Below are 144179 nucleotides of genomic sequence, written 5' to 3' on the forward strand. Positions count from 1 at the left end.
CCCTGTGCGTAATCTGGGGGTTCTCTTGGATTCACAACTCCTGCTTGAAGAGCAGGTGGCGGTCATGGCCAGGAGGACCTTTGCGCAACTGTGGGTTGTGCATCAGTAATGTCCTTTCCTGGACCAACAATCCTTATTCACGGTCACTCATGCCCTAGTCACTTTCTATCTTGACTATTGCAACACACTGTACAATGTTGCCCTTGAAGAGCATCTGGAAGCTTCAGTTGGTGCAAAATTCAGTGGGCCACATGGTTTTGTGCAGACCTCGGTGTGCACATGTATCACCTCTCCTGCAGGAGCAGCATTGGTTGCTGATTTGCTTCCAGGTGCAATTCAAGGGCTGGTTGTCACCTTTAAAGCCCTTCATGGCTTGGGACCAGTTAATCTGAGGGTCTCTTGTTGGTCACATCTACCTGACCCACTAGAGTGGGGAGGCAAGGGATGTTGTGGGTCCCATCTCCTAGGGAGATACACCTGCTGGGACCCAGAAGAAGGGCCTTCTCCATTGTGGCTCCCTCTCTTTGAGACATCATTCCCCCAGAGATTAGAATGCTCTCACTCTAACACTCTTCTGGAAGGTGCTGAAGGCATGGTTCTACCAGCGGGCCTAGGGAACCCAGAGCGGGATGGAGCCCATTAAATGGTTTGTGTGATGTGTTGCTGCCAGGTGTGTGTGTGTTATTATATTATTTTATTAATTATTTTATTATTTTATTCTGTTAGTTATGTGTGTGTGTATGTATTTATACATACATACACACACACACACATATATGCTGTTTTTATATTTGTCAAAGCCACCTTGAGTCACCATGTGCGAATAGGAAGCAATATAAATTTTCTAAATAAATAAATAAAAACTCTCTGGTGCCCCCACCTCTGGTGATCACAGAAAAAGATGTGCAAGGTCTATTTCACAAACAAAAGCCTGGAAAAGCATCAGGCCCAGACAAGGTAACTCCTCCTTGCTTGAAAATTTGTGCTGACCAATTGGCCCCTATCTTCACCAGTATGTTTAACAAATCTCTACAGATGTGTTATGTTTCTTTTTGCTTCAAACACTCTACTATAATTCCAGTGCCTTAGAAACCCTCCATCAAGGAGCTGAATGACTACAGACCAGTCGCTCTGACAGTTGTAGTTATGAAAACCTTTGAAAGGCTAGTGGTGGCCCACCTGAAAACTATCATGGATCCTTTGTTAGACTCATTGCAATTTGCCCATTGAGCAAATAGGTCGAAAAATGATGCTGTTTATGGCTCTGCACTACATTTTACAACATATTATGTTGCAAGGGTCCTTTTTGTAGACTTCAGCTCATTATTCAATACCATCATTCAAATATTCTTCTCACTAAACTGACTCAGCTAGTCAGATTATAAGCTTTCTAACAGATAGGAAGCACCAGGTGAAGCTAGGCAAAATCACATCCGATACCTGTACAATTATCATAGGTGCCCCCAAGGCTGTGTACTTTCTCCATTACTTCTTTCTCTATATACCAATAACTGCATTTCAAAGGATCCCTCTGTTAAAGTACTGAAGTTTGCAAATGATACAACAGTGATTGGTATCATTTGAGACAAAGACAAATCTGCATACAGACAGTAAGTTGAACAACTGGCCCTGTAATGTAGTCAGAACAATCTTGAACTGAACACAGTCAAAACTGTAGAGATGATAATAGATTTTAGGAGAAGCCTCCTACTCTACCACCTCTTACAATATTAGATAACACAGTATCAGCAGTAGAGTCCTTCAAGTTTCTAGGTTCTATAATATTTCAGGACTTAAAATCAAAAACATCATCAAAAAAGCACAACAAGGAATGTTCTCCTGTGCCTGCTCAGATTGCCCAAGGAGCTGCTGATATAGTTCTACAAAGGAATTATACTGTCATTTGCACCTCTATAACTGTTTGGTTTGGCATAGCAACCAAACAAGTCATACACAGACTTCAATGGGCAGCTAAGACTGCAGGGAAAAAAATGAAATCAGTCTGCCCTCCATTGAGGACCTATACAATGCACAAGCCAGAAAGAGGCTGGAACAGAAGAAACAGACCCTTCACATCCTGGACATAAACTGTTTCAACTTCTTTCCTCAAGACAATGCTATAGGGCATTGTACACCAAAACAACCTGACACCAAGACAGGTTCCACCCCCCATGCTATCACTCTGTTAAACAACTAATTCCTGCAACACAGTCTATGCCCTGGTATGTCAAGCCTCCTAGTAGGGCTGAATTCTTTAATATCCAGGTCCAGTTTTAGTTTCCAAACCCTGCTGGCAAAATCCCGTGAATTATTGATGTGATGGGTGGTGTTGCCAACTAGAGGAGCTAATAAGGTGGTTAGATGTTTTGCAGTGTTGTAGGCAACAAAGTTGACACTGCTGACAATTGGTCTCAATGGAGTTCCATCTTTGTGGATTTTGGGGAGTCCATATATGCATGGCGTGGCTTTCCCCAGGGTAAAGACGATAATATACGAAGATGGTAGTATCTAACCACCTTATTAGTTTCTCTAGTTGGCAACACCACAACATTGTATGTTATGACTTTTCTCTTCACCTGCATTCCAACAACTGAAGCTGTCACAGTAGTGAAGAAATGACTGCTACAAGTTAGCACCTTAGGTGACAGAATCAAGCTCAGCCTAAGTGCCATGCAGTAATTCTGAATGGCACAGTCCAATACTTCCTTGATTTAATTATTGGTTTCATGGTTTTAAGCATTTGTCTATATAAGCAGGGCCTGACCACTACTTATTTTAAATACCATGAAGTTTTCTACAGACAAAAACACAGCTGTGCCATGTTGTGTCCCTCATTGTGACCAATCTCTACATGGAAGAGGTAGAAACCAAAGCCCTAAACTTCTTTACAGGAATTTCACCCACTGACTGATATAGGTATGTGGACAATGCTTGGGTCAAGATCAAAACATAGGAATTGGAAGTGTTCACCAAACATATCAACTATGTGGACAGATACATCAAATTCACATGGGAAGATATTAAGGAAAATAGTCTAGCCTTTCTTGACTGTGCAGTTTACATTAAGGAAGATGGAAGCCCCAATACTGAAGTTTACAGAAAACCCACACACAGAAATCAATATTTACATTTTTATTCTTATCACTCACTAGAACACAAAATGGGAGTTATCAGAACACTACATGTCTGAACCGAAGATCTGCCTACCAGAAAAAATGGGAAAAAACAAGAACTAAAACACATCAAGGAAGCCCTCAGAAAGTATGGCTATCCCAAGTGGACCTTCATCAAATACCCCCCAAAAAAGACCCAGCATAACAGGCAAAGAAGAGAATAGTAAACAAAGCAATGTTGTCATTCCATAGGTTGCAGGATATCCAAAAAGCTCAGGAGAATCTTCAACCAAAACACCATACATGCACACTTTAAACCCAAGAATACACTAAGGCAAAAGCTTGTCCACCCCAAGAATAAAACATCCAGACACAAACATGTTATATGCCAGGTGTCAGCAACCCGTGGCTCCAGAGCCGCATGTGGATCTTTTGTCCCCCTGCAGTGGCTCCCTGTCAGCTGAACCCACCACTGGCTGGCCCTGCCTTGCCCCGCTCCTCACCCTCCCCTCTTAGTCACTCCTCACGTGACCTGAGAAGGTAACGGCTACAGTGGGGGATGAAGCCTTGCTCCATAGTCGGCATCATAGAAGGCAACTACAAGAAGGGTACAATTTGTCTAATGTTACATATTTTAACAGCAGCAAGATTGGCTTTTGCACAAAAATGGAAAAATAAAGAGACCCCCACAGAAGAAGAAGTGTTAGCTAAAATATTAATTTGTGCGGAAATGGACAGACTGACTGGAACTTAAAGATAAGAATGAAACAGAGTATTATGAAATCTGGAACAAATTTTATTACTGGCTTGACAGGAGGAGGAATGCTGGGATAAATCAGGGGTGAAATGTAAAATTTGTTACTACCGGTTCTGTGGGCGTGGCTTGATGGGGGGGTTTAATGTGACTGGATGGGTGTGGCCAACTTTTTTTTTTTTTTTTTTTTACTTTTCAAAGCATTTTTTCTAATGCTTTGAAAAGCCTCTGCCAATCAGGCAACTCAGCTGAGATCGTCAGAGAGGCATTTTAAAAATACCTCTCTGCCGATCAGGCAACTCAGCTGGGAGTTGCCAGAGACTTTTCAAAGCATTTTTTTTACCACCTCTTCAGCCAAGAGGTTGCAGAAAAAAATGCTTTGAAAAGCATCTGATGATCCCAGCTGAGCCGCGCGATCATCAGAGGCTTTTTTTTTTAACTTTTAAAAGCATTTTTTCTTCAGAAGAGGTTGTAGAAAAAATGCTTTTAAAAGCAAAAAAAAAAAAAGCCTCTGATGATCGTGCAGCTCAGCTGGGCATGGTGGAGGGGGCGCAGGGATTTTTGCTACTGGTTCTCCGAACCACCCACCGCCATCGCTACCGGATCGGGCGATTCAGTCCGAACCAGGGAGCATTTCACCCCTGGGATAAATGATTATTGATGAGTAGAATGTTTAGACGTGTTTACGCAAGTTTTCTGTGTTAGATAAGATCGAATTTGGTATTGATGTAACTTTCACAGATGTAAGAATCTACATGTTTGAAATGTGATAAATAGTATAAACTAGTATAGAGATAAGGAATTGTATTAATTATAAGGTAAAACTTGACGACAATGTTTAAACTGGAGACGCCACACCATGTCCAATGTTTTTAATTTGTATTATTAATAAAAAACTTTTTAAAAAAAGACTTGCTCCATATTCCAGAGCAGGAGCAAAGCGCCCTTGTACTTGCCTCATCTCTCAGGTGCTTCTTTTGGCCCTTTTTCGTGCTTTTGGCCCTTGGTTACTCGGGGAGATGCGCGACTTGCTCTCCGCCCTGAGACACTGGCCTGGCCCGGCTGTGGCTGATGCTCTGCATTGTAATGGGTTCCAGGAGGAGGAGGGGATGCTGTCTCCCTCATTGTGAAGTGTGCTAAATTTAATTGTGCTGCGCAAGGCACTGCGAGAGCAGCAGGCAGGCCATGGAGGCAGCAAAAGCAGTAGCATCGGCTGCAGCCAGGCTGGGCCAGTGTCTCAGGGTGGGAAGCAAGTTGAGCATCTCCCCAAATTACTAAGATGCACATAGCACCAACAAGAGCTGGAAGAAGCACCCACAAGATGAGGCAAGTACAGGGACACTTCGCTCCTGCTCTGGAATATGAAGCGAGTCTCTATCCCCCACCATCGCCCTTACCTTCTCAGGCCAGGTGATGAGTGATTGGGAAGGGAGGGCAAGGGGCAGAGCCAGCCAATGATGGGTTCAGCCGACAGGGAGCAACAGCAGGGGAATGAAAATGAAAAGAGCTTCATTTATCTGGGAACCTGAAATGACTCTTGATTTAAATCATATGGTAAAAAGCACCCAAAGAAGAAGAAAAAACAACATCAGCAAAAAAAATAATAATCCAAAAAAGCCTGTTTTTGGAAATGGTTCAAGGGGGAAGACACACACACACAAGAGAGAGAGAGAAAACGAGGGGATTGAGGGGTTTTTTAACAAAATTTTTAGTCAAATTTTTAAGGGGTCCTAGGGAGGGGGAGGGTCAGATTGGAATTCGGGCTGTGGGTATGGGGGATAACCCACAAGGGGGAGGGTCGGGTCTGGCAGTGAAGCGTGGTGTGGGGGATGGAGGGCCCGGGATCGAGGGGGGGGTTAGAGCTTGTCCGGATAGTTTTTTGAACATCAGTACTGTAGGTGGGAGGGGTAGATATGGCGGGAGCAGGGGGCCATATCGTGTTAGGGGAGTGCGCACTCGCTGTCTACGAGCGGTGGCGTGCTCCGGCCCCCAAGGCTCTACTCGCTCCTCAGGTTGCATAGACCCTCAGGACCCAGGCCTTCGGCTGATGCTGTGCAATGCCAGGTCCGTAGTAAACAAAGCCCCCCTCATCTGTGATCTTGTTCAGGAGGGGGGTGCGGACCTGGCAGGTATTACGGAGACCTGGTTGGGCCAGGAGGGGGGGTTCCCCTCGTTGAAATGTGCCCGCCAGGTTTCCAAGCATTCCATCAGCCGAGGTCACAGGGGAGGGGCGGGGGGGTAGCGGTTATCATTAAAGAAGGTCTGAGACCGAGGGAGGCCACTGTTCGTCAGACGGCCGGCTGTGAATCCCTTTTTGTGAAATGGGGTCATGGGGTTCAGATGGGTTTGCTGATCACGTACCTGGCTCCCTGCCACGTGGCAACAGCCCTGCCCGAGCTACTCAACGTCATCGCCGCGGTGGCGGTTGATACCCCTAAGCTTATGGTTATGGGGGATTTCAACCTGCCGTCCGTGGGTGAGACGTCAGAGATGGCTCGGGAGTTCATGGCTTCCATGACAGCTATGGACCTGACCCAGTTAATTCATGGCCCTACCCACACAGGGGGAAACACGCTGGATCTGGTTTTTGTCTCTGGACAGTGGTTGAGGGATCTTGATATAGGGGATATAGTTACTGAACCCTTGTCATGGTCAGATCACTCTCTCCTTCGTCTCGACTTTCAAACCGCTGCACCCCGCCGCAGGGAGGCGGAGCCGGTCAGATGGTTCCGCCCCAGGCGCCTGATGGAACCTGACAGATTCCAGACGGAGCTTGGGCCATTTCCTGAGGTTCTGGCACACGCCTCGACTGGAGACCTGGTGGCCGCCTGGGATAGGGCGGCTGCTGGTGCTCTGGATCGGGTCGTGCCTTTGCGGCCTCTGACCCGGCGCCGATCTCAATTGGCTCCTTGGTTTACCGAGGAGCTGAGGGAGTTGAAGCGCTGGAAAAGACGCCTAGAGAGTAGTTGGAGGGCCAGTCTTCTTGAATCTGACCGGACACTAGTAAGATCCCACATTAGGAATTACTTAGTGGCGATAAAAGCAGCGAAATGTAGTTATTTTGCTGCTCTTATTGCGTCATCAGATAATCGCCCGGCCGCCCTCTTTAGGGTGACCCGCTCCCTGCTCCACCAGGAAGCGCGGGAGGACCCCTTGGAGGGTAGAGCCGAGGATTTTGTTCAGTATCTGTATGACAAAATCACTCAGATTCGGGAAGATTTGGAATCCGACTGGGTAGTCTCAGGGGGAGAGACAGGGGCAGGTCTTGAGAATGTTATCTGGGATGAGTTTGATCCTGTGACCCCTGAGGACGTGGACAGGATTCTGGGTAGACTGAACGCGACCACTTGTTTATTGGACCCGTGTCCTTCCTGGTTAGTACTGGCTTCCCAGGAAGTGACACGAGGCTGGCTCCAGGGGATTATAAACGCTTCGCTGAGTGAGGGTGACTTTCCCGCCGCCTTGAAAGAGGCGGTGGTGAGGCCTCTCCTCAAGAAGCCTTCCCTGGACCCGGCAATGTTGGTAAATTATCGTCCGGTCTCCAATCTTCGCTTTGTTGCGAAGGTTGTTGAGAGTGTGGTCGCGCAACAGCTCCCCCAGCACCTGGATGAAACGACGTATCTGGATCCGTTCCAGTCGGGCTTCAGGCCCGGGTACAGCACGGAAACGGCATTGGTCGCGTTGGTTGATGATCTCTGGAGGGCTCGGGACAGGGGGTGCTCCTCTGTCCTGGTCCTGTTAGATCTCTCAGCGGCTTTTGATACCATCGACCATGGTATCATGCTGCACCGGTTGGAAGAGTTGGGGGTGGGAGGCACTGTGTTGCGGTGGTTCTCCTCCTTTCTCTCTGACCGGTCGCAGTCTGTGTTGACAGGGGGACAGAGGTCGACCCCGAGGCCCCTCATATGTGGGGTGCCGCAAGGGTCGGTCCTCTCGCCTCTCCTGTTCAACATTTATGTGAAGCCGCTGAGCGAGATCATCCGTGGTTTCGGGGTGGAGTACCATCAGTACGCTGACGACACCCAGCTGTACATCTCCACCCCGGATCGCCCCAACGATGCCCTTGAAGTGATGTCCCGGTGCCTGGAGGCCGTACGGATCTGGATGGGGAGGAACAGGCTCAGGCTCAACCCATCCAAGACTGAGTGGCTGTGGTTTCCGACGTCCCGATATAGTCAGTTGACGCCATCACTGACTATTGGGGGCGAATCATTGGCCCCCACGGAGAGGGCTCGCAACTTGGGCGTCCTCCTGGACTCACGGCTGTCTTTAGAAGAGCACTTGACGGCCGTGACCGGGAGGATTTTTCATCAGGTTCGCCTGATTCGCCAGTTGCGTCCCTTTCTGGATCAGGACTCTTTACGCACGGTCACTCATGCCCTTGTCACCTCCCGCCTGGACTATTGCAATGCTCTCTACATGGGGCTCCCCTTGAGGAGCACCCGGAGGCTCCAACTGGCGCAGAGTGCGGCCGCGCGGGTGGTAATGGGAGCGACATGGCGTTCCCATGTAACACCTCTCCTGCGCGAGCTGCACTGGCTCCCGGTGGTCTTCCGGGTGCGCTTCAAGGTTTTGGTTACCACCTTTAAAGCGCTCCATGGCTTAGGACCCGGGTACTTGCGGGACCGCCTACTACCACCAATAGCCTCCCACCGGCCGGTACGCTCCCATAGAGAGGGGCTCCTCCGGGTGCCGTCAGCCAAACAATGCTGACTGGCGGCCCCCAGGGGGAGAGCCTTCTCTGTGGGGGCACCTACTATCTGGAACGAGCTCCCCCCAGAGATACGGAGGATCCCGGATCTGCGCACCTTCCGCCGCGCCTTAAAGACCTTACTATTTCACCAGGCCGGCCTGGCCTAATTTTCCCCCTCTTTTATAAAAGATTTTTAAAATTTTAAATATTTTTTAGTATTTATATATTCAATTTTAAATTGGTTTTAAAAGTTTGGGGTTTTAAATTTGTCGGGGCCAAAATTATTTAATTTGATTTTATTCTATTTTTTAAATTTTGTATTGTATGTGTTTTTATTGTTTGGCTGTGCACCGCCCTGAGTCCTTCGGGAGCAGGGCGGTATAGAAATCTAATAAATAAATAAATAAATAAATAAATAAGAGAGACAGAGACAGAGAGATGAGAGAGAGACACAGAGAGAGATGAGAAAGAGAGAGGGGGGAGGGAGGGAGGGAGGGAGAGACAGAGAGAGAGACAGACAGAGAGAAAGAGGGAGGGACAGAGACAGAGAAAGAAAGAGAAAGAAAGATATTGTTTCCCACAGAAAAGAAAACATCAGGAGCCACAAAATCTGGGTAGGTGTGGCTGGGGGAAGGTCATGTGCCTGGGTGGGGGTGAGTGACATCGAGTTGGCCAGATTTTCTGGTGTTTTCTTTTCTGTGGGAAATGGGTCCAAATGACTCTTTGAGCATTTAAGGTTGCAGACCCCTGGTATATGCAGTACAATGCAGACCTGTACATTGGGGAAACAAAATGATCATTTCATGACACAACATAGGAGAACAAATCTATCAGGATAAGATTCAGCAATCCATCTGCATTAAAAAGACAAAGGCCACTCTTTTGAGGACAGCAAAGTCCACATTTTGAATGGAAAGGACTGCTGGTTTGAAATAGAGGTTAAAGAGGACATCTATACAGTGGTGGGATTCAATTTTTTTGACAACAGGTTCTGTGGGCGTGGCTTATTTGGGTGGGCATGGCTTGGCGGTCATGTGACCGGGTGGCCGTGGCTATGTGTATAGGGACTACACAGAGGGGTGAAAAAAGTCATTTCTGACCAGTCCTCGCACTTTTGACTGGTCCTCACACTTATGACCATCCTCACATTTATGCCCGTTGCAGCATTCTTAACATTTCACAACTGCTTCTTTTCACCATGGTGACAAGATAGGGCGAAAAACGTAAAATGTGAGGACAGTCGTAAGTGCGAGGACCGGTCAAAAATAACTTTTTCAGCCCTCTGAGTAGTCCATATACACAAAAGGACTTCCCAGAGGGCTGAAAAAAGTTATTTCTGATAGGTCCTCACACTTTTGACTAGTCCTCGCACTTATGATTGGTCATCCTTTATGCCTGTTGCAGCATTCTTAACAACTATAACACTCATTTCACAACTGTGGTGCTTCATGTGACCGGGTGGCTGTGGCCAGGTGGTCATGTGGCATCGCTTCTTTGCCCTAATGACAGTTTGCTGCAAGTGTGAAAAAAGATCATAAGTCACTTTTTCCAGTGCCATTGTAACTATTGTAAATCAAGGATTACCTGTACAAAAATACAAAAAGCTTCTTTGCTTGCAAAGCAAAGAATACCAATCCCTAAATACCAATCATTAGATTAGAAATACCTGCAAACTGGAGTTACAAATCAGGAAGGGTGGCAGAGCACCTTGAGGAATTAAAATAGTTAAAATGCAATGATAACTATCAGCAGCCAATTCTTGCTCATAAAGTGGAACCCTTTAGGAGAGAGGTCATTTAAGTTTTCCAGAATGAAGCAAAAGAGGAGAGTATCTGTTACTTATTAAACCAATTACCAGAACAAATAGACACAGAACTAGTCAGATTTCCAAAACTGCTTCTTTTCAGGAACAGAGATTAACATTTTCTCTTCCAATCAAAGCTGAATAGGGAAAATTATCTCATCACTAAACACAGGATTAAACATTACCAAGCACCAAATTCATTTTGGTGAATTAAACTTCACCAAAAAACAGTTTTAGACCAAAAGTCAGAAAGGGTATGTAAACTCACGTTTGAATGTCAATCTTTCTAGCTAGCCAAGAAACCTTGCTGGATGTCACTTATCTTGGTTCCTTGTCATTAAAAGCTTCTGGTCCATTATTCAATTATTTCTTCAAAGTGCTGATCATTGCATCCCGGCTGGAAGAACTCCAACAGGGGAGTATTTTCTCCCAACAACGGTGTAAAAAGCTTAAAACAACCCTTCCCCTTTAAGAAAGTCAAGCAAAAAAAAAAAAAACCTCCGAGAACCTCCGGAACTGGAAGTGACAGTAAGTCTAGGCATACTGCCAAAGAGACAGTTTCTGTAAGCAGGGCAATAAAGATTAGGCTAGGAAACAACACCGAATGTTGTAATTCCTTACAGGATTAACCCTGTAAAGTGGAAAAAAACAAAAGGAAATTTCTTTTAACAACTGGTTCCCCGAACTGCTTAACTACTTAACAACCGGTTCTATCGAACCGGTGCGAACTGGTAGAATCCCACCACTGCATCTATATCAAAATTGAACAGCCCTCTCTCAATAAAGGAGGGGGATATAACCCCATCTATCTTCAGTCTACAACACAGCAGTTCCAAGATGGCTACACATTTGCACTACTCTGATGAGGACAGTGATAAACCTCCAAGTGGCCTCAATGACTCTCTAAAATAATTCACATGACCAGCTGTCTGCAAGAAGTATAAATCCTTCCATTACCCACCATCCAGTCAGAGCTGAAGAAGCTTCTTGGATGAGAAGTGAAATGTCTTCAAAGAAAAACAAGAAAGTCCAGTTGCCTCTTGAAAAAGCACCTTTGGGACAATGATGACCTGGATGACTGAAAATCTCAATAGACATAATGCTTAATATCATTCTCATCTGTCCTATTACCTATTCCTTTAGATTCTTATGACTATAACTTGTTGTTGTATCCCATGATTTATGTTGATTGCTTTAGTATCCTGTAACTATCACTGAATGTTTTATCTATGATTTATGATGATTGTATTTTATGATTATGATTATCACTTGTTGCTTGTATATACAATGTGAGCTATGTACCAGAGACAAATTCCTTATTTGTGTCCAATCACACTTGGCCAATAAAGAATTCTATTCTATAATCTTATAACTGTGAATTACGGATCATTATCATTGATAAAATAGAGCAATAAGCATTCTCAGACTGCAATTATCTTCACATAATAATCTGATCCATTCCATCAAGTTATTTTAACTTTCCATCTAATCTTATCTAACCAGTTTTTTTCTGATGAATGCACTAATAATGCAAATAACATTGACAGATTCAGCAAAGCAATACTATCATCATTAGTGTATAGCTATTTTACATATGTATTACATCATAATATACATTGTTATTGCTATTGTTATTGTTATTATATAGAGATAATTGTATAATACTCTAAAATATGGCTTAAACCATTTTTAATAAAGTTCTTGTTACTTTGTTTTATGGGAAGACAATTTGTATCTTTATACAGATAAAAATAGGGACACGGTGGCTCAGTGGCTAAGAAGCTGAGCTTGTCGATCAGAAAGGTTGGCAGTTCGGCGGTTCGAATCCCTAGTGCCGCATAACGGGGTGAGCTCCCGTTACTTGTCCCAGCTTCTGCCAACCTAGCAGTTTTCAAGCACATAAAAAATGCAAGTAGAAAAATAGGGACCACCTTTGGTGGGAAGGTAACAATGTTCCGTGCGCCTTTGGCATTTAGTCATGCCAGCCACATGACCACGGAGACGTCTTTGGACAGCGCTGGCTCCTAGGCTTTGAAACAGAGATGAGCACCGCCCCCTAGAGTCGGGAACGTATTGTAGAAATGTGTCTAAAGGCAATACCTGTATTTGGATGGATGTACAACTATTTTATCCTTGGCATCCTTGGCATCAGTGAGTTACACTGGACAGGCAGTGGTCAATTGCAAAAGTCTTCCCTGTATGGGTGTGAGACTTGGACACAAGAATGACTGATCGAAGAATTGGCACCTTTAAACTGTGGTGTTGGTGTAAATTATTGCATATATCATGGACAGTCAGAGTAACTAACAGAGTGGTGTTAAATGGGATAAAACCAGACACATCATTAGAAGCTAAAATCATAAGACTATGTCTGATTTACTTTGGCCATGTTATGCGTGTGAATTCATTGGAGAAGGCAATGATGCCAGTAATGGTTAGTGAACAAAGAAGAAAGGGGAAGCAAAGAGTACACTGGCTTGATAACATCAAATCTGATACAAAGTTGAAAACATAAACAATTGAAAGAAGCTGTGCTTGACAGGGTAGCATGGAGAGCACTTGCTTATAAAGTCACCAAGAGTTGGACAAAACTAAATTTTCACAGATTAACAGAGTTGGAAGGGACCTTGTAGTCATCTAGTCCAAATCTCCACCCAAGCAGACCCTACACCATTTTTGACAGATGGCAGTCCAGTCTCTTCTTAAAAGTTTCTGGTGATGAAGCTCCCACAACTTCTGAAGGCAAGCTGTTCCATTGGTTGATTGCTCTCACTGTGAGAAAATCTCTCCTTATTCCCAGATTGAACCTCTCCTTGTTCAGTTTCCATCCATTATTCCTTGTCTGGCCTTCAGGTGCTTTGGAGAATAGCTTGACCCCTTCCTCCCCATGGCAGTTCCTCAAATATTGGAATACTGCTATCATGTCTCCCCGGTCCTTTTCTTCACTAGACTAGCCATGCCCAGTTCCTGCAACCATTCACCGTATGTTTTAGACTCCAGTCCCCTAATCACTTTGGTTGCTCTTCTCTGCATTCTTTCTAGACTTTCAACATCTTTTTTATAGCATGGTGACCAAAATTGGATGTAGTATTCTAGATGTGGTCTTACTAAGGCTTTATAGAGTGGTGTTAGCAACTCACTTGATATTGATTGTATCCCTCTGTTAATGCAATTTAGGATTGTGTTGGCTTTTTTGGCTGCCGCAGCACACTGCTGGCAAATATTTAATTGGTTGTCCACTAAGACTCCCAGATCTCTCTCACAGTTACTGCTATTAAGACGCTCCCGGTAGATGGGGTGATTCCTGGCAATTTCAGGAGGTTCCTGGGGCGATTGTCCACCATGGCCCCTGGTCCTAGAGAGTGGAATCTTCCCCCGACCCATTGAGGGGCTTTTTGCCCTCCGGAACATCGGGGCAAGGGAAAAAACGGCTGCTGAAGGCTCCGCGGGGTGACGTTGGTAGCGATTTGACTGGCGGCGCTTTTTTCGGCCTCCGGCATGGATCGACGGCGGCGGCAGCTCTGCGGTGCGGCGGCAGCAATGCGGTGGCTCCCCTGGATTCCTGGCCTCTCTGGGGCTTTCTGAGGCTCCTGGGGACCCTGGAATATGGTGGGAGCCATGGTGGAAGCGGCGCCGGCGCTGGCAGTGGGCGCAGGGCGGTCGGCGGCCGCTGGACGATGGCGGAGGCGAGGGGGCGGCAGCTGGCTGCTACCGAAGAGGACGCTATGGTGAGAGGCTGCTGGCTTCTATTTTGAAACCCAGGACCTGCTAGGGGGCGGCCTATTTCTGCTGTCCCACTTTGCTGCAGGAATCCGGAGGCCCCATTGGAGACTGGGGCTGTAGACTGGGGGTAAAAAAATGCTGGAAGACCTGGAAGATCTGGGGAGTGGGAGAGGTTGGAAGACGGCCGAGGGTTGGCCTTGGGCTACCTCAGGCCATTCCCCCCCTCCCCCCCTTTTTTGTTGGCCTGTATAGGCCTTATCATGGTCACCACCCCAGCTACTTTCTGCCTTGTAAGCCATCTCCCTTCATTGCTTTCCATGTGTCATCTGTTCCCCGGGTTTACTATTCTGCCTTCTAGACTGGCTCTATTCCACCTATGCCCTTGATGGTGTGGAGAATGGACAATTCTGATATGGATTCTGAGGGAGTCCGGTTCAACTGCTGTTTCCCTACCAGAGTGGATAGACTATCGAATCTCTCCATAGCCAACTCCATCAGCTAGCCATCGTGAGAGGATGGCCTGAAGAGAGCACCTTCTGAGTTTTGTTGAAAAGGCACGAGACTTCTTCCACTGTCGTGAGAGGACAGTGGAGCCCGGTTTTTCCCATGTCTTGAGTTGCTGCCTCTCCATGCCCTAGGACGATTAGACTATTCTATGGAACCTCACCCAGAGGATGCTTCACCCTTCCCGGTTATTGATGCACTCGGCCTCCGAACTCCTTGCACTGCGAGACTCCCCCCTCTCGCAGGCCTGGCCCTCCATGCTATCGAGGGCCTATCTTAATGACGGATTTTGGAATCCCGAGAGATGGCATGCTGCGAAGAGGGGGTTGAGGGGTTTTTTATTTAAATTTTTAAAGAAAATTTTAAGGGGACCCGGGAGGAAGGGAGGGGGTTGTGAAAGTGGACCTGGGGGGGTCCAGATAGCTACTGAGCAGGGTGACAGGCTGATTGGCTGCAGCAGAGGGGTCAGGAAAGAAAATTTATCCGGGGAGCAGGGGGATAACAAGAAGGGCAATATAATTGAAATAATGAGTGGGAGGGGCAGGTATGACGGGCGCAGGGGACCATATCATGTGCCAGGGGTGCGCATACGCTGTTTATGAGCAATTGCGCACTCCGGACATGATATTGACTTTAAAAAGACCAGAACTATCGCCAAAACTGAACACTTTAACAACAAAATAATCAGAGAAGCCATCGAGATAGAAAAACGCCCACACAGCATGAACAAACGAGACGATACCTCCCGCCTACCAGCCATTTGGAAACCCGCCCTTATTGACAAACGAGTCCCTAACACGACGAATGACACCAAACCCACACTCACGAGAGCCACACAGGATGTCACCACCACACATCCACGCAGAAAGCAGACTCAAACCCACACTGATAATGAGCCACGATCAAGGACCAGAAGCCAGACCGCAGCTGCATCATTAGCCACTTTAAACCCCTCCAATCCATACATGAAGAGACTAACACCCACCATGAAGAGCTCACACGGCCACAAACACGAAGCCAAACAACCACAACGCAGCTCACCAGCTCAAATCCCCCTGCAACTCAGACTAAGCTGAGCACAACCAAGCCCCCACCCAAACAGAACATACCCCCATCCAATCAGAGCACAACCAACCCCCCATCCAATCAGAGCACAGCCAAGCCCCTAACCAATCAGAACACACCTCCACCCAATCAGAACACAGCCAAGTTCCCACCCAATCAGCTCACACCCCCACTAGCAGTTAAAAGGAAGAGACAGCTGCGATCTCACATTGCTCCTAGAAGCACGAAGCCGAAAACACCAGCCTGAAGATGACGAATGAGACTTCGTCGAAATGTCGCCAAGACACTTCCAATTTTACGCGGGAGAAAACCCAAACAACCAAAGACACACACACACATACTCACACACACACACACACACACACACACACACATATTCGTAGATTTTCACGGGTACAGGTATGCAACTCTTGGTGTATTTGGGTCTTCTCCCATGTAAGATTGAGAGCACTTTGGCAACGTTTCGACAGAATCCCATCTTGCCATCATCAGGCTTATGCAAGGGTCTTCTGCAATAAATATATTTATATTTATTTATTTATGGTCATCAACAGCAATAGGAGATAAATCAAGCATTATTGCTATGCACTGCCAAGAATTGACTTTGCTGAGATGGACAGAAGAAGGAAGAAATAGGAAGGAAGGAAGGAAGGCAGGAAGGAAGGAAAGGAAGGAAGGAAGGAAGGAAGGAAGGAAGGAAGGAAGGAAGGAAGGAAGGAAGGAAGGAAGGAAGGAAAGAAGCTAATGGCTCCTGACATAAAACTGTATGGAGCTTTGTAACTATACACTTACAATGTTGGTACAGGTATTGAGACTTGCAGAGAAGAAGCAAGGTCAAACATTTGTTGTCTTAAAGGCCATCTGGTCAATCACTGATTGGTCAAGGCAAGACAATAAATTTTACTGATTCAGAAAACTATATAATCAATACAACCAGTGGGCTGTAGTCAAATTTCTTAGCAAAAATCCTGTATTTCCCATTCAGTGAAATAAACAGAACACAAAAATATGAGGAAAAAATATACACAAACTGATAATCTTATTGCATTTAATTCACATGGACCAAACATATGGAAAACATGAAAAAGATTTCAGCTGATCATTTCCATATACTAATACACCAAAGACAAGGGTTTCTTCCATAATGAATCTGCTACTCTGTAAAGTGCTACATTATGCCTCTGAATTTTAGCAACACAACAGATTTGTCACGTCTTGAGATTATTCCCACTTGCCATAATACTATAGAGCCTGCGGAATGTTGCCTTGACCCCAGATATGACATAGAAGAAATTTATCTCTGAACTGTGGAAGAATATGAAGAACAAGTAAAGCTAAGAAATGTGTTATTCTATATGATTCTAATTGGATTAAGAAGTTCATAAATTAATACAGATTTTATCTCACTTCACCTCACCTCATCTCATGTTGTCTTAGCTGTGTATGTTTGTGTAACCATTCTATTTTTCTTCATTTTTGTAGAGAAAAATGAACTTTTATTTCCTGAATACTCACTAATACACTAATATTGTGAATGTCACCTTTGTTCAGTCTTGTCTAGTCTGTAGGCAGCATTATATTGGCATCTTTCTAAAATAGAATAAAAATACATAGACTGTATTTTTCCTTCTTTTTCTTTCAAAATTTATGTTAAAGAATTTGGGAAAATTAAATGATTTATTACTTTCAACTTTGAACCTATTAAGTCAAAAGTTTGTTCTTCAAAAGAATTTTAAAAGTGTTCTGGTTACATTGTCACCACAAGGATAATTTGGTAGAATCAAGGGATAAAGAAATTAATCCAACATTGTTTGGTCAGATAAAGGTTTAACTGATAAATGAGAGTATGTATAGCTCAGAATTGAAAAGGGGGGTCTTAGTTGTTGTCTTGCAGATGTTTCATTACCCAAACTAGGGAACATCCTCAGTGCTAGTAAGAAGTGGGGTTTATTCTTAGTTCATATTTTAGTGGTTTTCCCTAATAGTGTTGGTGGGAGTGGTCTTGGTAGTTCTTTGGTTGGGTTGTTTACTGTTAGCTTATTTTGCAGTTCCTTGTTTATTTCTTGATTGTTGGTCTGATGTTAGTCTTGATGTTAATCTATGCTCAACTGGATGTTGATGGCTGGTGGGAGTTGTTTTGGTCTTTTTGTTCCATTTTTGTCTTGTTTATTATCACTTTTGCACAGTATGTAAATGTTGTTTATGTCTATGTGTCTATTGATGGCCAGGCTTCCAGGAATTCTCTAGAGCTTTTGGACTTGGCTTAGTCCAGGATGGTCACAGTATTCCAGTTGAAATTATGGCTAAGTATGTTCATGTGTTGTGAAATTAAAGTGTTTTTTAATCACGTTTTTTGACTGCTAGTTGGTATTCATGAATGCTGTCTGCTAGTCTTCTGTTTGTTTGTCCTACATAATAGCTGTCCAGTCTTTACATTCTTTTTTTTAAAAAATAGTTTTTATTAAGATTTTTTACTTTTAAAAACAGAAAAGAAAAAAAAGAACAAGGACAAAAACAGAGTAAAAATCAGGACAAACATAACAATACATTATATGCTATTTTTACAGCCTTCTGTATCAACATGCATATTGTCTATTTTTGTTCAATGCTTCTACTAAATACATACGTTTACATTATATTTATTTACACAATCAATATATTTATTTACACAATCAATATTATAAGGTTAACAATAATTAGTAACATGTAGTTCTTTATTTCAGCGATATTAACTTAAATTTCCCAATTCTTATTTAGATTTCTTTTTTTCTAACCATTTGTAAATTTGTTCCACACTCTATAATAGTCCAAATCTTCTCTTTCCTTAATTTTCATTATTATTTTATCCATTTCTGCACATTGTAAAATTTTCCTAATCACTATTTCCTCTGGTGGTATATTGTTTTGCTTCCATCCTTGTGCAGTGGTAATCCTTGCTGCCGTTAGTATATGTAGTATTAGGTATTGTGAAGATTTGTCTATTTTTGGATCTATTATTCCTAATATGAAGAGCTCCAGTTTAAATTCTATCTTTTGTAATATGATTTCCTCCAACCAGCTCTTAATCTTATACCAATTTTTTTTTATTTTAGGACACATCCAGCACATGTGGTAGTATGTTCCTAATTTATGGCCACATCTCCAACATTTGGGTGATAGATTTCAAAACATTTTGGCCAATCTCGCTGGTGCCAAATGCCATCTATAGAACATTTTGTACAAATTCAATTTTAACATTCTATGTTGTAGATCAGGGGTGTCAAGGTGGCAGCCAGCGGGCCAGATGCATCACACGTGGGCCACACCCACCCAGCTCTGCAAAGGGGAAAAACATTGCGATACATCACGTGATGGCAATGTGACGCTGTGAGTTTGACACCCATGTTGTAAATGATTTCTATTTGTTTCCTTTGGCGAATGAAACATCTGCAAGAAAACAACCAAGCTCAAAGGTTTTACTGTTGAGTTATTTTGCTTTAAAAAAATGACACTCCCCCCCAGTTTCTAAACCTAATTAATCTTTATTCAATAACATAGACATTCAGTCTGTCATCCAGATCCCACTTTACCCTTCATCTGTTACACAAGCTGATGGATCTGGGTTCACTTTGGAAGCTCTGCTGTTTGATATGATCCAGAATTTTAAGACATACTCCTCCCTTATGCATTCCTTTACAAGCAACTTCTCCAATCAACTGAAGTTTAATTGCTGTCCTCAAAAAAGATATTAAATTAGCCAAGGCATTAACTAGAAGTCTTATGCCAAGTGTAGTTGAAAGCTGACTTTAATATTAAATGTCTGATTTACTGTTCACTCTGGATGAGAAGTCTGATAGATTTAATATACTTTTACAAAATAATAAGTTTATAGATACCATTAAAAACTGCTATTGGAATACATTGTTAGATGTCCACAAGTATATGGATGTATACAATAACTACTATAATCGGGATGTCCAGTACATAAATATCAGTGAAAAACTATAAATATACAGATTCAGCACAGTTATTACATTGCATATCTTGGACACTAATAAGAAACTTAGGTGAAAAAACAATGATTCGGTGAAAAAACAAAAAAACAATAATAATTATCATTATCATTATTATTTTCATGCTATCAAATTAGTCTGACTCTTGTTGGCATACAAAGTAAAATACAATATAAAAACACCCACACTAAGAAAAAAGGAAATAATAAATAAATAAATAAAATTTGTTTTTCATTCCTTGTTACTACAGGATTCTCAACACAAAAAATAATTTAAATCAACAGTAATTAAAATAAGAACAAAATAAAGAACAAAATGAAAATCATAAAAATTGGTGCCAAATACCCTCCATAAAAGGTTAATCTTAAATTTTAAACTAAACTAAAATTATTGCAGCAGCAAATTTCTTTGTTAACTGTTTCAGATATTAAACAGAAACTTAAATATACAAAACAACACTTTTTTGAACATGCAAATAAACTAGGGAGATGGTTGGCATACAAACTAAGAAAACAGACAGAAAAGATGATGATATTGTAGTATTTGCAGTTAGTTAGTTATTTAGCATATGGCGATGTTACAATTCCCAGGAGACTACAATGCTTGTATATAGTAACTTTTTGGCTGCTAAAAAAATGCTAGTCCATTTAGTTCACACTCATGGTGCACTACAGGGGGCAAACTGACTTCGCACCAGAAAGACAAATGGATCCTTCAGTGACATCCAGAGCCTTCTCTCACTACTGATATCACTTCACCTCATAGTCAGATGTCACATCTGGACAGGTCCAGAACCAGCAGGGGTCCGACTGCCTGTACAAAAATCTGCCCACCGAAGTGATACCTATTTATCTACTCAAATGTAGCATGCTTTCAAACTATTAGGTGAATAGAAGCTGAGGCAAGTGATGGAAGCTTACTCCAACTGGTGCTACGACTTGAATTGCCAGAGTAGTGACCACTTCCAGCATCTTTATGCCACTGAGCCACCATGCCTATTTTTTGCAGTTAGTATATAGAATCTATTCACACAGTGACCTATAAATACCTCACATTTAAATGAAACTTATACAGTATAGTTATTAAATCAACAATATCTTTTACAGAATGAAAGATCTATAGTGATAATAATAATTTAGAAATTAAATATTTTTCTGTGTGTGTGTATTTGAAATAGTCTTTTTTTTTTTTTTACACATTCTACTCTCCTTATGGAAATTATTCTTAGAAATATAGACAACTTATGGGCTGAAACTCATTAAACAAGAGATGTAAAGATATACTCAGGAAACTTACTCCCAGAAGAAAATCTCTAATTTGGACATTATGGAATCCTGAGGAGAAAGATATATGACCCTGTTTTACTAAGATAATAAGCATATTACTAGTGCTACTATACAGGGGTGAAATCTATTTACCTTCCCTACCAGCTCAAAAGTGCACGCAAAGCCTTCTGCGCATGCAAAGAAGGTCAAAAACGGGTTACTTCCTGGTTAAAACCAGGAAGTAACAATGTCTGGGCAGCTGGGCGGAGTCTCACACTGCCGCCACTAGTGGTTCGCTGAACCATGTGCCGCCGCTAGGTTCGCAAGAGCCAAACAGAATCAGCAGGATTTCACCACTGCTACTATAACATAAAAATCCTGAAGATAACAGAAACAGGAAATTAAATTATTATTTCAGATTTTCAGAGTCTTATTTGCACAAGTTTCATAAGTGATTCAATATTCCTGAGGTAATTGGGATAGTCCATTCCTAAAATAATTGGAATAGAACCGAGTTGGATTTGCCTATGGTGAACTCAGTCTCTTTTGATATTATGGAGTAACTGGTACCGAAGGGGTGGTAAGTGAATACTACCCCACCTAGTTCTGTCTCGTCCTGCTCCTCAGACTCTTTCTCAGTCTCTGACGGGGCTATGACATAAGTTTTGGTAGGTTGGACTCTAGTTTTTTTTTGCGTGAAGACCAATGAAAAGAATGAGTTAAGTAGCTCTGCTTTCTCTGTTGCTTGTTACTTCTTGGATTTCTTGTTTTTCTTTTTCAGTGGTATTGTGCTGGATTGGGCTTTTATGATCATATTTGTCAGTTTCCCAAGCTTCTTGAGTTGTTTTCCCTTTTAGGATTTTCATCCAAGGAATCTTTCCCAAGTTCTCTCTGAGTTTGTTAAAATCATCTCTTTTAAAATCTAAGACTCTGGTATCATTATGTTCCATTGCTTGTGTTTGCATTATGTTGAATTCTAGAATGATATGGTCATTCCCATCCAAGGTTCCTGCATTTTCAACTCCCTCTATCACTTCTTCTCTGTTTGTAAGAATTAAATCCAGTATGGCTGTCCCTCTAGTTCCCTCTTCTACCTTTTGGACAACAAAGTTGTCAGCTAGGTTGGTCAGGAACCTGTTCGATTTCTCACTTGGTGCAGAATTAGTCTTCTAGTTGATGTCAGGATAATTGCTATTGCCATTACTATTGTAGTGTTTTTCTACATATATTTGTTAATTGGTTAGCAAAAAGTACATTTATTTTTTCTGCTTGGTTGGGTGGCCTGTAGTATACACTTATGGCAATGACATTCTTTTTTTTCTTTTAGATTGATTCATATGCATACTAAAAGGTTTCTGCTTTTGGTTTAGTGCATTTCTGTAGCAATATATGTCAGTGTATAAGAGGTCATGAATTGGAATAGACATGGCAAGAGGTCAGCCAATGGGGACTGTTTGGTGACTTAGACAGTTTGGAGCCTGGGCGTGGCTTAGCTTGACTGTTATGTATAAAAGAGTTGGTTTGTCCTTGCATTATTGCCTCTGTATCATAGAGCTTCTTTGATTATTGATTGTGTACTTCTGGATTCTGAGTTCTGGTTCTGGCTTCTGCTGTATGGTATTGTATATAAAGAAGTTTCTTATATAAATGAATCCTGCTGAATTATTTACTTGCGTGCTGGTTGGATTGCTGCAAACTCTAACAATATAGTGGTCCTTCGGATCTGGACTTTGCTGTCTTCAAAACAGTGGCCTTTGTCTTTTAAATGAAGATGGATTGCTGAATCTTGTCATGATGGGTTTGTTCTCCTATGTTGTGCCATGCATTTTTGAAGTGGTTGTTTTGTTTCCACAATGTACAGATCTGCACATGTCTCACTGCATTGTATTGCATATACCACATTACTCAGTTTTTGTCTGGGTGTTTTATCCTTGGAATGGACAAGCTTCTTGGGTTTGAAGTGTGCACATATGTTTTGTTGTCTTCAGTAAGTTCATTACTTACTTATGCCAACCGTTTAATATCCCATTTTCAGTATGTACAGGAATGATTTATAAAAGAAAAATAAGTCTTGGTAAAACAAGTCATCTTAACAACTGATACTTAATTTACCAGCTAAGAAAGATATAATGTTTGCCATCTTGAGACATCTACTGTTATACTTTTCAATTTGAAAAATACTTGTTTTTCAATAAATCCCTATTATTTTTTGTCAACAAATTGACAAAAATCTCAGCCCCTCTGGAAACGCCAGTGTTTTGCCGGTCGATGCAGCACACACACACGCACGAGTAAGTGGAACCAAAACTCGGTTTAATGATAACTACACAGTGACTTACAGTAGGCACTGAACTGGTTAATCAGAAACAAAGTTGGAGACGCCTGTGCTCTCCTCCCGTGCGGCTTTATAGGGAGTGAGAGTGTTTAACTATCATCAGATAATCTGCAACAGCTGCTGGAATCAAATCTGCCGCTCGGTTCTCCTGTCTTTGGGCGCAGATCTCTGATGTCATCCTCAGCTTTGTTTACAATCTGCTACATAATCCCCCTCCTTTCCTTCTTCATGTATCGCACCCCCTCTTCTTTGTGTTCCGTCCGTCACTGCTATCACCTGTGCATACAGTCCTAACCACAACACCCCCCCTCTACTGTGCTCTGTTGCTGGATTTCGTTCTGGGTCGTCCGGAGGGAATTCCCCCCCTTTCCTGGTCTCCCATGCTGACATGGTAACGTGGTGTAGGGGTATTTGATACTCGACAATTATATTCCTAAGTATTTAACCTTTTTTACAATGTTAAACAGTAATACTAAGAACAGATATTGCTTTTCTTTGTTAAATTGTATGTCAACATTAGAGGTTTTTTTCTTTATCAGATAATCTGCAACAAAAACTTATTACTGAATACATTAATACTATTAAAGAATCTTTTGGTTGGGTAATTGTCAGTACAGCATTATCACTGTATATTTCAATGTATATTTTTGAATTGCTAATTTAATTCCTGAAAGGTTATTTTCCTGGTGTATTTTCAGTTAATGGCAATAATGCCTGTATAAATGATAAAGGAGAAAAGAAACCAGTTTGTCTTGTCTTGTCTCTGTATAGTGCATTATTGTGACAAAAAGCCATTTACTAATAGTATGGCTTTTTAAAAAAAATAAATACTGTGTATCCAGTCCTTTAAAAAAAATAGAGTCAAACTCTTCATTTTCAAAACCTTTTCTCCTATTCCTCTTAACCAAACTTTTTCTTTCTTCTCTTTCTCTTGATTTTTCTGGAAGGCACAAGGTTATATGCATATACTTGTATGCTTCTCCATATGACAGTGAATTGTGGGAGAAAAAAACAATGATTCATGTATGCAAATGTGAATCAATTAATGGAAATAATTTATTGTAATTGCAATTGTTTAACCAGTAGTTGCTTGTATTCAGTAGTCCTGAAATTTTTGTATATCTGTCAACGGTCCAACTAGTGAACCCAAGAAAAGTAGACACTCTCAGGAACTTGTAAATCTCAAAGCAAAACTATTGGATACACCAGTTCAGCACTGAAGAATCAAAACCATCTCTGTTTTTTTCTGTGCAATGATTGTATAGTTAAACAATAGTTTCTCTTTCTCGCCACCCGGAGGTGGTCACACTGTCCAATTATGTCAGAGTTTAGGCAGCGTGACTAGTATTATGAAATAAACCCAGGAGCAAAACACAGCACACAGAGCCTTTAGATAATTAACAGTGGTTTAATCCTTACCCTTATCATATAGCTACTGACACAAGGAGAGCAATGAGATACAGGATGAGAGAGAACATGAGGAGAAGAAGAAATGCTCTCTAATGGCTTCCCTTATATAGGCAGCTTCCTACCAACCTTTTTTTTAAAAAAATTGATTTATATGCTGCCTTCTCCGGAGACTCGGGGGCTTACAATGCTTCTTCTTAAGCTTCTTAAAGTGATAGTAACCCTGCTGCCTCATTCCCATTGCATCAGTTTACAGTTGCCTCCGTTTACAACCTTCCATCAGTTTACAGCTATTAAATCTTCATACCCTGACAAATTATGAATCATCCTTTTGTTTTGAGAACAGTTCACTTCTCTGTCAGACTGTCAGTGACTTTGGTGGGATTTTGGCCCTCATGGTCTGTCTCTGGAGCATCTGCATTCTACTCTTTCCTCCCCCCAGTTCTTTGAATAGCAATAAGACCTAAACGCTTCAAAAGCAGTTGAACCTTGACAATATCACTTTTAGCAGGTTAATATACACACTTGCAAATAGTTACTGACTATTATTTTTTTCAATATTTTTAAGTCTTATAGTGACAAATGTTGGACATTATTTGTTTAGTTTTATTCTTTTCTCCTATTTATTTTTCTCAAAAAAGGTTGCTTTAAATTTAATTCAATAAATATGAGAAAATATGGGTATTGATATTTTTCTGATGTCAAAGGGCTGGTAATAATCTTAAACATGTATAAAACTATAAAATAAAGCTATTTTATAGCTTCTAAATCTACTAATCCAATCTTATCTTATCTGTGGAATTAAATGATCAGCACATTGCTACTTGACTTTTCCTATTGTATAGACTTTAAGTACCATATTTTTGTGAATGGCAGAAAACAATATAAAGCATTTAGCTCAGGTGCAGAAAATCTATAGCCACTTGCATTCATAATTGTATAATGTCCAGAGTTCTCCAAAATTACAACATCAAAACTTTTGGTGGAAATTTTTATGCACCTTGTATTTTATTTACACATGATTGCATAAGTCATTAAGAATGCATTGAGTCATATGAGTTTGTTTAATATTATCTGTTTTTAAAAGGCTAACATTTTAAATTTTCTTTGATTTGTTCTGGGCTGAAAGATGGGATATAAATATTAAAAATTAACAAACTTATTTGAGATAAAAACTTACCACTGTTGCAATGACAATAAAGAAGATGTCCTTTGTTATCATCTTATCAGCAGAATGACATTTGGGTATTTGGTTTTTGTAATTGTATGGAAAAGCACATTCCCATCCACCGCAATAATCATAATATAGTACATCTGGAGCACATGATGTTAAGGGAAAGTTATTATGTACAGAAAAATTACTCATAAGTAATTGATAAAGATTTAATGGCATACCAATTCTACATGAAAACTTTATTCTAGGGAATTCCAAAATAATTAAAGACCCTTTGGTTGACAATTGAAATTTGCAACTCCAGAATTTTAAGTAGATGCAGCTGCTAGTCTTTACTCTTCTGTATATTTCTGTGTATGTAGTAATACACAAAAACACAAAGAGAGACAGAGAACATAGTTGCCTGTATACCATGTGTTTTTAGCAGCTAGGATTTCCCTGCCAGACTTTTGCTATAGTTGTAAAAAAAAAAAATGATCTAAAGTTAAATATTTCTAGTAGATGTCATCATATTTTATGTTCATAAGATAAAATTACCTGATTCCTGTAATCTTTTCTTAGCATTAGGCATGTTATTATCAGCTGAATCAATTCTAGAACTATTCCAGTATCTAAAGGGCTGCCACAGAGAGGGTTAACTCTTCTCCAAAGCACCTGAAGGTAGAACAAGAAGCAATGAATGGAAACTAATTAATGAAAAAACCAACCTAGAAATAAGGTGAAATTTCATGACTATTAGAACAATTAATCAGTGGAATGGCTTGCCTTTAGAAGTTCTGAGTGCTCCATCACTGGAGGTTTTTAATAGAATTGGACAACTATTTGTCTGAAATTATATAGGGTTCTCCCACTTGAGCAGGGAGTTGGACTAGAAGACCTCGAAGATCATTTCCAACTCTATTTTGTTATTCTCTGTAGGATTTTATTGAAGGTAGTAGACCATAATCTATTACATTGGTCCAAGTAAAGGATTAGTAGGTGTTTTTTTTTTTTTTTTTACTTCCCAGTCTATGGTTGAAAGAGAATTACTACTGTAGAATCAACTTGCTGGCTTCTACATTTAAGAGAGGATTAGAACCAGGTTTCTTCACTTTTACTTCAGCACCGTGGCTTTTAGACCACACTGGCTCTATTTATATCTCATTTTCTTTTATGTAATATAATATATCCATTATTTTTTTCTTTCTTGGATATTATTACTTTTTATGAGTAATGCACTATCTAAAAAGAAAATATTTACATTAGTTCATATGTGTTCATAGGTATCTTACTGAAAATTATGTCTAATAAATATATATTAACCACAATATAATGTATCACATTAGGCATGCTTTCAAGATTATTTAAAAGAGTTTTAGCTTTGCACAAACATTTTCTCAATTATTCATTAAGAAAATTTGAAGTCTTTTGCTTTAAGAAATCCACACGTTAAATTAATAAAATGTTAAGGCATTAACATCTTTTTTTACAAATAGTTACAGAAGTCTTTTAGAAGGTTTTTCCCCCCCAGAAATTTACAGAATATTTCTAGAGATGAAATATTTTTTTCTAAAACAGTAGTTATTAAGAAGGCAGAAGAAGGCAGAAGCGGAGCTCCAGAGTGGCAGTGGCAGAAGGCAGAAGTGGGGCTCCAGAGCGGTGGCAGCGGGGCTCCGGAAGGGTGGGCGGATGTCTCGGGGCTACATGTCTGCACCGCAGCAGAGCAGCAGTCTTGGCCCCAGTGTGGCATCTTTCTCGAGGGCTGTGCACCCACCCACTGGCCGGCAGGGCCTGGAAGTGGCATGTCCCCCCCATCATGGGCTGGAAGCGGGACCCAAGGTGAAGGGGAAGGTGAGCAGGCAGCAGTTCCCAGAAGCCCTGCAGAAGCCGAACGTGCCAGGCCCAAAAGACGGGTCTTCAGCTGAGTTTCCCTCCCCCACCATCAGCATTGGTCTTACCTTCCAGAGCTTCCATGCACCTCTGCTGACCTGAATGCCCTGCCCTTCAGATCCCAACAGGGCCAGCATGAAGTTGCCCATGAAGGTAAGGCTGATGGTGGGCCCTCAGGGGAGATGCCGCACTGGAGATGAGACTGCTGCTCTGTGGTGGTGCACACGTGAAGCCCCGGGACATCTGCCTGCCCTCCCAGAGCGCCACCACGAGGCACTGGCCCCATTGGGATCTGTGAAGGGCAGAGCACTCAGGCCAGTGGAAGTGTGTGGAAAGTCTGGAGCTCCTCGAGGCCTTCAGGACAGATCAGGTTGTCCAAGGCATTGCACTCCAGGAAAGGCTCCATTGTAGAGGACTGTGTGCCCAGACCAGGCATCTTGTCTTGGGCCTTGAGAAGCAGTAGGAGGCAGAGGGAGAGAGGGGGAGGGTAAGAGTCTTTGGAGACAAGCACCCTTCCCAGCCCCACTTCCCCGAGGAGGCCTACGGCCACCCACTGCCTCAAGTCTTCTGCTGCTGGAGTGAGCAGGAGCAGCAGAAGGCAGCTAGCCTAGGTGAGTGAGGTGGAGTGGAGATCGGCAAAGAAAGGCAGTTGAGGCAGAGAGCTGGGCCACAGCCACCACATTATAGGCTTTGGCGAAAAGCAGACAAGCTGGCTGGGCCACGTGGGAGGCAGCTGGGCTGGGATTCGGACCTTGCTCGCAGGCTCACCCAGGCAGATCAGGGCTGGTCTGCTGAGCCATGGAGAGAGTGCTGCGTGGGATGCAGCTATGGTGGCAAAGTTAGGCAAGCTGGCTGGCCTCCAGAGGTCGTATGGTCAAGGCAAGCAATGGAGCCAGACAGAGAGCAGCAGCAGCAGCTAGGCCGGGCAAGAGGGAAAGATGAAGAGTGACTGTCTGGGGCCAGCCAGTGGTGGGATTTGCTGGTTTGCCGAACTGTGCAGAAGCTTAACAATCGGTTCGCCTCAACTGGTCTGAACCGGCTGCAGCCCACCTCTGGTTAAAATGCAATATTGCAGGCTAATTCTGCTCACAGTCAGCAGTTTGAGCCTGACTGGCTCAAGGTTGACTCAGCCTTTCATCCTTTCAAGGTCAGTAAAATGAGGGCCCAGATTGTTGGGGGCAATATGCTGACTCTTTACAGCCCACTTAGAGAGGGCTGTAAAGCACTATGAAGCAGTATATAAGTGTAAGTGCTATTGCTATTGGTGCTAGAAGGTGGCTTTATAATTTCTTTCGATATGTGCCTAAGAGTTAAAGATAAATTTCTTGTCCAAGACTGCTACATCTAAAACCATTGAAGAATGTAATAATATACAGCATAAACAACACCTGCCTGTCTACTCCTGGTATATAGTTGAAGGCATCTAGAATGAAGTCAAATTCTCTATGGCCAATCAAGGAATAATTCCACAGCAGAATTTTTGTGGATGGACTATTCTTTTACCTATGGAAAGACAGGAGCAGCTCCAGTTGCTTGCTTGCAGTTATCATTTGAAAATCTGTTTATTTGTTTGTTTTTTTACTTCCCCTTACAGGTGTACCTATTCAAATAGTATCAAAAGGCTAATTTTTCAGCTTTTTAGTACATAAACTTTCATGGACTGTATCAAAAGCTACATATATTATTCTGAACTTGCAATAATTCAAAAGTAACATTATTTATTTATTTATTTATTGAATTTATATTGCCGCCTATTTGCCCATGGCAGCTTACAGAATATAAAACCATATTTAAAACAATAAAACTAATAAAAAGAATCAAATAAATTAATATAATATAATATAATATAATATAATATAATATAATATAATATAATATAATATAATATAATATAATATAATATAATATAATAATATAATATAATATAATATAATATAATATAATATAATATAATAATACAATACAATACAATACAATACAATACAATACAATACAATACAATACAATACAATACAATACAATACAATACAATACAATAATCACCCCCTGCCCGGGCACACAAGCCATTTAATGGGCTCCATCCCGCTCTGGATTCCCCAGGCCCACTGGCAGAACCAGGTCTTCAACGCCTTCCAGAAGAGTATTAAAGTGGGGGCCGTTCTAATCTCTGGGGGAATGATGTTCGAGAGAGAGGGAGCCACCATGGAGATGGTTCTTCTTCTGGGTCCCACCAGGTGTATCTCCCTTGGGGATGGGACCCTCAGGATTCCGTGCCTCCCTGCTCTGATGGGTCAGGTAGATGTGACTGGCAAGAGACGACCCCTCAGATTACCTGGTCCCAAGCCATGAAGGGCTTTAAAGGTGATAACCAGCACCTTGAATTGCATCTGGAAGCAAATCGGCAGCCAATGCATTAGGACAATTGTATTAAATAATAATTTCTGTTTTTGTTATTTTGTTGTCAGCAGTTCTGAAGAACATTTTTCTAATTCAAATAAAATGTAAAAAGATATCTGTTTCCTTCTCCAACCATCATGCTGAAATTTGCTTCAAGCTCTATTTTTTCTATTAAGAAACTATATTTTTAATATAAGCAAATAGTAATACTATAGAGCTGCATTGTATCTTATAATTAAATTCATAATGTATAGTTTATTCTGTGAAATTGAATGCACTGAATTAATGCATGAAGTTTTTTTAGATTCAAAATAAATGTATGTATTATTTATTTTGTATAAAATCCAGTTTATGAAAAAAGCAACAGATATAATTAAAAACAATAGTTTAAATAGTAATATTCATAAATATGCTAGTATAACAAGATTATTTTATATTTGCAACTAGATATAAATGTATTGATAAAAATATTTGTAGAATCTATATTTTGAAAAAAGAACAAATAAATAAGGATGTTAAAAAATAGTCAAAATAGATTCAGTTGCTACATACATTTGCCATTTAATTGTAAACATTTGTTTTGGGAGATACTTCTGAAAAAAATAATTCTGAAAGTAGTTCAGGAAGGAGCCTGCTGTGCACAAAGAAGCAAGGGTGGCAGAAAGTGGTTGGTGACTTGGGTAAGAGCAGCTTTGGAAGTCAAGAGATCCCATTAAGAGCAGGCTATGGTGCTGTAGGTATGGGGTTTTTTGGCCAGCGAGTCTTATCCATATTTTTTTTTCATGTTTTGGTATGATATCTCAGAGTATGTGCACTACAGATATAATTGCTTGGTTGAAAGTTATCCAAGGTCACCATGGATTTATGCCTAAATTGCAATTTGAGCATTATATTTTTCTCACTCTTACCTTACTCAAACTGTCCAATGGACCACAGTGGGCTTTCCTTTTCTTCATAATGTTTAATTTGCTTGATTTTATCTAAACAACTAGTATGACTATGCTGAAATAAAATGCTTATCATAATTAGAAATATTTAAGAAGTTCAGTCAGGAGAAAAACTAAACGCAAATTATATACTGTGAGCAGACATGCAACACTGAGAGTTCAGAATAAAACTTTTACAATAGATTGCACTCTGTAAGAAATGATTACTATCACTGCAGTTGCAATTCACACATAATAGAGAAATGCCATATAAAGGGAGAAAGCAATTTGGTAATCTATTCTATAAATGTGAATTTTAAATCTATTTCAAGTAAAATGAAAAAGAGATGTATTGGTTTTGATAGGCGGTCATATTATACTGATTGCATTTTTTATAAAGAGATTAGACACAGTGGCAACTCAAGGTTACCAGAAGCAAATGTAGAATTTGAGGAGTAAAATTCATGATATATTAAACACATGTAGTTGTCCTCCTGTTAATTATATAAAACATATAGTGTGCAGCTGTCTTTTTGTTTTAGTTTTTTAATAATACCATCTGAGGAAGATTGCAGAAGAAACTCATTCTTATCTGAGACCTTTATGTGCAGAATAAGCCTTCTTTCCCTAGTTACTCAATAACAAAATTCTACTTCTGTGCTTCATACCTATATGGACTGAAAAATCAAACGAACAAAAAAAAATATCTCCCTTTGACACTAATGAAGGATTTCTGTATATAAAATAAGAGATTATTTTACACACATCAAGTAGTTGAAAGATAAGATTTAAATACCCACACTAATACAAGGGTTAATGTCCTATTTAATGTCAGTCAGATAGTTGAATATTATGAATTTCTGAGCATCTTATGAAAACTTGTTTTGCGGTAATTTTTCAATTAAGCCTTTTTTGTGACAGAGAATAAAATAATTTTCCTTGGATTACAAAATTCAGACCCAAAGCAATACAAAAGAAAAAAAAATGAAATATGGAAATGGAAATAAATAAAGCTCAATATATAGTTGCACATGAGTAAATCTGCTTTTTAAAGGTTTTTTTTTTTTTTTTTTTGCATATACTATATCTCCAGATCTACTGCTAGGTCAAGAAGTACATCTATTGTGTATTTCTACTTTGTCATAGAAGTAGGGGAAAGGGAGGTCTTCATTAATCCAAAACTCATTTTTTCTAGGATTCACCAAATCATTCCCCTCCCAAAAAAATTATCTTAGCTCTCTCAAGTCATTTCTACAATCAATCCATTAAGAAACCCAAATTTCATAAATCATTTCTTTTTTTTTACAGTTGTATGACTCTAAATGTCTTTATTTTAGAAAAAGCTCCTAATCTTTTTCACATTTCATTTCTAAATTTACCATAACAATAATGCCACTTGATATATAGCATTTTCTATACCTTATTCTCTTAAAATAAAAAGGAACAAAATTACTGTTGTAAAATATGTGCTTTCTACTCACCACTAAGATTTCATGTTTATCTTCTGACTAGGACTAAATCAATTCTTCTTACCTGTTTCGCTACTGGAAGATTGAATGTTTGGGGTCTTGTTTGTTATAATCCTTTGCAGTATTGGCCTCATTTTTATACTACCCAGACATTCACATGATAACCGAATAGCACAGCTTTATTTATTTGCACAGTTCATGCTATTTTTTGGTTAACCCAGATCCTACAATCACTACCACAAGACACCTGATTGCAGTGAAACTGAAGATTTATTATTATTATTATTTTTGCTGGGGTTAGCAATCCAACATCATTGTCATAAGTGTGTGTGTGTGTGTGTGTGTGTGTGTGTGCATCTATATGTTTATGTGTGTTTTATTTATAATTTATTTTTATATGATTTTAGTCATAAACAGCTGGGAAGAGAACAATCACCAGTTGTCTTAAATATGCCAAGGTAAATTTGCTGTTGCCGCTGCTGTTGCTGTTACATAAATTATCAGCTTTGTATGAGTATGCATTCACAAAAACTTTATTGGTAACAATATATCTATAACAACAGCATGCAACACTCCTAAATAAGCAAGTAATTAACAGGCAATCAAGAATAGCCTTTCTTTTCCCTCTTCCAAGTATCATAAATGACAATCCTCAAATCTCCCAAGACCCCAAGGACTAATCCTAATGTATAAAATGAGTACCAAAAAGTTTTATTAGCTTCACAAGTCATGAAACGACCTTATTTTCCATCTACTTTATATTTTAATTTAATTTAATTTAATTTAATTTATTTTACTTTATTTTACTTTACTTTACTTTTACTTTACTTTACACCTTACATTCACCAGAAAATAAAGTTAAACAAATAAATGCTGATCTTTATTAGAGCTGTATTAAAGTTCAACATACAGAATTTTCTGCCTCACCATACTCTCTACACTAGAATGAATTCTAGGAGAGCGTCACATACACTTGAAAGAGTTAGAGTTGAATTGCTTGAAAGCTTGGATAAACCGTGGGGATGAAATTGACTGAACAAGGTGACTCTCTACCCTGGCATCAATTGCTGTGCATGTACGGCAACAGGACTTTCGTGCCACAATAGGTCACATTAAAAGCACTTCCAATGCTAGAATGAATTACAGGATGAAATTACACCCTCCCCCCAAAAGGATTCAGTTCTTCTCCAACATGATTTAAACATAAAACAATAACATAATGTTATTCTGGATGATCAAGGATTGATGAAAATCAAATATCAGAATTTGCATATCAATGCTGAATGCTTATTAAAGAAAGAATAGCAATAGCAATAGCACTTAGACTTTTATATCACTTCATAGTGCTTTACAACCCTCTCTAAGTGATTTACAGAGTCAGCATATTGTCCCCAACAATCTGGGCCCTCATTTTAATGAGCTTGGATGGATGGAAGGCTGAGTCAACCTTGAATCGTTCAGAATTGAACTCCTAGAGTGAGCAGTGAGTTAGTTTGCAGTACTGCATTCTAACCACTGTGCCATCATGTCTGTAAGAAGAAAGAAAAGCAGATGACATGGAGATGGATCTATCCCCACACCCTACCAACATTAACTAGCCTGGGAGGAAAGATGAAAACCACTGGAAAACAATACTTTCTACTCCCATTTCCTCAATCAGCCCCAAAAGATAAATTTAATGAATAAATAAAAATTAAGAAAAAGATATCCTGATTTATGGTACTAAAACCCACCAAGAAACCAAACAGATCCAGGGCAAATACTTTCATGCTGAGCTATCCAGTGTCATTTAAAAGTCTTTCAAAATCAATGCTGTCTCATTGTGGCCCACCCTGGAACCTGACAGCAATGGAACCAGATATTCCAATTTCTTCAGTATATGTTGGAACTGCTAGACTACAATCTTTTCAACAACATTCCTAGAAAGGAAGGTTGGAGACTGGATTAAAATTGTCCATTGGAATCTGGACCAATTCTACTGCAAGAGATAGAGAAATATGGGGAGGCCACAGGCCTTAAAATTAATAAAGGAAAAACTAAAATGCTAGTTAAGAATTTAACGGAAAAACAAAAAGGAGAATTCGAGGAAAGAATGGGACTTCAAACCGTAAAAAAAGTGAAATATTTAGGTATTTGGTTAAGAGCAAGATGTTCAGCATTAAAAAAGGATAAGTATATGAAATTAATACAACAAATAGGGAAAGACTTAGAAAGATGGGGAAATTTACAGTTGTCACTATTAGGGAAAATCTCAACAATTAAAATGAATATCTTGCCAAAGATATTCAACTCTAAAGAAGAAAAACTACTCTATTTATTCCAAACGATTCCTATAAAATTAGATAAAAGGTTTTTTAAAGAGTTAAACAAAATGATTATGAAGTTTGTATGGGCAGGAAAAAAGGTGAGGATAAAAATAATCTCACTTCAGGATAGAAGAAGCAGAGGTGGCTTTGGACTCCCTGCATGGGAAACTTATTACAAAGCAGTGAGTTTGGTCTGGGTTAGGGAATAGATTAATTTAAAGAATAGGAGAATTTTAAAATTGGAAGGACATGATCTTCAGATGGGGTGGCATGCCTTCATATGGAACACCAGAAATAAGAAACATTCACATTCATACTTTTATAGACATACAATTTGAGATTCACTGATACAGACTTGGGAGGGAATTAGGAAGAAACATTATCTCAAAATAACAGGCTAGTTATCCACTATGGAGGCATTGATCTTCCCCAATACATTAGATATTGGTAAAATGGTAAAATACAATGAAATTTTGGACAATGGAGGAAAATTAAAAACTAACCAGGAATTAAAGGAACAGGGAATAACTATAGGTTGGTGGACGTATCTTCAATTGCAATCTAGATACAGAAAAGATTTAGAGGAATTTGGATTTGAACCAAAATTTACACAATTAGATAAATTATTGACAGGCCCGGAAGAGAAATTATTATCTAAAATATATAATTATTTATTACATTTTGACTTAGAAGAAGAAATTGTAAAGGGACCAATGATAGCATGGGCAAAAAATATTGGGCACAACATTGAATTAGAAGGATGGGAAAAAATATTGGAAAAAAACTATACATTAACAAAATCTGTTGCATATAAAGAGAACCACTATAAAATGTTCTATAGGTGGCACTTAGCCCCAACAAGACTTGCAAAAATGTACCCCAACTTAAAACCTAATTGTTGGAAATGCAATCAAGTACAAGGCACCTACTTCCATGTATGGTGGCTTTGCCCAGAAGTTAAAAAATTCTGGCTTAAAATACAAAAATGGCTAAAAGAAATTACACGCTATAAAATAGAATTTAAACCTGAACTGTTTCTTCTGGGGATTATTAAAAAAAGTTTTCCTAAAAGGATAAAATATTTAATTATTCATATAACTACAGCAGCTAGAATCGTACTCGTGCAAGCTTGGAAAATGTCCACTATTCCAACGGATTGTGCAATAATCTGGAAAATTTTCAAATGTGCAGAAATGGACAAACTTACTTTAGAATTAAACAATAAGGAAGACTCAGAATATTACTTAACTTGGGATAATTGGTATCCATTGGATACCAATGGATAGAAATTAAAAATAAGGAATGTATAGAACAAAATAAGATATAAAATATAATTAAATATGTCGATTAAGTAGGAATATGTGGAAATAGATGAAGAAAGGTAAGAATTAAGTTAAGAAAGACGTTGAATTGTATAATTATTACGGATGTATTTTTGCTATAGAAGTATTTTAACTTGTATTTTTGGATTTTAAGTGTTAATAAAGGTTTTTCAAAAAAAAAAAAATTGTCCAGTACTGCTGGTTCTACTAATTACCTTTTAAAGAGGGAATCAGTGTCTCTTTTAAGGCAGTTGGAGCTCTCAATTCTCACAAAGAGACATTCAACTCCACTTGGACTCAGCTTTGATCATCCAGGAGGGGCATGGATATAACATACAGGTGGCAGAATTCAATACTCCAAAGATCCTGTTCACTTTTGTGGGAGTAATCAATTTAAACCTGGCTCAGATAAACAGACAAGACTTTGCCTCAGTCTCCCCCACAACCAGAATCTAACTGCAAGTGCATTCAAGCAAATTTAACTAACAGATTTTAGAAAAATCCTTACAATGACCTTACAAATATTCCCATGTCACCTTTTTATGAAATAGGAATGCTGGGTAGCTATCCACCACAATCTACCTAATGCAATCAGGTTAGAGAATTAAGGGTGTTCTTGCTGTGAGATGATTAAGGGTGTTCTTGCCATGAGATGATACTTAATAAGGGTCCTTGCCTGTGCTCATTTGAATTTTTTCTTCTTCCAAAAGGAGAATATAGCTCTTAACAAGATGGAAGCCTTTAAGATAAGTTAAGAAACCAAACACAAAACAGGATTACAGAGTTGTATCAAATTTATCAGAATCACTTAGATATTGAGTTGAATTTGTTTCATAAGGCAGGACCAAAACAGAGACAAGGAAGCAAACACAGTAATGTTTCTTGAGGAAAAATTGCTAATAATTTAGGATATGAGAGTCCAACCATTACTTCTATTTCCTGCCAAATAGTTACAACTCTTTCCATAGTGAACATCATCCAACTTCCACATGAGTTATGGTGAAAGTGAAAGCCTTTGTGAAAGTGGAGCTGACAACCATTCAAATTCTAAGCAGTAAACAACCATTTAATTCTATACTTTTAGTATATTAGATACTGACTCACAATACAGTCCTATACATTTATTCAGAAATTTAGTGGTTTTTTTTGTTATTTAAGAATACATTAAACACCATTGTTTAATTCAGCATCCCTATATTCAGTCCTGTTAAATCTTGATTTTTCCTAAATTTGCAATTAAAATTAGTTGAAATAGGATGAAAGCCTATGATTGTGTTTTCTTTTGATGCAAATTTCCATTAACCAATAGAGAATATCTGCTTAATATGCAAATTAAAAATACTGCATTCTTCAGTTCCAGGCCTCATTCAGAGGTTCAGGTCAGCCACATGTCCAATGGGAACCTAGATTATCAAGTAAAGATTATCAATATTAAATGAAAGCCAGTCAACAATGAGTGTTAATTAACATGATCCCTTAGTAAGTAAATAGATTGAAAATGAATTTCTGTTGAACTGAGGCTATGTTGGGAAACATTCCTATAGCAGCAAGATATAGGATATTTCAGCCACTATGGTTTGGTATTGACCCTATTGATATACAGCTAAAATTATGATCCTGCCCACTTTTCAGGTAGTAAATATCATTGAAATCAATGGAAGTTCCTTTTGAATAGATATGTGTAAGATTTCATTCTTTGAAACAATAGTTTCCATTCTGTTATCAGCTTCTTAGATTTCCTGTAATCAGGTGGCAACACTTAGAATCTTCTTTTGACTTGAAGAAAGGTAACACAATCTTGCAAAGCTTAATTCTGAATATTTGAATCAATACTGCTGGATGAAGAATGTGGAAGAATTTTTAGGCACAAATTGGTACTAGAGGCAAAAGAACAAGCCTAAAAGATAGGGATGAAACCCTTCTATCTAGACATATGCAATTACAATATACATTTAATCAGTAGAGCATTTACTTATTGGATAATAGCTTGTACAAGTTAATGAGATCAGAATGATGAGATAATGGGGCATTAATACAATGGCTTCCTTGAGCCAAACACAAAGGTCCAAAGAATGTGTCTGTTAAGATGTTATACTTCTCTGGGTATTATCTGGTATTCTTATTTCCAGGATTTTTACACTACCCTTGTGTTTGAATCAGCATTATTTTGTGTCTAAGTATTTTATGGTTTTATTTTCCTCAGGAAATGTATTTTGGGAAGGGTAAATTACTTGCCTAACTGAACATCATATTTTACACTTCAGGTATGGCATATTAAGATTATCAGAAAACAAATGATGCTTGAAATAATTAATAATTACTGTGGTATTAGAAATCAGAAGGTCAGACAGAAAGAAAATGTCAGGTTTTGCAGAACTGACAAAAATGGTAAAGCATATAATGGTAAGGAGACAGTAATGAATGTATAGTAATTATACACACACACACACTATACTATATACAGTAAGAAAATATAGTTTGACACGGTTGTTGCACCTTCTGAAAGAGGAAAAGGAAGAAGAGGAGGAGGGGAGGGGGAAAGGAAGGCTAAATGACAATGAGTGGTATTGCAATTCTACCTGAGCTTTTCTTCTGAATAAGAGTCTCCTGATTTATTGTTGAGAAGCAAGTCAGGGATAAATGAGGATGAACTCTTTATATCTACTGTTTGGCTTTGTATTAATATGAAATCCCCTCATTAACTTACCTTGAGTTCTCATATTATAGAAAGCTTAATAGTTCATTCCCAATCTTCTTCACATGACCGAATTTCTTTCCATCCTTTTCTTTTCATGCTCTGCCCAACCTTTAAAAATACTCACAAGACCAAGGAATCTATCTTAACAGACATCTCTTAATATTTCCAGAACACAAGGGAAATGCTGCTGGACATTAGAATTTTTAATAGATTAATTTCAGCTGCACAGGAATTTTCCTTTTAAGACATAATAATATTTTTTCTTTACTACTCCAACAACATTCTGATACAATTTTTTTTCTCAACAAATACGTAGGATGAGAGGTATTGGAAAAATTGGAATGCTTCTTTTAAAGTCTATAATGGATAGAACATAGATTTTCAGGAAAAATAAAACCGGAAAAGTTCCTTCTGCATTACACTTAAAATGAAATCCATTCCCACAAATGTACTAAAATTAATCTAAAAGCAATAAAAATGCAGTTTCATACAAGACTATAAGAATAGGTACATTTGTATCATGAATATAACAAGCTAACCAAGTACATATTTCACTGTAGAAATATTGACTATCAACATTTGGTTCAGTAGTGGGATGCTACCGGTTTGCACCAGTTCACACATACCGGTGGTGGAAATTTGGCTAAGGTCGCCGAACCGTTAGTGATGGCCGGCTGGCCATGCCCCCCGAACTGGTCACCCGGTTGCCACTCGCCTCAATCACCATGTTCGTTGCCGCCATGTTCTTAATGCACGCTCATCCCATTGCCTTGCAAGTCCAATGGGATGCGCATACACAAAGAACATGGTGGCAACGGCAGCAGCTTTTTCCATGGCTGCGAAGCTTGCGGCCTGAGTGGCCCCCTCCCCGCCTGCTAGCAGCTCCCGAATCAATCACTGTTGCAGCCGCAGTGGGGACTGAGGGGGGCAGCTTGCCAGGCCGCCAGCTTCACCCTCCCAGCCGCTACTGCTCTCTCTTGCTGAGGCTGCCACTACCGTCTCCTGCTGCCGCCGCCTTTCCTCCAGAGGCGCGTGGAAGATCTAGAAGGTAAGGCCTCTGCTGGCAGTGGGGGGAGGGAGACCCGCTGTGCTCAGCCAAAGAGCCACCTCAGGGGGACATAGTGAGGCTCACTTGCCTTTTGGGCCTGGCGCGCTCAGCCTTGGGGGACGCCACATGGCTACAAAGCTGGCCGGGCTGGGCAGCCCCTTTCCCACTGACCAGCGACTCCTGAAGCCGCCCCTTTTGCAGCCGCAGTGGGGACGGGACGGGATGGGGGCAGCCCAGTAAACTTCGCAGCAGCCACATGCTACAAAGCTTGCTGAGCTGTGCAGCCTTCTTTTCACTGACCAGCGGCTCCTGAAGCCACCCCTTTTGCAGCCATGGTGGGGACATTGGGGGGTAGCTTCGCTCTCCCTGCCACTACTGCCTTCTCCTGCCAAGGCCGCCGCTTCCATCTCCTGCTGCCGCCGCTGCTGCTGCCTCTCTTAGCCCTAGTGCAGTGGCTGCAGCATCTCCCCGAAGGGCCAATCGCTGTCAGCCTTTCCTTTGGAGGCGCATGGAAGATCTACCTTGCCGACGCTGGTGGCAGACGAAAGGGAGACCTGCTGCACTCAGCCAAAAAGCCAAGGGGACATGTCTGTTTAAAAATTAAACAGAAATGAAACTGGTTGGGTAGTGCCATTTTATGATTGTTTTAGGATCCTGACTTCTTGGCATAGGCCAAAGGAGTTAAAATAATAATGATCCTCCATTCAGGTTCCCAGTCATATCAGATCAGTCTATTTACCACAAAATATAGCTATAGTTCAATCCAAAATTAGGGATTAGATAAAACATAATATATTTTCATGATTTATAAATTAATTTAGTATGTTGTATGAATGATAAAGCACATGTATTGCATAATTTATAATGATTGAGATATTTTTGGGTTAGACTAGTAATCTAAATCCACATTATATACTACATATAATTACAGATCCTTGTGACCCTGTAATTTATCATGATTAATTTTCTATTTGAAGTCCTAGATGATCCATCCCTATGATTATGCTTTTGGGAAGAAGTATTTTGTTGGTTGTTGATTTTTTACATGGACAAAAAATACTATTCATCATTTTATTTTGATCTCACTTTCATTTTCAGACTAGGTCAAAATTCTCTACCACGTTGGAAGAATCTGCTGTTGGTTTTGTAAATTTACTTCATGTGTTATTATGTATATAAAGAAGTTAAAGAATCCTGCTGAACCAGTTTACCTGTATGTGCTTTCTGCATCTAAAGTAAATATTATCGGTTGTTCACTATGGATTATTTACCTTCATGTTGTAAATAAATACTGTAGAAATGGGATCTGGTTACTATTTTCTCCATAAAGTAATTCTATAAAAATTACATGGGTTCTTAAGCATTGTCATTACTAGACAACCATTTTTACTATTTTTAAAATAATAACAGAAAAAAGAATAAAACACAAAAATACATACAATACCAAAAAAATACACAACATATTTAAAAAGTATGTGGAAAAATACAAAAAAATAAATAAGATATGGAATATAATTGTAGAACAATAAACAGCTACAATTCTATATAATTATCTAAAGCAAACATTATATATACATATACAACCCAATACAATCACAGGTTGTATTAACAGAGGGATAGAATCAAGATCATGTAAAGTATTCATATCTCTTTATAAAGACTTAGTAAGACCACACTTAAAATACTGCTTCCAGTTTTGGTGATTTTATTATAAAAAAGATATAGAGATTCTAGAAAGAGTGCAAAGATGATTATAGGACTGGATGCTAAAACATAATGATTGCAGAAATTGGGTTTGTCTAGTTCTAATGAAAAGGACTAGGAGTAATATGATAGTAGTGTACAATATCTGAGGGACTGCCACAAAGAAGAGAGGGTCAACCTATTTTCCAAAGCACCAGAAGGCAAGACAAGAAACAATGGATAGAAACTAATCAAGGAGAGAAACAACCTAGAACTAAGGAGAAGTTTCCAAACAGTGAGAACAATTAACCAGTGGAATGGCTTGTCTTCAAAAGCTGTGGATGCTCCATCACTGGAAGCTTTTAAGAAGAGACTGGACAATCATTTGTCTGAAATGGTATAAGGTCTCCTGCTTGAATAGGGGGTGAACCTGATGATGTCCAAGAATCACTTCCAACTCTGTTATTCTGTTATATATGAGACTATCATGCTTTCTTTAACTTACTGTACTTTGTATAAATGAGTCTACATTTCCTTATATTTATCCATACAAAGTTTATGTCTATAGGCAATCAATTTATAATAACAAGTATAATTAGGTCTTCAATCCATTGAGTAAATTGGGCTATACATTTATCTTTCCAATATTGCAGTATCAGTCTTTTCGATATATTAATGGAGCGAGAATTCATTCACATTGTCAAATTTCATGTATTAGATATATAACTCAAGAGAATATTATATTCTTATAATTTTAGCTCTTGTGGCACTCAAAATAGTGTACAACTTTCCCCAAAACTTAGTCGGTATAGGATAGTGTAAAAGCATGCTTTTTAAAAGAAGCATTGTCCTTATTATTTTACCAATAAAATGCTGTCCTAGACAATCCTTTTCTCTACTAACCTCATGGAGTATAATAAATTATAAATATTATTTTTAGTTCTTAAACTTCAATATTATATTTAGATCCCTCCCTCCAAACTGCCCTTATAGAATATTTTTTTTCTTTTATAAACATCCTTTTTAACACACATTTTTTCTTTAAACTGGTACATCATTTTCTTTAACTTTCTCTTAATACAGGTACTCTCAAATACATGTACAATATCTTTTGCCTACTTTAAAAATTACTTAAGCATTATATATATGAAAAAAAATACATTTTCAAATTTTGGGTTAAACTTTCTTTTAGTTGCACATATCCAGCACAGGAAAATCCAGTTAACTCATTAAATTTAAGTCACTCCTTCCAGCTTATCTTCATGGAATAAAATCTTTTTCTTCTCTGGAAGTTTTAACAAAGACCTATAGCCTTTCTTTTTATCATGAGATCCTCAACCTTTTTAGGCATAAATTTCAAGGACTAACTCATGAATAATAAAGAGCCACTATTTCACTCCACTTTTATGCCTTGCAATTCAGGTGTCAGTTTAACCTTATAACTTAAGAATTTACTAAAATGTTGAATGATCCAGAGAAATATGTTTTCCCTTAGCAGCTCAATTAACTTCAGTGTAAACTAATATAAGTATAAATATTTAATGTTTCCCTTCTATGCTATCTGACCTGATCCCACTTTATTTATTTCAAATTCAAGCAATATCATAAATAAAAAATGGAATAAGTGCTGCAATTTATTTGTTTACTAAATTTATACAACTGTCTGGCTGATATATATGACTTTGGGTGGTTAACAATTAAAACAAAAAGCAGAAGAAAATCACAAGCAATAATTAAAAGCAAAAAGAAAATAGCTAAGAAATAATCAAATAACAAATAACAGCTGAGAATAAAACACCTCACAGTCAATATTATCAAAAACAGGCTCACTCATAGAGTTATAGCCTTGATAGCAAAGTCAAGTCTTTAATGTAGAAGGCAAACAGAGGCAGGCCAATCTTAGGGGAAATGATGTAAAAGAGAATACAGTATGTGTAACTCAAGGTTAAACTTAAGTCCTTGGTGCTCTCTGAGCTTGGTTGTTTGCTGTCAGATGTTTTGGTATCAGACTAGATAACATCAGCAGTGTTGGCAAGTGTGCAGTTTGCTCCCTTTTTATATATAAAGTTGCTTGCCCTGCTAGTATTGGTGGGGATGTAATTTTATCCTTGGTAGTTTCTTAAAGAGAGCTGGTTGGTTGTTTCTCCTCCTCCTCCTCCTCCTCCTCCTCCTCCTCCTCCTCCTCCTCCTCCTCCTCCTCCTCTTCTTCCTTTTCCTCTTCCTCTTCCTCTTCCTCCTCTTCCTCTTCCTCTTCCCATTAGTGTATTACTGCAAGTGCAGGGTCCGCTTTTCAGATCACTGAATGCCACTTTGCACGGTCAGCTGCATCTCCAGGGTGCAGGCCCGCGGCTTGCATATCTTTCTTGATGGTGTCTTGTTTTGGGCATCTGCAATGTCGCCAGCCATTGACTTGTATTTGGTATGCAGTCTTGGCAACGGTGGAAGGTGGTGCTCTCAGGACATGTCCATACTAGTGGAGCTGGCCTTTCCTCATCTTCTCTATAATTGATGCCACACCAAAATGTTGTCAAATGGTGTCATTTGTGATGTGTTCAAGAAGGGAGATGCCCGATATCCAACGGAAGTTCACATTTCCATGGCATGGAGATAGTTTTCAGTCCAGCATTCAGTGCCATAAAATGCAACAGGGTGGATGGTTGTCTTGTAAATCTTGGATTTAAGACGGGTTGACATTTGTCTGTCACATAACACACCAGTGACTTTTTGCCAATGCATCCAGGCTACATTCACTCTTGCTCACGCCTTGCCATTGATGTCACCATTGCCTTGGAGATGGGATCCCAGATACTGAAAAATGTCCACTTTCTTTAGGTTTTTTCCATTGATTTGAAGCATTCCAGGGGTGGTGACAAGTTTTAAGTACACAGTTTTCTTGATGTTGAGACGGAGTCTGAAATGGTTGAGGCGATCATTTCATGTTTGAACTTGCTGCTATACTTTGCCTCTGGTGGTGGAAGCAAGTATAACATCATCAGCATAGAGCATAGTCCAGGATGCGTTCTGTTGCAGGTCATGTGTGATGGTATCCATGATCAATATAAACAAAAGTGGTGACAGTGCAGAGCCTTGGTATACCCCAACCGTCACTGGGAATCTGTTGGAGAGGCCAGCTGGGCATCACACTTGACTGCTGGTGTTCTTGTATAGCATTTTGACCCAGTCAATGAGTGGTTCAGGTACTCTGTGATGCCAGAGGGCATACCAGATCAGTTGGTGTGGGACACAATCATATGCCTTCACCCAGGTCTAGGAATGCCATGTGTAGTGGTTGTCTCTTTTCACTGTGTTTCTCTATGAGCTGACAGGCTGCAAAGATGTCATCAGTTGTTCCACATCCTTAATCCTGGTGTTAATTCCTGTTTATCTGGTTTTTGATTCCTGACATATTCTGGTCTTTTTGTTTCTTTTTTGTTTCTTTTTTTTCAAGGTCTCTTTTACTGTCCTGTAAAATGAAAGGACAGTAAAAGAGACAGTTTACCAAAATCTATTATTTCTATGTTACAAACAAATTTTCAAGGCAATTATAGTTTCTCTTCATGAAAAAGAAAAGAAATTTTTGTCTTAGCTGTATTTGTTTGTATACATCTATTGTAAATTGTAATAACTAAAATTAGTATTGTACATTAAAAATATTCTGCACTAAAGAAAATGAAATATCCTCTGAAATATGGAATATCCTCTGAATATCTGCTCTACATTTAAATTAAACTTTTCTAGAAATAAGAGAGGAAGAATTTAAATTCCAGAGTGATTTTTCCAAGAAACATTATATTATGTGTCTTGCCCCTGTTAAAAAATCATTTAAATGTAATCATTTCAAAAAGAAGACTGTATATTTTATTATGGAATCTAGATACAGTGGAATATTTACAAAGTAAGTTCATTTTTATAGATACGGATTTTTTATGGATTCAGTATTCCAGGTGTAGTCTTACTAAGGATTTATAAAGCAGTACTAATACTTCAGATTTTGATTCGATGCCTCTGTTTACACAACCAAGGCAGTAGTGGGTTTCAATTTCGGCCACTACCAGTTTGCTTGTGGGCGCTCGCGCACTCACACAACGCTTCTATCAGATATATATTGATGGTCGTGCTCATTTGGTTCTATGAGGAAGTTATTTGGTCAACACAGCTTCAGGTTCAAAAGGTTGTTTTTATTATTTACAAATATATACATGCATACGATAATGAACAGAGTGTCCTGTTACATTTTTACCCTAACTGTATGACTCAAATGTTGAGAGGAGAGAGAAGTTCACATGTTGTCTCGCTGAGAGATAGATGAGAGAGAGAGAGAGAAAAAAAAGGGGAAGATATCCAAGTGGTTTCTAGGTAAGAGTCCAATAAGAAAGTTCATTGGCTGATATAGTCACATGTGATGTCTGTAAAGACTTAACCCCTTCTAGTCTCTGGTGCATCATATGCAGGCAATATCTGACAGACCCCTTCTATTGCCAAGTGTGATGGAACAGTGTTGAAAGATAATAATAAACACAAGTATAAGAAAAATAAATTATAAGTACAGTCCAACTGATTTGAGTGGTTCCAATGTATTTCACAAGGTACAGGTTTAGTTAAGAAATCAGCAATTTGGTCCTTGGTATCGCAATGAACAAATTCAATAAAACCCTTTTTAACCAGGTCTCTCACATTTTTATAACGTATATCAATATGGTGAGATCTGAAGCTGACATCATCCCTGACCGAAGAGGCTATGACGGACTCATTGTCCTCGTGGAGAGTGATAGGTAGTGAAGGTTGTGTCCAAATATCTGAAACTAATTCGTATATCCATGTGAGAAGTGTGCAAGCGTCAGAAGCACTGGCATATTCAGCTTCGGCCGTGGAATTAGCAATGAAGTTTTGGCAACAAACGCGCCAGTCTATGGGACAACCATTTAGGAAGTATATAAAGCCTGATGTGCTTTTTCTTGATTTTTCATCCCCTGCCCAATTGGCATCTGAATAACAGATAAGTTCTGGGGTGACCCCTTCATCAGGTTCTAATAATAAGATCGTATCTTTTGTATTATGCAAATATCTGAGTAACCTTTTCATAGCAACCCAATGTTGTTCTTTAGGCTCATCTTCTTGTCTAGATAAGAGATTTGTACTTAATGATATATCGGGTCTACTCCATCTGCTGATATAAAGGAGTGATCCTATGATGGATTGATATTGAGTTTTATTGTGATGCTTGTTACCGTCTAGATAAGCAATTTTATTATAGTCAGTGCGCATGGGTGTATCTGTGGGGTTGCAGTCTTCCATGCCACATCTTTGTAACAGGTCTTCAATCTTATCCAATTGGGTGTTTGTGTTGTGGAGGTGCTGTTTTTGTGAATACTTTTAAATTTATTAAACAGTCCATTTCTTTGGACATAGCGTCCACCATTTTAATTGTTCTGATTCCGGTAATTGGAGCATGTGTTTAAAATTTTTTGGAGTGATGGGTATTTGGTTTGTCTGTGTCACATTGTTCACGTCAAATCTTTTAGGTGGGATGCCTTGTGTAATTCGTTTGGATTTTCTGATTGGTAGTTGTGTATCTGTGTTGTTTGTTCATGGTGTAACTTTTGGTGTTGTTGTTTGTACATGTTGAATTCTCTGTGGTGTATCTGATGTATTTGTTTCTTGGGTTAATACGTATGAGTCATTTGAGTGTATTTTGGTTCTGTTGTGGTTTTCTATGAATGTGGCTGAACGGGAAGTTATTACTGTGTTGTTGTTTTTTATGAATCGATATGCTTTCGAACCTGGTGCATATCCTACGAAACGTAATTTTTGGACACCTCATTCCCCTTCTGTCTGAGTGGTTTGGGGATATTGACGTATGCATAGCAGCCAAAAACGCGAAGATGTGTGAGGTGTGGTTGAGTGCCATATACAAGAAAATAGGGCGTTTGGTTAATAACCTTATTCCATGTGCGGTTAAAAGTGTAATTGACATATGCAAGGGCTTCTGCCCAATAGCTAGGGGGTACATCAGCATCTAACATGACGCTGTGCATCATGGTCTGTAATATTCATTTTCATTTTCATTTCATTTCATTTTATTTAATTTGTATACCGCCCTACTCCTGAAGGACTCAGGGCGGTGAACAGGCACAGAATAAAACACATAGAATACAAAAGTTAAGAGCAAAAGTAAAATTGAATTAAATCAATTTAGCCCAAGACAAATTTAAAAGCCCAGGTTAAGAACAAATTAAAATTTACATTAAAAAAAGAATGGGAAAGGTTAGGCCAGACCAGCTTGGTGAAATAAAAAAGTCTTAAGAGTGCAGCGGAAGGTGCATAGATCCGGGATCCTCCGTATCTCCGGGGGGAGCTCATTCCAGATAGTAGGTGCCCCCACAGAGAAGGCTCTCCCCCTGGGGGCCGCCAGCCGACATTGTTTGGCCGCCAGCACCTGAAGGAGTCCCTCTCTGTGAGAGTGTACCGGCCGGTGGGAGGCCGTTTGCGGCAGCAGGCGGTCCCGTAAATAACCAGGCCCTAAGCCATGGAGCGCTGTAAAGGTGGTAACCAAAACCTTCAAGTGCACCCAGAAGACCACCAGGAGCCAGTGCAGCTCGCGCAGGAGAGGTGTTACATGGGAGCACCACGTCACTCCCATAACCACCCGCGCGACCGCACTCTGCGCCAGTTGGAGCCTCTGGGTGCTCCTCAAGGGGAGTCCCATTTTTTCTTTCACAAATCCCATTCTGCTGGGGGGTAAAAGAAGATGTTTTGTAGTGTATAATGCCTTTGGAGTCAATCCAGTTTTGAAATTGTACAGATGTGAATTCGGCTCCACAATCTGTTTGAATTTTCTTTAATTTGATGTTGTGTTGGTTTTGTATGAGAGTGTAAAATTTTTTTATTTTTTGAAAGGCTTGAGATTTTTCAGTAAGGGTATAGATATGTCCGAAATGACTGAAATCATCGACTAAGTTCAAAAAATATTTGCGTTTTCCCAAAGAAAGTGGAAAAGGGCCTACAATGTCAACGTGTACCAATTCGTATATGTGTTTTGATCGTCTGGTGCTGGTGTGGGGAATTGGGGCTGCCTTTGATTTTGCAGCTTTACAGATCTCACAGTCAAGTTGGATAGGGCAATCCTTAGTGTATATGCCTTGGGAGAAATTTTGAGTATTGTCTACAGCAACAGTATTGGCATGTGCTAAACGTCTGTGTAATAAATGGGCACAATTATCGTGAAAAGGTTCACCTATATGAGTTTGAATTTTTGTTTTTGAGGTTCGTTGGTTTTGTGATGTGGGTGAAGTTGGAGAGAGGTGTTGTGTGGTGTGATGGTCATTATGTGAGTCAGAAGTGTCATGTGTATTGGTATGGTGAGGTGTGGTACCTTTGTGGTGGGTGTCAGGGTACGGTCGGGATGATTGTCAGGGTCAGGTCTCGATGAGGATTGAGGTAGTTGAGTCGTAGGTGAGGATGATATAAAGGAATCTGGAATAAGAAAAGGTTTGGATTTTATAAAACCATGTTGATATCAAGAGATACTTTAAAACCGATTTTACCTAATTTTGAAGTACTCTGTCAGATTTCGAGGTCATCTCAAATAAATTGCATTTCAAACAAAGTCTTTGATGAAAAACTTCCATTTATTAAGCACGACATTCTAACTCTGACTCTATCGCAGCCAACACTGACTTCCAGACCCAAACCCCTCCCTTTCTGTTCCCCACTCCTCTGCACTCATTCGTCATCTTCCAAGTCACTCTACCCCTAATCTACTGCTCCAACTCAAAGGAATTTCCCCCTCCCATCCCATCTCCTAGGGGATATTATCTCCAGGGAAAATAAGTAGGTGAAAAGTCAAACGTCCCTTTCCAGACGCCTCCGCTTCTCCTTCTTATGTCAGCACTAGAGTAAATGCAGCTTGAAGTGCTGACATACTCAAAATATTGTGGCCAAAGGTAGGTGTATAGAGCACTTGACTAATGTCCCCTATACCAGGTATAAAGATAGATCCTTCATATTCAACTGTATTGGAAGTACCATTTGCTGCTGTAATAGAAATATTGGTTGGGTGAATATCATATAATATGGATTTGTTATTGGTGGTATGGTGTATGCTTCCAGAATCGATGACCCATAGGTGCGTGGTGCCATGCAGGTATTGTTGGGTGTTGGGAAAGATGCCAAATGTTTGGGATTCGGAGTTAGAATATATAGATTGTTCAGTGTGTTGTCCCCTTCTGTCTTTATAATCTTTGTGTGGGGGACACTTTCTAATGTAAAATTCAGTGGGCATGGATCTTTTAGGTTCAGTATGTTCTTTGATAGTATGATTTCTTTTGTTAGTCTTGTCTGTAGGGGGGTATCCCCTTGTATCATGAGTGTGGGTGGTGTTGTCACCGTGTGGAGGATGGGAGTTGTAGGTATGATAATGTCCTCTATAGTTACAATAATTAAAATTATTTTGATATTGAGAGGGGTGTTTCTGCCAGTTTTGGTAGAAGGGTTTGTGTGAAGAATGTGAAGGATGGGAATCATGTTTAGGGTAAAAAGGGTGGTCAAAAGAAGTAGGGTATCTATCAGTATGATAGAGTCTTCTATCTTCATCTATTAATTTGGATTTGATTTCAGTGACAGTGTACATGTGTGTGTGTGTGTGTGGGGGGGGGTAAGGAATGGAGACTATTAATGAATCCTGACCAACCAGGGATGTGTTTAATAGAATTGAAAATGATACCAATCATGGCAGTTTCAGGTACAGAATGATTGCATTGAATCAGTTGTTTTCGCATGGATTCAAGGTGGAAAAGATGTTTGGCCATAGATGTGTCAGGTTTATATATGGTGCTGACAGGTGCTATAAAAGTTACTGGCAAGAGTAGCGATAGTTGCAGGCCAGGGTTTGTTGTAATGTTTTTGTAAGTATTGCCATACTTCTTGTGCAGTAAAACCAGTAGGTATAGAATGAACAATATCACTTTCTAAAGTTGACATAAGAGTGGCATAAACACTATTGTGAAGAAAAGTTAAGTCAGATGACCAAGGCTTATCAGGGGGAGATTCAATCATAAGAAATGTGCCTTCTCTTAAAAGATGTAAATGAGTTTCTTGTTCCCAAGTAGGGAAATTATTACCTGAGGTTTGTAATTTTTTGAATTTTGGTGATAAAGGTAATGGGACATGTTGTTTAAAATGTTGCAAAATAGTTTCAATTTCTAAAGATAAATTTACATTAGTAGATAAAGACAAAGAATTATTAGTTTCAATATTTAAATCATTACAGTTTACAGTAATTAAGGTGACCAGACGTCCCGCTTTTGGTGGGACAGTCCCGCTTTTTAGCAATTTGTCCCGCGTCCCGCGGCGTTTCAAAAAAGTCCCGATTTTTCATTCTGCCTCCTCAGTCCCGCTGCCTCTTGAGCCCCAGCTGATGGCTAGAAGAAAAAAAAAACTGTTTAAACTCTTGCCCGGGGCTTCAAAGGGCCGCCCTACAGGCAATCAGTGTAAAGAGTTCCTGAAGCAGTTTTTTTTCCCCTAGCTAAGCTGCAGAAATGAAACCGAAACCAGGATCTTTGGTGGAACGTGACAAAATGAGGCAGAGAGAGATTTATTTTTATTTTTATTTTTCCTCCCCAAAAAAGGTAGGTGAAAAACTGCAAACAATGGGAAATTTAGGAGGAGAGTTCAAGATTTTAAAACACAAAAGAAAAAAAAGCTGTATTTAACTAGGGAATTGTAATAATTGAATTGAGATACTATTAATTGTATATTGTGTTGAAAGCAGAAATGTTTAAGTTGTGGTTCAGAGGAATATATGGGGGAAATTATTTGGTTTATTATTATTGGTAAATATAATTAATTGATTTGTAAGAAATTGGATTGCATGGAAATAATTGGAATATTCATGTTCATATTGATTAATATACAAAAAAGATAGTTTTATAACTAATTGATTTATATTAAAATGTTGAATTTGTATTAAACAACTGTATTACATAATTACATAATTAAACAATGTGAGGATGGATATAAAAATAGATGACAATGGAAAGGGGTATAATATAGAATAGAAGGGAAAAATTGAATTTGATTAAGATTAGAGATGAGGATGAAGGGTAATATTGGTTTTTTTAAAAAAATAGATGAGGAATAAATATGGCAAAAAGGAAATATAGAAATTGTAAATTTAATTGAAGTGACTAAACACTGTTTAAATTTGTGAACCGGCCAAATACTCTGTTCAAAGAAAATAAATTGTATGTTTGTATGTGTGTTTCTAATTATTGTTTTTATTTATTTATTCATATTTGTTCTCTTTTATTCTTTAAAGTTTAATCATTCATTCTTTATCTTAATATCTTTATATTTGTTTGGGGTTGGCTTTCTTCCCTTTCATCTTTTTTATTGTACAGCAATCTTTCTCCTCAAACCTACCACCTCTCTCTTTCCTTTCCTTCTTACTTTCTCTTCCCCCCCTCTTCTTCTCCTCCCTACTTCCTCTTCCTTTCTCCTTCTCCTCCTCTCTTCCTCCCTCTCTTACCCTCCCTCCTACTCTAATTTCCCTTCCCTTCCTTCATCCCTCTCTATTGCTGTATCCTTTTATGCATATGGACTACTCAGAGGGCTGAAAAAGTTATTTTTGACTGGTCCTCACACTTTTGACCAGTCCTCGAACTTACGACTGTCCTCACATTTTACGTTTTTGCCCTATCTTGTTACCATGGTGAAGAGAAGCAGTTGTGAAATGAGTGACATGGTTGTTAAGAATACTGCATGGGCATAAATGTGAGGATGGTCATAAGTGTGAGGACCAGTCAAAAGTGTGAGGACCTGTCAGAAATGACTTTTCAGCCCTCTGAGTAGTCCCTATACACATAGCCATGGCCACCCAGTCACACGACAATCTAGCCACGCCCACCCAGTCACATGGCCTCCAAGCCACGCCCACACAATAAGTCACGCCCACAATGGTGTCCTTCTTACCAATGTTAAAATCTGTTCACCTTACCCTATACACATAGCCATGGCCACCCGGTCACATGACCAGCTAGCCACGCCCACCCAGTCACATGACCAGCTAGCCACGCCCACAAAATAAGCCACGCCCACAATGTCCCTCTTTACCAATGTTAAAATCTGGTCACCTTACAGTAATAGAAGGCTGAAATGAGTTACTGTCAGCAGAGATAGGTAATTGAATGTCGGATTGTTGATTGGAGTCGTTTGGTGTGATAGAAGATGTTGTAGATGATTCAATGATAGGAGGAATAATGGAGGTGGTGGTTGTAGTTTGATTCAGAAGAGCTGCTGCTGTAGAAGGTAGGTTGGGTTTTGATGTAAAGGCTGCAAAAATCATGTGAATTTGTTGTTTGGATAGGGCATCTGTAGTGTTGGAGGCGGCAGCGGCAGCGGCAGCGGCGGCATCTTCGGCGATAAGGGGGGGCTGCTGCAAAGACTGAAAAGGATCTTTTTACATTGGAGACAATATTGGTATATTGGCAGTGGTATAGAAGGGGAGGTCTGCAGCGGTGGCAAAAATAGAAAAGTTCTGAAAATTGAAAAAAAAATTGGGAGGATTCGAACTCAGTTCTCTGGATGAAGAAGGTAGGGAATCAGTCTGAATATCTCCAGTTGTGGGGTGGGTAGTAGGATGTATGGGGGTAAGGGGGTTGGTTGAGACCTTGTGGTCTGAAGTGGTAGACGTCATTTTGTTTAAAGTGTGGTCATATAAATTGTTGGCCATTTTGTGGACCACATGGTGGAGTGTGGGGGTGGCCATTTTGTTGGCCATTTTTGAAGCCATGCTTTCAGGGAAGGTGGAAGCCATATTGGAAGCAATAAAATCAATAGGTGGGGAGGGAGGATTTTTAATATAATGGGTGTTTAAAAAGTCAGTCTGAGAATCTATGGGTTGAAGCAAAAAATTGTCGCTTACCAGGTCTGGTAAGGTTGAAACGGTGTTTAACAGTTCAAGAATTCTTTGAGGAGTCCAGCCTGCATTTAGTAGGCCTGTCGCATATAAAGCTTGATATAAATGCTGTTTTGGAAAAGCTTGAAAAAATAAAAGTTGGTCTGAAGTTATAGGGTTGGAACATACAAGGGATGCAGAAGGTTGAAGTCCTTGATGATAGTCATGAGGTGGAGTAGAATTGAGATCGAAGCAAGGTTGTTGTAAACGTGGTTCTGTTCTTTCGGTGTTCAGGTGAAGAGGAGAAAAAAAAATTGGGTCCTTTCGTAAAGAGGTTTGTACTTGCTGCGTAGTTTCAATAGAAAGTTTTTTTAGTCTTTTGGATAATGATTGGTGCTGTTTTGTTAAGGATACGGTTAATGCATCAATCTCTTGTAGAGATAGTTCGTTCAGGTTCAAGGATTCCATGTTAGGAAAAATCGTTCTATGATTTTAAAATTTACAAAAAATGCATAAACCTGAGCAATAATTTTTCATCATCTGCTACCATTTATCAGATATATATTGATGGTTGTGCTCATTTGGTTCTATGAGGAAGTTATTTGGTCAATACAGCTTCAGGTTCAAAAGGTTGTTTTTATTATTTACAAATATATACATGCATACCATAATGAACAGGGTGTCCTGTTACATTGTTACCCTAACTGTATGACTCAGATGTTGAGAGGCAGGGCTGGATTTAGATGAAAAGAGGCCCTAGGCTATTCCACTTATGAGGCCCTTTCACCAGTGGTGGTATTCAATTTTTTTAACGACATATTCTGTGGGCGTGGCTTAGTTGGGGATGTGGCTTGGCAATCATGTGACTGGGTGGGCGTGGCTAGCTCATCATGTGACCGGGTGGGCGTGGCTATGTGCATAGGGACTACTCAGAGGGCTGAAAAAAGTCATTTCTGACTGGGCCTCGCACTTTTGACCGGTCCTCACACTTATGACCATCCTCACATTTATGCCCGTGCAGCTTTCTTAACAACCATGTCACTCATTTCACAACTGCTTCTCTTCACCATGGTGACAAGATAGGGCAAAAACGTAAAATGTGAGGACAGTCGTAAGTTCGAGGACTGGTCAAAAGTGCGAGGACCAGTCAAAAATAATTTTTTCAGCCCTCTGAGTAGTCCATATGCATAAAAGGATACAGCAATAGAGAGGGATGAAGGAAGGGAAGGGAAATTAGAGTAGGAGGGGAGGGTAAGAGAGGGAGGAAGAGAGGAGGAGTAGGAGAAAGGAAGAGGAAGTAGGGAGGAGAAGAAGAGGGGGAGGAAGAGAAAGTAAGAAGGAAAGAAAAGAGAGAGGTGGTAGGTTTGAGGAGAAAGATTGCTGTACAATAAAAAAGATGAAAGGGAAGAAAGCCAACCCCAAACAAATATAAAGATATTAAGATAAATAATGAATTGTTAAACTTTAAAGAATAAAAGAGAACAAATATGAATAAATAACAATAATTAGAAACACACATACAAACATACAATGTATTTCCTTTGAACAGAGTATTTGGCCGGTTCATAAATTTAAACAGTGTTTAGTCATTTCAATTAAATTTACAATTTCTATATTTCCTTTTTGCCATATTTATTCCTCATCTATTTTTGTAAAAAACCAATATTACCCTTCATCCTCATCTCTAATCTTAATCAAATTCAATTTTTCCCTTCTTATTCTATATTATACCCCTTCCCATTGTCATCTATTTTTATATCCATCCTCACATTGGTTAATTATGTAATATTAGTTGTTTAATATAAATTCAACATTTTAATATAAATCAATTAGTTATATAACTACCTTTTTTGTATATTAATCAATATGAACATGAATATTCCAATTATTTCCATGCAATCCAATTTCTTACAAATCCATTAATTATATTTACCAATAATAATAAACCAAATAATTTCCCCCATATATTCCTCCAAACCACAACTTAACCATTTCTGCTTTCAGAAATATACAATTAATAGTATCTCAATTATTACAATTCCCTAGTTAAATAGAGCTTTTTTTTCTTTTGTGTTTTAAAATCCTGAACTCTCCTCTTTTTCCCTAAATTTTCCATTGTTTGCACCTACCTTTTTTGGTGAGGAAAAAGAAAAGAATTCTGCCTGCCTAATTTTCCAACCTTGCAGCAACAGCAAAGCAGTTTCACTTTCGTTTCTCAGCATAGTTAGGGGGGAAAAAATCAACACTCTTTGCAAGGAAGCAGAAGAGCCCTGAGCAAAACAGCTGAGACAAATCAGCTGAGAGCCGGGAGGCCAATTAGCCTCTGCTGAAGCTCCGTGGGCCAATAAAATTACAAAAAAACCACCGAACCCTTTGTTAAATTGCTGGCTCCCCCGCCCCTCGCCCCTCGCCCCTCACCCTATTTATTGGCAATAAATAATGGTGCAGAGGGGCGGGGCAAGCCAGCAATTTAACAAAGGGTTCGGCTGCACCACTGGCTCTAGGGCGGCCCTTTGAAGCCCCGCGGCAAGAATTTGAAGTTTTTTTTTCCTCCAGCCATCGGAGGCAGCAATAGATGGGGAGTGGGCGGGGTAAGCGAACGGCCGGCGATCCAACAGAGCAGAGAGTGAGGGTGAGTGAAGGCGTGGAAGCTGCTTTCTCCATCCTGCTCTCTTGCATCCAGCAGCCCACGTGGATCCCAGGCAGCGGAACTCAGGCTAGGGAAGGGGTGGGCAATTGTGGCTCTTTTACAACCTGTGGCCTTCAACTCCCAGAATTCCTGAGACAGCCAAGCTGTCTCAGGAATTCTGGAAGTTGAAGTCCACAGGTTGTAAAAATTGCCTACCCCTGGCTACGGTAGGCTGGCGCCACACGGGTGGGAGGCGAGGGGCGGGCGAGCCAGCAATTTAACAAAGGGTTCGGCCGAACCCCCTAGAACCCCCAGAATCCCACCACTGTGTAGGCCCCTCTTGATCTTGAGGCCCTAGGCTGAAGCCTAGTTAGCCTATAGGAAAATCCGGCCCTGTTGAGAGGAGAGAGAAGTTCACATGTTGTCTCGCTGAGAGATAGATGAAAGAGAGAGAGAGAGAGAAAAGGGGAAGATATCCAAGTGGTTTCTAGGTAAGAGTCCAATAAGAAAGTTCATTGGCTGATATAGTCACATGTGATGTCTGTAAAGACTTAACCCCTTCTAGTCTCTGGTGCATCATATGCAGGCAATATCTGACAGCTTCTGCACATGCACAGAAGCTTCTGCGCATGTACAGAGACATCCGGGAGGATGGTCGAACCCTCCTGCTGCCACCGCTACAGGTTCGCCCGATCCCGGCCAAACCGGTAGCAACCCACCACTGAACCAAGGATTGTATTAGCTTTTTTGACTGCTGCCGCACATTGCTGACTCATGCTTAAGTGACCAACTGTGAGGTCCCTCTCACAGGGAGACCCTTCATGACTGTGAGGTCCCTTAAGTGACCAACTCCAAGGTCCCTCTCACAGTTACTGTTTTTGAGCCAGGTTTTGCCTAATCTGTACTTGTACCTTCAGTTTTTCCTGAACAGAACCTTGTTTTTCTCCTCATTAAATTTCATTTTGTTGGATAGGGCCCATTGTTCAAGCCTGTCAATATCTTATTGGTTGTTTATGGGTCTTGGGTATGTTTGTCATATCTCCTACTTTGTAACTGGGATTTACATCCTTTCCATCACTCTACTTCATTATGTCTTTTTAAAAATTTATTTTTTCTCTTTATTTTTTCCTCCTTACGTGATTGGTTATCTAGTGGTTTTTTGCTTGAAATTAGGTTTTATACATCATGCCCTTTCCCCCCTCAATTTTAGTTTAAAGCCCTTTTGATAAGATGAGCCAGACATTTTCTGACTATATTGTTTTCAGTTCTTGTGAGGTACAATCTATAGTTTCTGTTACGCTAAGAATTGAATTTCCTATCACCGATATTCACAGGGTTTTTTTCCTAGGAAGTCTGGAATACTCTTCTTCCTGTCAAAGGAATACTGTATTGTGCCTCTTTTTTAGAAACTATTGATGAATGCTCTTTTGTGAGTGTGTATATTTTCTTCTGGGGGCGGGGAGGCTATGAAAAAGATTGTTCAGTTCCAGAGAGGCTTCATTAGAGTGGGCTAGGGTAGATAGTAGAGGCTTTACTCTTGGTTATTGTTTTCTTCTGAAAGTGACATGTTTCCATCAGTCTTCTTCTTTAGGTACACATGTCAGCTTGTTTTGTATGGAAGCTGTTTGTTCCCTATTGTGTTTAATTTGGGTGTATCAGTTTTCTTCTTTATGTTCATATATGGGGTCATAATTATTTTTTGAAGGAGCTGTGTGCTAATATTGTGTTTTATTTTGGTGTACTCTTATTGTTTAGGTTGGGATTTCTCGCTTTGATCATTGAGTTTCAGAATGTCTAGAGTTGTCTCCAAACCCTTTACTTTTTCTTCTAGTAAATCAAGTAGTTTACATTCGATACATACATAGTTTGGGCCTTCTGTGGACATAAGATGAAATATATGGCACTTTTAAAAATTTAGAAAAATTAAAAAAAGAATTTTATAAAAATTTGAAAAATGAATTTTAAAATTGAAAAAGATTTAAAAATTGAAAAAACTATTTAAAATTAAAAATAATATTTAAGAGTTTTTAAAAGAATTAAAATTGGAACAAGGAATCTAACAATTGAAAAAAGAAATTGAAAAAATTGAAAAGGATTTTTTCATAAGAAAGGGAATTCAGAGATTTTAAAAAATTAAGAATTTACAAGAGTTTCCACAACTCAGTTGGTCCTCTGAGAGCAGCAGTGGCTGCTCTCAGCCACTGCTAATACCATGCTGCTCTTAGTCACTGCTCAGTCACTGCTCAGGGTACTTCAGTCACTGCTCAGGGTACTTCATTCCTTTGCCACATTGCTCTGCACCACTGCTGCCCAAGGTCTGCCATGCTGCTCACAGCCCCTGATATGCTGCCACCTAGCTCCGTTTCACTGCTGCTAAGTGACCTCCGTTTGTAATACACTGGCTCCACTCAGGTATCAGGCTGGGTCCGTGGGTTGCCTCTCCATCTCTCAGCTTGGCTGTCTCTCCTTTCTCAGATGGGCCATCAGGGCACCTCTTGGTTGGGACACTGGGCTGCCTCTCAGCTGGGCCACCTTTCAGTTCAGCTACTTCTCACCTCTTTGTTCAAAGAGTGCAAGTTGTCTTTTTAATCCCTCCTGTAGATAATCTTGATGTTGTCCTCTTGATGTGTGTGTGTGTGTGTGTGTGTATTAGAGAGAGAGAGAGATTAGGGATGTAATTTTATATATAAAAAGCATATGAAATAACAAAACCTAATTCAAAAAGAAGTTGCTTTTTTGCACTGATAGAAACAATAAAAGAAGTACAATATATTTGTCAGATAAGATACTTTCATATTGTGTACTTAAAAGCCAATTTTCTTGGATTTCTTATTGACAAAGCCAGTGGCACCTTCAGGGGCATTATAAAAGACAAATTCTCCATTGTGGGTGGAGACAGCAGCCAGGATGGGTGTGCTCATCTGTTAGGTCGATAGACTGAGCCCATCAAATTTTCTAAGTCCCGCCCTTGTTACCGGGTAAACCCAGCTTTTGGCTCAGTCTGTCAGCCTAGACAGGCATGTGGGACTGATCCTCTTGATCCTTTCTTCCTTTCCTGGCTGTTTCTAAGCTTTTTGATAGGAAAATTTGATTGCTATTCTTGGTTTGACTCGGACTGTGATTTGGACTTCTTTGGACTTCGATTTCAACACTTCAGTAACCCATTCCCCAGTAACTGGCTTTGCCAGTTGCTTGGAAGGGGGGGAAATTTCTCTTCTTTTTTGTTTGATTTGGGGGAATCCCTTGGACCTTTGTGGAGTGGTTGCGCTCCCTTAGCAACCACAGCTGGCCATTTCGGGTCTCGAGAGCAATTCCAGCCGTCTGTGGAGCTTCGCGCCCCCTTCCTAACCTCCCGGCGGCCATTTTCGATTTCAAAGTGCCCCGTTTTTTTCTCTTTGCCGTTGAATTTGGTTTGCAGCGTTCGTAGTGAGCTTGTGGAGTTTAACGCTCCCACGGCATCGAGGGAAGCATTGAAGCTCTTCCCTTTGACCACCGCTGCCCTTAGTGACCGAGCTTGCCTTGGGGCTCTATTTCGCCGCGCAAGACAGCTGGTGGGGCCCATTGGCTTGGCGCCATTCCCTCCTGAGTCGCTTGTGCGTTGGAGGCCTTTTCTGGCACGAAAACTCAAGCAGGAATTCGACGGAGCTATGCGCCTTTTACTGTTAACAGCGCCTTTGCTATCAATTAAAGTTATTTTGCCTGAGCCTTACGTTGTGGGTGGCATCTCTGGCAGAGCTTCGTGCCCCCCCTCCCCTCCCCATTCTTGGTGAACGATTATTGCCTGGGCTAAAGGTGCACTCTTGAGTGGGGCTTCGCGCCCCCCTCCCGCTTCTTTGTCTCCGTTTGCGGGCATTGCTGGTGAACCCTGCGTGCCCCTAGTGTCAATCAGGGCGCCCTTGGTCATTGCACGTGGAGTTTCTGCGCTCCCAAGAGCTACATTCTGGGGCTAATCCGCATTCATTATCTACATTTTTCCTGCTTGAGGCCTCCAGGCTTTGGTCGGTGTTTCCTGTGCACAGTTTCTTTGGCATCTACTCACTGTCATTATGCCTAAAGCTTCCCACAAGTCTAAGCATGGCCGCAAGGCGGGGAGTTCCGATACTCACCATCATCATGGGGCCTCCCCTACTGATAAGGGTACCACCTCTGGTTCTTCTTCCAGGCTGGCTCCTTCTGACCCTGCTCAGCCTCGCAGCAAGGCGGCTACCCAACTTCTGCCTTCCCGTGCGGAAGCTCGCAGGGACAAGGTCCTGCAAAAGATTTGCGCCAAGGCCAGTGGTGTTCAGTTGGCTAACAAGGAAGCTTCATCCGTTTCGCTTCGTGCTCCTGCCGAACGTGATTCTGGGGCACAAGGGGACCATCTCTCCCTTCAAGACTGCCCTGCGGTCATTGAGACAACCGATCTGTGGGGCTCTTCTGCAACAACAACCTCGGCTCCTCCAACGGAATCTCCCCCAGATCCTCCTTCTGGGGAAGCTGTTCCCGCTGGGGTTCAACATCATTCGTTTCCGTCCCCAGAACAGATACAGCAGATGATCGCTGCAGCAGTTCAACAGTCGTTGGCATCGCATTTTCAGTCCGCTAGTAGGGCGGGCTTGGTGCGTTCAGTCATCTCTCCTTCTAGGGAGGATAGGGAGCAAGATGATGTGCTGTCTATCGACACTCCTGACTCACCTGTCTCTTCCATGGCAAGCAGGTCTCCTTCCCATGTGACTAATGAACCCCACGATCTAGAGCTCTCAGAGGATGATGACCTTCCCCCCGAGCAGCCCACCTTTACGGGCCTTTTTCCCCAGGCCTTGTTCAAATCCCTACTACATAAGGCCATTGCTATGGCCCAACTTAGCTCCCCTTCACCGCTGCCAGTTTCTGCTACGACGCCCAAGGGAGCTTTGAGTCCTCTCTTCGCCGAACCATCCAGGACTGTGGATACCATCCCTATTCCTCCTTTGTTTCTTGATGTTATCAAAAAACGGTGGTCTGCACCGGGTTCTGCTCCGACGCCTACAGCAGCGGATCGTCAGAACTTCAGTATTGCTCCGGACCTAGATTCTCTCCTTCAGGTTCCGTCTGTGGATGCTCCTGTGGCTGCCCTTCTACCTCACTTGGCAGTTCGCGGTGATCCTGAGGAAGGGCTTCGTCCGGAGGAGCGCCGCGCTGAACACGTGCTACAACGAGCTCACCAAAGTGCTTCATGGGCCATCCGAGCAGCTTCTACGGCCTCCTTTTTTAATCGGACAACTCTCTTATGGCTTCATCATTTGCAAGAGTCGTTGACCACGGAGGACGTCCGTGTACGGCAGGATCTAAACAAGATTATTGCCGCCACGCAGTTTTCAGCAGACGCGACCCTGAACGCCGCTCGCTTTGCGGCCAAGTCTCTAGCTTCTGCGGTTTCTGCATGTCGATTGGTCTGGCTACGATACTGGCAGGCTGACGCCAGACATAAATGTCGCCTGGCGTCTCTCCCTTTTGCGGGCTCCAAACTGTTCAGGGACTCCCTTGATCCTTTCCTCTCTGAGACAAAGGACAAGAAGAAATTCCTCCTGGTTGTCTTTCGCAGGGGGGATTCCAGGTTTCGCCCATATGCGTCTCGCCCCCAATCTCGCCCGTATGAGGGGTCTTCCCTTTTCTCTTCCTTCTCTAGGTCACAGGGGAATTTTCAACCTAGACAATGGGGCGGTCAGGACAGACCTTCCAGAGGTAGGATCTTTGCGCCCAAATGGCCCTTTCGTGGGGGAGGAGGTCGTTTCTCCAGTCGCCGTCGCTAAGTGCATCCCGGATCCTCCCATAGGGGGCAGATTGGCCCTTTTCGTCCCCGCTTGGGAAGGTTCCACGTCAGATAAATGGGTTCTGGCCACCTTACGATCTGGGTTGGCCATTGAATTTCTCTCCCCCACTCTGAGGTCCTTTGTTTGCTGTCTGCTTTCTAATGATATCCAGAAACGGTCCCTTATGGGCTATTCAGCCAGTGCCCGTGATGGAGCGGGGCACCGGATTCTACTCCCATGTCTTCCTTGTTCCCAAATCCTCGGGGGGGTGGAGACCCATTCTGGACCTCAAACGTCTCAACCGGTATGTCTTATACCGGAAATTTAAGATGCACTCCCTTAAATCCATTTTGGACGGTGTCAGGAGGGGCGATCTCCTTTCTTCCATAGACCTCACAGAGGCCTATCTCCACATCCCCATCCTTCCTTCCCATAGGAAGTTCCTTAGATTCTGTTACGGGGGGCACCATTATCAGTATCGGGCCATGCCCTTTGGCCTTTCCTCTGCTCCTCGTACCTTCACCAAGGTACTGGCGGCCCTGGCAGCTTCCCTTAGGGCTAGGTCTATTCGTCTACAATGCTATCTTGACGACATCCTAATTTTGTCCCCTACTCCTCAACAAGCTGTCTCTGACTTACAATTCACTCTCCATGCCCTTGCCACCCACAGGTTTTCAGTTAACTTGGAAAAGAGTCAGTTAGTCCCGTCCACTAGTTTGGTTCACTTAGGGGCCCTGATAGATTCCATGACAGGGAGAGTCTTCCTCTCGAACGAATGGCAGGAGAGTTTGAGATCCCTTGTTTCCAAAGTTGAGAGGACTTCATCTACCTCTCCCATGATCCTGTCCCAACTCCTGGGCAAGATGATTTCCGCCATTTCAATAGTTCCTTGGGCCCAATTACACTTGAGGGAACTTCAGTGGTTCCTGTTACCTCTGCAGAAGGAGGGTAGGGGTACCTCTCCTGTGAGGGTTTCTGTCCCTAGGAAGGTGATTAGGTCCTTACGGTGGTGGCGGTCTCCAGCACTTTCCCGAGGTTGTTTTTTCTTTGATCCACAGAGAGTGGTGGTGACAATGGATGCCAGTCTCCAGGGCTGGGGTGCACATTGTCTGGGTCACCTGACTCAGGGCGTCTGGACCTCCGCCGAATCCCATCATTCCATCAACTGGCTGGAGCTGCGAGCGATCTACCTGGCACTTCGGGCCTTTCATTGTCTCGTGTCCAATTCCCACGTCCTGGTCCTCACGGACAATATCACAGCGAAGGCCCATGTCAACCGCCAGGGGGGCACGTGGTCTCTCTAATGTCAGAGGCGTTACGGTTGGGTCTCTGGTCGGAGATCCATCTGGCTTCGTTGCGGGCAGACCACATCTCCGGTGTCACCAATCTGCAAGCCGACTGGCTCAGCCGTTGACACCTAGATCATGTGGAGTGGCGTCTCAATCCTCGTCTCTTCCGACAGATCACGGCACGTTTCGGGATGCCGGTGCTCGACCTCTTTGTCACGTCGGACAATGCTCAGCTGCCACGCTTCATCTCACGGTTCCCGTCACCTCAGGCAGAGGCCGTTGATGCTCTCCGCTCCCCGTGGCCCCCCGGGCTCCTATATGCCTTTCCCCTGGTTTCTCTGATTCCCCGGATGATTCGCAAGTTGCTAATGGAACAGGCGGAGGTCATTCTTGTGGCCCCGCATTGGCCACGCAGACCTTGGTTTGCGGACCTAGTGTCGTTGTCGATAATCCAACCTTGGCAGTTACCTCAGCCGCAGGACGCCCTAACCCAAGGGACCTTGACGCATCCAGACCTACAGTGCTCCGTCTGACCGCTTGGCGCTTGAGCGGCATGCGCTTGGGGAGGTCAACATCCCTGCAGACGTGATTTCAGTTATTCAGGCGTTGAGAAGGCCGTCTATGGACCGGATTTATTCGGCCACTTGGAAGTCTTTCTGTGTATGGTGTGATAGGGCGGGGATTTTTCCCCTACAGGCCTCGATTGTGAATATTCTAGTTTTCTTACGGGAAGGCCTTCACAGAGGACTGTCCCCCAACACACTGCGAAGGCAGGTGGCGGCGATTTCATTGGTCCTTACCTTTGGATCCTTATCCTCTTTGTCACAGCACCCTTTAATCCACCGATTCCTGCGAGGGGCTACAAACCTCTGCCCTCCTGTGTTACATAGGTACCCAACTTGCGACCTCTCCGTTGTTCTTAATTCCCTCACGTCAGCCCCATATGAGCCTTTGCGCACGACTAGCCTTCGCCTTTTGACATGCAAGGTTGCCTTTTTGGTTGCAATCACCTCGGCTTGACGCATTTCCGAATTGGCCTCCCTTTCAATCTGTGTGTTCCATGCCGACCCTGTAGTTCTCCGTCTGGACCCAACCTTTGTACCTAAAGTTAATACCACCTTCCATCGCATGCAGGAACTTATCCTGCCCAACTTTTGTCCTCGTCCGACCCACAGGCTCGAACAACGGTGGCACTCTTTGGATGTCCAACGGGCCCTGCGGATCTACATTAAGCGGACGACGGACTTCCGCAAGACGGAATCCCTCTTTGTCTCTTTCCTACCGGTATCCTTGGGCGGCAAGGTCTCTTCATTGACTATTGGGCGTTGGATCCGTCAGACGATAGCCAAGGCATACGAATTACGATCTCTTCCGAGACCTCCTCGACTGACGGCGCATTCTACCCGAAGCGCTGCGACATCGGCAGCCTGGGCTACTCAGGCCTCATTGCTCGAGATCTGCAGGGCGGCTACGTGGACTTCGCCTTCTCCATTCATTCAACACTACAAACTGGACAAATTTGCCTCGGCAGATGCCGCTTTTGGTCGTAGAGTGTTACAGAGGGTTGTTTCCAGGGAGGGTACTTCGGACCAGACTGGTCCCACCTGATTGTAGGGACGTGAATCTTTGGTATGTCCCATCCTGGCTGCTGTCTCCACCCACAATGGAGAAGGGGCGTTGGTCCTACCTGAGACGCACCTTCTCGTTGGGTGGAGACAGCAGCCAGACCCTCCCTCTCTGTCGCCAGTCTGGCCTTTTTATTTCTGATCTGCCTCCTTTCCTTGCTCTGTTATTGGTGTCCCACACGCCGAGCCTGTCTTCTTGTCCTCGCCAAAAGCTGGGTTTACCCGGTAACAAGGGCGGGACTTAGAAAATTTGATGGGCTCAGTCTATCGGCCTAACAGATGAGCACACCCATCCTGGCTGCTGTCTCCACCCAACGAGAAGGTGCGTCTCAGGTAGGACCAACGCCCCTTCTACACAGAAATGTATTGTCTGCACAGAATTGATTATATAATATACAGCTGTTTATTTTGCATTTTCCAGAGGTCGTTTTAAACAGATGTAAAAGGTATACATACAATGAAAACAAATAAACATCTCCTTTTGGAACAATCTATAGATTTTGTTGTGTGAACAAATATGGAATAAAAAGTGAAGGATTAAAAGGAACTGGGGAATTTAAATTCAGAGCTGTTCACCCATTGCCATTGTAGCTCTTCCTTGAACAAAATCCAAGGTATTTCAAGTTTTGTGCAAATGTACCAGTGGGAACTCCAAACAAATGCTGTACTCCTTAATTTTTTAAAAATTGTTTTATAACCACAGATATAGATTACATAATACTGTATGATGAGCATCTTGTACCTTCAGAAATATTGGTCAAGTATATAGATTTTTAAAAAAAATAGACATTCAACATTTTTCCTAAGAAACAATGTTAACAACAGTTCAGCATTCTTTTTGCAGACAGCACTTACACAAAGAGTCGCAGAACTGAATTTAGCAAAGAAGCAATAACAATGGAGTCATTTCAGCACTAGTCATAAAAACTACAACAATAGCAAAAATGTTATATTTCTTTAAGGTGGTAACCTGCCACAAAGAAATCTAAGTGCATAGCAATATGAATAATCTGTTAATATTTGTCCATAGTTTATGCTTTTGATTTTACATCCTTGTACTGTAAGAGAAAAGGAAAGCAGAAAACAAAGGAACTAAAATATTGCATTATAAGTCATGAATCACAGACCATATTTAGCTCATTAACAAATGAACAACATAGGGACTGGAATGGAAAAGGGTGGTTCAGTGGGTAACACCCCTCAAATATCAGATGTGTCATGCTATCTTGTACAGTCAGACATGGAGAGGCTCCTGATTACAGAACATAATTAAGGTGTCTCCCTCTTTGTACTGTCAGACTGCAATATCTGGGTGTACTGTACTGTCACTCATGACTTAATGGATGAGACAGCCAACTTGGTTTGCATTACTGAATTGTGATTGGGTCCTCTCTGAAATGTGCCTTCCTGGGTTTCAGGTGTGGCATTAACCACAGTTTCAAGACAGAGTTGGGGAAGTGACTGTTGTTACTCATAAGTCTCTGATGACCCTAGACATCTCCAGATGTGAGAGTTTTGTGTATAATTTGGGCTATAGGAATAAGTAAGGTTTGCTGTTCATTTGCCTTCCTCCCTACATACCATTTTCTCCCTACAGTATAGCACCATCTCTGCTTGTGCTCCTGGACTCTATGTCTGGGTTAGTAGTGGGATTTCAGGGAAACACGTCCTTCTTGGGTAAGAAGGATTTGGGGGAACTGTTGCAGAGTCACTCTGAGGAATATTCTCAGTATCTGTCAGTAGTCTTTCTCCTCTCTAACACTCACATGAAACCACTGGGCAAGATCATTTGACAATATATAATATAGTATCAACAATGCACATATATAGCTGTAAATTTCCACCCCAGCCAGCCAGGGCTATTCTTATGTTCACCAAGTCACTAGAGGCTGTGAGGATCTGGATGGGGAGGAACTAAAGAAATGCAAAGCAGTTTCGTTGTTGGGATACATCATCTTTTACTCTGGATGGAGTTGTGTTCTTTTGGACTGAGCTGGTGTGTAGTTTGGAGATTCTCCTGAATTCATGGTTCCTGCTTAAAGAGAAACTTTTGCACAGATTTGTCTTGTGCACCCTTTCCTGCACTGAGTGGCCTTGCTAACAATGCTTGATCATTTTTTGATCTTCATAGGGCTGCCCTTGGATGCCCCCCTCAGCTACCACAGACCCAAAATGCAACAGCATGTGCAGTATTGGGTACCCATAGGCTAGGCCATTGAACATCCCCCTTTGCATGAGCTGAACTGGTTCCCATTTTCCTTCCAGGTGAAATTCAAGGTACTGGTTATTACCTGTAAAACCATGTCATTTGCAATACTACCTATCCTTGAAGGTATCTGCCCATCTCATTTGATTGGATAGGCATCTCCAGATATACGACCTGCAATATTGCCAACTATTGGGACTGTAGGAAGTGTGTCTTCTCTGTGGCTGCACTTTTTTCTGGAACACCCTGTTTTGAACGATCTGCTAGGTGTCCCCATTCAAGAACTGAGAGGGGAGTGATTGTTGTTGGGACATTCCAGGGGAGGGGGGGTGATTAAGGTGCTGGTTTTTAGATTTTGTTTTTTTTTATTGTTTTACAATTTTGTAGTTTTATCATTGTAGTGAGCCACCCTCAGGCACCCTCAGTTGTGCTGTAAGATGAGCAGCCATACAAAAATCTTTCAAATAAATAAATATTAATTGAATTTATTTGTATAATTCTAATTCTGTCACCATTAGATTATAAATCAGTAGTTATAAAATAACATTGTTGTAAGGGACCTTAGAGGTTTTCTAGTCCAAACTCAAGCACACACCCCTTCTCCACTGGGTTCACAATTGTATAAAAGTTGTCTTGGCTCACTCCTAAGGGCTCTCATTCAAAACCAGGGAGCAGCACTGCCAAAGAACCAGTTTTAGCAGTGAAATCAGAAGATTGTTGGTAAAAGAAAAAAGAAAATCTTATCATACAGCAGCCATCTTAAAGCGGAAACTATTTCTATTTTCCAAAAAGGGTGCAAAGCACTAAAAGATTGATTTGCAAGAGACTAGAGAGGTGAGATGATGCTGTGACAAAAAATCTAAAAGAGTTACCTACCTGCATCTGATACTAGAATGCAAGTATGGAAAACCAGAGTTTGACTTAATGTCACAAAATATATTTTATCACTTTTTCCATCATTGTAGTTTGTACCAGATGCCTATAGTTGTCATATGATATCTAAAGTCATACTTTCTACAATTGAGTCAGAAATAAAGCACTTCCTTGCTTGAAATGTAAGTTGTACAAGGATGTATTCAGTTTTGAATCTGAACATATATTGCCTAGTTCAATGATTATATCAATAATGTCTTTCAACACATTTGTTTATTTGATTTATAAACTGCCTTTCATTCAGTACCTAGTACTCTGTTCCTACCATTAATCCCCACACTAATCAATCTGTGAGATAGGTTGGGTTGATAGAAAATGATGAGCCAAAAGTAATCCACTGAGTTTTTGTGGCTGAGAGTGAACTAAAACCTGGGTTTCTATATGATGCTAAATAAAAAATGCTATAGGAAAAAAACAACATACATGTCAGAATGGAAAGTGGCAGGAGACATATATGAGGACAATTAACCAGTGGATCAACTTGCTTTCAGTAGTTGTGGATGCTTCATCACTGGGGTTTTTAAGAAAAGATTGGACTGTCACTTGTCTTAAATGGTATCGGGCCATGATGGCGAACCTATGGCACGCGTGCCACAGGTGGCACACGTAGCCCTCTCTGCAGGCATGCAAGCCGTCGCTTAGCTCAGTTCTACTGTGCATGCGCAATCGCTTCCCGCCGGCCAGCTGATTTTCAGGTCTGCCCTGCAAGCGGCATGCGCTTTCTCCTCGCTTTCTGCTGCCTGTGCCTTGCCAGATCTCTGGAGATTCCCTTCCCAGCGATGTTTTGGGAGGCGAGGCTTTTTTCCCCTCCCCCACCCAGCCATTTTGGGAGGCAAAGGCTTTTTTACCTCCTCCCAGCCATTTTGGAAGCTTTCCCCCCCACTCCCAGCCATTTGGGAAGCTTCCCCCCCCCCAGCCGTTTTGGGAGGCAAAGGCTTTTTTCCCCTCTCCTCCAGCTGTTTTAGGAGGCAAAGGTTTTCTTCCCCTTCCCAGCCATTTTGGAAGTTTCCCCCACCCGTCCCAGCCGTTTTGACAGACAAAGGTTTTTTCTCCCTTCCCAGCCATTTTGAAAGCTTTCCCCCTCCCCCAGCCATTTTTGGGAGGCAAAGGCTTTTTTTCCCTCCCCCCAGCCGTTTTGGAAGCTTTACTCCCACTCCCAGCAGTTTGGGAAGCTTCCCCCCACAGCTGTTTTGGGAGGCAAAGGCTTTTTTCCCTCCCCCCACTATTTTGGGAGGCAAAGGCTTTTTCCCCTCCCCCCAGCTGTTTTGGGAGGCAAAGGCTTTCCCCCCCCCAGCCGTTTTGGGAGGCTAAGGCTTTTTTTCCCCCTCCCAGCTGTTTTGGGAGGTAAAGGCTTTCCCCCCCAGCGCTGTTTTGGGATGTGAGGCCAAAAGGGGGGGTTGTGCACACATGCAGGGGGGTTGTGCACATGTGCAGAGGGGTGGGGCATGTGGGGGGGCATTGCATTATGGGTGTGGGCACGTGCATGCACACGATAGTGTGCGTGCGCATGCTTTTGGCACCCAAAGGAAAAAAGGTTAGCCATGACTGGTATAGGGTCTTCTGCTTGAGCAGGGGGCTGGACATGAAAGACCTCTAAGGTCCCTTCCATATGTATTTTATTTATTTATTTATTTATTTATTTATTTTATTTTGTCGAGTACATATTAGATAATATATATAAGGATGCATTGAATACATAAAATGAATACAATTAAAGGGAACATTAGGACAGGGATGTGAGGCCAAAAGAGGGGGGCTCTGCGCACATACAGGGGGGTTGCGCACATGTGCAGAGGGGCGAGGCATGCGGGATGGGCATTGCATTATGGGTATGGGCATTATGGGAGCTGGACATAAAAGACCTCTAAGGTCCCTTCCATATGTATTTTATTTTATTTATTTATTTATTTTATTTTGTCGAGTACGTATTAGATAATATATATAAGTATAAGCATTAATTGAATACATAAAATGAATACAATTAAAGGGAACTTTAATAGAATAGAGCTGGAAGGAACCTTGGAGGTGTTCTAGTCCAGCCCCCTGCTCAAGCAGGAGAACCTATACCATCTCAAACAAGTGACTTTCCAGTGTCTTCATAAAAACCTACAGTGATTGACCGCCCATGATTTCTGGAGGCAAGCTGTTCCACTGGTTAATTGTCCTCACTGTCAGCAAGTTTCTCTTTAATTCCAGATTGCTTCTCTCTTTGAATAGTTTCCAACCATTATTTCTTGTCCTGCCCTCTGGTGCTTTAGAGAATAATTTGACCCCGTCTTCTTTGTGGCAGCTGCTCAAATACTGGATCATGTCACTCTGAATTCTTCTTTTCTTTAGACTAGTCCAGGAGTGGGCAAATGTGGCTCTTTTACAACCTGTGGACTTCAACTCCCAGAATTCCTGAGCCAGCTTGGCTGTCTCAGGAATTCTGGAAGTTGAAGTCCACAGGTAGTAAAAGAGCGACATTTGCCCACCCCTGGACTAGTCTACTTACCAAGAAGTAGGTAGGAGAATCCGGAAGCAGTGCGGCGTGACTGGCTGGGAAAATGCGGGCTCCGACGAGTGCAGCAAAAACCAGCCAGACAAACCAAAACCGGGGGGTCTTCAGATTGAAACTGTCCTGTAGGGACAGTGAAGAAAGGGAGGTAGCTCAGTGTCTAAAGAGGGACAGGCAAGTCCCTTGGATAGCCCGAGAAACTCTCTCCGAGCCGGTGACGGGGGGCGGCAATCAGGATGAATCACCATGAAGCTGGAGCCTCTGGAGCAAGCGATGTGCAGGAGGGAAGATTTGGACAGAGTGCTGGTGTTGGGTGAGTGATTGCTAACCCACAGACAATAAAAAGAAAATTCTAAATATTTTTAACTACTAAACTATTACTAAAATCACCCCGGCGTGGAATTTGCGGCTAAATAGCGATGGAGGGAGATGGCGGATGGAAAGAGAAAGTGAGAATGACAAGCGCACCATAGAAGAACCCGAATAAAGAATTAAAAGTGATTGACAAATGGAAATGTAAATCTGGAACTTGGATTCAATTTGGATTGGATTATAAACTGATTGGTTGTATATAAAGGTGAAAGAAGATGTGAAAACTGGCTTTTTCTTTTTTATGACTCGGTAAACACGGATGTGGATTACAAATAAAATGGCGATTTGTTAATTAGTCGAGTGGAACTGTGGATTATAGAGAGACATCTGCAGGAGAAGGAAGAGCATGACATGGAATTGTCTACTTTGAGAAAACCTTTGAAGAAACAAGAGGAAAAAAACACAAAACCTTGAACTTTTAAAAAGATAACTGGCGAGAACTAAGGAGGATACGTTTTGCCTACAAGAGGATAGACTTTGATGATTATAAAAGAAGGACCTTAATGCGACTTAAAACTGGAATAATATCAACCCGGAAAGAATAAAATGGAACAGGAACTTAATGAACTGATAAAGACGATGTGTTTGGAAATAAAGGAAATGATTATAAATTTGCATGGAAAATTGAAATCTGAGGAGGTAAAGACAGAAGTAGAATGCACTGAAGATGAAAAGGAAACAACTAATGAGAAGCAGAAAAGAGAGATGGATAATGAAGAAGACAAAGACAAAGAGACTGACTATGGAAAATTAAATAATTGTAATATTAAGTATGAACAAAAAGAAAAGAAACAAAGAAGGAAAAGAGGGTGGAATAGGAAAATATAAAAAATTTAAATGATTACACTGAGATTTACAGTGGAAAGATAAGAAAGAGGGAAAAGAGATTGAAAATAATAAGAAATAAAGAACAAAATAAAAGATTTTATGATTTTAAAATACAAAATAAGCATACTGGGATTAACAATTTAAAGACACAAAAAAGGAAAGAGAAAGGAGAAACAATGGGAAATATAGGCAGAATAGGAGAGTGCAGAATTTTAAAATACAAAAGAAAGGAAGAAGGGAAAACAAGGAAAAGAAGGAAAAGAGGGTGGAGGAGAAGAAAAAATATTAAAAACATAAATGATTACATTGGGATTTTCAGTGGAAATATAAAAAGAGGGAAAAGGGATGAAAACAATGGGAAATAAAGGGCAAAGATTTCACGATTTTAAAATATAAAATAAGTACATTGGGATTAATAATGAAAAGATACAAAAGAAGAAAAGAAAAGTAGAAACAATGGGAAAACTGTAATAAATGTCACATGCTCAATAATATTGGAGGTCTATAGAATGATAAGTTTTAATAATATGAATAAACCAGTTGGGGGAAATGTAATAATTGGAATATTTCAAACTATATATTTGAAATATAATTAAAAAGAGAAAAGAAGACAAATTAAGAATATTTTAAGAACTAACTGGATTGGGTAAAATGAGAAATTATTAAGATGCGCTTTATAAATATATATTTGAAGAAGTGGAAATATATTGTTAAGATGTTTTGAGAAATATATTCAATGATTGAAATTGAATGTAAAACTGAATGAAATTGAAATGATAAAAATGATTTAAATGTTATACTTGCAAGAAGTAAAGCAGAAAAAAATATATTGGTAAAAATAAAAAAGATAAGGGATTAGAAAATTGTTTGAATAAAGATTTGAAGGAAAAAAGAGAACAAGATGAAATATATTGTTAATTATTAAAAAGACAAGGGATCGGGGTTGCCTGGACTCCACAATGGAAAATATTAAATTGAAAATGAATACAGCAATAGAGAGAGATGAAGGAGGGGAAAAGAATTGGAAGGGAGGAGGAAGGAGAGAGAGGGATGGAAGAGTAGGGAGGAAGGAAGGGAAGGGAAATCAGAGTAGGAGAGAAGTTAAGACAGGGGGGAAGAGAGGAGGAGAAGAAGAAGGGAAGGGGAAGTAGAGAAGAGAAGAAGAAGGTGGGGAAAGAAAGTTGGAAGGAGAAGAGGGAGAGAGTAGGTTTGAGGAGAAAGATTGCTGTACAATAAAAGATGAAGTGGAAGAAAGGCAGCTCGGAACAAACAAATATAAATATATTAAGATAAAGAATGAATTGTTTAAGAATAAAAGAGGATAAATATGTACAAATAGTAAAGTTAGAATTTAGGGATAAATGAAGAAGGTGTTTATGTATGCAAGTATAGAAATACTGAGGTATGTTTAAAAAAAAGGGGAAGACGATATTGGTAAAAATTGTAATTGAGTAAAATGTATTTGAATTTGACTAATTGTATAAGTTAAGAAACGACCAACACTCTGTTCAAAAAAGAAAGAAAGATGTGGGTGAAGGTGGGAGAGGAGAAAAAAAAAACCCAATAAAAATTGTTTAGAACCAAGAAGCAGGTTGTGGTCTACTTTGTCAAGTGCCTTACTGAAATCTAAGCATACTATGTCCACAGTATTTCGCTGGTCTACTAATTTAGTCACTATGTTGAAAAATAAAATAAGATTGGTTTGGCATGGGACTTCTGGTCGGCACCGAAGGCTCCGTGGACGGTCTTTTAAGACCGCCAGCCCTGTCTCTTCATAAAATTTATTTATTTATTTATTTATTATATTTCTATACCGCCTTTCTCCCGTAGGACTCAAGGCGGTGTACAGTCAAGAAAAATATAGACACACAAACATCATAAAATTGCTAATTAAAATTATTACTTAGTTTGGTCAATTAAATAAAACCCAGAATTAGATAACATTTAAAAAATCATTCACATGTTCGTATGCTTAGCCCCGCCTGTTGGAACATCAGGGTCTTGAGGGCACGGCGGAAAGCACAGAGATCAGGGATATTCCGTATCTCCGGGGGCAGTTCATTCCAAAGGGTTGGAGACCCCACAGAGAAGGCCCTCCCCCTGGGAGTCGCCAGTCGACATAATTTGACTGACGGTACCCTGAGTAGTCCCTCCCTGTGAGAATGAACTGGTCGGTGGGAGGCTATTGGTGGCAAAAGACGGTCTCGTAGGTACCCAGGTCCTAAGCCATGGAGTGCTTTAAACATGATAACTAACACCTTGAATCGCACCCGGAAGACCACCGGGAGCCAGTGCAGCTCGCGTAGGAGAGGTGTTACATGGGTGTAACGAGCTGCGCCCATAATCACCCGCGCGGCTACATTCTGGACCAGTTGGAGCCTCCGGATGCTTTTCAAGGGGAGCCCCATGTAGAGAGCATTACAATAGTCCATACAGGAGGTAACTAGGGCATGAGTGACCGTGCGCAAGGCATCCCGATCCAGAAAGGGACGCAACTGGCGGATCAGGTGAACCTGATAAAAGGCACCCCTGGCCACGGCCGTCAAATGATCTTCTAAAGATAACCGTGAATCCAGGAGGACACCCAAGTCGCCCTCTCTGCCCTCCAGGAGGACACCCAAGGGCCCTCTCTGTGGGGAGCAAGATCTCATCCCCTATTGTCAGTGATAGTACTAGCTGACTATACCGGGATGCCGGAAGCCACAGCCACTCGGTCTTGGAGGGTTTGAGTCTGAGCTTGTTTCTCCCCATACAGATCCGCACGGCCTCCAGGCAACGGGACATCACAGCAAGGGCATCATTGGGGTGGTCTGGGGTGGAGATGTATAGCTGTGTGTCATCAGCATACTGATGAACACTCACCCCAAAACCACGGATGATGTCGCCTAGCGGTTTTAATAAATATTAAGGCTCAATAAATATTGAGCCTTGGTAGTACAGTGGTCTAAAGCACCCTGTTATTAAGACCAGCTGCCTGCAATTACTGCAGGTTCAAATCCTACCAGGCTCAAGGTTGACTCAGCCTTCCATCCTTTCTAAGGTAGGTGAAATGAGGACCCAGATTGTGGGGGCAATAAGCTGACTTTGTATAAATATACAAAAGGATGAAGGCTATTGCTTAGCGCATTGTAAGCCGCCCTGAGTCTCCAGAGAAGGGCGGCATATAAATGAAATAAAAAAAAATGTTGAACAGAAGGGGTGAGAGGACTGACCCTTGCGGCACCCCACAAATAAGGTGCCTCGAGGTTGACCTCTGCCCCCCTGCCAACACAAACTGCGAACGGTCAGAGAGGAAGGAGGAGAACCACCGAAGCACGGTGCCCCCTATTCCTAACCCCTCCAGCCGGTGCAGTAAGATACCATGGTCGATGGTATCAAAAGCCGCTGAGAGATCTAATAGGACCAGGATAGAGGAGCAACCTCTGTCCCGAGCCCTCCAGAGATCATCCACCAATGCGACCAATGCTGTTTCCGTGCTGTATCGTGACCTGAAGCCCAACTGGAATGGATCCAGATAGACAACTTCATCCAGGTATCGGGGTAGTTGTCGCGCCACCACACTCTCAACAACCTTCGCAACAAAGTGAAGATTGGAGACTGGACGATAATTTGATAATATAGCTGGGTCCAGGGAAGGCTTCTTGAGGAGGGGCTTCACAACCGCCTCTTTCAAGGCGGCGGGAAAGACACCCTCACTCAGAGAAGCATTTATAATCCCCTGGAGCCAGCCTCGTGTAACCTCCCGGGAGGCCAGTACCAATCAGGAGGGACACGGGTCCAATAAACATGTGGCAGCGTTAAGCTTGCCCAGAATCCTGTCCACGTCCTCAGGAGCCACAGAGTCAAACTCTTCCCAGATAACACTCTCAAGACCTGCCCCCGTCTCCTCCCCTGGATCTACCCAATCGGAGTCCAGGCCTTCCTGAATCTGAGCGACTTTATCATGCAGGAATTGTACAAAATCTTCAGCTCGACCCTTTAAGGGATCTTTGCGTACCCCCACCTGGAGTAGGGAGTGGGTCACCCTAAACAGCGCAGCTGGGCGGTTCTCTGCAGATGCAATAAGAGCAGAGAAGTAGCTAGACTTCGCCGCTCTTATCGCCACTAGGTAGTTCTTAATATAAGATCTTACTTGTGTTCGGTCAGATTCAGATCGGCTTGTCCTCCAATCGCTCTCCAGGTGTCTTTTCCGACGCTTCATCTCTCTCAGCTCCTCAGAAAACCAAGGAGCTAGACGAGATCGGCATCGGGTCAGAGGCCGCAAAGGCACAACACGGTCCAAGGCCCCAGTAGCCTCCCTGTCCCAGGCGACCACCAGGTCCTCAGTCGAGTTGTGAGCCAGAGTCTCAGGAAATGGCCCAAGCTCCATCAGGAACCTTTCGGGGTCCATCAGGCGCCTGGGACGGAACCATTTGGTTCCGTCTCCCTGTGGTGGGTGGAAGTGACTTGAAAGTCCATGTGAAGGAGAGAATGATCAGACCATGACAAGGGCTTGATGTCTATATCCCCTATTCTTAGATCATTCAGCCACTGATCAGAGACAAAAATCAAGTCCAGAGTGTGATTCCCCAAGTGGGTGGGGCCTTGAACTACCTGGGTCAGGTCCATGGCCGTCATGGAAGCCATGAACTCCTGAGCCATCTCCGACATCTCACCAGCAGATGGCAGGTTAAAATCCCCCATAACAATAAGTCTGGGGGTTTCCACCGCCACCCCGGTTATAATGTCGAGCAGCTCAGGCAGGACCGCTGTTACGTGGCAGGGAGCCAGGTACGCAATCAGTAGGCCCATCTGAATCCCCCGACCCCACTTCACAAGGAGGGACTCACATCCGGCTATCTGAGGAACAGTGGCCTCCCTCGGGCAAAGACTTTCTCTAATGATTGCTGTCACTCCCCCACCCCTTCCCTGAGTTAAAGCCGCTTTGACAGCACAAACCGGCTGTCTGGCGGCTGAAAAACCTCCCCTTTGGGAAAAGAAGGAGAGGAGAGCTGGTGGGCGAGAGTAGAGCTCCCCGAAAGCCCTCTGGAATATTTCCAGAGGCTTGGAGGGTGAGAGTTCCCCAGTCAGCCTGCCAAGAAGCTCCAAAGCCAGGACGACTCGGCGAAAGCAGAGTGAGAAGCCGCGATCCGATCCTGCTTTCAAAAGTGAGTTTGACTGATTACAAGCGCAGGCAGAGCGGAAACAGGAGAACAAGCTTTAAAAGTACAGAGCTTAACTCCGAAGTTACTTTGTTTCAAACTGAATTTCATTGAGCTGGAGGCTGAAGATGGCGTCTTTGTTGAGAACTTTGCGCTGGGAGAATGGATTAGCTGCTTATTAACTGCTGGGAAGTGAGAGCTTGTGGAGAAAAAAAAAACTATCCTGCCTGATAAATTAGAGACTATGAATTACAAACATTTTAAAGTTGTTTAAGGGACTTTGTGGCTTTGGGGAAAAAAAAGATCTCTTTAGAAGGGGAAAAAAATGGCTTCTAAACAAGTGAAACCAGGAGTTGTTAAAGGAGGGGGAGGTTCTCCAGTTGTGTCAGTGGTAACACAGAAAGCACAACTTCCGGCTGATTCACAGAGTCAGAGTCAGAGTCAGGAGGCAACACTTAATGATTTTAAAGAATTTATGAAAGAAGCCATGAATAATCAAGCAACAGCAATGAAAGAAGCTATGAATAACTTAACATTACTTGTGGAAGGGAAATTAAAGAAAGTTGAGGAGGATATAAGTTCAATTAAGGAGGTGGTTGCAGAGAAACATGATGAAATAAGAGAAGATATTGTTTCCCATCCAGCTTGATGGGAAAGTTGAAGAAATTAATCAAGCCAATTTAAATTTGGAAAGCAAAATGGGAGATGTTATGACCAGAACAGAGAAAGTGGATGATGAATTGGTAATGTTACAGTACAGGTCCATGGAGTTTGCTTTGAGATTGAGAGGCCTGAAAGAAAATAGTAAAGAAAATTTATTGGAAATAGATTCAGAAACGGAATTGGTTAAGGATTGTATGATAAAATGGGCACAAAACTTTCAGGAACCAGTGATGATGGAAACGTGGGAAAAGATTTGGGTCAGAAATGTTAAATTTACGCAAGCACAAAATTTGAGAGAGAATTTTTATAAAATGTTTTATAGATGGCACTTAGATCCTAAAAAATTATCATGTATGTACTTGAATTTGCAAGCTAAATGTTGGAGATGTGAATGTAATGATGCAACCTATTATCATATATGGTGGACCTGTAAGAAAATCAAAGCATTTTGGATAAAAATTTGGTGGGTGATGCAGAATACTCTGAAAAGAAGGTTGAAATTTACTCCTCAATTGTTCCTATTGGGTATAACTATGGATTGTACAGTATCAGAGACTAAATTGATTTTGAATTTAATATCAGCAGCTAGGCTGCTGGTAGCGCAATATTGAAAGGACTCTTTGCCTACTATTGAAGAGTGGATGTTGAAAGTAACGAACCTAGCAGAAATGGCGAAAATCTCAGCGTACTTGAAGGACTATACACAAGAAAGATACGTATCGGAATGGAGAAGATGGATTGATTATATTCAAAATAAGTATCAGACAAGAAAATATAAAATAGCTTATGAATGAACATTAAGTAGTATTATGTTATCTATAGTGGAATTAAGGTTTCAGGGGAGGAGTTAGTAGTCTGAGGATAAGTAGTTTAATCTAGTTTATGATTGTTAAATGAAATACCTTGTATTTTGCTCTGGGAAGTCTGGGGGGGGAGGGTGGGATGAGGGAAGGGAAAGGGTGGGGGGAACATGGGGGGAAGAAAATTTTTGTTTTTTTGTAAAACTTTTCAATAAAAAAAAAAGATTGGTTTGGCATGATCTGTTTTTAACAAAACCATCCTGACTTCTAGTTATTACTTTACTCGTTTCTAGATGTTGGCAGATCTGTTTTGTTATTATCTTTTCCCAGATTTTTTCAGGTATTGATGTTAGACTGATTGGTCTGTAGTTTCCTGGGACTGTTTTTTTCCTCCTTTCTTGAAGAGACGAACCACATCAGCCCTTTTCCAATCCTCAGGTACTTTCCCAGTGCTTCAGGATTTTTGAAAGATATGGTACAGGTTCTGAGATAACATCTGCCAGCTCCTTCAGAATCCTGGGATGTAATCTGTCAGGTCCCAGTGATTTATATTCATCAAGGACAGATACATGTTCTCTTACCATTTTCTTACTTATTTTAATTTTCATTTCTGGTTTGTCTTTTACAGTAGCTTTTTTTGGTACGTTGGGCTATAATTTCTTTTTGCGTGAAGACTGTTGCAAAGAAAGCTCTGCTTTCTCCCTTCTGCCTGTTACTTCCTTGCCATCTTTTCTCTTTAGTGGACCAACTGTTTCCTTGACTTTTTTCTTGTTATTAATATGTTGAAATGGTTCCTAATTCTCTGGGCACTTATATACCACCAATTTTTTATTTTCCAAATCTAAAACAATAGTTTTGGCTAATCTGCACTTTTTACTAACTGTAAGATGGAGATATCCAAATTTTTTTTATAGAAGACATATGTTGATTACCTAACCTTTCCCTTATCCCCAGTCCACAATGGAGGCAGGCTAAATTAGATTATCACTGTTTTAGTTTTTTAATGGTGTATTTGAATTCCATCTCTTCCTGTCTTGTTTTGCAATTGATCTACAATGTCTTTTGTACAATCTTAGTCATTATGTGATCAAGGGCTGTAATCTGGTTTACTAACTCTGTTTGTGTAAAGTTGTTATTATTTAGTATTCCACTATTCTATTAGAATTCTCTGCTTTGTATTTTTTATTACCTGATTTTATTCATTTATTCTTGTTCTGCAGTGTTTTAATGATGATGATTTTTCTTCTGAACAACACTCAGTAATACTTAAAATATTATTTTCAACTTTGGTTTTGATTTTTAGTTAGTTTACCAGTTCTATTTATGTTACTATTGTAAGGCTGTAGGGTTGCCAGGTGTCCACTATTTGAGCGGACAGTCCACTTTTTTCACATTATGTTCACTATTTTTTTCACAAAATAGTGGACATTTTTTTAATTCAAAAGCTTTATGATGAAATGGTACGTAATCTAAAGCTGTACAGTCTAAGAGAAGAAGGATAGGAGAATCACGTTTTGTCTTTTTTTTCATAAGTTAGAATGAGACAAAGATCGAATGCTCATTGCAATAATCACATTTTACACCACAGCGCAAAAAATGCATTAAAGCAGTTATCTTTTGATATCGAAAATGTAGTGCTGAAGGTTTTTGCCAAATTTTCGAATTCTGCAAAGAAACAAGAAGAGTTGAAATCATTTTTTGAGTTTTGCGAGTCAGAATTCCATGAAGTTTTGCACCATGTTCCAACACGTTGGTTAAGTTTGTTTAAAGTGGTCGAAAGACTTCTTTTAAACTGGATACCTCTAAAATCGTATTTTATTTCTCTTGGATCTGATGAGTGCCATAAGGTTATCTGGAACCTTATTTCGGATCAGGAAAATGAACTCGCAAAGGACGATGAACCAACAATTTCAGAATTGTATTTATATTTCACGCACTTCTTCATGTCAATAATGCAAGACACCCTACTGAAGCTGGAAAGCAAGAAAATTCTTGCATGTGATCTTCACATTATCATGTATAAACTGTGTGATTCTTTGCCAAAAAAATACGATGAGCAGTTTTTTGGAATGAAAGTTTTATTTGCCTTACGTGAAAAACATTTGCCTGAGAATGCCGTGCAAAAGTTCAAGAAAGAAGCCATCAATGTGTATCAAAGAGCCATTGCGTACCTAGAAAAGTGGTATAATTTCACCAATTCAGTATATGAGACGCTAAATCGTTTCAATCTAATTGATCGCAATAATCCTCCAACTTTAGAAGAAATGAAGAACATCTGGTTATTATCACCATGGCGAGAAGAACTTCCACCCAACACTCTCTTCGATGAATTTCTGCCTTAGAAGAAGTTTATGTTCATCTGCAGAGCGATTCATCCCTTGATAAGTGGACGTACTTTTTCAAGAAAGAGCCAGCTCCGAGTTTACTGAAACTGTTCCAGTATTGTGCATCAATTCCGGTATCAAATGCAAACGTTGAACGAATTTTCAGCATCGTGGGAAATCTGTGGACCGACGAACGTAACCGACTGCTTGTATCAGTTCGAAGTGAACTTTGTATATTTTTTAATATTTCTCAACGTTGTACTGAAATTAAAGAATTATTCCTTAAACACAAGGAATTGATCAAAGCTGCGCAGTCAAATAAAAAATACACACGACAGCAAAGTAAAATGTAATTTAATATTTTACATATTATTATAATATATTTGATGTTTTGAATTTTAAGTAAAGTTTTGAAGTGATTATTTTAATACGTGTTAAAATGTTTGTAAGAAAATATATAATTTAATTGTAAATTTTTTAAAAATTTTTTTACTACTTAACCCCCCCCCTCCTGCTTGTCCGCTATTTTTTGGAAGCAGACCTGGCAATCCTATGTACATGAGCTGTACATGGTTGAACTACATCTCTTTAGTCATTTTTGTCATATTTAATTCAGCAGCCCTTTTTTCATTAATCACTGTTCTACAGCTTCATTCATGTATTTTATCTTTTCTCTGAGGTGTTGCTGATATTCAGACAGTTGTAGTTCTATTATTTTCACTTGATTGTTCTGGTTGTGAGAGAAGTTCCTGTGAGAATAGTTCACATATGATTTTATAAAATAGGGTACCTTTTCACAAAATAAATTTTACTGACAAACATACGATACATCCATGCATTCATACACATACTTGTGGATACATGCATTCTTTTGTTGAATGAGAAGTGTATTTACAATTGTTTCAGCTGGAATTAGTATTCCTTAAATTGACATGGAAGAATTACTGTGCTTTTTCCCCTGAAAGAATTAAATTAAAATCATCTTCCTTTTTGTTTAATACAATAAGTGATAAATTTGTGAATCCTCTTTGAAAGTTAGAATTATAAATATAATTTTATTCTGAACTTCTGGTGTAGATTTAGTAACTGAGAAAAGAGTAGAGAGAGTATAACTGAAAGTATGCATGTTTTTTTTAATGATATTAAAAATATTAATTTAAAAAATATTCTGAAATAAAGGTAATGCTTTAAAATCCAGGGCAATGAAATGAGAAACTAGGATTGGTAGCTGACCTAGATTCACCTTTGTTTCTGTTAAATATTCTGATGAATATATATTATGGTAGCAGGCATTAATGAATAGGGACTAATAGGAAGGAAAAGCAACTTCCTGCTTAAAAGTACAAAATGTTTCTCTCAACCTAGGCAAATATGCAAATGAAAATTTGCAAATGTCATTCCTCCATTAAAATAAATTGGAAAATTCCTGTCTGAGAGAAAGATTTGTATGCAAAGATAAACGTATATACCTGAAATTAGTTACCAGATTAAAGTGGCAGGATTCTGTTCTTTTTTGCCCTTGAGAAATTTATATTACAATCTTTTTGGCAGATTCATAGACTTATTTTGACAATTATATCAGAAATAAAATGGAAGTGGAAAGGTATATAGATTAGTTTTATTTACCGTTAGATGAGGTGCTAGAAAAAATAATCAATCTGAAATGTATTGAAGTTTTCTGTCTAAATCAATACCAACAGAGTCTGTCTTGGCAATGATAAGGGAGATACTGTCTTCCCATGAGGCTAAAAGGAGAAGTCACAAGATGAAGCATAATCCAAAATTATCTACTTTTTTTTCCTATAGAATGAAACCTCAATCAAAGATCTTTGCACTTCAGATTATCTATACAACTGAAAAAGGTAACGAACTGTTCCTAGGACCTAGGACTTTTAATCAAATATTGACAGTGAGTTGTTTGAGTTGATAAAAAGAGATCTAACATCCAGGGTTCATGAGTTGAAGTTTAATGTAAAATGTATATAAATAACCTGGTATAGAAAGACTATATAAAATGCTAGGCACTACAGTATTAAATTTTGTTAGTATAAATCTATTATTTAAAGCTGAAAAAAGCCCATATTAGCATATATATTTAACTGAACTGTTCAAATGAATGGTTATTCTCTTCGTATAGGACACTACACATGAATAATTTAAGTGGTTCTGATGTGCACAAAATAAATATGCAGCTGAACAATTAATTTCATTGAATTCCAATTCCTGATAGTCCTAGGCACCAAGACCAATAAAGGGAGTAACAATTGAACAATATCCGGAGGCCCAAATAGCACATACCTGAAGTATGAAATGCTAAAAAGCATTTAATACACCATTTCTAGGCTATTCACCGTAATTATATAATTCAGCTATTTCTATAGTAACATAATATTTGTTTACATTAATCATATAACACTACAGTCATGCCTAAAAATATTATAAACCACTAATATGAATAGCTAGAATGTATTACTTAAGATATATTTTTCAAAATAAAATGTTATCTTTGCATACATACTGGATCCTAACATTTGGCAATTTTTTCACATAAAACATCTATCATTGTTTTGTATGCTACTGCAAAGCCATATTAAGTAAAACAGAAGATTTTCTGAAGGAAGTAAGAACTTTAATATTTACTATACTTTAATACAATGAGATCTTATAAAAATATAGATTGCTTGGATTTGAATTGGCATGGATATAGCTGTTTTCCAGAATTTCCTTCCGCAATATCTGAGTATTCTTTAAATATTGACTAATTTTAAAATTCTCAACATTGGTCATCCTGGATAGGGAATCCTGGGAACTGAATATATATGAAGAACCAACTGGGGAAGACTGTAAGATAAGGGCAGGCAGATTTTAATTGCTTACTTACTTACTTATTTACTTATTTATTTATTTTGTGTAATAGACTGACCATAAGCTTAACCCATCCGACCTTGCAGGGGGAAAGGAAAGTTAGAAATTTGAGTAACATGGTTACTTAGGATAGACAATCAAGAGAAAGAAGGAAGGCACAACATTTGTAATACATTTATTGGTACCATACCATATACATAACTGTAAAGATTCATTTATCATATCTGTATTGTGTTGACTTTGACATTGTTTGGCATTGCTCAAATCAATACTAGCTTCTTAAATATTAAAAAATCATTGTTCAATAAATGTCTGGCAATAATGGTTCTCTTTCTCTTCTATTGCTGTCCCCAGGTACTGTGATGCCTACTACCCAGACTTCTTTGTGTTTCTTATTGACAATGGTTAAGCCTGTGGGATTACAGGTCAGCTGCTTGTCAGTTTGAATTCTGAAGTTGCAAAGCATCTTAGCTTCTTCATTTTCTATTACTTTGTCCATTTTGTGGTTCCACCACTTCTTGCTTGCAGGCAAATCATAATTGTTGTTGATATTCCAATGAACCATTGTTGCTACTTTTTCATGCTATTGTTTGTAATCCATCTGTGCAATCTTTATGCAGCAGCTAACTAGGTGGTCCACTGTTTCTTCAGCTTCTTTGCAGAGACAGTATTTGCTGTCTGTTACTGTCTTTTCAATTCTAACTTTATATGCATTTGTTCTTAAATGTTGGTCTTGGGCAACCAGAATTATCCCATCTGTGTCAGGTCCCATAGATTCCTATCGGGACGCTGCGATTCTGGTGGGGAGGGGGCCTGGGTGCATTCTTTAGTTTAGAGCCTTTTTCCTGGAGCTTATCTATCCTATACTTTGATTTACTTTCTTGGGAATGTCAGCGGGAGGGCCATCTGTTTTGTCTCACCTCCGGAGCTACCAGCAACCGACACCTGAGAACAACTTCTTATTACTTTCTCAGCCTGCAATTCTCAAAACAACTTCGCACCTGTGGATTGGCCTATTCAACACCAGACTGAGGGGAGGAGTTTCTAACTGCTTTAACCTAATGGAATTGCGCAGGAATCTTCAGATTCTGCTTTCCTTGTCTTGCTATCACCTTTCTTTCAATAAAAGTTTCTTTTTGAAATGCTAAGTGCTTCAAGAGTTCTACTTTTTTGAGTAGAGGGAAGAGGCAAGTCTTACACTCTGCTTCTTTCTTCAAATTTCCTGCTCCTAGCTATTGCCAGGTCTTGTTCTCTATTTTGCCTGCTGTTTTTGGGGGTACTGCCCATTTAATATTTTGCCTTGTTATATCTCTTTTCTATTCTTCATTTGATCTTTTTGGTGTTCAATAAAACTTCATGATATACTAACTTCAGTGCATCTCCTTCATAGTTCTGATATTTTTCCAATGACTTTTTTTCTTCTTTATTCATTGGCATCCTTCAGTCTCAAGAGACTATGGTATTGTGCTCTGGAAAGAGGTCCTAAAAGAGCATCTAGTGTGACTAAAAAGGCCAATTCAAGAGTGGCAATCCCTTCCACACTGAGGGCAGATACATTCTGTCCCCTGCCCAGCCCCCAGATTTCGCTGGTTCCGGGACTGCCTCTTTACCTCAGCCTGCCAAACAAGTGTCTCTTCGAATTGGAGAAGGCCATGCTTCGTCTTTAGCCTCCAAGCTGAACGATCGGAGGTCAAGGTTTCCCAGTTGTTAATGTCCATTCCTAGGGCCTTTAGGTCCCTCTTGCAGATATCGTTAAATCGCAGCTGTAGTCTCCCTCTGAGGCGCTTTCCCTGCACTAATTCTCCATACAGGAGAACTTTCGGAATCTGACCATCAGCCATTCTCATGACATGCCCCAGCCAGCTTAGACATCGCTGTTTCAATAGTGTATACATGCTAGAAATTCCAGCACTTTCCAAGATTGCGCTATTTGGAACTTTGTCCTGCCAGGTGATGCCAAGAATTCGTCAGAGACAGTGCATATGAAAGGTGTTCAACTTTCTCTCCTGCCATGCGTAGAGGGTCCAAGACTCACTGCAGTACAAGAGTGTGCTCAGGACGCAGGCTCTATAGACCTGGATCTTTGTATGTTCTGTCAGCTTCTTATTAAGCCATACTCTCTTTGTAAGTCTGGAAAATGTGGTGGCCGCTTTACCAATATGTTTATTCAGCTCAGTATCTAATCTAATCTGATTGTTAGTCCAAAGTCTTGGCAGGCCTTGCTAAAACTGTCCATAAGTTGTTGAAGGTCTTCAGCAGAGTGAGCAGTGATGGCAGCATCATCAGCGAAGAGGAAATCTCATAAGCATTTCAGCTGGACTTTAGACTTTGCTCTCAATCTAGAGAGATTAAAGAGTTTTCCGTCTGATCTGGTCCGGAGATAAATACCCTCTGTTGCAGTTCCAAAAGCATGTTTGGACAGCAAAAAAGATCCTGAATAAAGTTGGCGCAAGGACACAGCCCTGCTTTACTTCAAATATCAAAGGAATCTGAAGTTAAGCCATCAAAAACTACAGTGCCCTTCATTTCATCATGAAAGACCTGATGTTGAGGAACTGAGGTGGACATCCAATCTTGGGGAGAATTTTATAAAGGCCATCCCTGCTAACCAAGTCAAAAGCCTTTGTAAGATCTATAAAGGCTACGAAAAGTGGCTGTCTTTGTTCCCTGCATTTCTCCTGCAACTGTCTAAGGGAAAATACCATGTCAGTAGTGGACCTGTTGGCTCGAAATCCACACTGTAATTCTGGATAGACTCTCTCTGCAAGTACCTGGAGCCTCTTAAGTACGACACGGGCAAGCACCTTCCCTACAACACTAAGAAGAGAGATGCCATGGTAGTTGTTACAGTTACCCCTGTCACCTTTGTTGTTGTACAGTGTGACAATATTTGCATCCTTCATGTCCTGTGGTACTCCACCTTCCCTCCAACAAAGACAGAAGATTTCATGCAGTTCAGTGGAGATGTTCTCTTTGCAGCACTTCAGAACTTTGGCAGGGATGTTATCTTTCCTGAGTGCCTTGCCAGAGGCAAGGGAATCCAGGGCCGTATTTAGTTCTTCTAAAGTTGGTTCAATGTCAAGCTCCTCCAAGACAGGCAGGCACTCAATGTTTTTTAATGCTTCTTTAGTTACCACATTTTCTCTGGAATATAACTCAGAGTAGTGCTGCACCCAGCATGCCATCTGCTGTGCTCGGTCCTGGATAACCTCACCTGTAACAGACTTCAGAGGGGCAGATTTCTTCTGAGTTGGACCTAAGGCCTGCTTGATGCCATCATACATCCCCTTGATGTTGCTTGTGTGAGCTGTTATCTGGATCCGAGAACAAAGCTGCATCCAATAATCGTTAGCACATCTCATGGCGGTCTGTTGGACTTTGCTACGAGCAGTTCACAGAACCTGTAGGTTGAGCTCACTGGAACAGGCTTTATATACAATTAGAGCTCTCTGTTTTTCTTCAATGGCTGGTGTCAACTCCTCTGAATGGGCTTCAGACCAATGTGCTTTCTTTCTGATCTCCTTACCAAATACTGACAAGGTGGTGTTATAAACAGTATTCTTGAAATATTCCCATCGTTCAGATGCATTTATTTCAGCTTGGCCTGGGAGAGTTTCCTTGAGTGCTTGTGCAAATTCCTCCACTTTGCCCTGATTGCGGGCCTTGTTGATGTCAATTTGTGGTCTTCCTTCCTTCTTCGAGTGATTTGTTTGCAGTTTTATTCTGCTGCACACCAAGGAGTGGTCTGTATCACAATCAGCACCCTGATAGCTGCATGTGATTGTAATATTGGGGAGGTTGGAGTGCCCAGTAAGAATCGAGTCAAGCTGGTGCCAATGCTTCGATCTTGGATGTCTCCAAGAGACTCTGTGTTGAGGCTTTGTTGTGTTTGTTTGTTTGTCAGCCTTCCATCCTTTCGAGGTAGGTAAAATGAGGACCCGGATTGTGGGGGCAATAAGCTGACTTTGTATAAAAAAGAACACCGCTTGGGGGGGGGGCAAAGCCCTACTAAGCAGGTATATACAAAAGTATGAATGCTATTGCTTAATGTATTGTAAGCCACCCTGAGTCTCCGGAGAAAGGGCGGCATATAAATCGAACCAATAAATAAATAAATAAACATATTTATTTATTTATTTATTTATTTATTTATTTATTTATTTATTTATTTATTAATCAAATTTCTATACTGCCCTAGTCCCGAAGGACTCAGGGCGGTGAACAGCCAAGATAAAATGCAAATAATACAAATATTAAAAAATCCCTTAAAATTATTAAATATTTTGGCCGAAACACGGATTAAAACACCCAATTTATAAAATCACAAATTAAAAATTTAAAAGAGGAGAGTATAAATAAATAAATAAATAAATAAATAAATAAATAAATAAATAAAGTATGTATTGCTAACGCAAAGACCATAGTAGCAGCAAAACTCCAGCAGTCATCGGCCATTTTTGTTCATCTTTCCGACGCTGAACTGACCTAAACAAGTGGGCCAAGAACTATAATCAGCTCCAACTCTGGCTTTAGAATTGCCAAGGATAAACAATGGTTCTTTCTCAGCGATTTTCTTGATAATAGCAGCCAGATCGTTGTAGAATTTGTCTTTGGATTCTACTGAAGATGATAATGTCAGAGCATATGCGCTAATAAGAGTAACCAGCCCTGCTGATGAGTGGAGCTGTAAGGACAGAAATCTTTCACTTCCTGCAGCAGGTGGAGTAATGGATCCTAGTAGGGTGTTTCTGACTGCGAAGCCAACCCCATATTCCCTAGACTCATTTGATGGTTTTCCCTGCCAGAAGAACGAGAAGTTTTTCTCCTTAATAGATCCCGAGTCTAACAGTCTTGTCTCTTGAAGGGCAGTGATGTCCATCTGCAGTCTGCTCAACTCCATGTCAATGGCAGCTGTTTTACGTACGTCATCTATCTCTTGTAAATCGTCAGAAAGGCTAGGGGTCATTGTCCAAACATTCCAGATGCCCAACTTTAGGGCTAAGGTTTTCTTCTGTTTGTTGCATGGTGCAAAGTTATCTATCTACTTGTCAGCTTTGACCCTCAACCCCACGCACCCTGTGAGATTAACAGACCGTGGCGGGGCAGCACCTTACTGGCTGGGAGCTGCCCAGTTTAAGGTGGGTGGTAGCTGCCCAATGAGGTACAATGACCTCTCCCACCAACGAAAGTGGCCCTTGGCGTCATGCTCTATGCCAATGAAGCAAAGACTTATAATCGGTAACTGCCACTTCCCATGTTGTTCCAATGCTGTATGCAAAGCTGGAGCGTCCTCTCCAGAGCACGAGGCCTAGGTAGATTAATATGGAGGATAGACTGTTACCCAAGCAGCAGATCCCCCCTCTCCACGTTGCTGAAATAGTCCAAAGGAACGGCAAAGCTGATTCGATTAGTTCCAGCTGCGTCGCAGGAGTTACCAGAACGTGATTGTACACAGTCACGAACTGCTTCTGGGACTCGGGCTCTGGATTTTGCCTCGAGGCAAATCCTTGCCTGAAGCCTTTTCCAGTAGTAGATACAGCCACAAGGCAGTGGAGGTTTGTAATCAGAGTTTCCCTTCTTCTAGAAGATGGTTTTGCCATTTTATCTGCCGTTGGGGCATAAAGCTCTCTTCTGCCATCAAAAACCATTGACCCCCTTCTCCTGTAACCCTGGAAAGGGGTCCTTATGAGGTTCTACCAGCCAGGCCAGCTGGTTTTTTTTAAGAGGTATTACTCCTCTAGCACTCCTCCTCACTCCAGGACTTCTGCTTCAGGTTTTGCCTCGAGGTTAACTCCTGAAGACTTTCCCATAGATTGGTATAGCCACAAGGCAGTGGAGATTTGAGATCGGAGTTTCCCTTGTCCTATATAAGTTGCCTTCCAAGGCTAGCAGACACCATCTAACTGGTTCTTCCCACGCACACAGCTAACAAGACTTCCCACTTACACTCAATCAAACAGCCACTCTCCCCTCCCCTTAGAAACAAGCAGATTCATTCATGAGGTGAACTGGAGCACCTTCCTCCCTGCAGTCACATTATTCACTCACTCAAACAGGCACCCCCCCGCTCCCTAAAAACAAGCAGATTTACCCATGAGGAGAGCTGGAGAACTTTCCTCCCTGCAGTCACATGATTCACTCACTCAAAGAGACACTCCCCTTCCCCCCTAAAACAAACAGATTTACCCATGAGGAGAGCTGGAGAACTTTCCTCCCTGCAGTCACATGATTCACTCACTCAAACAGACACTCCCCTTCCCCCTAAAAACAAGCAGATTTACCCATGAGGAGAGCTAGAGAACTTATTTAATGGTGTGGTGTATATGCAACATTCCATGCCCACCTATTTTTCAGTAGCCTGTCAATGACACTGTGTGGATGAAGGACATAATTCATTATCATTATTTTTCTGATTTTCTTATCTGGGACTTCTAGTTCCACTTGAGTTCAGTGCATCTAATGACTGGAATTGTCTAGGTGTTATATGTATTTTTTCACAAAAGTTGGACTTTAAGATTTTCTTCACTCTTGTGATGTATTCTGCACTTTGGTATGGCTAATGTTTTCAATTTGAAGGTTGCCTTGGTATTTGTAGGGATATTCTTCCTCTCGACTCTTGATATTATTTCTATCTCCTCCCTCCGCATTGCAAAAATGTCAGGTGGCAGGATGTGAAATGATGATAGCAGGATGGCAACCATGATAGGTAGCCTCACAGATATTTTTTTACATTTGATAGCCCTAGTCTGACTTATTTAGTATTGCTGACAGAACAATCAGTACTGTGACAAATAGTAAAAATAGTAATATTTAGAATGAATCTCCTTAAAAGATTCCTCTCTTAATATTAACCTCTTCCAACTGTGCCTTCCACTGTGCCATTGATCTTTGCACAAAGCTTCTGATGTTTATATAGACTCCCGTTATTTTGAGGCACTTATACAATGTGCCAGAGAATCAAATTCCTTTTTATATTTAATCCAACCTACATTCAAATTGGTCTCTCTTCTCTTGCATATTTCCAAAAGCATATTGTGAAGTAGGAGCTGATCTTTTGTTCTTCTGCTGTTTGGGTGGTTTCCTTTCTGTTCCGGTAAAAATAGCTTGATTTTAGCTGGTTGCTGCTGAACTGCATCAGCTACCACACCAGTTAGCAATTGGAAAGTTTTTGATAAACAGGCAACTGGCCTGTATTATTTGCGGCTGCCCCTTTTGCTGGATTTTTCATTATTAGGTAGTTTTGCAAGGTAGTAACCAATCTTCAATTTCACCTCCTTGCAGTATATAGTTAAACTGCTTGCCAATGAGTGGGAGTAGACCAGTCAAATGGTGCTGACCACTCCTTGATCTTCCTTGCCATTTTTTCCACCATTTCTGTTATTACAAGTTTTTTTTTTCATTTCAGCATCTTTTCTGTTCTTATCCATCTCCTTGATGCAAACTGTAATTTAACTTTCATATGATGTTTCCTCACTGTATAGAAGCAAATATGTGAACTAATATACAAGAAATATAATATTAGATCCAGTGATTTAATTGAAATTTAAGTGAAATTTCAGCAAGGAGAAAATATTCCTTGTAGGAGTTCTTCAAAATAAACACAATTCAACAAAATTTGAATTCTTGTATGTCTCCACAGTTTTGGTTCCAATTGTTAATGGGGGCAGTTGTTATTAATTACAAATAGTGAACTCATGACCAATAAGGTAAAGGTTCCCCTCGCACAAGTGTGCTAGTCGTTCCTAACTCTAGGGGGCGGTGCTCATCTCTGTTTCAAAGCCAAAGAGCCAGCGCTGTCTGAAGACGTCTCTGTGGTTATGTGGCCGGCATGACTAAACGCCAAAGGTGCACGAAATGCTGTTACCTTCCCATCAAAGGTGGTCCCTATTTTTCTACTTGCATTTTTTTACGTGCTTCCAAATTGCTAGGTTGGCAGAAGCTGGGACAAGTAACAGGAGCTCACCCCATTACATGGCACTAGGGATTCAAACTGCCGAACTGTCTACCTTTCGATCGACAAGCTTAGCATCTTAGCCACTGAGCCACCGCGTCCCTCTAATGACCAACATGACCAATAAAAGGGCATAATTTCACACCATTCAGAATTGATATTCTTTATCACAGCTAAGATAAAGAAATGCAACATTCTTCCTTATCCATTTTTCCATGTGATATACAAAGTCTTAGTGCTCTGAGCTGGTTTGAGGACTGACAGATCATATACTTTCTTGTTGCATGGTTTTAAAAGATTTTAGAATTGGAGATTACTAGGTATGTTAGAAACAGGGAAGATGGAAGGAACAGAGAAGTTGTGAGAATGTTCTTGTGAAGCATCAGCTTTAGATTAGCCTGAGCCCGAGTTCCTCCAATTTATTTTTATTTATTTTATCACATTTTGAAATTATCCATCCGTCTCACAATGGGAGAGATCTTCCACTCTTTATCAAAAAGAAAAAGTTGAAAAACAACATATGTTTTTTGAGGAAAAGACTTCAACTGGTAGTTTCTTTAAGATAGCAGAAAGATGTTACTAAACAAGCATATCTTTAAGCTTATTGACGAATGATTTATAACTCCTGCAATCTTGTGATTATTGTTGAAACTATTGTTGAAACTGTATACAAAATTGTATATGAGCAGCCCTATCTCATTGAGTACTGGTGCTTGATTTTGGTTTCTATCCCACTCACATCTTTCCTCTGCACAAAATAAACATTTGCATTCTCTACTCTGTGTGCATTGATTGGCTATTTGCACGCTGGCACATTTCAGGGATAACAACAAGAGGAATATACTAACATATTTCAAGAATGTCATAAAATAAGGAAACTCCTAGGTCCGTGATGGCGAACCTATGGCACGTGTGCCACAGGTGGCACGCGGAGCCATATTAGTGGCCATGACAGCTCAGCTCTGGGACGCATGCCCGCGCCGGCCAGCTGATTTTCGGGCCTTCTGGGCCCACCAGAAGTAGGGAAACAGGCTGTTTCCTGCCTCTGGAGGGCCTGGGGGGGGTGGGGAAGGCCCGTTTTTCTTTCTTACCTGGCTCCAGATCCTCTCTGTGTATCTGGGAACAGCGAAAATAGCCTTTCCCACTCCCTTGGAGGCCCTACGGAGGCTGAAAGGGCCCATTTCCCCACTCCCGGTGGTACAGGAAGTGACTTTTTTCCTGTCCCCAGCCTCCAGAGACTCCTAGAAAGGCTCCTAGAGACTCCTAGAGAGGCTCCTAGAGAGGTTCTGGAGGCTGGGACAACAAAAAATGTCACTTCATGTCCCACCGGGAGTTGGGAAATGGGCCCTTTCAGCCTCCGTAGGGCCTCCAAGGGAGTGGGAAAGGCTGTTTTCGCAGTTCCCAGATACACAGAGAGGATTTGGAACCAGGTAAGAAAGAAAAACGGGCCTATCAGGCCATCATGTGCCAGGAGCGAGGGGGAGGGGGTTGCACACACATGCGCGTGGGCACGTGCGCGCATGACCCTCCCCGCCCCCCCCTCTCCTGGCACGCGATGGCAAAAAGGTTAGCCATCACTGTCCTAGGTGATTGTGTTGTAAGTGGTTCCTGTCATCAAATTATCTCAGGCTGATGACTTTGAATGGCATAAAAGGCAGTAAATATTTATTTAATTCAGTTTTAATATTTTGGGGTTTAAGGGAGGGAGTATATCTTTTAAGAAACAAAAATATCTCCCATAACTGCTATATATTTTGATTTGGCATGTTGTGTCCCTTTGTTACTTATGTTCATTAAGCCTTCCCTAACTATTTCGTTGAAGGAAAAAGAATACAAACCCTTAACCTTTTCACTAAGAATCTATTTTCCATGCAAAAGGAGAGACTGTCTTGCTTACAACAGATCTACCTTGAAAGAAAGAAATGTTTCTGCTGTGAATACAATAATACTGCGGAAATACTGAATTCACATGGAGTAATACAGCATTTACTCCAATTGAGATGCTATTTTTTGAAAGAAAAATGGGGTTTTCTCAGTCTTTAAAAGATTACATTAAAAAGAAGTTTCAATAGAAACATCTTTCTTGCACCTGCAAAATCAGTCACATCTGCTAAAATCCCAACTACTATATAATTACAGAGAAGACATAATTATATTAATTTGGCATTTATATATGCCTAAGCTTTCCCATTCTTATTTATTTGTAGCAGGAAAGAAAACTTTTTCAGAAATATATATTTTCACATTATAGTGGTTAATAATTAAATCCTCTGGAATATTTTCCAGCAGAGGATAGTAGGTTAAGACAATCTGACTCCTAGGGATTAAATCCTAGTAATTATAAATAAGAATTTTTCTGCAAACCTACTTCTTTCAAGTATCACAGACCTTATCTGAATATATTGTTTTAAAATATATTTTCTTTCCTAATCATTTTGCTCTACAAATGGTTAATTATTCTATATTTTCAGATTTCATCTAGCAGTTTCAAGGGATTTGTCTTTCAACTTGCAATAAAATAATTATTTTTTTTCCTAGCTGGTGTTTTGATGGCTATCATGAGTTCTTCAAGCTCGTCAAATCAAGACAGCTGCTCCGAACCTCTTCTTTCAAGATGGCTGCTGCACGATAAGAGTTTTGTTTTCTCTTACCGACAATCTGCTGATTTCACGGCTAAAGCTGGTTCTTTGGCAGTGCTGTTCCCTGGTTCAGAATGGAAATATATAGGAGTGACCCAAGATGACTTTTGGATGATCATGGACCCAATCGGCAAGTTTTTTTTTTTTTAAGATTCCAATTTCCTCTGGAAGCAATTGAAAAGTCATTGGACGTATCTGTCTTCCTGTTAAATAGTTTGTTTTCTAAGCACGCCGAAATTTTAACTTTTACTTTTTGACTTCATTGCTTTATTTTGCTTATTGTTTTAAAAGTTGATTAATGATTGGGTGCTGATTTATTTCAATCCTTTGCTGGACTCTAATTGTTTTTTCTCTTTTTTCTGTTGATATATGTTGTTCTGGATAATCTCTGTCCCTTCTGTATCGAAAGCATGGCAATGTTCAGGATGGTGGCAAAGAGTTCCCACTCTCACCACTGGATTTTGTACTTTTTGAATTTGCAAAACACGTGGACTTTATTTCCATTGAACGTTTCTTATAATCTTGGATTAAAATATAAAGGCAAACATATTTTTTTTTATTCTTTGTCCCTGGCTAAATTTCACAGATTAAGATGACTGAACAATCTCTGAAAACTAAGAAAAGAAAGTGGGGAGATGTGCAGCTTCTAGCTCTCTCGAAAGCTTAATCAAACTATAATAACTAAAAGAATGTTAAAATTTGAAGCTTTATTTTTGGGTGTGGATGAAGATATACAAAAGGACTTTGTTCCAGTTCCAGATCAAAGAGATAGTTTCACAACTGGAGAACCAGCAAAGTGGATTTCATCTGCTGTTATGAAGTTTAACCTGCATATTCTTTCAACATTATGGTTTTGATTAGAAAGGAAATGGGCAGATTACACATCACTAGGAAGTCTGAGGAAGACTGGACAGATTTATTACAGTTAATTGGCAATTACTTCTGCTTGCACTTTGATTGGAAGATAGATGTATTTTGGAGACTGAATTTAATTTTGTTTAATATTTAATTAAACAATTGACTAGAGATGATGTGAAGAAACAAGCATGGATATATGATCCAAGATTATTTATTTATAACATTTGGAATGATTTAGGAGCTGTGGTAGCGCAGTGGTTAGATTAAAGTATTTCAGGCTAACTCACTGCTCACTGCCAGGAGGTTGATTCTGACCGGTTCAAGGTTGACTCAGCCTTCCATTGTTCTGAGGTTGGTAAAATGAAGACCCAGATTGTTAAGGGCAATATACTGACTAAGTAAACCACTTAGTGAGGGCTGTAAAGCACTATGAAGCTGTATATAAGTCTAAGTGCTATTGCTATTGCTATTTGGGATAGATAAGATGTGGTAAATTTTCTATCACTGGATTACAATAACAGCTTGTTAACAGAGAGTTTTGAAACTTTAATTTTAATTTGTTTCACTAATATTGTTTTTCCTGTTAATTACTTAGTGATTAATATAACATATAGAAGACAGGTCAAAAAGCTGCAAATAGATTCAGTAGTTTAAAATTTTTTGGAGGGCTTCTTTTACAAGGGGTGGGAACCAATGTTGTAGTAATATATTAATCAGTATTCAATTAGAGGGGATAATATATGTATAATGTCTTTTTTAATGTACCTTTTTATTGTTGATTGTTTTGTTTTTTGTGCTTTTTTTTCTTTTTGTCCTTTTGGATTTATTTTTTTTTTTTTTAGTTCTGTATTGTGTATTTTAACTTTGGTTTGAATAAAATAAATATATATTATAATTTTAAAAAGCAGCTGTTCCATATATCCTTTAACAATTCTTAAACTAAACCTCAGAAGCAAGAACTAGTGATTATATAACTATTTTTTTATTTTTAAACCTTTAGTTTAATTTTATATCACCAGTACTATTTCTTCAAATAATTACCTTATTTATTTAAGAACATTTATATCTGTTTCTATTGATTTATAACATAACAGATGTTAATTAATCATTCTTTAAAACAAAATCTCATACATTACTACTGGTTGTTCATTTCTTCTTTTATTTATTAGCAATGGCATTACAAATTATTTAAACTACAGGCTGAAGCACATAAATTCTGTAAAGGACTAGGGACATCCTGGTGAGTTCCAATTGTGTACTATCCCAATGTAGCCCAGTAACTGCCTCCATGAACTATTTGACTTTTTGTTGAAGTCATGACTAATACTCTTAGGCTCTGCATAATAGATTCTATAAATTTTAAATTCTTAAATTGATTGGTTGCAGCAGAGGGGTCGGGAAAGGAAACTTATCCGGGGAACAGGGGGGCAACAGGAAGGGCAATGAAATTGAAATAATGAGTGGGAGGGGCAGGTATGACGGGCGCAGGGGGCCATATCATGTGTCGGGGGTTGCACACACGCTGTTTATGAGCAATTGCGCACTCCGGCCCCCAATGTGCGACTCGTGGCCTGGGTTGTGCAGAGTCTCAGGCCCAGGGTCCGCGGCTGATGTTGTGTAATGCCAGGTCGGTTGTTAATAAAGCCCCCCTCATTTGTGATCTTATTTTGGAGGGGGTGCGGACCTGGCAGGTATTACGGAGACCTGGTTGGGCCAAGAGGGGGGGTCCCCCTTGTCAAAATGTGCCCACCAGGTTTCCGTGCATTTCATCAGCCAAGGGCCCAGGGGAGGGGTGGCGGAGTGGTGGTGATTATTAGGGAAAGTCTTTGTCCGAGGGAGACCACTGTTCCTCAGATAGCCGGATGTGAGTCCCTTTTTGTGAAGTGGGGCCGTGGGGTGCAGATGGGTTTGCTGATTACGTACCTGGCTCCCTGCCACGTAGCAGCGACCCTGCCCGAGCTACTTGACGTCATTGCCGGGGTGGCGGTTGATACCCCCAGACTTATTGTCATGGGGGATTTCAACCTTCCATCCGCGGGTGAGGCGTCAGAGGTGGCTCGGGAGTTCATGGCTTCCATGATGGCCATGGACCTGACCCAGTTAGTTCAAGGCCCCACTCACATAGAGGGACACACTCTGGACTTGATTTTCATCTCTGGTCAGTGGTTGAATGATCTTGGTAGAGGGGACTTAGATATTAAACCCTTGTCATGGACAGATCATTCGCTCCTTCACTTGGACTTTCCTACTGCTTCCCCCTGCCGCAGGGAGACGGAACCGACCAAATGGTTCCGTCCCAGGCGCCTGATGGATCCCGAAAGATTCCTGACGGAGCTTGGGCTGTTTCCTGAGACTCTGACACACGACTCGACTGAAGAGCTGGTGGCCGCCTGGGAGAGTGCGGCCGCCGGAGCTTTGGATCGTGTCTTGCCTCTGCGGCCTCTGACCCGATGCCGATCTCAATTGGCTCCTTGGTTCTCTGAGGAGCTGAGAGAGATGAAGCGTCGGAAAAGATGCCTAGAGAGCATTTGGAGGACTAGTCATTCTGATTCCGACTGGACACAGGTGAGGTCTTATATCAAGACCTACCTAGTGGCGATAAAAGCGGCGAAATCTAACCATTTTTCCACTCTTATCGCATCTGCAGAGAACCACCCAGCCGCCCTGTTTAGGGTGACCCACTCCCTTCTTCGGGGGGGGGAGTGCAGGAAGATCCCTTGCAGGGTCGAGCTGAGGATTTTGTGCAATTCCTGCACGATAAGGTCGCTCGGATTCGGGAAGGCTTGGACTCCAACTGGGTGAGTCCAGGGGAGGAGACGAGGGTAGGTCTTGAGAATATTACCTGGGAGGAGTTTGATCCTGTGGCTCCCGAGGATGTGGACAGGGTTCTGGGTAGGATTAGTGCCACCACATGTTTATTGGACCCGTGTCCCTCCTGGTTGGTACTGGCCTCCCGGGAGGTTACACGAGGCTGGCTCCAGGGGATTATAACTGCTTCTCTGAGTGAGGGTGCCTTTCCCGCCACCTTGAAAGAGGCGGTGGAGAGGCCCCTCCTCAAGAAGCCTTCCCTGGACCCGGCTGAATTAGCTAACTACCACTTCGTTTTGTGGTGAAGGTTGTTGAGAGTGTGGTGGCACGACAACTGCCCAGGCACCTGGATGAAGCTATCTATCTAGACCCGTACCAGTCAGGCTTCAGGCAGGGGCACAGCACAGAAACGGCATTGGACGCGTTGGTGGATGATCTCTGGAGGGCTCGGGACAGGGGTTGCTCCTCTGTCCTAGTCCTATTAGATCTCTCAGCGGCTTTTGATACCATCGACCATGGTATCATGCTGCAGCGGTTGAAAGGGTTAGGAATAGGGGGCACCATTCTGCGGTGGTTCTCCTCCTTCCTCTCCGACTGCTCGCAGTTCGTGTTGGCAGGGGGGCAGAGGTCGACCTCGAGGCGTCTCACATGGGGAGTGCCACAAGGGTTGGTCCTCTCGCCTCTTCTGTTCAACATTTATGTGAAGCCACTGGGTGAGATCATCCGTGGTTTTGGGGTGAAGTGTCATCTGTACGCTGATGATACTCAGCTGTACATCTCCACCCCAGACCACCCCAATGATGCCCTTGATGTGATGTCTCACTGCCTGGAGGCTGTGCGGGTCTGGATGGGGAGGAACAGGCTCAGACTCAACCCATCCAAGACCGAGTGGCTGTGGCTGCCGGCGTCCCGATATAGTCAGCAGGTGCCATCGCTGACTATTGGGGGTGAATCTTTGCCCCCCACAGAGAGGGCTCGCAATCTGGGTGTCCTTCTGGACGCATGGCTGTCTTTAGAAGAGCATATGACGGCCGTGGCCAGGGGGGCCTTTTATCAGGTTCGCCTGATCCGCCAGTTGCAGCCCTTTCTGGACTAGGACGCCTTGCGCACGGTCACTCATGCCCTTGTCACTTCCCGGCTGGACTATTGTAATGCTCTCTACATGGGGCTCCCCTTGAAGACCACTCGGAGGCTCCAACTGGTCCAGAATGCGGCCATGCGGGTGGTTATGGGCGCAACTCGTTGTGCCCGCGTGACACCCCTCCTGCGCGAGCTGCACTGGCTCCCAGTGGTCTTCCGGGTGCGATTCAAGGTGTTGGTTACCACCTTCAAAGCGCTCCATGGCATAGGACCCGGGTACCTTCGAGACCGTCTTCTGCCACCAATAGCCTCCCACCGACCAGTCCGTTCCCACAGAGAGGGTCTCCTCAGGGTGCCATCAGCCAAGTTATGTCGGCTGGCGACACCCAGGGGGAGGGCCTTCTCTGTGGGAGCCCCAGCCCTGTGGAATGAACTGCCCCCGGAAATACGTAAGATCTCCGACCTCCGGGTGTGTCGCTGCGCACTGAAGACCCTGTTGTTCCACCAGGCAGGGCTATCAACATAATAATTTTAAATTGGGGTATTTTAAATTTTTGTGGTTTTAAATTGGCCAAATCTATTTAATTATTTTAATTTTTAATCATTGTTGTGTCCTGTGTTTTTAAATTGGCTGTACACCGCCCTGAGTCCTTCGGGAGAAGGGCGGTATAGAAATAAAATTATTATTATTATTATTATTATTATTATTATTATTATTATTATTATTATTATTAAATTCATAAATTTTATGATTATTGACAGTCTCCAATATACACAATTTGGATAAGATTGTTGACAAGTGGTTGGGTTTTAACTGTTGTTACTGTATACTGTTATAGATTAAATTCTGGATCCCTTTCAGTCTTGTTTCAGGCCTGGCATGGGGCAGAAACCCTATTGGTTCATCATGTTTAGGAACAGACTATTTATGGTAGTGTCCTTGGTTAGTTCCTTCAGTGAGTTATGCTAGGTGTATCAGTTCCATCCTTTTCTGGACCAGAAGGAAAAGGACAGTGATTAATATCTCTGTCAGCTCTTAATTATATTATTGGAATTTGCTGAAAGCAAAACTGGCATTCGAGATGACTCAGAAACTGCAACTGGCACAGATTTAAATACACTTTGTGTGGGTTGCACTGGATGTAAGCAAATCTCTGAACCCTATTCAAGCTGATAGTTATGTACTTATAATGCCTAACATAGTTTGCACCATTGTTGTCACAGGGCTTTGCCATCTATATGGTCTGTCCAGGGATGGGAAGCTGCTGGGGCTTACCTGTGAGGGGATTCATCACATTGTCCTTTGTGTAATAGTTCCATCACTATGGAACAGCTTCTAATAGCAACAGCAATAGCACTTAGACCAGTGGTGAAATCCAATTTTTTTTACTACTGGTTCTGTGGGTGTGGCTTGGTGGGCATGGTGTGGCTTGGTGGCATGGCTTGGTGGGCATGGCAGGAGAAGGATACTGCAAAAATCTCCATTCCCACCCCGCTATATGTCAGTCTATTGAAGTTCTATTAATAAACATCTCATTTTCCTAGTCCTTTTCATCTCTTTATTCCATGTCTGTTATCTTCATTTGTGGAAGGGAAAGTTTAATTTACTGCAATTATTTACTGCAATCCATCCCAATTGGGAATAGAGGCAGTTTATCTAGCAAATTAATTGAAGTAGAAGCTTGCACCAATGGATGGTTATCTAAAGCAAATACATATATTGCCAAATGCAGAATCTGCCTCCTTTTAGGAAAAAATTGAGGTCTTTCATGCTCCCAGTATCCTCCCTATCTTTATCCAGAAAGCCTTTAACATCCTGCTCTTGGTTTTAATTCAGCAGCATAACCCTAATCCTAACCCAATCATATTATCAAGTGAGGATTTATTTTCCTCCTTGAGCTGATTGACTTTTGCTCAGGGTTCCTTTCTTATCCACTTCATGATGCTTTTTAGACCCTTTGATTTTATCAATAAAGTTGAGTTTAAAGTTGAGTTTAAAGTACATACAAAATTGCATACAAAAAATTAGATGGTATTGTTTAAATGTTTACATTGTAATGCTTAGAATCTGTACTCAGTTACAGCAATCTATACTTGCTTCTATGGGGACGCAGTGGCTTAGTGGCTAAGATGCTGAGCTTGTCGATCAAAAGGTCAGTGGTGAAGCAGTTTGAATCCCTGGTGCCGCGTAACAGGATGAACTCCCGTTACTTGTCCCAGTTTCTGCCAACCTAGTAGTTTAAAAGCACGTAAAAAATGAAAGTAGAAAAATTGGGACCACCTTTGGTGGGAAGGTTCCGTGTGCCTTTGGTGTTTAGTCATGCCAGCCACATGACCACAGAGACGTCTTTGGACAACGCTGGCTCTTTGGCTTTGAAATGGAGATGAGCACCGCCCCCTAGAGTCGGGAATGACTAGCACTTATGCGTGAAGGGAACCTTTACCTTTACCTTTATACTTGCTTCTAAAATCTATACAATAGGAATTTTTGTTCCCTGGTTTCTTTATAATCACTAATGGCCCAATTTCTCAAACAATCTGATAAAATGAGAGTTCAATAGTGATGAACATTTGATGAAATTCTTCTACTATTCTACATGCTTTCATTTAAGAAATGAAAAAGAAATATTAAAACCTGGTGAAAATGCTTTATTTCCCCTCATAATTCAGAAAGTTTGGACTGTAGTATACAAGATCTGATTTTCTATGTGTATATGTCTTAACTGCAATAGATAGAAGAAAGATAATCAGAAAGATAAATGTAACATTAAAATAGAAAAATAATAGTATTAATTATATTACTTCTCCATGACATGAAGTATTATTGTAAAAACTGTATGTGTTAATGTACTTTAAGATGGTATTAATACAGTAAAGTATTAGTAATTTTTAAATATGTGCATCCAATATTTTGGTTAAGGTTCAGAGGTCATGAATGAGGGAAATCATGATCATTTCCCACCATACCAATGAGATGTATCTTTCTCATTGTAACCAGTTGATAGGTTAAGAGTCAGCATTTTCAGAAGGTAGACCCCGGCAAGAGATCAATGATGCAATACCTCTCATTTTGTGCTTTTTTGGACACAGATTGTTATATATCATAAAGACAATGTGGTAAGGAGGTTAAGGCATTTGATTGATTACTGGGAAATCAATATTCAAGTCCATCCTTAGCCATAGAAGTTCTTTGACTGACCTATACCTCTTTCTAAACCTGACCCATCTCAGGAAAAATGTGAGGAAACACTATAATTAAATATTTAAGTATATGTACATGTGTTTGTGTATGCGCATGCCTATTATTACATAGATAATTTAGGAATTAATTCCTAGAACTCTGAATAATTCATTGATACCATCCATATTACCTGCACTGAATTTTAAATAATCCTAATATTTCTTCTCTAAGTAAATATGACAGGCAATCACAATCTCTCCTCACACAATGAAAAGAACATAAGGATAATATTTGAGCCAGAGATTCTGAGTTATGAATTACAGTTCATAAGTAGGCAAAAAAGTGATGTTTAAAGGTTTCATTTGGTCTGCATTTCAGAATGAAATATATTCCCTGGCTAATGTGCATTGTTTAGTTGAAGACTTTTTTTTTTAAAAAAAAATGGTTTTCCAAATTATGTGATACACTATTTGATACTTCATTTTATACTTATAATTTTCATAATATCTGACAGTTCAGTGATCTTTTTTGTTCCACAGGTGACAGTTTTTTAAATTTTTGTGTTTTATTAGGGGACTGATATAGAGTTTCTCTAGAACAGAGGTGTCAAATGTGTGGCCTGTGGACTGGACATGTCATGCGCTGGCCATGCCCACCGCCATTTTAGCGATATGTCACATGATGAAAACATGATGTTGCAAGTTTGACACCCCTGCTCTAGAGCTATTGCTAGATTTCCAGGGACTGCCTGCATTGCTTGAAAAATAATTAGAATGCATATTTTACATGAATATATTAAATTCTATTTATACATTCATAGTATTAAAATATCTTTTGTACTGATTTTTAGGATCATGGCTTTAATAAACAATAGCAGCTGAGTCACAGCTCATAGTTAGCAATCAGTGTAAAATGAAATAGGATTTACAATTAAAAGGATGATGTACCTTTTTAAAAAGAAAATATTTCTTTTAAAGGCATTCCAGAATTCAAATTTTCTTTTGTCCTTGTAATATCAAGAAGTAATGAAAATTAGATATACAGATAGTAGGGTCATGCTAGGAGAATATAATTCGTGTTTAATTTAAGACAAAATAATTTACAAGTTGATTTGATTCAGCTGTGAAAATTAACATTATAAAAGTGCTTTCATTTTCTGAGCTTTGAATTTCATGAATTCATATTTTATTAAAAAGCACCATAGAAGGGTTTCAATATAATTTATTTGTAAACTAATTGCAAAACATTGCTCTTTGTAGAAATCTTGGTGAAGGTACAAATGAAATATCTAAGATAATTTTGAGAAGATTCATGCATTATATAACATCACAAGACATTTGAAATGATTGGAGAATCAAAATATGTGAGATTTGGTGGTCATACAGTATTTTGAGAATGACAGAGAAGTACATACAAGAGGAATCAAAGTGGCAACTAACTTAAAAATTCAACATACTTCATTCTGTACTGCCACCTAAGAAAATATGCCACCTAAGAAAATATGCCACCTAAGAAAAATCACAGAGGAAAGTAGATATAAACAATTAAGAGAGAATGTGTTTGTTCCAAAAACCCAAGCAGAAGAAAGATAAGTCATAAGATATAAATTAGGGCTGAAAATTCCCATTGCCATTGTTAGGATTCTGGGTCTTACCTCTAATTCTGATACTAAAATGAGTTTATAGAAGACTATGTAATTCTCACTTTATTGTTTATTCCTTGATGTGAAGGGCTTGATAGGATAGCTGTCAAGAATCACTTCTCCTATTTTTAAATATCCCCACCACTCAATTGTGACTAGTGGTAGGACCAGTAAAGTCTTCTGGTCAGGAGAAAGTAAAATGGAGATTAGATGTCCTGATATATGTCTTGTCTCAGACAGGATGATGAATTCTAAATTTCTATTTATCTAACATTAGTTGTAGTGTCATAATATGTTATTTTTCTACGAAGTGGGAAGATTGTGGATAGATTATACTTGCTTTCAGAAGGAAACATCCATAGTTGTGTGTCACAGAAGCATTTATTGTTGCTTAGTTATTTGGTTTAAAAACATGATAAATAGCTTCCCAGAAAAAAATAAAATAAAGAAAGAGATCTTTAGCATAATATTTGAAGGGGAAAAATAAAACTACATGAAATGTATTTGAGACTTCTGCATGTATAGAAATCACTGAGCAAAAGACTAAGTGGAAAATACAATATGTTTGGAAATATTATTATTCATAATTTACAACTAGATAAAATCAAACACTTGAGTTGAAAAATTGGAATAATATGTTTACTTGACTTGAAGGATTTTAGATTTAATCTATGAAGCTTTGAAGTGGACACCTAGGAAGTATTCATCTAAAGATAGGCTATGTAGAAATATATTCCAGGCAGTGGTGGGATTCAATATTTTTAACAACCGGTTCTGTGGGCGTGGCTCAGTTGGGGTGTGTGGTTTGGTGGTCATGTGACCGGGTGGGCATGGTTAGCTGGTCATGTGACCGGGTGGGCATGGCTATGTGCATAGGGACTACTCAGAGGGCTGAAAAAAGTCATTTCTGACTGGTCCTCGCACTTATGACCATCCTCACATTTATGCCCATTGTGGCATTCTTAACAACTGTGTCAGTCATTTCACCACTACTTGTCTTCACCACAGTGACAAGATAGGGCGCAAAACATAAAATGTGAGTACAGTCGTAAGTGCGAGGACTGGTCAAAAGTGCGAGGACCGGTCAAAAATAATTTTTTCAGCCCTCTGAGTAATCCATATGCCCAAAAGGATACAGCAATAGAGAGGGATGAAGGAAGGAGAAGAGAGATAGAAGAAAGAAGGAGAGAGGGAAGGAAGAGAAGGGAGGAAGGGAAGGGAAATTAGAGTAAGAGTGAGGGTAAGAGAGGGAGGAAGAGAGGAGGAGAAGAAGAGCGGGGGGGGGAAGAGAAAGTAAGAAGGAAAGAAAAGAGAGAGGTGGTAGGTTTGAGGAGAAAGATTGCTGTACAGTAAAAAAGATGAAATGGAAGTAAGGCAACTCCAAACAAATATAAAGATATTAAGATAAAGAATGAATTGTTAAACTTTAAAGAATAAAAGAGAATAAATATGAATAAATAGCAGTAATTAGAAACACACATACAAACATATAATGAATTTTCTTTGAACAGAGTATTTGGCCGGTTCACAAATTTAAACTGTGTTTAGTCATTTCAATTAAATTTACAATTTCTATATTTCCTTTTTGCCATATTTATTCCTTATCTATTTTTTTTTAAAAAAACAATATTACCCTTCATCCTCATCTCTAATCTTAATCAAATTCAATTTTTCCCTTCTATTCTATAGTATACCCCTTCCCATTGTATCTATTTTTATATCCATCCTCACATTGGTTAATTATGTAATATTACAGTTGTTTAATATAAATTCAACATTTTAATATAAATCAATTAGTTATATAATTATCTTTTTTGTATATTAATCAATATGAACATGAATATTCCAATTATTTCCATGCAATCCAATTTCTTACAAATCAATTAATTATATTTACCAATAATAATAAACCAAATAATTTCCCCCATATATTCCTCCAAACCACAATTTAACCATTTCTGCTTTCAACACAATATACAATTAATAGTATCTCAATTATTACAATTCCCTATTTAAATAGAGTTTTTTTTCTTTTGTGTTTTAAAATCTTGAACTCTCCTCTTTTTCCCTAAAGAGGAACTACCTCTTTAGGGAAAACTACCTTTCCACTAAAGGTAGTTTGCACCTACCTTTTTTGGTGAGGAAAAAGAAAAGAAATCTGCCTGCCTAATTTTCCAATGTTGCAGCAACAGTAAAGCAGGCTTTTACTTTCAGTTTTGTTTTTCAGCATAGATAGGGGGAAAAAAATCAGCACTCTTTGCAAGCAAGCAGCAGAGCTCTGAGCAAAACAGCTGAGAGCAAATCAGCTGAGAGTTGGGAGCCGATCTAATCAAGGGCTAATTAGCCTATGCTGAAGCTCCATGGGCCAATAAAATTACAAAAAAACACCGAACCGTTTGTTAAATTGCTGGCTCGCCCGCCCCTAGCCCACCACTATTTATTGGCAATAAATAGTGGTGCGGAGGGGCGGGGCAAGAGGTGGGATGAGCCAGCAATTTAACAAAGGGTTCGGCCGAACCCCCTAGAACCGGCAGAATCCCACCACTGATTCCAGGGTTACTATATGCAATACCTGATTATTAAAGAAAGCAATACAAAAAAAAAATTGATTGGATTGATTATGTGCCATCTGGACATTTTAGAATCTAGCAATTGCATAGATAGGTTTTCTCCATTTTGATCTATTATTCTCTTTCCTTGTACCATTCTGTTCATTAAAGCCTTTTTCAGAGAGCTGGGTCTTTGTATAATGTGTCCAAATAGGATAATTTGAACCTGATCATTTATGCCTCAAGTAAGAACCCTGGATTGATTTCTTCAATGATCATCAATTTATTTTATTGGCTGTACACATTATTCTCAAGAGTCTTCTTTTCAGGAGCAAAGTTCAAAGGTGTCAATACATTTGATTCTGATTTCCTAATTCTTACAAATCCTTTTTTTTTCTAATAAGGTAACTGTTGACTGTGGAAATGTGGATTTATTTTGAATTCATCAAAAAATTGACAAAATGCTCACAACATTCTGATGAGCAAGCCAGTTTGGCATCGATAGGTGGCAAGCCTGTTAGGTGGAACTAGAACTGGTTGAAAGCTAACTTTAACTCTTTATGCCTCCCCACCTTGTAGGGAAGATGGGCAGCATAACAATTTGATAGCTACTATAAATAAATAAATCTCAAAGAATATTCATCAACATTTCTTCACCAACATAAACCAAGATAGCAAGTAACATCATGTGAAAAAGGGATGGCTTATCAAATTTTCAGATGACATAAAATAGAATGAAACAATGAATGCAGCCTAGAAGAGAGCAACATAATTCTAAAGGTTCTGAATAGCTCATAGAAGTGAGCTAAAAATATCAGCATTAACTTAATAAGAATAAATGAAAAAATATTCAAATATGTAATTATAGGATGATGGTACCTTAATAATAATATTACATTTTAAAAGAATCTTGAAATAGTACTTAGAAGCCAAGCTTGCAAAACACAAATTCAATTCTAGGCTTCACAGATCATTATTTCCTGATCACAGAAAATAATAGTTCAATCATAGAACATGTTGTTTATATCCCACCTGTGTCCTTTTCTGGACATCACACTTTAAGGATTCAGAGAAACTGAAACATGTGCAGAAAAGATAAATGAGGATTATCACAGCCTGGAAAGTCTTCTGAAGAAATTGCATGTGTTACCCTTAAAATCACTTACTGAAGATGAAAACAAATGTTAGCTATTATTTCAAAAAGTGGGAAATGAAATAGAAATATAATATTTTCCAAATTTTCATATAATAAGTTTATTAATTTACCCACAATCCCTTCCCCAAATATTACTATATCCTTATTTGTAGCATAATTTCCAATTCTCATGTAGAGTAGCTTCAACCCTATGTATCTGCTACAATCATCAGTCAACATCAGTTCTGGATGAAACTGGGGTTTATATAAACACAACTCAATTTCTCTTTTTGACTCCTGCTGAAATAAATTCTTTGCCCAAATTTTTGCAGCTCAAATGTTTTGTTTCCACAAAATGCATTTCTTGTAAACAAACTATATTTTTTTCAGTTGTTTAAATAGTGAAACACATTTTCTTTCTTTTTTTTCAGAAGCATTTGTTTTAGTCATACTCCACACTTAAAATCTTAGAAAAATCAATATCTGTATAGCCTAACACAGGGGTGTCAAACTCAAGGGTCAGCGGCTGGATGCGGCTCATGGGATGCTGAGATCTGAATCGTGGTCCACCCTGGAAACAGTGAAGGACTGGCCCGCAGTGTCTCTCCCAGTGAAAACAGAGCTCCAGAGGGCTGCATGCGGCCCTCTTGAACTCCTTTTCACTGACATAGGGTTGCAGGAGGCCATTGCAGCCAAAAACAGAGTTAAGGAGCCCATTTTCACTGGTAGAGCTCTTGGGCCAACAAGAAATAGCTGGACACGGCCACCTTGGCCCACCAAAATCAAACATAACCCTGATGCAGTCCTCAATGAAATCAAGTTTGACACACCTGGCCTAATGATGGTCTTCTCCGTTCTTTGTTGTGGCTGTGGTATAGGGCCCTCCATGACTTGTTTTAAAATCTTTTTAAAGTATTATTTCCTCTTTTCTGTAATTCATAAAAAAAAATCTGATTAGCCCGGAGGCTGTTTGTTTTGTCCCACTGAGACAAAGAATTAATATGTGATAAAAATTAATGTAATGCCTAAAATGATTTTAAGTTAAGGTTAATATAGATTTTAAAACCATTATGTTAGAAGTGTCATGATCAATTATATCATGATTTAATTAATCAGCTTTATAGATTGAGATTCTTTACTTAAGCTGTTATTCCGCTCATAGAATAGATTTTGCAATATTCACAGTGGTGGTACATGGATATAAATTATATGGATGGGACTGATCATAACTGTCACTGTGCAGTAGATAAAAATAAGAATTGATTCACAACAATATTTGATGGGCATGAATACAGTCTAAAGATATGTTATCACAGTATGTCCACATAGTTTATCCAGTTGACAGTGCAATTCATACACCTACTAATAAAATACTCTTTCCATAAGAACATATGAATCTTCTACATGCTTATTGTTAGTAGTTCTGGCTAGTGCAATGTTGTTTCTATGCATGTGCTACAGAATACAATAAATTTTAAACTTAGCACTCTTGATTATTGTCCTGGAAAACTGCAAATCTTTCAAGTACAGTGTTGTTGGAGAGGTTGCTTTGAGCATCAAATTGTAGAAACTACTGGTTGTTTGTTTGTTTAACATACTTGAAACCAGAGGCATGGCCAGCGTCGTGGCGGAACAACAGGCTCTTTGAGGGCTCTCAAGGACCCATTGATATCTCTGCTGTCCAAGGGTCCCCAGGGACCTAAGTCATCTTGTAGGGATGACAAACAAGAGGAGCACGTACTGGTCAACACAGGGAGTCTGCAAAGTCCCTGGTAGGACCGAAAGAAGCTCCTCAAATCGGACAGTGCAGAAGGTGACCTAGATGTTGCTAGGAAGCTGAGGCGGCTACAACGAAAGTGGATGAAGAAAGACAGCATGTGACATGAAGGTGAGAATGTTTTGATTTTTTTTTTTTTTTTTGCCAAAAGTTTCTCTTCAAATCCACCTGGAAAATTCACAGGGTGGAAAAAACTAGCTGAAAGAGAGGACTGAGAGTGGGTGTGTATCCACTCTCACATCCAGTAATTTGGTGGTGAGGAAAGTGAAACCAAAAGCTTTTTTACTATTTTGCTATTGGGAAAAAAGAGAGAACTTGGGGAATTTTGAACCTTTTTAAAACTGATAATAAGAATTGGGACAATGAATTGAATTGAAGATGGAAATCCCATTTGAATGAACTATTATAGAATGGGGATGATTGCTACAAGAATCTTGAATCAACAACCTTAAAGAAGGGAAAGTGCTGTGTTAATGTTAAAAGTTGACCTGCAGTGGTGTTCACCATCTAGTGGTGAAAGGGAAAAGGAAAAGGAAAAAAGATATATACATTGAAAAAACTTTAATAAATAACTGACCTTGACATTTTGGCTGGAAGATAACTGAAAGCTATGGAGGAGAGAAGATTAGATTTTGAACTTGTCTTTGAACTTTTTTTCTTTTTTCTTTTGGCTTTGAACCTTACATAATTCTTCCTTTTTTCCTGGGATGACTAGTTGGTATATTTTTTAATAAATTCTTTGAAGTACTTTGTTTTGAGACTTATTAGTGGAAAGAGAAAAGCCTTTGTTCTTGACTTGGTTTTTTTTTTACCCAGATGCTTTTTTATTGAATTTAATAGAATTGGATTTCTAAAAATTTTGGATTATGACTTGAAGAGTCAGAAGAAAAACTTTTTCTTTTTTCTTTTGGCTACTTTTATTGAATCTTTCTCTCTCTCTCTCTCTCTTTTTTTTTTCTTTTTCTTTTTGAATTTGTGCCCTCTGGACAATTGGATTAATTTTTCTTTGTCTTTTTTTTCTTTTCTCTTTTTATATTTCACTTTTAAATTTTTATATGGGAGATTGGGAATCTTAAATTTTTGAAGGGAGGTGGTTGATTGGGATTTTTTCTTTTCTTTTTTTAATTTTTTCCTAATTCAATCATCAGGTGGATTAGAGATTTGGATTATAATTTAACCACAAATGGATTATAAAATATTAAAATGAAGAAATTTACAGCTCATTTGCATCCTGCATAAAGTCACTCAGCGGCAGAAAGCATCAGAGATGATGGAACTAAGAAATTTTATACAATCGCTTCATGATGATATAAAACAAGAATTAAAAGAGATGAAAGAGATGATGAGGAAAAATGAAGAGAGAATTTAAAAAGTAGAAGAAAAAGCAGATATCACAGAGAAGAAAGTTGAAAGAAGAATTAGAAGAGAAATTAGTGTCAACAGACAAATTACAAGAAAAAACAATTATCTCACTCAAAATGGAACGTTCTGAATTCTACTTAAGATTTCAAAATATAGAGGAAGAAAAAGGAGAAAATCTACCCGAGGTAATTGCTGAGATCTTGTGAGAAGCTGTGGAACAACCCAAGGACCAAGAGAAGTACATGTAATATTCACAAAGAAGGCAGTGAAAGGAGAGATTTTACAAGGAGCAAGAATTACACCATTGAAACACAAAGATAAAGAACTTGTGGTTCTGCGACAAATACCCCAAAGAGTTAGGGATCTGAGGAGAGAATATCAATTTTTAACAAAATTTTTAATATTTAAAGGAGTGAGTTTTAGATGGTTAATACTTGAAGGAATTATGGTGACATGGCAAGAACAAAGACATAGACTTGATTCTATTGAAAAAGCAAAGTTGTTTTATCAACAATTTTGTGGACCATTAGAGGAAGATCAGGGTGCAGTAGGTGAGACAAAACAGAGAGATGAAGAGAAAGATAAAGATGAAAAAACAAAAGAAGAAAGACTGTTAAGGGAGGGGGCAAGATCTAAAGACCCAATGGAACAAAGAGAGACAAGGGCAATGAAATTAAAAACTAGTAACAATTAAACCATGGAAGAAGAAATAAATGCAATATCACTAAATGTAAATGGACTAAATGCGGCAAAAAAAGGAATAGAACTTTAAGCAAATTAAACAGTTTGAAAATGGACATTATATGTTTACAAGAAGTATATATTAGAAAACAACATGTGAAATTGTTACAATATCCAAAGTTAGGTGTGTATCAATACATCATTGATACAAAGAGTAAAAGAGCTGTGGTACTGTATATCAAAGAAAAATTAGAACCTAAACTATGTTTTGAAGATGATAAAGGTAGGATTTTGATGGTGGAAATAAAAATTAAATCAAAACAAATATTACTGATTTTAGTATATGCACCAAATGAAAAGCAAGAAGAATTTTATTGAAGATTACACAAAAAAAATATTAGAATAGGATTATGAATATGTATGTATAATGGGTGATTTTAATGCCATAGTAGATGTGGACTTGGATTATAAAACAAAGAAGACAAATAAAAAGTCTAGAAGAATACTGTAGAGATCTTTTTTTATAATGATGGAAGAATTGAGCATTCAAGACATTTGGCGACAAAAGCATTTGAAAGAAAAGCAATATACTTTTTATTCAAATAGACTCTCATCATGGTCGAGGTTAGATATGTTATGGATGACAACAGAGCTCATGGATAATATACAAGAAGCAAATATTGACTCAAACATTTGGGCGGACCATAACCCAATGATAATAACATGGAAAGATCAAAAGAAAAGGTCAAGATGGACTTTAAATGCAACAATACTAAATGAAAAAGACTTCCAACAGTTTATGGAAAAAGAATTAGAATTTTTCTTTAAAGATAATAAAAAAGAGGACATATCAATTCAGATTGTATGGGATACTATGAAAGCTTATATTAGAGGTCTCGCAATAACTATTTGGGGAAAAAGAATAAAAAGAAAAGATAAAAACAGATAAGATTGGAAGAGGAGTATAAGAAACTAGAAAAAGAATTCCAAAAAGATGTTCAAAATAAAAATATTAAGAAGTTGATGGATGTGAAAAAACATGAAATAAATTTAAATGAACAGGAACAATTAGAAAATAAATTAAGAGCAAATAAACAGAACTTTTTCAAAATTGCAAATAAACCAGGAAGGTGGTTACCATATAAATTGAAAAAAAAGAAAGAGAAAAAGATGATAAAATACCTACAAGATGAAAAGGGGAAACTGTGTTACAGAAATGAGGAAAAGAAGAGAATAATTCAAAAATATTATAAAAAACTCTACTCTCAAGAGAAAATTCCAGAGGAAGAGATATCAAAATATTTGGAAAAGTCAGATCTACCTAAAATAACAGATCAATATAAGGGAATGTTAGAAGAAAGAATAACAATGATGGAATTAACATAAGCGATAAAAAGACAAAAAAAATAGAAAAGCACCTGGACCGGATGGTCTACCAGCAGAATTATACAAGAAGCAATGAGCAATGTAATGCTGGAAGTATTTAACAAACTTCTAATGAAGGGTAGAATGCCAGACTCATGGAGGGAGGCCTGTGTGTCACTTATTCCCAAAGAAGATAAGACTTACAACTAATAAAAAACTATAGACCTATTTCATTATTAAATGTGGATTACAAGATCTTTGCTTCAATAATGGCAAACAGATTGAAAAGACCATTAAATGAACTTATCCACATAGATCAAAATGGATTCTTACCTAAAAGGCAAATTAGAGACAATATGAGGGTAATTTTGGATACTTTGGAATATTACGAGACACATTCAGAAAAACAAATGGCAATGTTTTTAGATGCTCAAAAAGCTTTTGATAATGTGAATTGGCAATTTATGATAGAACAATGGCAGAGAATGGACTTTGGGGAGAGATTTATAAACACAGTAAAAACGATTTATGACAACCAATCTGCTAAGATAATGATGAATGGAGAAATGACAGAGAATGTTGGTATTATGAAGGGTACTAGACAAGGATGTCCTCTATCACCATTATTGTTCATTCTGACTTTAGAAGTATTGAATAGAAATATTAGGCGAGATAAAGAGATAAAGGGAATGAAAATTTAAAAAGAGGAATACAAATTACAAGCATTTGTGGATGATCTAGTGTTCATTTTGGAGGAACCACAAATTATAGGACCAAAATTATTAGCACAAATAGAGAATTATGGAAAGGTGTCTGGACTGAAAATAAATCAAGAAAAAACAAAATTTTGGTGAAAAACATTACAGAAAAACAAAAAAGAGAGATAGAAGAGACATTAGACATACAAGTAATGAGAAGAATTAAATATTTAGGAATATACTTCACCTCAAGATGTGCAACGATTAAAGAACACAGTTATTATAGACTCAAAGAATAAATTGTGAGAGACTTGGAGAAATGGAAAAATCTTCAATTGTCACTCATGGGAAGGATAGCAATAATAAAGATGAATATACTACCAAGATTACTATTTCTATTTCAGACAATACTGATAAAAATTAAAAATACTTATTTTCAATATTTAAATAAGACAATAAGGAAATTTATATGACAAGCCAAAAAAGCAAGAATAAGTTTAAAAATGCTTCAGGATATGAGATTACGAGGTGGATTTGGACTCCCGAATACCAAGTAGCAGCACTGACATGGCTGAAAGAATGTGTTGAACTAAGAAATACAAGACTATTAATACTGGAAGGTCATGATTTACAGTTGGGTTGGCATGCTTTTTTATGGTATGATATAAATAAGATACATAGGTACTTTCACAGACATTATATAAGAAATGCATTTTTATTGGTATGGGAAAAAGTTAGAGATAAATATTATGTGAAAATACCAATATGGTTATCAACAATGGAAGCCTTAATTCACATTTTCCAAACATTTTTAATTTTGGAAATATTATCTATTAGATATAAGGATTTGTTAACAGATAAGGTGGAATTGAAAGGGAAACAAGAATTGAAAGAACAGGGAATTGAACTGGATTGGTATATGTACATGCAAATACAAACAAGATATGAAAAAGATGTTAAGCTACATGGTTTTTACATAAAGAAGACTGAGCTTGATAATATACTCACAGGAACAGAGAATAAATTAATTAAAAAATGTTACATTTTTTTACTGAATGTAGAATTAGAGGAAGAACAAGTAAAAGAAACGATAGCCTGGGCAAAAAATTTTGGATATTCAATTGAATTGGATAAATGGCAACAATTATGGGAAAGAAATTATAAATTAACAATGTCCATTGCATACAAGGAAAATCAATATAAAATGTTTTACAGATGGCATATGCCCCCTGAGAAACTGACAAAAATGTTTAAAGTTAAATGTTGGAAATGCCACTAATTACCAGGTTCATATTACCACATGCCCTGAAGCAAAAAACTATTGGAATAAAATAAAGTTATGATTGGAGAAAATGATACAACAACATATGGACTTAAAACCAGAGCTATTCCTATTGGGTATCTTACCAGAGAAAATTAATAAAGATAATATATATTTGATTATACATGTAATAACAGCGGCAAGGATTGTTTATGCACAAAATTGGAAAGCAGAGAATATACCATCAGAGGGAAAAGTAATTAAAACATTTTTAGATTGTGCAGAAATGAACAGATTAACTATGATGATAAAGGAAAGAGAGGATTCAGAATATTTTAAGATATGGAATCAGTTTTATTATTGGTTAGAAAAGAGATACAAATAAGTTTTAAAATAGATTGAAAAAAAATGTTGTAGTTAGAATATTATATTAGTGGAAAATCTTTGTAATGGACTTGGTGAGATAGAAGAGAGAGAAGAGAAGGAACTTTCGGAGATAACACCGAAATGTCACATGGAAGAAATTAATGATGTACTAAATGTTTGTTTGTCTTAAAAAATAAAAAAAAATCTTTCTTAGCAAAAAAGAAAAAAGAAACTAAGTCAGAGAATCAAGTTTTAAAGTTTTGTGCTTGTTCAATATGTTCCACTTATACAGTAAACCAGCCTTTTTCTTTTCCATTAATCTTTATTGGCTGTTTTATGGAACCTGCAGTGTTCAAGTGATGAAGGATTTTACACATTTTCTGTTTTAATGTATATTACCCCATATAAAATTGATTAAGATATTTTTGCTTAACTGCAAATACTACTACATTAGATAATGTACTATATTACTATATAGTAATATATAGTACTATATTACTCATTGCTGACATTAAGCTAAGGTATTCACATAGATGATGCACACCCTGTTTTGTTGTATTAAAAACCCTTCAGTCCCAAATTAACCCAAATTATACAGGGACTTCTAGGAGTTATGCCCAACATTTTCTTCCAGAAAAATAGTTTTGGTTATAGAAGCCCTGCCTTTTGGGAGGATTGTATCCTCAGTAGTATGTCACCAATTACATCCTTTGTAATGAACAAAGATATTATAGGTGGTTGGCTAAACATTCTCTATTTTTTCATGATTCTGATAGGTTTCTCTCTTAACACCTGCCATTTTCCCAGCTCTTTACTATCTTCTTCACGTTCAGCAAAAGAAAGGGATTATATATGTCATAAAAAAGCACACAGAGGCAAAGGTTTTTGCAGAAAATTTCAGTATGTGATTATCTCTGTCCCATTGCTTGTCCTTCGCCTAACATAAACATTCATATTCTTCTCCACTTTATAGATTTGTGAAACTTATTTCTTACTCTCTTTTTTAGTGCCCTGAGAACTCTTCCCTTTTCCAATCTGACTTTCCTAGAATTGACCGCTACTTCAACCACAAATATTACCTTGAGAATATAACCAGTTTTTCATCTGACTAGGAAACGTATCTTAAGAATAGCATTGTTTTTTTAAAAACTTTCAAGATATTGAAAGGGTTAGGGTAGGGTCTACTGCTGCTGGCCTCATGGGTCTCTTTGCCTTCCTGGCCAGGCTGCTCCTGGTCCCACGATGGGGGACTGTCAGTCTGTTTGTTGTGCAAACAACACCTTCGCTGGCTTCTCTCCTTCAGTCATGCCACCCCCGTTCTGGGAGTGTGGGAACCAGCCAAAAAGCCCTGCCTTCAGCACACTTGCACCAACATGGCCTGGCCGTCTTCAGCATCTACCGCACCTGCAGCTGCTCTGCCACTGCCTCACCTTTCACCCAGTCCAGTCCGCTCTTGGGGTGGGAAGTTTGATTGTGCCAGCCAAAGCCCCACCTTCACACATTTACACTGACATGCGTGCACTGCTTTTTTGTGCCGAGGAAGGTCCATGCTTTCTCCTTCCCTTCATCTCCTTTCAAGACCAGCCAGGAGGGCAAAGAGTCCCCGTGAGGCCAGCAGCAATATGGGTAGCCACTCCATGGCCAGTATGGCACCCAACATAGCCGAGAAGTATCCCACCAGCAGCAGGGCCAGCAGGCAGGGTATGCAGAGGCTGTGGCGCACTGAGAGCTTGACCAGAACACGCTGCAAGAGCAGCAGCAGGGCAGCGGCCAGAGCCAAGGTGAGGCAGGGCAGTGGCAGGTTGCGCAGCAGCAGCATGGACAACAATGGGAACCACTCCCTCCGCCTGTTGGCCTGGCTGAAGAGCCGTCTGGCCCCCAGCAACAGCAGATGCAGCAGGGCCAGTAGCCAGGCCTTGGGGTCAGCGATGACGGTAGTTTCTGAAATTGATCCAGGGAAGAACAGACAGCTTCTTTCCTTTCAGTCCCTTCTGCATTCGCTAAAAGAGCCAAGTGGCAATTGCTTGGGGAGAAAAGAAGGTAATGGGGAGTGAAGAAATCTTCCTACCCCACAGGCACTCCCCAATGTGAGTAATGTCATCTGGCCATCCCCACCCCCCACTGATGACGCTCTTAACTAGGGCTTATTTTGGGGTGTAGGGCTTATATTGCGAGTAACATGAAAAATCAGGCTAGGACTTATTTTCGCAGTAGGTCATATTTTCAGGGAAACACACTATACATAGACATATACAGTGCATTCAGAAAGTATTCAGACCCCCTTTACTTTTGTCAATTTGCTATGCTGCAGTCTGATTTTGCAGTTATTGAAATTCATTTTTTTCCTCATTAATCTACATTAATAACAAAATGAAAACAGAATTTTAGAAATGTCTGTAAATTTATTAAAAAGAAAAAATTGAAATATCACATTGGCATAAGTATTTGGACCCTTCACTCAGTACTTTGTTGAAGCACCTTTGGCAGCAATTACACACTCAAGTCTTTTTTGGTAATGATGCGACACGTTTTGCTCAACCGGATTTGGAGATTTTCTGCCATTCTTCTCTGCAAATCCTCTCAAGCAAAGTCAAGTTGGATGCTGGATAGCCATTTTCAGGTACCTCCACCAATGTTAAATAGAGTTCAATTCAGGGGTCTGAGTGGGCCATGCTATGACATTCACAGTTGTCCCTAAACCATTCCTGTGTTGTCTTGGCTATGTGCTTAGGATTGTTGTCATGTTGGACAATAAACCTGCTCAGTCCTGAGCACTATAGAACAGGTTTTCATTGAGGTTATCTCTGTACTTTGCTCCATTCAGCTTTCTGACTAGTCTCCCAGTTCTTGCTGCTGAAAAACACTCCCACAGCATGATGCTGCCACCACCAAGCTTCACTGTTGGGATTATATTCGGCAGGTGATGAGTGATGCCTGGTTTCTACCAGACATAACATTTAGAATTGAGGCCAAACAATTCAGTTTTGGTTCATCAGACCAGAGAATCTTGTTCCTCACAGTCTCAGAATCTTTCAAGTTCTTTTTTGAAAACTCCAAGCAGGCTTTCATTTGTTTTGCACTGAGAATAGGCTTCTGTCTAGTCATTCTGCCATAAAGCTCAGATTGGTGGAGGCTGCAGTGATGGTTTTCCTTCTGGAATTCTATCCTATCTTCACATAGAATCTTTGGAGCTCAGTCAAAGTAACAGTTGGGTTCTTGGTCACCTGTCTTACTAAGGCCCTTTTCTCTGATTGCTCAGTTTGATCAGGCAACCAGCTCTTGCAAGAGTCCTCGTTGTGCCAAACTTCTTCCATTTGAGAATTATGGAGGCCATTGGGCTCTTAGGAACCTTCAGTGCAGCAGAAATTTTATTGTAGCCATCCCCAGATCTGTGTCTTGAGATAATTCTGAGCTCTCTGCAGGCAGTTCCTTTGATCTCATGGCTTTTACTCTGCTACAGTATGCAAAGCTGTGAGGCCTTCTATAGAGAGGTATGTGCCTTTCCAAATTGTGTCCAATCAATTTTATTTACCACATATGGACTTCAATGAAGGTATAGAAACATGTCAGCAATGATCTAGAGAAATGGGATAAATTTGAAGTGTTGTTGCAAAGAGTCTGAATATTTATGCCAATGTGATAATTCAGTTTTTTTCTTTTTAATAAATTTAAAAATGGTAGGAGCCTGAGTGACGTAGGAGGCTAATGCCTCCTAAGGCAGCATTTAACATCCAGCTGCCTGCAATTACTGCGAGTTCAATTCTCACCAGGCTCAAGGTCGATTCAGCCTTCCATCCTTTCTAAGGTGGGTAAATTGAGGACCCAGTTTGTGGGGGCAATAAGCTGACTTTGTATAAAATATACAAAAGTATGAAGGCTATTGCTTAACGCATTGTAAGCCACCCTGAGTCTCCGGAGAAGGGCGGCACATAAATCAAATTTTTAAAAAAATTACAGACATTTCTAAAATTCTGTTTTTACCTTGTCGTTATGTAGTACTGAGTATATATTAATGAGAAAAAATGAATTTCAATAACTGTAGAATCAGGCTGCAGCATAGCAAAATTGACAAAAGTGAAGGGGGGCCTGAATACTTTCTGAATGCTATACTATATATATACAATCCCAGAAAAAAAATAAAATGAAGGTACTATGTCCATTCAGGAGGCTGCTGCAGTTGAAAATGGAGCTCAGAAGGTGCACATGCAGCCCTCCCAAGCTCTGTTTTTGTTGGCAGGGTGCTGGAGCAGGCCATCACAGCCAAAAATGGAATTCAGGAGGAGTGTGCATGTCCCTCCCAAGCTCTATTTCCCTGGCAGAACGCTAGCAAAACAAACTTGCTTGCCCTCCCTAGGGCAGTGGACAGCATGCACTGCTGTCCAGGGGTCCTCCATGTGGCCTGTGAGGGACAGCAATGCTACTCTGGAGGACAAGGGTTTGGCGCTCTCTCTGGTCTTGCCTTCATCTGTTGGAGACAATGGATGCCCCCAGACCACCTGGGTCACCACAGGCACCCCCGAAACAAATGATGTCAAGCTGGCCACGTCCACCCCAGCCATGCCCATCTGGCCCCCCAAGGTCAAACACAATCCTGATGCGGTCCTCAATGAAATCAAGCTTGACACTCCTGCCCTAGGCGATTCTAGGATATGGCTACCCTGAACCTTTTCCTCCCTCATTCATTTAATTCAGGATTATGTAGTCTCTTGATTTGGGCCTCTCTTGGGAATGTGCTATCTGGTAAGCCATAGTGCTATTGCTGACATTCCCACATCACCACTATTTCTCCAAGTGCACCACTATTTCTCCAAGTGCATGTTTTGTTATACTGCATGGTATACAAGGAACTTATAACCTGCCTGATAATTCTCTTGTATAACATTTGGGAAATTATTCTGATCATTTTTGCATCAGATCAGGATGATTTAGTTTCCTTGAATGTAACCAAATCTATTATACTGCCTGTAAAATTAGACACCCACTGACAGTCTACCAAGGAATCTGTCATAATGTATTCTGTTATTAAAAATTGAAATTATTCTTCTGATTTTTAACTTATTTCATTTTGAACATGCTTAATTTTGAACTCTGGTCTATGACTATACTGAATTATGGCTGTATACTTTGATTTCAAATACAGCATTTAGTAAATAATAGTAGATTAGGCCACTGATGATCTTAAAGGTTTTTCTTACTTTTTATATATATAATGCAATAATTAAGTCAAAATATAGCAAAAATAGAAACTGAAAAAAGGTCTTTGGAAAAAAAGTGCCATTCAAAAGAAACAGCTAGGTTGCTCTCTTGAAATTATATGTAGTACAATAGTACTATATGTATGCCAAGTACAAGGTTGAGTAGCTAATATATGTGTGTGGAGTAAGTAATATACCTCTCTTAATATTTCCACTGTGTAACATACATAAATTCAGAAATGCTTGGAGATCATTTATGAATTTTCTAAGAACTAAATTATTATATATAAGACACAAAGAAATATAATATAGTGTATATATACTATGCATATCTGACTAATTTGGAGATAATTGTAGGTGTTGAATTTAGAGGCTGAACTGACTTTTTCAAAACAACAAATGACAATGTCTACATATATTTAAACTATTAATGTAAAAAATAAAAATAAACAGAAAAAATTGCAACATTTCCACATTTTTTAATGACTGTGCTAAATATTTGATTTTATAATATAATTATAGACAGTGTCCTTAAGCACTTATATTTATATTTGAATTAAATAAAATTGAATTACAGATGTTGCATTGCTTGAAGGTTTCTTGTATACAGTTAAGATTGGATTCACCATTGCTTCTTCTTTCCATTTATTATTTATTTCTTTTATGCTCATTGTATTCTATTTTTATTCTGTTTGGTTTTACTGTACACTAGTCAGTTCAAGGTTGGGTGATGCCTAAATTGAATAAATTACATTATTTGCGTAATTTTAATATATGAAAAGATGCCTATATCTGTAGTGTGAACTGGTATAGTTTTAGTCTAGAATGAAATACAGTATACAGCATATCATCTTTATAATTCAGAACTTTCATCATGTTCAAAAGTTGTTAAATGTAATTTGTAAATCAGAAAGAAGTAATAATAATTCAAAGAAATATTTCATTAGGAGCTAATATTTTGCATCCCATCTCTCAACTTTCAGGCTGACGTGTCCTAAGAGACTATATTAAACCTTTAATTTTCAGTCTACAATAGACACTGCTTTTGATTAACTAATAATGAAATCAAAAGCAATTCTGGCTTCACATAAATAGAGAGAGTTGAAGTTGCCGGAAGCTTGGGCAAAAGTGACCATGTCATACTGCAATTCAATATAATGCAAACACAAGCAATAGAATATAATCCAACTAGTATCTTAAACTTTAAAAGAGCTGATTTTAACAAACTCAGAGAGACCCTAAGCAAAATTTCATAGATAAAAATCCTAACAGGGAAAACAACTCAAGGAGCATGTGAAATACTGAAAAATATTATCATAAAAACCCAGTCACTGGTCTAAAATGGTATAGGTTCTCCTGCTTGAACAGGGGGGTGGACTACAAACCTCCAAAATTCCTTCTAGCTCTGTTCTGTTCTGTTCTGTTCTATCCAACACAATAACATTGAAAAAGAAATCCAAGAAATCCAAGAAGAAACCAGCATGGTTGCACAAACTCTCTGATAAACTGAAAGACAAAAAAGATAAGTACAAAAAAATGGAAAGATGGACACATAACTAAGGCGGAATATCAGAAGATAGCAGGAATCTGCAAAGATGAAGTCAGGAAAGCAAAGGGTCAGAATGAACAAAGACTTGCAACAAAAGTCAAAGATAATAGTAAAAAAGTTTCAATATATAAATAAGAAGAAAAAAATCAAGGAAATAGTCGCAGTTCATTAAAGAGAGAAGATGGCAAGGAAATTACAAGCAGTAGGGAGAAAGCAGAGCTGCTTAACTCATTCTTTGCATCAGTCATCACACAAAAAGAAACTATAGGCCAACCTACCAAAAACATAACTGTAAAAGACAGACTAGAAATAAAAATTAAAATAAGCAAGAAAGTGGTTAAAGAACACCTATCTGATCTTTTTTTTTGGACAAGTTTTATTGGTTTCCCCCCCAATACTCACCCATATATTTTTTTGAAATAGAGTATTGACCATATCATATCATATCATATATAATTCATCATATCCAAATATATTTTACTTAGTTACAGTTTCTGCCAAAGTGTTCTTTTTCCATATTTATTAATCAAATCTTAATTTTTCTATTCTTATTTTTCTAAACAATATCTTCTTTCACCCCAAATTCTATTTTTTTCTATTCTTAATCATATACATTCTCTTTAATTTTATTTTTTATTAATTCAATCTTTATCTTAATATATTTAAACGTGTTCGGGGATGCCTTTCTTCCATTTCATCTTTTTTGTTTTACAGCAATCTTTCTTCTCTTTCTCTTCCTCTCCCTCCCTTCTTTTGTCCTTCCTCCCTTCTTCTTCCTTCCTCTCCTATTGCTTCTCTACTTTCTTCTCTTCCTTTCTTCCCCTCCTCATTTCACACCGCAGTTGTGAAATGAGTGACACGGTTGTTAAGAATGCTGCAATAGGCATAAATGACGACCGGTCATAAGTGCGAGGACCAGTCAAAAGTGCAAGGACCAGTCAGAAATCACTTTTTTCAGCCCTCTGAAAAAAGGCTGACCAGCTAGCCATGCCCACCTCACATGACCATCAAGCCACACCCCCAAATAAGCCACGTCCACAGAACCGGTTGTTAAAAAACTGGCTGTGGGTGCTTCATCACTGGAGGTTTTTAAGAAAAGACTGGACAGTCACTTGTCTGAAATAGTATAGGATCTGCTGCTTGAGCAGGGGGCTGGAATAGAAGACCTCCAAGGTCCCTTCCAGCTCTATTCTGATTTTGTAATTCTAAAGCTAGGGATGTTCCCATCTGAGATGCTTTCTTTCACTCTCCCCCCATATCTCTTTGGGCTGAGATATCTCTTGTTTGATTGCTGCCCTGGCTGCTCTTCCTCCTGTCTCCCAAGGTTATTCTCATAGTCCATTGCAACAATGCAGGCTCTAGCACTTTGTACTTGCGTTGTCATGTCATGCACAAGTATGCAAGGTATAGTTTGTGTACAGTGTCAGAAAACATGTTTAATCAGTTATCTCCATCTTTCCTCCTTGGACATTTAAGTTAACATGCATGTAACATAGAAAGGAATGGGTCTATGATGATTAGAATCTTCCAGGGGGCTGGACTAGAAGGCTTCTAAGGTTCCTTTCAGCTCTATTCTGATTCTGATTCTGAATATACAAATCATATTTACTTTTATTCATATTGCAACCAAATATTAACATGAAATATGTATTTATTTAATTGATTAAATTTACTGATTAAAAAAACTTGAACATACTGTATAACAAAAAATATATTTTCCAAAATTACATGCTCAAGTTTTAAAATAAAACAAAACTTTAAGGTAAAATGAGCAGGAATAGGAAAAGTTAAAGGAAATGGAAATAAATGTTTTAAAAGGAATCAATATGTTTCCATGAACATGTTTTGTAAGTGAATGTTTTTCATGCTTTCTAATATAGAAAGATTTCTATATTACCTGCTTGGGATCATCTAAAATTGATCCTCATTAAAGGATACACAGTTCATTCATGCAAGGCATTGCGATCACATTATTAGTCATAAGGAGAATATATTATCTCTATGGATACTTGTTATTCTTATTTATTCACAGATTCAGCAAGGAAATAGTGCATATGTATCCCTTACTTTCTCATGCACAAGCTTTAGTATCTCAGACAAACATAAGCATATATTTCTAGTTGCTCAAAGTTTGCAACTGAGTTTAGGTTTGAGATGTAGAAGAACAGAAGACGGAAATTCACCATATATGCATACCTCAATTTATTATGTGATGTATCAAATGCACTACAGTTTCCATCCATATTCTATTCCATATATTACTTGAGGATTCCCTATCTTCTTTTTTGTGGACTTCCATTTCCTTCCATCTATCAGCCCACTTCAAACTGCCAACATTTTATATGTAAATTGTCAATAATACCAATACAATTTTCTATAAGCATATTATTAGAAAATAAAACAGTTGTTTTTGTTTTTTTGGGGGGGGTTGTTTGCTTGCTTTTTTACAAACTGCTTTAAACTCCTTTTGAGGAGCTATTATTAGAGAAAGATTTATGGGGCTGCAAGGAGATGTGGAATTATTCTCTTGCTCCACAGTTCCATTGACTAATGGAAGTAATTGTTTCGGTAGAAAAATCTAATTGGATCTCACATAAAGTATTTTTATATTAACAACTGCTCCATCTAAATAATAAAAAGAGGTAGGAAGTAATTTTGTAATTATCTGCCAGAGCATTTTAAAAAGTTTAAAGAAGGCAACATATCGTATTGAGTTTATGGACTGAAGGATAAATTCAGTGAGTTACAAATTGTAGTGTTAGACATATTTTATCCTTTAAACACTCAATCTTAAACTCTTTTCCTAATCAGTTCGATCTAGTGGCTAAGGCACCAGGCTAGAAGCCAGGAGTCTGTGAATTCCAGTTCCACCTTAGGCATGAAAGCCAGTTAAGTAACTTTGGGCCAGTTACTGTCTCAGCCTAACTCAGCTCACAGGATGGTTTAATAGGAGGAAGGAGTATTGTGTATATTTACTGCCTTGAGTTATTTATAAAAATAATAAAGGTGGAATATAAATAAATAAAGAATAAAGAACAGAGGAAAAGTATCCAGCAGTATCAGGATTATAATTTATTTGGGATCCAGCCTGTTTTTGATGCCCGCATAAGGAGTTCCCTTCCTTTCTGTGCATGGAAGGGAACTCCTCCAAAGGGCTGCAGGAATAGGGATCAGATCCATTCCTACAGCAAGCAGTTCCTCTCCCTTCAACTCAGTGACAGGTGACAGTAGCTTGCAACCTTTCCTACTGTCTTCCCCTTTGACTTACTGAGGGAGCAAGCACAGAAGATTGTAAATGACAATCATAGGATCACAGAGTGCTTGGCAACAATCATAAGTGTGAACGGGTTGCCAAGCACCCACATCATGTTTATATGACTGAGAGGGCTATGTGTGCAGCATTTTATGACATCCAGAAGTGATTTAAAGCACCCATTCCATAGCCATTATAATTTCAGCACATAATTAAAGGAATGGTTGTAAATCGAAGGACTATTTCTATTATGTTTGATGGAAATTAAACACTGCACTCCATAGTAAGTATATACCTATTATTAAACTTGAAGTGTTTGTAGTAGTGTTGAAGTAGTGTTATATTTTACTACCCCGAGTACTGAATAACTTCTACTCATTGAATAAAGCATGAATTTATATGAGAGAATGTGCATAGGAAAGCATTTCTGTCAGTCAAAGCTTAAGCATCAATGGTTCATGCAGCAAGGCAAAGATGCCAAGCACATAAGCAGGTCTACCAGAAAATAACTCTGAGTCTGCTGCCCAAAGTCACTTCTTCTGTCAGATGGGCAGCTATATAAATTATAGTGATAAATGAATAAATAAGCATTCAGTATTTTGGAATGCCCAAGTCAAAATCCAAAGATACAGAAGGATCAGAAGGATCTTGACAGACTTGAACACTGGGCCCTATCTAACAAAATGAAGTTGTGGGTGCTCCATCACTGGAGGTTAGACAGTTCCTTGCCTGAAATGGAATAGGGTCTCCTGCCTGAACAGAGGGTTGGACTGGAAGACCTCCAAGGTTCCTTCTAACTCTTAAAATAGGAAAGAATTTCAAACAAGCATGCTATAAATCCCTCAAGGTAAAACAGGATACCATGAGGAAATAATCCAAAATTTCTACACAGAAATGTGAGACACTGATCAATGTTCAGTTGCAACCAGTTATTTGTTTTAATATGGTAATTATTTTTCTATTCTAGCACAACATGTATGAGATGACTTGGTTTATGAAATACTGAGACAAATGTGAACATTTGGCATTGTGTTTATCCAGATTCATAATGGAAACTACATAAATTCTTATAACTTTCAGTGATAACATATCCAAAAATTTAAAAAATTTAAAAGGAATAAAATAGTTTTTCACAAAACTGTAATTAAAGTTTGTATAATGTGTAATATGCACACACACACATGCATACTAGTATGATAAGAAGTTTCAAAGATATTATTTCTTTAGAAAGAATTTGGAATAAATCTCTTTGTCAAATTGAACTTTTGAATTAAATTTCTCAGCAAAGTTAAGGTAGCCAATTGAATTAGATGCCTTTGTTTCTCCATGAAGAGATTCAAAGGTATTTGAAGTGGAATTTTTGGTTCTTCTGGCTTAGCTAAACCTCAGTCATTGTTGCAATTTCCTTCCATATATGGGCAAAGTTCTGTTATTGTATTGAGATACATTGTTATCCAATTTGCATTATAACTTTCACAAATTTTGCTTCTCAGGACACTTAGGAAATGCTGCTCTTCTAATTTTGTCTCTTTTTGTGCTAGGATTTAATTTTGCAAGTGTATTTAGAGAGGAAAAGGAGACTCAAATGTATTCTGCCTTTACTTCTGGTTTGTTCTTTCTTGTATGATTCTGTCTCCTTCCTGAAACCCATACCCTTTTAACTTCATCCTTCCTGTAATTACAATACAGTCAGTGGTGGGTTCCTCCCGGTTTGGCCCGGTTCCCGCGAGCTGGTAGCGGTGATGACATGACGTCACCGAACCGGTTCTCCCCCCACCCGCCCCCCCACCTCACCCACCCCCATGTTATTCTTACCTTTTATTTGGCCCCCCTCCCAATCTATTGCTGCCTCCTGAGTCCCAGCTGATGGCTAGAGGGAAAAAAAAACTGTTTAAACTCTTGCCTCAGGACTTCAAAGGGCCGCCCTACAGCTGATCAGTGTTAAAAGAAAACAAATGAATAGACCGGTGTCTGCAAAAATAAATGGGTAGACCCAGTGGTGGGATTCTAATTCAGTAGAACCAGTTGTTAAGTAGTTAAGTAGTTAAGCCAGTGGTTCCCAAAGTGGGCGGTACCATGCCTTAGGGGGGGCGCTAGAGGCAAAAGGGGGCGACAGGGGGGCATTAAGTGGCAAGGAGGGTGGCCCCCACCCTTTGGCCTGTTACCTCCTTGCAAGCAAACAGCAAGAAAAAACAACTCCTTTCAGCTTCAGCATAGGCTAATTAGCCCACTGATTAGATCTGCCTCCCTACTCTCAGCTGATTTGCTCTCAGCAGTTTTGCACAGGGCTCAGCTGCTTGCTGCAAAGAGCTAAATTGCTGGAGCAGATTTTTTTTCCCTCCTTATGCAAATCAAGCTGAAAACGAAATTGAAAGTAAAGCAGGTGTTGGCTATTACGTTGGAAAATTAGGCAGAGGCAGATTTCTTTTCTTTTTCCTCACTAAAAAAGATAAGTGCAAACAATGGGAAATTTAGAGCAAAAGAGGAGAGTTCAAGATTTTAAAACAAAAGAAAAAAAGCTCTATTTAACTAGGGAATTGTAATAATTGAGATACTATTAGTTGTATATTGTGTTGAAAGCAGAAATGGTTAAGTTGTGGTTTGGAGTAATATATGGGGAAAATTATTTGGTTTATTATTATTGGTAAATATAATTAATTGATTTGTAAGAAATTGGATTGCATGGAAATAATTGGAATATTCATGTTCATATTGATTAATATACAAAAAAGATAGTTATACAACTAATTGATTTATATTAAAATGCTGAATTTGTATTAAACAACTGTAATATTACATAATTAACCAATGTGAGGATGGATATAAAAATAGATGACAATGGGAAGGGGTATAATATAGAATAGAAGGAAAAATTGAATTTGATTAAGATTAGAGATGAGGATGAAGGGTGATATTGGTTTTTTAAAAAAATAGATGAGGAATAAATATGGCAAAAAGAAAATATAGAAATTGTAAATTTAATTGAAATGACTAAACACTGTTTAAATTTGTGAACTGGCCAAATACTCTGTTCAAAGAAAATACATTATATGTTTGTATGTGTGTTTCTAATTATTGTTATTGTCAGATCCCTAAAAGTGATACTGCCATTCAAGTGAAGGAAGGGGGGACGTGGATTCGATTTACTAGCATGGCCTGTGTCATCAGATATTTTACAACCTATATCCTGGCACCAAGGAAGCCTGAGATTCCCTTTACCTGCAGGAATTTATATGATAGCCATGTGGGTTGTCTCACTTTAAAGGGAAGTGGTGGGAATGCATGTTTGTTCGGGTTGTCAAAGGAAATAGTAAAGAAAACATCTTCACACTTGTGTATTGGCTGAAATCTGCATTCTGACCTAAAGGGAGGGGTCTCTACCACTTTAATCCTACTGCTTTGCCTAAGGGCATTCAGATTGTGCTTTAGCTGGATGGTTTTCACTTCTGCTTAATAAAAGAATCCTTTTGAACAACTACGTTTCAAGAGTTCATACTTTCTTAAGTTGGAAGGAGAGGCGATCCTTACAGAAAGCACAATCTGCAAAACGGTCAACCCAAAGAAGCAATCTTTGCTCTACTGAGGGGACCTTGCAAACCATGTCTGAACAAAGCAGAGAGCTGGGAGAAACCGATTGCTGGGGAGAGACAGCAACCGCCACCCAGTCGGATGCCTGTCTCGTGCAACCCATCGGAGAGGATGAGGTAACCCTGGAGAATCCTGAAAAGTCCCGCTGGTCAATTGGCATCGGGAAGAAAGATGGCTGGGATGAGAGAACCAGAGGAGTCACCCTCAACTGTGGCAACCGAAAACTGGGGTGGAAACTGGAACTAGAAGCCCTTACTGACCAGGGGGGGGGGGCTGACTGAAGCAACCCTGAGGGAGGACTATCTGAAGAGGCATATAACCCAATTGGTGATGGAGACTTTGGAAAATCTTAACATCCGAAGGGAGCCAGGACAACAACCAAAGAGCACTGAAAGGGCAGCAGTCATGGATGATGCCAGGGGAGGCACCCCCCTCCTGGAGGCCGCCTATCGAGCAGATGGTGCAGCAGCTGCGGGAGAACACCCAGCGAACCCTCCCCCCCAGGCAGCACGCACACCAGCGCCCATTCCCAACCAACCCCGGGCTCCTCAGCTGGAAAGAGAAACTCCCCCTCTTGGGGTGAAGTTTGATGGGAATCCGCAACAATTAGGATTCTTTGTGGCACATGTGCTCACCTATATGCAAGAGTATGGGCGTGATTTCCAAACCCAAGGCTCCCGAGTGCGAGTTGTGACCCTAGCCCTAGAGGGTGCCGCAGCCAGATGGATGGTGACCCTACATAATGCCAACGCACCAGAACTGCGGAATTTCGACCATTTCATGATGGCCCTGCGACGTCGGTTCGAGGACCCACTGGCAGATTGCAAAGCACGTGATCGCATTAAGGTGGTGAGGCAAGGGCGACGGCCAGTAGCAGAGTATACTGAAGAATTCCGGGACCTCGTGTGTCGTGTGCACTGGCCGGAAGATATTTTGGTGAGCTGTTTTAAGGATGGACTGAGTGATGATCTATACAATGCCTGCGTGGCCCGAGGGGCACCGAATGACCTACATGAATGGTATGTCACCGCCGAAGAAGCTGAGATCGATATGGCCAGAAACCAGTATCGAGCGGGGCGAGCATGGAAGAAATCCTCACCCCAATGGAAGCAAGAGCCCCACAAACCACAAACCGCATTCCCCCTGAGATATTCAGCCTGTTTCAAGTGTGGAAAAGAAGGGCACTGAGCTGCAGAGTGTCGTTCGCAAACACCTGCCCGGAACCACCCACCGGGGGAGGGTCCTGGAAAACCGGGTCGGCATGGGAAGGAGACTGCCCTGAGGAGCAGGGAGACCATAGAAGCCCCATTCCCTCCCCTCTTTGGGGAAGAAACCCTGGCATCTGAACAGGAGGAATCATACTCGTTTGGAAGCGATCCAGATGATGAGCCACTGGTAAGCAAACCAATTAAACCGCTTACCCTCCCCTTAAGACTATCTATCCCAAACCAGGACAGGGAGATAAGTATCCTCACCCTAGTGGATTCGGGGTGCACCCGTTGTTTGATCAGCCCAACCTTAGTAGGGAAGTTAGGGATTAACGTAAGAAAGCTGAAAACCCCCATTGCTTTCTGCCAACTAGATGGGTCAATAGCAGGAGGGGAGCCAGCTTCTCTGGCCACCGTGCCTCTACATATAGGCATTGGAAGCCACGAGGAAAGGCTTACCTTTATAGTGGCACCTGGCATGGAATGGCCGTTGGTTCTGGGCCTTGCGTGGCTAAAAAGATGGAACCCACAAATCAATTGGAAACAAGGCATCATAAAATTTCAGAGGAAGGTGACTTTTGCTGAGTATCCACATAAAGGACTTGAGGGGGCAGAGAATCGAGAAACAGCCATGCCTGGTCATGCCACACCAACTGAGGGCATACCCATAGAATACAAGGATTTAGCTGAGGTTTTTAGCGAAAAAGCCTCAGATGAGCTCCCCCCCCGCCGTGCCACTGACTGTGCAATAGAAATCTTACCCGGTGCGAAACTCCCTAAACCCAAGATGTACAGCATGTCACCAAGGGAGTTGGAAGAGCTGAGAACATTCATTGAGAAAAACCTAGCAAGGGGTTTCATCGAGCCAGCCCGACCAAAAATTGCAGCCCCAGTGTTGTTTAGAGAGAAAAAAGATGGTTCAAAACGCTTATGTGTTGACTATCGAAACCTTAATACTATCAGTGTGCAGAACGTGTATCCTCTCCCCCTTATGAAAGATATGTTAGCACACCTCGCTAAAGGGAAAAATTTTTCAAAGCTGGACTTAAGGAGGCTTACTACCGTGTCAGAATTAAGGAAGGGGATGAGTGGAAAACGGCATTTAACACCCCCCTCGGCTGCTACCAATTCAAGGTGCTCCCCTTTGGGTTACAAGGAGCCCCTGCAGTGTTTATGCAGTTAATAAATGAAGTGCTGCATCAGCATTTATATAAGGGGGTTCTGGTCTATTTGGACGACATTTTAATCTATACCGAGACCAAAGCAGAACATGTAAAACTAGTCAGGGCAGTTTTAAACAAACTCCGCGCTGCCAAACTTTATGCCAAACTTTCCAAATGTGAATTCCATCAAGAGAAGATTGACTATTTGGGATACCGAATTTCACACCAGGGGGTTGAGATGGATCCTCTAAAAGTGCAGGCTGTACTTGATTGGGACCCTCCACGCACACGTAAACAGTTACAGAGCTTCCTGGGGTTTGCCAACTTTTACCGCCAGTTTATCCCTGCGTTCGCTCAGATTGCCCTCCCCATCACCAAGCTCTTAAAAACAAAGGGGGAGGACAACCCTAAACCAAAGCAACCATTGAACTGGACTATGGAATGCCAGGCAGCATTTGAAAAACTTAAACGGCTGTTCTCAGCAGAACCAATTCTACAACACCCGGACACGGAGAAACCATTTGTCATACAAGCAGATGCCAGTGATGTGGCAATAGGAGCGGTCCTGCTTCAGAAGAATGAGCAAGACCAACTACAACCCTGCGCTTACACATCCAAAAAGTTGAATGAGACTGAGCAAAGGTGGGCTATTTGGGAGAAAGAGGCGTATGCAGTTCGTTGGGCATTGTTAACCTGGCGGCACTTCCTAGAAGGCAGTAAGACCCCTTTTGAGGTCTGGACTGATCATAAAAATCTAGAAGCCCTAAAGACCCCAAGGAAACTCTCCCCAAAACAAGTACGATGGGCTCAGTACTTTAAACGGTTTGATTTTACTCTAAAATACCTCCCGGGGGGGGGGGAACTTTCTGGCAGATGCGCTATCCAGAAAACCGCAATACATTCGTGCAAGGTCAGATGTAATCAAACCTATAGTACAAAACAGTCAACTAGCTGCTAAAGTAGTCACTAGATCCCAGGAAAAACAAGAAACAGTGACAGACAATGACATCACCCAAAATTTTAAACAAGCATTGGCCACTGATGAATGGTTTTTGAACAACAAATCCAGCTGTCTGATGAAAGAAGACTTGGCTTGGGTGGGGGGGAAGTTGTATGTCCCTGCAAGCCAAAGACTATGCTTAATGGTACGGTGCCATGACTCCAAATTAGCTGGACATTTTGGGTTTGTGAAAACTTTACACCTGATTAAAAGACAATTTTGGTGGCCATCACTAAAAAAGGACATAGAAAGCTATGTAGCTAGCTGCCCCATTTGTGCAGCAGCAAAAAGACGCCAGGGGAAATCCCCAGGTCTATTGCAGAAGGTAGCTGAACCTGCAGTGCCTTGGAGAGAGATCGCTATGGATTTCATCGTGGAATTGCCAAACAGTGAGGGAAATACTGTTATTTGGGTTGTGACAGACCTATTTTCAAAACAGGCACATTTTATACCCTGCCAAAAGATCCCAACTGCTAAAAGTTTAGCCAAACTATTCCTAATACACATTTATCGACTTCATGGGGCTCCACAAAGGATCATCTCTGACAGAGGGGCTCAATTCACCTCCAACTTTTGGAGGGTGTTTTTGGGCTTACTTGGTACTAGGGGTTGAGCACATCTTTTCATCCGTGTACTAATGGCAATTCTGAAATTTTGAACTCGGTACTAGAACAATATTTAAGATGTTTCATTAATTTTCAACAGGATAACTGGACCGAACTTTTGCCTTTTGCTGAAGTTGCGTTTAATAATGCTGTACATTCAAGCACTGGTTTTACCCCTTTTAGAGTAGCAACAGGCCAGGATTTCAGCCCCATGCCTGAACTACCCACAGAAGAACCCACCATCCCCTCACTTAAGGAGTAGATGGATAATTTGCAAAACACGTGGCCAGTGGTTAGATTAGCCTTACAGGAAGCTAGAGAAGCTTTTAAGATTCAAGCTGACAAGAAAAGGATGGAACCCAAACCTTTTCATATTGGAGACAGAGTATACTTATCTACAAAATTCTTGAAATCATTACAACCATCAAAGAAACTAGGGCCAAAGTTCATTGGACCTTTCCCCATCACTAGAATCATCAATCCAGTAGCAGTTGAACTACTTCTTCCAAAGACACTCAGGCAGATCCACCCAGTATTCCATATCAGTTTACTCAAACGAGAAGTAATCTCATCCCTCAGACCACCTGCATCTACACCACCTGTTCCCATCATGATTGAAGGTGAACAACACTTTGAAATCAAGGAAATCCTTGATTCTAGGATCCACAGAGGGAAAGTCCAATACTTAGTTGCTTGGAAACATTTACCATCAGCACACAATGAATGGGTCGCTAAACACCATGTTAGGGCTCCAATCTTACTGAGAAAATTTCACTCCCAATACCCTAACAAACCTTATTGATATACTATCATGAAATCCTGAAATCTTGTGTATATTTGTTTTTTTTTTACAGGTGGACACTTTTGTTTTCTAAGGAGGGTAGCATGTCAGATCCCTAAAAGTGATACTGCCATTCAAGTGAAGGAAGGGGGGACGTGGATTCGATTTACTAGCATGGCCTGTGTCATCAGATATTTTACAACCTATATCCTGGCGCCAAGGAAGCCTGAGATTCCCTTTACCTGCAGGAATTTATATGATAGCCATGTGGGTTGTCTCACTTTAAAGGGAAGTGGTGGGAATGCATGTTTGTTCGGGTTCTCAAAGGAAATAGTAAAGAAAACATCTTCACACTTGTGTATTGGCTGAAATCTGCATTCTGACCTAAAGGGAGGGGTCTCTACCACTTTAATCCTACTGCTTTGCCTAAGGGCATTCAGATTGTGCTTTAGCTGTATGGTTTTCACTTCTGCTTAATAAAAGAATCCTTTTGAACAACTACGTTTCAAGAGTTCGTACTTTCTTAAGTTGGAAGGAGAGGCGATCTTTACAGCTATTTATTCATATTTGTTCTCTTTTATTCTTTAAAGCTTAACAATTCATTCTTTATCTTAATATCTTTATATTTGTTTGGGGTTGCCTTTCTTCCCTTTCACCTTTTTTATTGTACAGCAATCTTTCTCCTCAAACCTACCACTTCTCTCTTTTCTTTCCTTCTTACTTTCTCTCGCCCCTCTTCTTCCCCTCCCTACTTCCTCTTCCTTTCTCCTTCTCCTCCTCTCTTCCTCCCTCTCTTACCCTCACTCCTACTCTAATTTCCCTTCCCTTCCTTCCTCCCTTCTCTTCCTTCCCTCTCTCTCCTTCCTTCTTCCATCTCTCTTCTCCTTCCTTCATCCCTCTCTATTGCTGTATCCTTTTGTGCATATGGATTACTCAGAGGGCTGAAAAAGTTATTTTTGACTGGTCCTCACACTTTTGACCAGTCCTCGAACTTATGACTGTCCTCACATTTTATATTTTTTGCCCTCTCTTGTCACCATAGTGAAGAGAAGCAGTTGTGAAATGAGTTGTTAAGAATGCTGCACGGGCATAACGCTTAACACGGTTGTTAAGAATGCTACAATGGGCATAAATGATGACCAGTCATAAATGCGAGAACCGGTCAAAAGTGCGAAGACCTGTCAGAAATCACTTTTTTCAGCCCTCTGGGTAGTCCTTTTGTGCATATGGACTACTCAGAGGGCTGCAAAATTATTTTTGACTGGTCCTCACACTTTTGACCAGTCCTCGAATTTACGACTGTCCTCACATTTTACGTTTTTGCCCTATCTTCTCACCATGGTGAAGAGAAGCAGTTGTGAAATGAGTGACATGGTTGTTAAGAATGCTGCACGAGCATAAATGTGAGGATGGTCATAAGTGTGAGTACCAGTCAAAAGTGCGAGAACCTGTTAGAAATGACTTTTTTCAGCCCTCTGAGTAGTCCCTATACACATAGCCATGGCCACCCGGTCACATGACCAGCTAGCCACGCCCACCCAGTCACATGACCTCCAAGCCATGCCCACAAAATAAGCCATGCCCACAGAATCGGTTGTAAAAATTTTTAGAACCCACCCCTGAATACAGTGCTTATGAATTTCCATGTTGAGGTGTCTGCAGTTCCTGAACTCTTTCAGTTTTCATTCCCTTCCTCAACTTTAATACTAAAGAAAAAGATTCCTTTTTCTTTCCTACTTCTCTGTTCTTTCTTGTCTTGTACTGAATATCTTTTATATTATGTGACTGAATCTAAGATAGTATATATGCTCTCTCATTTTCCGATAGAACAGATTGTCAAATTATTTCCAAAAATGTTGCCAAAAACCTCCATAGTCTTCCCATGTATTAACCGAGGCTGGAAAGCACACAAAAGAGTACATGATTATAACCTTGGAGGAAACCCCTATGTGACATTTACCTTTATGTCAACATATATAAGGTTTATGCTCTAATTATGCAAAATGTTTCTTAATTATACAACAAGATCTAAAATTAAAATGTCTCCTCTAAAATTTCTAAACAAGTACACCATGCAAGAAGTCAAATAATAGTCAGACAATTGTCCAACTCACGATTACCACTATTATGTTATTGCAAACCATTATATCAAGGTTGCACATTTAGTTGTGTTTAATTATATTTATTAAGTTCTTGCTATATATGTTTGAGCTTTAATGCAAAAGACTGAATTTGCAGAGGGACCTTATTAAGTTTTGAATGTTCTCTGGCAACCAGTATAGGGAGCCATTAAATTTCAATGTCACTTATATGCATACTTTAACTTGATCTTTTATGAACTCCTAGGATTTTTTGGCAGGAGGGATAGGAAAATAGTCTATACTGCTTTACTCACTTTTTGCCTAGTTAATTGCCACCAATTGCCCTTTGTATTAAAACTTCACTTTTGTTCTATTTCAAAAAAAGATTTTTGCAGTTTAGTATTTATTGACTGTGTTATGTATGTATCTATTTTGTGCGGGAAATTCAAATGTTCAGTGAATTCTGATTGGTTCATGGTTGCCTCTGAAAAGTATATAAAGAGGACTGTTGCCTGTGTTTCTTTGCTGAAGTCTCACCCTGAATTAAAGAGATGTTGTCACTAGCTTCCTTGTGCCTCTCATTATTCCCACGCTACAACATTGGCGACGAGGGTGGGATTGAGGCCACAAGAAGCAAACTAAAAGAGCTTGGACTTCCAGCCAGGGTGACGAGTGGACTACGGAGACATTTATTTTTTATTTTATTTTTATTTTATATTAGATTTCTATACCGCCCTTCTCCCTGAGGACTCAGGGCGGTGTACAGCCAGATTAAAAAACATGCAGAACAAATATTAAAAACAATTAAAAGATATATAAATTTGGCCCAATTAAAACTCATTTACCAATTAAAAACGTTTAAAACATTTAAAAACAGTTAAAAATTTCATCTTAAGCCAGCCCGGCTTGTTTAAATAAATGGGTTTTAAGGGCGCGACGGAAGGCACTGAGGTCTTGGATTCTCCTTATCTCTGGGGGGAGCTGATTCCAGAGGGTAGGTGCCCCCACAGAGAAGGCTCTCCCCCTGGGGGTCACCAGCCTACATTGTCTGGCTGAGGGCACCCCGAGGAGGCCCTCTCTGTGGGAGCGCACGGGTCGATGGGAGGTCGTTGGTAGCAGCAGGCGGTCTCGAAGATAGCTAGGCCCTATGCCATGGAGCGCTTTAAAGGTGATAACCAACACCTTGAAGCGCACCCGGAAGACAACTGGGAGCCAGTGCAGCTCGCGCAGGAGCGGTGTTACATGGGAGCGCCATGCTGCTCCCGTCACTACCCGCGCTGCTGCGTTCTGGACCAGCTGGAGCCTCCGGGTGCTCCTCAAGGGGAGCCCCATGTAGAGAGCGTTGCAATAGTCAAGGCGAGAGGTGACGAGGGCGTGAGTGACTGTGCACAGGGAATCCCGATCAAGAAAGGGCCACAACTGGCGAATCAGGCGAACCTGACAAAAGGTCCCCCTGGTTACAGCCGTCAGATGTTCCTCCAAGGACAGCTGCATATCCAGGAGGACTCCCAGATTGCGAGCCCTCTCTGTGGGGGCCAATGACTCGCCCCCAATAGTCAGTGATGGAGTCAACTGACTATATCGGGATGCCGGGAGCCACAGCCACTCAGTCTTGGAAGGGTTGAGCTTGAGCCTGTTCCTCCCCATCCAGACATATTGCGAAGTCTGCCTACGTTCTGCCCAAACCCTTCGATCCGACCCGAGAGAAGTGGGGATCGTATCTGACCAGGTTCGAGTGCTCCCTGGAAGCAAGCGAAATGCAAGGGCTCTCAGCGAACCGAAAAAGAGCCCTGTTCTTAAGCCACTGTGGGCCAGACGTTTTTGAGATGGCCGAGTCCCTCTGCGAGCCAATCCCAGTCCAGACGGTCCCCTGGGACGTCTTTCAAGCAAACCTGACAGCCCACTACGCTCCAGTTCCTTCAAATTTGTACAGCACTACGAGCTCCGGTAACATGTACAAAGGGAAGGAGAACCGGTCAGCGCATATGTGGCCGCATTTTGAAAAGCCGCAACACATTGCGACTACAGAGACCTAGACGACACGCTACTCGAGCAATTGATTTGTGGCATTAGAGACACTCGACTACAGAGGCGTCTTCTGGCCAAGCCAGATCTAACGCTAGCCGGCATGCTTGACGAAGCCAGAGCACACAAAGCGTCTACAAAAGCTTCTGAAGTCTTACAGCGGCCACTGCCTAGCAAAGACGGCCCGAAAACAGCCCCCGTTCACAGAGAGGAGGCACGAACCAGCACGGAGGAAGAGTCGGACGAGGACGTCTTCCACACGGAGAAGAAAAAGAGCGAACAGAGCCGCCGCCACGAGAACTGTCCCAGCTGTGGTGGGGATCACGAGAGACAATCGTGTAAATACAGAGACGCCATTTGCAGGCGTTGCGACAGGAAAGGCCACTTAGCACGAGTTTGCAGAGCTCAATTTCCGTGTAGTCGCAAGCCACGTGACTACCGCAACCAACCAGAACCGGCTCGTTCAAAACAGCCAATCAAAGATGATAGCACGAGAAAACGGCGCGAATCTCAAAAGCGGGAAACCTACAGCACGAGAATCAGCCAAGCCAGCACAACCGATGATGAGAAAGTCTACACAAAAGTAGAAATTGAAGGCAGACCATGCAAAATGGAAATCGACACTGGGTCTACACTGTCAATCATGTCCTGGACAACACTCAAAGCGCTCCTGCCTAAGTTCCAGAAAGCCCAGCTGTCTCGACAGAAAGTTCGCCTCCTCGACTACCAGGGAAACCAAGTTCCCGTAGAAGGCGTGGGCACGTTCCGGGTCACCTATGGCGAGTTCCAGAAAGAGCTGCCCCTGACCATCATAAGGAAGCCGCTACCAAGTCTTCTGGGCATGGTGTGGTTCCGAGCCCTCGGCATGGGCTTCACAGGCGTCCACAGCATCGGTGGGCCATCTCTCAAAGAAACCCTTCTTCACGAATTTCGGGACGTTTTTGAGGAGACACTAGGCAAGTATGTGGGGACCCCTATCTCCTTTAATTTAGACCCCAACGTAGCGCCAATCAGGCTAAAGGCAAGACAGGTTCCATTTGCTTTAAAGCCCAAAATCGATGCAGAGCTCGACAAGTTCATTAAACAAGGGGTGTTAGTTCCCGTAGATCACGCTAAGTGGGAAACCCCAATAGTCATGCCAGTTAAATTGGACGGATCAATTAGAATTTGCGCTGACTATAAGTGTTCGATCAATAAGGCGTTGCAGCAGAACGCCTATCCCGTTCCGATCGTCCACCATCCACTACACTCCCTGGGGCCTGGCAAGCTATTCGCAAAATTAGACCTTGCGCAGGCGTACCAGCAGCTGCCAGTAGATGACGCTACGGCAGAATCGCAGACCATAGTAACTCACAGAGGTGCCTTTAAATGCACTAGACTACAGTTTGAGGTTAGCATCGCCCCAGGCTCTTCCAGAGTACCATGGAGCGCCTCCTACAAGGCCTCCCAGGAGTCGTCCCGTATTTCGACGACATCTTAATTAGTGGCCAAGATGAGACACAGTTAGGAAATAGGGTTATACAAGTTCTAACCAGATTCAGAGAAGCGGGGCTCAAACTCAAACGAGCAAAATGCAAAATAGCGGTTCCATCAGTGGAATTCTTAGGCTACCGAATCGACGGCACAGGCATTCACCCCACAGAAAGCAAAGTCAGGGCCATCCAGAACACGCCCACCCCTAAATTGAAGCCTGAACTGCAGGCCTTCTTGGGGCTTCTTAATTTCTACACCATGTTTTTAAAACACAAAGCCACCATTGAAGAGCCACTGTACAGGCTCCTTGGAAAAAACGTTCCCTGGGTATGGGGCAAACGAGAAGCGGCTGCATTCGATGCAGTAAAGAAACTTTTGTCTGAGGACAGTTTCCTCATTCAATACAATTCAGAACTACCTCTAGTATTGGTGTGTGACACTTCCCCTTTTGGCATAGGTGCAGTTTTAAGCCATAGACTGCTGAACGGGTTAGAGGCGCCCATCGCCTATTACTCTCGCACCTTATCTAGTGCTGAAAGGAACTACAGCCAGCTGGACAGGGAGGCGTTAGTGGCTGTAGCTGGGGTCAAAAAATTTCACGAGTACTTGTTTGGCCGAACTTTTGAACTCATTATGGATCACCAGCCTCTTTTGGGACTTTTGGCTGGAGATAAACCGACCCCGGCTGCTCTTTCTCCCCGGATGACCAGATGGTCCATTTTCTTAGCTGCCTATTCCTACAGACTGTTCCACCGGCCGGGCAGAACTCTGGGACATGCTTATGCCCTCAGCCGATGCCCCTTGCCCGAACTGTTAGACAACCCGACTCTGGAAGCCCCAGTTTTACTCACTGATGTTGTGTCCCCGGGTCCCATTTCTTCAAGCGAGGTGGCAAAGGCTTCTGCCAGGGACTCTGTTTTGCGCACTGTAATGGGCTGGGTAATGCGGGGTTGGCCTACCAAGGTGGACAGTGGGGATTTTCAATTGTACTTTAATAAGAAAAATGAACTGTCTATATTGGGGGGTTGCTTATTGTGGGGAGACAGGGTGGTCATTCCTTCGCGGTTGAGGCACAGGGTTTTAGCAATGCTGCATGAGGGACACCCTGGTATTGTTCTCATGAAAGGCCTAGCTCGTAGTTATGTTTGGTGGCCACATCTCGACCAAGACGTCACTGAGTGGTGGGGAAGTGCAGGCTCTGCCAGGAATCCCGCCCAGATCCTCCTATAGCTCCCGTTCGGAAATGGGAAAAACCAAAGGGACCGTGGGTGAGGATTCACATCGATTTCACTGGCCTGTTCCACGGCCAGAACTTTCTAATCATTGTAGATGCATATTCTAAGTGGCTCGAGATTGCCTTAATGCCATCTACCACTTCTGAGGCCGTAATTAAAGTACTGAGAAAACTGTTTGTAACACATGGGTTGCTGGACACCCTGGTATCTGACAATGGGCCCCAACTCACGGCGACTCAATTTGAGGGCTACCTGGCCGAGTTAGGCATATGACATGCATTATCCGCTCCTTTTCATCCAGCTTCGAATGGCCTTGTAGAGAGATTTGTGAGAACAGCCAAGGAAGCTCTTTCCCAGCTCGATGCAGGGGACTGGCAGGCTAGGATAGATGAGTTCTTAGCTGTACAGCATGCCACCCCATGCCCCACCTCGGGCCACAGCCCAGACGAGCTTTTAATGGGCCGAAAGCTAAGGTGCATTCTTGATCGATTGCATTCCAATTACTCCCCCGATGGCTTCAAGGGGGAAGGGGGAGGACTAAGGCAATTCGAAGTGGGAACACCAGTATTTGCCAGAAACTACACCAACGGGCCATTGTGGGTAGAGGGAACCATTGTAGGAATTACCGGTCCAAAATCATACACAGTCGATATAGGGCATGGTAAAATTTGGAGGAGACATATAGATCAATTGCGTAAACGGTTACAACACGAAAATTCATTTACTGTGAGTCCTAACTACCAAAGTTTTCCTGACACAGCTACCTCAAGCCCGAGTAAGCCGGAATACTTATCTGGCAACCCAGGGTTCCAGCGCCGCCCCAGTCGACACTCCCAGCCGGGGATAGCCACACCTCCGGAGAAATCCAGGAGGTTCCATTGGCGGAGCCGGGAGAGATAGGAGGTCCCTCTGACCGGCTCGACGCCTCACCAACAACTGAACTGCGCAGGTCAACCAGAACTAAGACACGCCCTGGTCACCTGCGTGATTTTGTATGTAAATATGTAAATAGATAGGATAAGTGCCTTCTGGGAATGGAGGGGTGTTATGTATGTATCTATTTTGTGTGGGAAATTCAAATGTTCAGTGAATTCTGATTGGTTCATGGTTGCCTCTGAAAAGTATAAAAAGAGGACTGTTGCCTGTGTTTCTTTGCTGAAGTCTCACCCTGAATTAAAGAGCTGTTGTCACTAGCTTGCTTGTGCCTCTCGTTATTCCCGCGCTACAACAGACTGATTTATAATCTTAGCTGTTTATTACATTTCAAAAAATTACAGGATTTTCCACCACTTTTGAAATTAATAACAGAATTTTGTGTTTTACTGCACAAAATGTAAACTATAGTTAATAATGTCTATCATCAGTGAAGGCATAGAATTCAAATACTGTAACCCAAAATAATAGATATCATGTCATAAGAAAGATCTTTCACATTGTTCAGTTCTGAATAAAGGGATATGATGTGCTAAAGAAACGAATTAATTAATTAATTAATTAATTAATTAATTAATTACCGGTGATTTATAATATGACTATCATCATCTATGTTTCAGTTATGAATTGTCTACATTGCTATACTGATGAGATTCAAAAAAAAAAAAAAGCCACTGTGATCTGTAATACATAATTCAACATATTTTGTATGCATGGTGAAAGCTTGTAATTTTTGTTTTGTTTCCATAGAATAGAATCTCAGATAGAAAAAGTACAAAAGGTTACCCAATTAAAAAGTTATACTTTTATTGTAAAAATGAAGGATTCACATATATTTCTACCATACAAATTCAATAAAGCCAATAATTTGAGGTTTTAATTTATTCTGAATGTCATAAGGTAAGTATAACTCATTTGGTCTTGATTTAGTTTGTTAGGGTCACATCAAGTACATTATATCCCCCAGGCAGCTAAAATTTAACAGCTCCATAAAAATGTCACAATGACAAAAATCTCATAAAGATAGCATAAATTTAATATGAATGACCACTATTCTGGATTTAGCCTCAGGTGATGCTGAAATTGCTTTCTCTTATTAACAGGTTTTGGGTAACCTTACAAAAGAAGCATGTTTAAATAATGGTACAGTATGTTCTAATTTACACAACAAAGTATTTTAAATAACTTAGAATCGATGGGATGATGGTATACTCAGTAGAATATTGTTTGCTCTCTTCTAAAATAGTAGGCAAATAATTAGATCCCTTTGCTATGTTCTGCTGTACAATGTCCACTATTAAAGCAACAATACTAACTAATGGGAACTAAACGTATTTCTTTACAAGCTTGTATTGTGGCCCGCCAGCGGCCTGCGCAGATTGTGGCTGATCCTGACGACGAGGAGGCTAGTGTGATGTCACGCCAGCAGCCTGCGCAGCCGGCGCTCGTGTCGGACAGCGAGGAGGCTGAAGAGGATGTGGGAGAGACTCAGCCAGGGCCTTCAGAACCTCCAGAGGCTCCTTCAAGTGGAGAGAGCGAAGTGGAGGAGCCTCTCCTCAATGCTCGAGCACGCAGGGCTGCCAAAAGGCAGGAGTGGCTACTCAGGAGGAGGAGGTCTCCTCGAGAATAAGGCTTGAGGTTAATTGGCCACTCCCTTAGACTATTTAAGTCACACACCGTTAGTAAGTTTCTTTCTGGAAAAAACTTTTAATTATTATCAGAGCATTTTTTGGAAAAGTCTTATCATATCTTGTTTTCTGGGCTGGTAGCCAACCTTTGCCGGACTTTGGTTTATTCTTGCTACTTAATAAATTTGATAAGGAATTTGGTGTGTGTCAATATCCTTGGGAATCCGGAGCTGGGGCAGAACAGCTTGTCCTATACAGTTTCCACAGCATTTATAGATTTATTTAACTTCAAATTAACATTAAATTAATGTTAAGATTAGACAAAAATTATGAAATATAGATTTTAGAATAAGAAATAGGATTGTATAAATAACAATAATGCTACCAGGAAATTATATAGAAATTGTGATAAAATGATCTTTAGTAATAAATAAAGTGACCTATTTCCACAAGATAAATCTGATAACTTTTACAGAATCAATACAATTAAAAATGTACAATTTATTCAGTTGTTAAATTATAATTTAAAAAAGAGGTCATGATAACTTATATTTAACAAATTAGAAGACAGAATATAGAAGTTCGGACAAGGGAGTATGTGTATTAGTTAAAATGTTGAAAGGCATCATGGAAATCTGGTTCAAGTCACAGACCCTCAGTGGCTGATTTTGGGCCTGTCATTCTCTCTCAGCCAAAATGAAATGTTGTGGAGAAAAGGGGAAGAAAAGGCACTACATACTGCATATATATTTGGTACTGCTTGACTAATCTAATAGCATAAGTCTTCTTTTTCCAGAACAAGGATTAAGAAATCTGGACAGGTTTCTCAATATCCCTTTAGAAATTTTTAAAAAAGTGACACTTTTAATGAGCTACTGTAAGTATAATTTTGAATACTGAATACTGAATACTGAATACTGAAACACCACAGATTACAGTCATTCGCACTATGCTTTTTTACTTAAATTGTGCTGTTTCTTCTGGTAAATTTATTTCTTTAGTTCTCAACAAAGTTATCTGAAAAAGTTTCACTGATATCAGGAATACTAATGTGTATACAATAAGTTCTAGTTGGGATATTGAAGCAAACTATACTTGTGCAATTCTTTATATTCTGTATGAATATAATAATATGTTATTAATAATACCAATATGAATATTAGTAATGCAAATATGAATATGCTCTTTTCTTCTAAATAGTAATGGGAAAAAACTAGATTTATAGTCATGAACAATCTTTACCATAATCCTTTTTTTAACAACTATCTATTCAAAGTGTAGGAAGCTCTCCCCCTCCTAGAAGAATGAAATATTTTGAGAAATATTAAAAAGGCAGGATAAAATATTTCCCCTAAAGGAGAAATAAAAAAAATCTGAAGGGAGGCTGCCCCAAGCAGAAACTGAGGAGGCCAGCTTTTAGAAATGCAGATTTGGTAATCCATTCAGAAAGACTGGATCAAGACAAAAACTCAGATACAGCAACAAATAAAAGGTTGACAAAATTAGCTAAGACAAACACCTAGGATTTGCATTTCCTCTTTTGCCTATAGAGCCAGCTATGACTCCTACATGACCCCCATAGGAATCCAGAAGGTATAAAACCCCACCACTCTAAACTCTATTTTGTCAGCTGTCCCTGAATCACATGTGATTGGTGGCTCTGCTTCATCAATAAAGGGAACCTTTCTTTCCAATCAGCCTCCGTTTTATTTCCAGTGCCTTTCTC

The 144179-nt window shown here is 40.2% G+C and overlaps 1 long non-coding RNA gene across 1 annotated transcript; it reads left to right on the forward strand.

The window, feature by feature from the left end:
- Positions 1 to 23364: 23364 nt before the first annotated feature.
- LOC117654558 (uncharacterized) lies at positions 23365 to 95782 on the forward strand. Its single transcript, XR_004588324.3, has 3 exons — positions 23365 to 23639; positions 82325 to 82380; positions 93873 to 95782. It is a non-coding gene; the product is annotated as an uncharacterized LOC117654558 (long non-coding RNA).
- Positions 95783 to 144179: the final 48397 nt, after the last annotated feature.

The sequence above is a fragment of the Pantherophis guttatus genome, chromosome 8 (genome assembly GCF_059756535.1).
Source record: "Pantherophis guttatus breed Tessera chromosome 8, ASM5975653v1, whole genome shotgun sequence".
In the NCBI taxonomy this organism is placed as follows: Eukaryota; Metazoa; Chordata; class Lepidosauria; order Squamata; family Colubridae; genus Pantherophis; species Pantherophis guttatus.